Genomic DNA, 120,933 nt, shown 5'->3' with positions numbered 1-120,933 from the left:
TTCACCGGCTGATGTATCAGAAGCTTCTGCCCCTTCCATGGATCCCAGACTATAAAAGAAAATCAAATGGACAAATGTCTCAGGCGTGTCTCTTTGAAAGCAGCTGTCTCCCCATGGTGGCCTGTGGGGGAAGAACAGAGCAGCAGGTGAGGAGGAGTTTTCAAACACCCAGTAACTGTTTAGAATCCTAGGGCAGTGAGGTTCTGAGTCTCCCACAGTCCCCAGCTACGGGAGACCATAAAAGCCTCACCATGCAGTAGACACACACATACGCGCTGGCCAGGACTCAAGCTTTCAATATTCCCTTGCTTGGTGACAGATGTGGGGGAAGTTTTAGGTTTGGCTAGGTATGTGTTGCTGATTGCTATATTGGCTGGATTATTTCAGTCCAGCACAGCAGCTTTGCCAATGGCTGCAGTTCAGACTCTCTTTCTAAAGCTCCAATCCTGCCTAAACTCTTATGAACATATGAGCCACACAGGGTGTCACTTCTGTACCACATTGTTGAATCTTCACATATCCTTAGGCATGTATTCTTCTTTCAATAATCCTCAATTCAAAAATAATAGTCCATTATGATAATTTGTGGCCTAAGAAAAGACAGTACTGGGAAACAATTTATCTTAAAGATTGCTTAATCACATTGTTAATACATCATTTTAAATCCTTAGCTCTCCCATCTCTGCCACATACCAACTATCCCTACTCAGAAGGAACAATTCCAGTTTTTTTTTTCAACAAATATATTACTATTTTCAATCCCTCTTAAATATCTGTCCAGAGCAGGATGTTTCAACAGAAGCTGAAGATAGATCCTATCCTCCTACCCTGGTCTGAAAAAAACCAACAGAAAACAAAACAAACAACCCCCTGCCCCCAATTTATTGCTTTTGAACGCTGTTTAGATGTTTTTTAGTAGTATCTTCTTTGTTATTGCTTGCTACCTCCCATCTGGCAAGTGACTTGACCACAGGTGATTGCTATTATTTTTTGGTTACATAGGAGATTCACATAATAGGCAACTGGATAACCACCTGCTTGGAGTTCGTATGCCAGCTATACTTTGTATAGGCCAGGATTATGGCTTCTCTGTAAAGCTGGGTGGGTGTTTTAAGATAGGCATTGGCAGGAAAGGGTATTGCTAGTATTTTCAGCATTTTGTAAAGCTACCTGTGGATTTTGGGGCTGCTAGACTTTAGAATTTACAATAGCAATAATCGTACAACATTCTCACATCACTGGGAGCAAGACTAAGGCACAGAGTTATAATTTTGATAACCAGTAGGAGAGCACTAGGACCAAGGGTGGGATGAATGCTCAGTTGTTCCAAGCATTCTCTTTTAGATGGAGTTACTTACTGGAAAAAGCATGTAATCAATAGTCACTGTATTTGGATTAGTTTTCCAGATAAGGTTAATTAGATTTGCTTCCAGACACCTACTAATACAGATAATAATAATTAGCACTTTGATAGCGCTTTACATTTTCAAAGTGCTACAGAAACATGAATTAATCAATCCTGACAATGCCCCAATTTTTATCCTTATTTTGCACATGTTGCAACTGTAACACTTTGAAATTAAGCAACTTGCCCAAGGTCACAAAGTTTGATAGTGGTCAAAACTTGAATTAGAAACCAGGAGAAAGGGTGGTGGTGTGATTAAAGCACTGGTCTGTGATTCAGCAGATCAGAGTTTGATTTCTGACTTTTCTATTGCCTTCCTATACACCTTGAGCAAGTCACTTACTCTAGTCTCTCTGCACTTTGATTCCCCATGCATAAAATAGAGACAATATTTCTCTTACTTCATAAGGGTGTTGTGAGGATGTCTATTAATGTTGTGAAGTGCTCACATACTACAGTAATGGAGGTCATATAGGTAGACAGACATATAGATTTTCTATCTCATGAGTCAGTAGCTGTGGTAGATCAAAGCTCAATCCCCCCTAGACCACACTGCCTTCAGTTAAGAAGTACTTAACACTTTCAGGACATTACTGCACAGTGGAGCAAGCCAGGCAACAGTGCCTTGGTATTTACAGATTTAGGATGCCTCCAATTCTTTGATCATTGGGTACCAATCTCCACAGCCAAGCTTAAAGGATTATGACATGCCTGCTGACAGTGGGGAGCAAAGGGGGCAATTGCCCAGAGGCCCGGGCGATTTAAAAGGGCCTGGGGGCCCCCAGCCACCACCGCCGGCAGCGCAGCAGGGCTAAGGCAGGCTTCCTGCCCGCCCTCACTCCACGCCGCTCCCAGAAGTGGCCAGAACGGCCCTACGGCCTCTGGAGGGGAGGGCAGGGGGTCTCCATGTGCTACCCCCGCCTCGAGCACCAACTCCGCGGCTCCCATTGGCCGGGCAGCAGCGTGCGGAGACGGAGGTCCCCTGCCTAGGAGCCGCTTCCAGAGGGGTTTGCCGGTTGCTTTCGGGAGCTGCCCGAGGTAAGCGCCAAACTCCTGACCCTACTCCTGCACCCCAACCCCCACCCCAGCCTAGAGACCAAACCCCACAACCAAACTCCCTCCTGCACCCAAACTCTCTCCCAGAGCCCGACCCCTCACCCCCTTCCACACCCAAACTCCCTCCCAGAGCCTGAACCCCGCACTTCCTCCTGCACCCAAACTCTCTCCTGCAACCCCTTCTGCACCCAAACTCTCTCCCAGAGCCTGCACCTCCTCCTGCAGCCCAACCCCCCGCCCCAGTCTGGTGAGAGTGAGTGAGGGTAGGGGAGAGTGAGCGACAGAGGGAGGGGGGATAAAGTGAGAAGGGGCAGGGTAGGGGTGTGGCCTCAGGGAAGGGGCGGAGCAGGGGTGGGGCAAGGGTCTTCGGGTTTGTGCAATTAGACAGTTGGCAACCCTACTGGGCAGGCATGTGGAAACCCTGGCTGTGCCAGAAGAACGCGCCCAGCAGCGCAGCCGGCAGCTCACTGGGCACCAGCCAGCGCAGGTGCAGCACCGCCCAAATGTCAGGTGGATCACGTCCACGCAGGCGCAGCTTGTGCATGCATGGGGGCCCATTGACTGTTCTGCCCTGGGGCCGGAAATTGCCCTGCAGGCCTGGATTATGGGGTGCATTGCCTTCATTTCTGCAGCAAATGCCCCAGACCCCCACCCCAAAGGGAGGAACTTGCCCCCTTCAGCACGAGGCCTTTGCTCCCAAAACAGGAGGGAGTCTCCCCACCCCAAAATGAGAGACCCTCCCCCCAAAACAGGGAGTCTCCCCGCACAAATAAGAGCCCCACAAAAACCCTGTGGGATTCTTCCCTCCCCAAATACAAATGACAGCCCTCCCCACACCAAAACTCCTCCATTCCCCAGCATGAATGGACTCTCCCGGCTCCAGCCCCATAATCCCGCCCCTCCTGTGCTACACCACGGGGGGGGCAGCCAGGCTCCTAAGGGCTGACAGCACCTCTTAGAAAGGCCCTGCCCCAATACCCGTTAGAAACGCCTTCTCCCCCCTCTCCATGTCTACCCACCCCTTGGAGAAGCCCTGTCCCTCGCTTGATACCCGCCCTGCTCATTTTCAAAAGCCACGCCCACTACACTATCCGCTCCGCCCCTCCCCCCTAGAGAAGGCTGGTCTAGTCTCATGGGATCCCCGCCCCGTCTCCGTGGAGGCTCCGCCCCCTCATGGAAGCCCTGCCCCGTCTGGGGAAAATGTGAAGGAGAGTGGGTTTCACTTCCGGAGCACCTTGTCCCCACCCCGGGTTCACTTCCGGTGTTGTCGGGAAAGGGGGGGTCCCCGTTCTTGGTACTGCTGCCGGAGGGAGGGTGGGAGTTAAGGTCTCATGGAGCCGTAGCTGTGAGGAGTCCCCGGCCCGGGCCCGGTGTGGGAGCCGGGCGGAGGCTGGACACGGGAGCCCCCGGAGCCGGAGGAGATGGACAAACTGACCATCATCTCAGGATGCCTCTTTCTGGCCGCCGACATCTTCGCCATCGCGAGCCTGGCGAACCCGGACTGGATCAACACCGGGGAGTCCGCGGGTGAGAGGCTGAGCGGGCCTGGAGCGGATCAACAGCGAGGGGTCAGGGTGCAGCCGCCGGGGGTCGGGGGCGGAGTGGATCAAAGCCAGGGCTCCGGGGGGTGGTGAGGGGGCCCGGACTGGGTAAGCAGCAGGTGAAGGGGGCTGGGGGAGCTGGATCGTTCCTTACTGGGGAGTCTGGGGGTGAGGGGCCTGGGGGACTTCGGCTGGAACTGGTAACATGCGGCGGGAGCGGGCGCAGGGCCACTGGGAGTGGGTCAGCACCACAGAGCCTATGGCTGGGGGGCTGGGAGGTGACGGGCACAGCCTGAATTGACACCAGGAGCCTTCGGATGAGGAAGCTGAGGGACGGGGACTAAGTCACAGGGAGCAGTCAAGGTGGAGTGGGGGGACCCTGCTTAAATGAATATGTGAGCGGAGTTCCCAGGTGAAGGAGGATGGTAGTTCTGAGTATTGGCGAAACCTGGACTAGATAATCTTTGGGGAGTCTGAGATGAGAGGGGTTTGGACTGAGGGGTACTGCAGAGTCTGAGCTGAGAAGTTGATACTCTAGCTGGTCGGGACAGGATATATTCTGGTGGAAATCTATAGAAGGGCTTGAGGGACATGGGGCAGGTGAGTCTGGCCAACATTGGTCTGGATCAATGGGAGTAGTCTATGGATTGGGTGAGATATTCTGCGAGAGGAAAATCTGCAGGTGAGAGATTCTAGGGCACCGCCTGGCCAATTTGAACTGGATCAGTATTGGAGGAAATATGTGTGCGTAGCTAGGCAACCATATTGGATTAAAAATGGTGAGAGATGTGGACAAGAAGCCAGTTTGGTTTGGATCAGTGCTGGAATATCTCTTGATGAGATCTGAAGTGGGATCAATCCTGGGTAGTCCACAATAAGAGAGTGCAGATTGTTCAGCCTCACCAGCCCAGACTGGATCAAGACCAGGTTGTGGAGTCACAGAGAATACCAGCCTGGCTGAATTGGACTGGAGTAATAACAGTAAATTCACATTGAGAAAACCCTGGGATAAGGGGCAAGATGGAGCCTGATCTGTCAACTCAGTCAGAACATAAGAATGGCCATACTGGTTTTGACCAGTGGTCCATCAAGCCCAGTATTCTGTCTTCCGAAAGTGGCCTGTACCGATGCTTCAGAGGGAGTGAACAGAAAAGGTCAGTGTATTGAGAGATTCATACCCTGTCCTCCAGTACCAGCTTCTAGCAGTCACAGATTTAGGGACACCCAGAGCATGGGGTTGCATCCCTGATCATCTTGGCTAATAGCTATTGATGAACCAGTCCTCCATGAACTTATCTAATTCACTTTGAACCCAGTTTTACTTTTGGCCTTCACAAGATCCCATGGCAACAGGTTCCACAGGTTGACTGTGCATTGTATGAAGAAGTACTTCCTTATGTTTGGTTTAATCCTGCTGCTTATTAATTTAATTGGGTGACCCCTGGTTTGTGTTTTATGTGAAGGGGTAAATAACACTTCCTTATTCACTTTCTCCACACCATTCATGATTTTATAGACCTCTATCATATCCCCCATCATTTGTCTCTTTTCCAAGCTGAACAGTCCCAGTCTTTTTAATCTCTCTTTATGTGGAAGCTGTTCCCAACCCTTAATCATTTTTGTTGCACTTCTCTCTGCTTTTTCCCATTCTAATATATCTTTTTTTGAAATTGGGCAACCAGAACTGCATGCAGTAGTCAAGCTATGGGTGTATCATGGATTTATATAAAGGCATTATGATATTCTCTGTCTTATTATCTATCCTTTTCCTAATGGTTCCCAACATTCTGCTAGCTTTTTTGACTTCTGCACATTTATCAGATGTTTTCAGAGAACTATCCATGATGACTCCAAGATCTCTTTCTTGAGTGGTAACAGTTAATGTAGACCCCATCATTTTGTATGTATAATTGGGATTATGTTTTCCAACGTGCATTACTTTGCATTTATCAGTGATGAATTTCATCTGCCATTTTCTTGCCCAGTCACATAGTTTTGTGAGATCCCTTTGCAACTCTTTGCAGTCTGCTTTAGACTTAACTACTCTGAGTAATTTTGTATTGTCTGCAAACTTTCCCACCTCACTGTTTACCCTTTTTTCCAGATCATTTATGGATAACTTTGAACAGCTCTGGTCCCAGTACAGATTCTTGGGGGATTCTGCTATTTATCTCTACCCACTATAAAAACTGACCACTTATTCCTAGCTATTGTATCTTTTCACTAGTTACTGATCCATGAGAGCAGTCATGGGATAAGGTCCTTACTTTGCTTAAGAGCTTTTGGTAAGGAACCTTGTCAAAGGCTTTCTGAAAGACCAAATACACTATGTCCACTGGATCACCTCTGTCCACGTGTTTGTTGACAGCTTCAAATAATTCTGATACGTTGGTGAGGCATGATTTCCCCTTACAAAAGCTGTGTTGACTCTTCCCAACTTATCGTGTTTATCTACAGTTTCAACCAATTTGTCTAGTACTGAAGTCAGGCTTACTGGCCTGTAATTGCCAAGATTGCCTCTGTAGCCTTTTTAAAAAATTAGTGTCACATTAGCTATCCACCAGTCATCTGGTACAGATGCTGATTTAAATGACAGATTGTATACCACAGTTAGTAGTTTCATATTTGAGTTCCTTCAAAACTCTTGGCTGAATACTATCTGGTCCTGGTGATTTATTACTGTTTAAATTAATGTTCTGATTTAATGCTTCTGTGCTGAACTTTGCTGCCTTTGCCATTCTATCTATGATCAGGGGTGGCTGCTAGTTCAGAGATGTTGCTGCATAATGCATAGTGCAGGGACAGCTGGACAGCAGTTTTTAGAAGAAAAGAGGATTTAGAATAGGTTACTATCAGCTTCTGTGTTATAAGTTTGTGCTGAGATTCTCTTTTGATTTTCTCCCTGCCCCCACACAACTTTCACATCTTCACTGCTTGATGTTTAGGCCCTGCCAGAGGGTTTAAATAAACTCATTGAAATGTAGACTATTCATGAATAGTGGTGGTTCATAGATTTCTAATTTTGGTGTAGCAAAGCAATTAGAAACAAGTCAGCTTTTAGGGGTTGATTAATGTTTAGCCACAGGAGTGCCCAGTCATTCAATATGGGAGTTGGGGTGGCGGTTTAGGTACCCCTGTCTATTGTTATGGAAACTTTTTGCCCCTTGCTAATGGCACTGAGGAAAAGAATAGGGCATTTCCCCCTTCCAGAGTTAAGCATGCAAGGACCTCCTAGCTGATTACATCACTTTTCCTATAGCTAGTTGTGATTATCTCCCTTATGCCTTGTCTGCGGGTCAGTTGTCTTCTGTTATAACTCTGCTACTACGCGGAACTCTAGGTAGTGAGCCATTGTGCAGGGATTTTTAAATCTAATAAAGTTGAGTATGTTTAAAATATGTAGATACGATTTTTTTGTAAATCACCGCTCATGTTATTCTATCACACAGACCTGGAAGGGCTCAACAGGCTTCTGTTTGTTTCCTATCACACTGGACCCATGTGCTCTTAAGCTTTCCTTGATCTGAGTAGACTGCAGCCCTGTCTTTTTCTTTTGCTTCTCTGACATGCTTCCTTGACACAGGCTCTGTCTGTTACCACTTCATGGAGATGGTGCCCAAGGCCCTGCTGGCTTAGGCCTCCAGGACTAGTGCTCCCAAGTAGCTTAAGCATACCCTTTCCCAGAGCTCCAACCTTGTGGGTGCTCTTCAGGGACACATGGTAGTAGGGAGCAGGGTGGATAGGAAACAGACACAGACTTTGTAAGACACAACTTATTGCTGAGCTCTGTGACTTTATCCTCACGCACAATTATTTCAAATTTGGTGACAATATATACCTCCAGACCAGTGGCACCGCTATGGGCACCCGCATGGCCCCACAATATGCCAACGTTTTTATGGCTGACCTGGAACAACGCTTCCTCAGCTCTCGTCCACTCACGCCCCTTCTCTACCTACGCTACATTGATGACATCTTCATCATCTGGACCCATGGGAAGGAGACCCTGGAAGAATTCCACCATGATTTCAACAGCTTCCACCCCACCATCAACCTCAGCCTGGACCAGTCTACACGGGAGGTCCACTTCCTAGACACCATCGTACAAATAAGCGATGGCCACGTTAACACCACCCTATACCGAAAACCCACCGACCGCTACGCCTACCTTCATGCCTCCAGCTTCCACCCCAGACACACCACACGATCCATCGTCTACAGCCAAGCACTGAGGTACAATCGCATCTGCTCCAACCCTCTGACAGAGACCAACACCTACAAGATCTTCACCAAGCATTCTCAAAACTACGATACCCACACAAGGAAATAAAGAAACAAATCAACAGAGCCAGACGTGTACCCAGAAGCCTCCTGCTACAAGACAGGCCCCAAAAAGAAACCAACAGAACTCCACTGGCCATCACCTACAGTCCTCAGCTTAAACCTCTCCAACGCATCATCAGTGATCTACAACCCATCCTGGACAATGATCCCTCACTTTCACAGACCTTGGGAGGCAGGCCAGTCCTCGCCCACAGACAACCCGCCAACCTTAAGCATATTCTCACCAGCAACCACGCACCGCACCATAACAACTCTAACTCAGGAACCAACCCATGCAACAAACCTCGATGCCAACTCTGCCCACATATCTACACCAGCAACACCATCACAGGACCTAACCAGATCAGCTACAACATCACCGGCTCATTCACCTGCATGTCCACCAATGTTATATATGCCATCATATGCCAGCAATGCCCCTCTGCTATGTACATTGGCCAAACTGGACAGTCACTACGCAAGAGGATAAATGGACACAAGTCAGATATCAGGAATGGCAATATACAAAAACCTGTAGGAGAACACTTCAACCTCCCTGGCCACACAATAGCAGATGTAAAGGTAGCCATCTTACAGCAAAAAAACTTCAGGACCAGACTCCAAAGAGAAACTGCTGAGCTCCAGTTCATTTGCAAATTTGACACCATCAGATCAGGATTAAACAAAGACTGTGAATGGCTATCCAACTACAGAAGCAGTTTCTCCTCCCTTGGTGTTCACACCTCAACTGCTAGCAGAGCACCTCACCCTCCCTGATTGAACTAACCTCGTTATCTCCATACTGATTTATACCTGCCTCTGGAGATTTCCATTACTTGCATCTGAAGAAGTGAGGTTCTTACCCACGAAAGCTTATGCTCCCAATACTTCTGTTAGTCTTAAAGGTGCCACAGGACCCTCTGTTGCTTTTTACAGATTCAGACTAACACGGCTACCCCTCTGATACTTGAGACTTTGTAAGGGATCCCAAAACCCAATTATACTACTTTAGATAGCACAAAAGATATACAGACCTAGGCAAAACAATAAAACATCTATATGTCTTTCCTTGTCTCAGTTTTCTCACTGCTTTTAGGAGTTCTTTGAACTCAGGTCAGATTCGTCTAAGGCAATGGTTCTCAACCAGGGGTATGCAGAGATCTTCCAGGGGGTACATCAACTCATCTAGATATTTGCCTAGTTTTACCACAGTCTACATAAAAAGCACTAGCAAAATCAGTACAAACTAAAATTTCATAAATTTCTTTTTTATACTGCTCTATATACTAGACACTGAAATGTAAATACAATATTTATATTCCAATTGCTCTATTTTTGTAATATGGTAAAATTATAATTTTCCAGTAATAGTGTGCTGTGACACTTGAATTTTTATGTTTGATTTCGTAAGCAAGTAGTTTTTAAGTGAGGTGAAACTTGGGAGTAAGCAAGACAAATCAGCCTCCTGAAAGGGGTACAGTAGTCTGGAAAGGTTGAGAATCACTGCTCTAAGAAGTCTAGGAACAGCCCCCTCCTGCACATGGCTTCTCCTCCTAATCACCCAGTTGCCTTCTTCCTCCGCTGCTTTCACAGTTAAACAGGATCCCCTGCTATGAAAGCCTGCCCCTCTCTCCTTCTTCCTCTTCCTTGCTCTGTGAGTTCCTTGAGTTTATAAGGGCTTGTCTGCATGGTGAGTTGCTGCGCAGCAAGCCAGAGTGTGATGCTACAGCACACCAGCTTGCTGTGCAGTAACTCACTGTATAGACATGACTACGGTGGCGTGTGGCTTAGGCCTGGTCTACACTACGACTTTAATTCGGATTTAGCTGCTTTAATTCGAATTAACGCTTGACCCGTCCACACAACGAAGCCATTTAATTCGAATTAAAGAGCCCTTTAATTCGATTTCTGTACTCCTCCTCGACGAGAGGAGTAGCGTCAAAATCGGTATTGTTAATCCGAATTAAGGTTAGTGTGGCCGCAATTCGAAGTTATTGGCAATTCAATGTTATTGGCTACCCACAATGCAACGCTCTGGAAATCGATGCTACTATGGTAGCTTGGACGCACACCACCGAATTAATGGTGCCTAGTGTGGCCGAATACATTCGAATTTATAAAATCGGTTTCCTAAATTCGAATTATATAAATTCGGATTAATCCTGTAGTGTAGACATACCCTTAGTGTGCTACTACTTCAAAGTGTAGTATGCCAAGCCATGCTCTGGGACTTTCGCCCCATGCCAAGCCATGCTCTGGGACTTTCACTGCGCTGTAGCAATTTTATGGCAAATTACTGTGTGGCAACCTGGTGTGCTGAAGATTCACACCTTGTCTTGTGCAGTAACTTGCATGTAAATAAGCCCTTAGTCCTGTTACTAACACCTACTTCGTTTGTTCTGCTGCTGTAGAAGTTTTGCTGCTACAAACCCCAGCCCACTTCATGGAATCTGGAGAAAACTGGCTTCCACCAGACTTTAGCCATCTCGTTCTCTCTGGGGCAGGTCTGCTCACTAGTAGGAGGCCCTTAGTTACTGTCTCTTTCAAAGGCAGACTTTGGACAGGGAACATGAGTTAAGAATATGGTAAATGGGTTAAGTATACAGAGTTCATAATAACAAACAAATTCCTTAATTGCACATACACAGATTCCCTCAAATTGTCACCTCATCACTTTCTGTAGGACCTAAAAATGTTTTCACTTTCTCTGCTTGTGTGGAAACAGGATAACAGACACTGCTTCCAAACTATTCTGAAAACACAAATAAGCAAAGATCATGTGGATATAAAGGTGCTGCATACAGTACACTAAAACTCTTGTTAAAGAAACAAGCTTTATCACATCTCTATATAATGTAAAAATCAGTACTTGAACTGTTCTGCTGGGCAGTCATTAAATATTAGTTATATCACTGTTTATTACTTAGGGATCAGATGCCATTTCCATTCTAAATCTCCTTTAGAGGTGCAAGTAAAACAGTCTTCATTAAGCTAAAGTTTGGCAAACCTTAGGAGTGCATGGATTTTTCTAACGCACTAGACCATTCAAGTAACGTTTTGACAGACTGAGATTTCTTTTGTCTGGTGGTGCCAAAGAAGCTGCTGCGTAGATACAATCTTAAAAGAAAGCTGTTAGTTCTTTTCCCAATAAGAACGTTTCATAGATTTGTATCAACATGAAAAACAATGTATTGTTACAATGTAAAACTTTATTTTTAAAATAATTTTTTGTACTAAAAGAATAAAACATTCCAAAATAAGCATTTCATCTAAACTGATAGCGTAAGGGAAAAAAGAACTAAGGTGCCCATTATATCAAGGACTTATTGGGCTTAGTACTGCACCTAGTACTTTTTAAGCACTATAATTACTCCTGGAGGAATTTTGCACCACTGCGCATGCGCAGAATTTATGGCCCCCACAAATTTCTTTACTTTCCCACAGAAAAATGACTTTCTGACAGGGAAGCAAAGGGAAGCCACAAGAGCGGTCATGCGACCCTCCTCAGCAGTATGTTTCGGGTGTCCAGGGCAGCCAGCAGAGAGGTAAATCACTGTGGGGCAGGTGGCGGGACTGGGGAAGACCCAGCTGGTGGCTCCTACCCTGTGCCGGGCTTAGCTGCTAGTCCCGGCTGGGCTTGGGAGGACGGGACTTCATTTTCCCCTGCATGGCATCCAGGGCTATGTCAGACCCACCCCAGATTTCTCCCACGGCTGTAAGAAGCTCTGCAAACTCCCCTCCCCTGCCCCCCACGCTTCCTGCACCCATCGCTCCTCAGCTGCAGGGGGAAGGATCGTTGTACAGGGAGCTGCTCCTCCATCTGCCCAACCCCCGTGCATCCAGACCCCCCTCATACCCAGACCCTCCCGATTAGCCTCCCCCCCCGCACTCAGAACCCCCCCGACAAGCCTCACTCCCCCGGCACCTGGACCACCCTGATGAGCCACCTGCACCCAGATCCCCACCAAACCGAGCCCCACTCCCCCAGCATCTGGACCCCACCACTGAGTCCCCCATACCCCGATACACACACCCCTGATGAGCAACAACCACCTTCACCTGGACCCCCCTGCAGAGTCCCATCACCATTGCACCCAGAACCCCCCAACAAGGCCCTGTGCATCCAGATTTCTCCCCCCCCTCCCTTCCCCCGCACCCATGTCAGGGTTGGGTGCAGGTCACCGCTGAGTCTGTGTCTGGGGGAGAAGCTGCACAATGATCTCCCACCTCTGTTTTAGGGGGCTGTAGTAGTAATCATCATCATCATCATCATCATAATAGTAAGGCATAGATGTGATGGAAAGCATTAATTATTTGCTTGTTTGAATTTCTGGTGTTTGGGCATATAGGAAGGACTGTTTTCTACATAGGCAGACTGTCTTAAAGGTAGATACCTGTTTCAGCCTAGTTATTTGACATAGCTAGAGGATGTATGAGAGCTCTGATCATCCTTTTCTGTTTGCTCTTTAGTGGAGACAGTATTAATTCATGTTTTTAAAGTAGCAATATATTTATTTCTGGCACACAAGGGTGCAAAATGTTATTCCTGTATTTCCAGCATCTTTGTTAAATTATTCAAACTCTAGTTGGTTTTACAGAATCTGACATCAGGCCATCATTTTTCATTGAGCACAGATCTAGAAGCCAGTAACTTGATTTGTTACTCCAGCATTATTTTTAAAGTGCCATAAAGTACTAGCTTGCTTTATTTATCTGTTCACCAGTCAAATAAGTGGATTCTTCACTTTAGAAGAATCTAGCTATATTGATACAATATGGTACGGATTAGAGCCTTTGTGATTCTAACAAGTGATTCATTTAGGTATATAGTTATTAAAAGTAAAGCTTTTGCTTAATATGTGCCATACAGCTAGGATTCTCTGCTGTCAGCAAGGTGGATAAAAATCAATGCTTTAAAAAAAAATGGTTTTTTTATTTAAATTGGATTTTTTTGATAAAATGTTTTTTCCCTCAAAAAACATCTAAAGATAGATACATTATAGCTCAAAGATATCTCATCATGGAATAGGGATTCTAATTCTATAGTATGAGACAATATATTCATGTAATGTTTAAGAAAAGTTTTGTAAATGAGTTCCAATAGTTCATGAATTGGGGACCCAATTTTATGGGGTTCCAGGGGCTTCTGTATGGAATATTTAGGTTAATCTTTCTATCTACCCAATGGGACTCAGTGCTCAGTCTAGACAGGGATTCCCAAACGTGGTTCACTGCTTGTTCAGGGTAAGCCCCTGGTGGGCCGCGAGACACTTTGTTTACTTGAGCGTCCACAGGTACGGCCGCTCGCAGCTCCCAGTGGCTGCAGTTTGCTGTTCCTGGCCAATGGGAGCTGTGGGAACGTGATTTTAAAAAACCTGAATGTTTAACTAAATTCAAAAATTCATATGCTTGTTTTGTTAAAATATTATGTTTGCTGTTGAAGAAAAAAAATCCAGAATACATAACATTGTTGTTTTAGTTAAATAACACAATTTAAATGTCTGTCTGGTGATGTTCTCCTCCTAATACAGCATGGCAAGAAAATCCTCCAAATATTAATGATTAACGTGTTGAATTGGAGATAGTTCACCTCCCAATGACTTCATAAATATCTGCTTCAATTACCTTTGGTAAATGAAATAACCAAAATCATTCATTTTCTGATATAGCTGTAAAACTAATCTGAAAAGTTTTCAAAATAAATCACTTTAAAAACATATAGTTTGTACCTTCTTAAAATGAAACCTACATCTATCTCTGAGTTGTGAAGAATATGTATTAAGGGTATAACAACCAACAAGAATGCACTTTTATGTAGAAATCCATGATTAAATCGAGTCTTCCTGACTTTAAATCAAATTGATTTAAATCAAATTCATCCTGACTATCAGTAATGTGCAAAATGGAATCCTGTTAATGACTTTTATGGCTTATTAAAAACACTTGTACCGTTTCATATTCAGTCAGTGCTCACATATGAATAGCATTACATAAACTCAATTTGTATTTTTGCCAAAGTAAATATCAATAGGTCAAACTTCTAAGCATGACCTACATTTTCACAGGTACTAGACAACTATTCTAGTTTTCTCTACAACTTTTTCTTTACTGATCTTGGAGCACAGTGATGGGACCCAATTTTATCTTGTCTGTGGCAGAATGTAGGATTTGCTGTAACACGTGGGACCACTTGTCCATTGAGTCCTGATATTCTTTTCTGGCAGCAGGTGATCTCTTGATACTTCAGAGAAGGTGACTTGGGTGATTTGTGGAATACAAAATGCTAAATGGAATAGAGGTTAGATGCTCCTATCTGAATTAGTGTCAAATACAAGTGGAGTTGAGGTGCTAGAGAACAGACATAACACTGAAGGGATTTCTATATATATTCTTTTTTAATAAAAAGAAATATGGTATGTGGGATAAGTTACATATGACATCAGTATTATTGTATTTCCATAGTGTTGATGGACCATCCCATCATGCATGATACTGTACAAACAGAACAAAGAGACAGTGAAACTTCTTTTCATTCCCCTTCCCATGTGTGCTCCCTTCCCAAGTGTGTGAGACCAGCAAAATGGGGATATGGCCAACCAGAGGAGCCATGTGTGACAGGTTGGACCCCCCTTCCAGGGTGCCACCTGATGTACTGGGGTTTCACTGAGCCTGCCTGATCCACTAGCCTGGCCTCCCTCTCCCTGTTTTGCTGAATCTGGCCCTCTGGTAGCACACAGACACAGGTAGGGATGCATCAGCTGTAGAATCACACAGGGTCTACAAACAGCTCTCTATGGGAAGACTCCGCTAGGAAATTGCCCAGCACTCAAGTGCAGCTCTTCTCTGGAAAGTACACCCAAAATAATATTGTCTTGCGCTGTAGAGAAATCTGTACAACGTAAGCTCATAAATTTGCCCCCTCCCTCAATGTGGAGGAAGATATGCACAACTTCTTGCCCCAGTTATAAATTGCACAAACTGGGTTTTATAATAAACAAAAACAAGTTTATTAACTACAAAAGGCAGATTTTAAGTTGTTATAAGAGATAGCAAGTAGAACAAAGCAGATTACTAAGCAAATAAAACAAAACACACAAACTAAGCTTAAGATCTTAAAGAGATAGGAGTCAAGAAGTAATTACTCACCCTAAATGTTGCTTTTGGGCAAGTTGCAGAAATTCTTGAAGGCTAGCTACCCTGCTTGCAGCTTAAATCTTCAGACACCATATTCACAGACCAGATACCTTTTCCAGCCTGGGCTCAACTCTTTCTCTCCCTCCCATGCCCCCCCGCCCATGTCTTTGTTTCTCAGATGTTTCCAGCTGTCATCCTGGGTGGGGATTCAGTGAAGAGTGAACCAAGATCAACTTACTCCCCAGCCTTAAGTAGAATTTACATAAGGTGGCAACCTTTTGTTTCCCAGTCTTGATCTCCCCCTCCTTTTAGTGGAAAATCACTAGAAGTCCAAGATGGTGTTTAGTACCATGTGACATGACCACATGATCTAGTAGTGTCAAAGCAACATCCCAGGACAAAAATAACAGGAGTACTTGTGGCACCTTAGAGACTAACAAATTTATTAGAGCATAAGCTTTCGTGGGCTACAACCCACTTCTTCGGATGCATATAGAGTGAACCATATATTGAGGAGATATATATACACACACATACAGAGAGCATGAACAGGTGGGAGTTGTCTTACCAACTCTGAGAGGCCAATTAAGTAAGAGAAAAAAAACTTTTGAAGTGATAATCAAGATGGTTCAGTACAGACAGTTTGATAAGAAGCAAGTGTGATGGACACAAATCTGACATCAGGAATCATAATACTCAAAAACCAGTGGGAGAACACTTTAACCTGTCTGGCCATTCTTTGACAGACCTGCGGGTGGCTATCTTAAAACAGAAAAACTTCAAAAACAGACTCCAACGAGAGACTGCTGAGCTGGAATTGATATGCAAACTAGACACAATCAACTCAGGGCTAAATAGGGATTGGGAATGGCTGAGCCATTACAAACATTGAATCTATCTCCCCTTGTAAGTATTTTCACACTTGCTTCTTATCAAACTGTCTGTACTGAACCATCTTGATTATCACTTCAAAAGTTTTTTTTCTCTTACTTAATTGGCCTCTCAGAGTTGGTAAGACAACTCCCACCTGTTCATGCTCTCTGTATGTGTGTGTATATATATCTCCTCAATATATGGTTCACTCTATATGCATCCGAAGAAGTGGGTTGTAGCCCACGAAAGCTTATGCTCTAATAAATTTGTTAGTCTCTAAGGTGCCACAAGTACTCCTGTTATTTTTGCGGATACAGACTAACACGGCTGCTACTCTGAAACATCCCAGGACACTTCTCAGGAAGGAGAGAGATTAGTATCTTCAAGGTCTTATTGTTTCTTCCTAATGGCCCATCAAGGCTGATGGTCTGCTGTCTGGTAGGTGTTTCCCAAGTACACACACAGTTGTAATTGTTACATAGTCAATATTCCTAACTTTAGATACGGAAATTATACATTTAGTAAATCATAACCTTTCCAATTATATCTCACATGACCCATCTTGCATAAAACATGTTATGCCATATTCATATCCTAACAACATTTCTATGAAGAATATGGGGTGTAACATCACACCATGAATACATGCTTTTGGGAGAAGGAATATGAACGCAGAGGTTGGACAGGCAAAGCTTTGTGTATGATGAGTTAGGCAAGTATTTAGAGAAAAATAAAAGTACTGTACAATTTCTGTGAGAAAGAAAAGAGAGCTAGATACACTTCCTCATTTCTCTTTACACGGAATCTTTTCTTGATGACAGCCTCTTAGTGTAAATGATTTATAATCATTTACATTTTAAATATTAGTCCAGTTGAATAGAGCTCACTTTAGGGCTTGAACCCCAGCACCAACATCTTTTCCTGCAGATGCATGAATGCTGCATTAGCAATGCTGGGCTGTTCTAGTGCTTGGCATTTCAAATAGTTTTAGTTAATAATAGTAACATTAGTCACTGACAGCCAAAAGGTATGAACTACCATGTTTATAGACCGCAAATACAAGCAGTCTAGCTTTGTGACGCACATCATGAAGATGATGGGCTACTTCTCTTCCCATTTTGTTTCATAGTTTTCTTTTTCCAGTGTTTCCCTCTCCTCCTCAATCACTCTGTTCTCCCTCCCCAAGCTTTCTTGCCTTGTTTACCCTCTATACAGTGTTGCTCCACTTGCTGTTGCTGAACAATCCCTGCCCATACTGGTGGTGCACAGCTTGGGTGACCATATGTCCTGTTTTGCCCAGGACAGTCCCTTTTTTAAGCCCTGCCCTGGCCCTCCCGACTTTTTTCCAAAAGGAGGCATTTGTCATGTTTGCTCTTGCTGATGTGATCAGTTGGCAAGAGCAAACAGGACAAATGCCCACTTTTGTGTTTTTTTGTTTTTTTTTTAAAAGTGGGGTGCAGCTCAGAGGGGGCAAGTGGAGATGCCGTCTCCCTGCTGGGGGGAAGCAGGGCTGGGTGAGAGTGAGCAGCTTTCCAGCATGAGGGACCCCCACAGGGTTCCAGCGACCAGGCAACAGCATGGGGGTCGGGGGAGGCGGGCCCTCTGGCAAGCAGCTGGGGGTGTCCAATTTTCTCTTTGGGAAATATGGTAAATATCCTACGCACCGCACTTTTCTCTTTCTCTTGTTGTAGATGCTGTGAAGAGTATTGTGTAGTTCCATTTAGGGGAGAGGAGGGAGGGAAATGCAGAGGAAAAGGAGGACAGCCGTCAAGCAGCCAGCAATGACCCTGCAGCTCTGAGACAGAAAAAGAGGCAGGCATCTCTTTCCCAAGTGCTCCACTGCCAAGAGGCTGAGAATCCTGGTTTTTGAACGTCAGTAATGGCATTGGGAGTTCACTGATTTGCACTCATTCTAAACTATCAGTGGATTACCATCTGACAGCTGCATAGTGGTATCTGTGAAATGAATTGGTGGTATCTGTCTAGTTCTAAGCGGAAAATGTCCACATCATAAACAACCTTCTTCCAGTTGACACTTGTTGGTAGTATCTGGAGCAGTGGTTTTCAACCAGGGGTCTCAGGCCCACTAGGGGGCCATGAGCAGGTTTCAGGGAGGCCACCAAGCAGGGCTGGCATTAGACTTGCTGGGGCCCAGGGCAGAAAACCAAAGCCCCACCACCTGGGGCTGAAGCCAAAGCCTGAGCAACTTAGCTTCACAGGGCCCCCTGTGGCGTGGGACCCCGGGCAATTGCCCTGCTTGCTATCCCCTAACGCTGGCCCTGGCTTTTATATGCAGAAAAACAGTTGCTGTGGCACAGACAGGCTGGGGAATTTTTATAGCATGTTGGGTAGCCTCAGAAAGAAAATGGTTGAGAACCCCTGATGTAACCTGGGCCTGTCTTCTCAGGCCATGGTGAGATGCATGGGCGTGTGCTGTTAGTATTGTGATGGTAAACAGAGACTTCCATATGCAAACTTGCGATACAGAGGAGACTTTCAAAAGCACCAAGGAACTGAGAAGTACAATTTCCATTGATTTTCAGTGCAGCGTTTTGGTTTCCCCCTGGAAATAACCTTTCCTTCCTAGGTGCCATCTGTAAGTGCCTGCTGTTCAGTTATTCAAACAAATCATAATGGCTTCCCATGGCATAGGGTTATACAGTAGTTAAATTATTAAAAAGTTATAGTGCAGACAGAACCAAGGAATATGCTGGTCCAAGAAAAATATTAATACCATATGTCTTTAAAGTATTATGAAAGTAGTCTTTTGACTAAAATTTAAAAGAATAAAAAAAACTGCAAAAGGAAATGGTTCTGTTTTTAAAAAGTAGACTTTCTAAGTCCATTGAATTGCACTAGTTACCTTACTTTGAAATATAGCTGGGTGAAATTCACTTTTTTGTGTGTGCAGTTTTTTACTCCTCCTCTTATTCAGTTTTGATAATAAAAGTACTCTCTTCACTCAAAAAGGCCCCATTTTCACTCTGAAATAGGCCTGAATTTCTGAAACAGGTTAATAGTTATGCTCAATGTAAACCAACAGCTTTTAAGCATGATCCTCCCTGTGCAGATAGGACCAAAGTGTTATAGCCAGGTAGAAATTGTGCTTTAAACTTGGTAAAGTCCATGTTTAACTGTTCTTGAGAAGTCATTTTCAGAGTATGCATGAGCCTTTTTTTAAAAGCCTCCAGATTCTTCCTTCCACTTTTTGCATGTGACTGTTTTGGGAAGGGGAAGGAGGACAGAGAGTGAGTTTCCCTTGAAGGCAGCATTTGTTGGTAGGCTTCTGAAAACAAGGACTTACCCTGGAGAAAAGGATAACAAAATATGCTCTGAGAGTGAGACCACCCTTAAATTTACTCCCTCATTTGCTCCCCTCCTTAGTCCTTAAGGCTCACCTTTGTTGGCAGCAAACCAGTTGCAAAACATCTGACGTTTTAAACTTGCATGAGAAACTTTCAACAACCTTTTATATACTATAGCCAGTTCCCTTTTAAAAATCAAGTGGGAAATTATACTAATATATTGTCTGTCCTCAGGGTGAGACACAGCCAATAACATTAATGGGAATTAGGTACATGTCCAAGGAAGAATATGCTCTCTAGTGGTATTGTTTCACATTTTGTAAAATAGATGACAGCCAGCATTGAACTACTTCAACATATATCATTAATTGCTATAAACAGGTTGTACGCAGCTGTTCATTGACTTTGGTTTTTATTGCTGTTGGCTGTTGTATTCAGCTTGAACTCTTACCTTGATTGCTCTGAAATAGGGGAAGCCATATGACCTGAGACACTTTCTTTAATTGGCAGAGGCTTGATGCCTTAAAGCAGTGTTTCCCAAACTTGGGACGCCGCTTGTTTAGGGAAAGCCCCTGGCGGGCCGGGCCGGTTTGTTTACCTGCCGCGTCCGCAGGTCTGGCCGATCGCGGCTCCCATTGGCCGCGGTTCACTGCTCTAGGCCAATGGGAGCTGCTGGAAGCGGCACGGGCCGAGGGACATACTGGCCGCAGCTTCCAGCAGCCCCCATTGGAGTGTTGTGCTACCATGTGACTAGACTATGACGTAGGTCAGTGCTTCTCAAAGCCAGGCCACCGCTTGTTCAGGGAAAGCCCCTGGCGGTCCGGGCCGGTTTGTTTACCTGCCGCGTCCGCAGGTTCGGCCGATCGCAGCTCCCACTGGCCACGGTTCCCCGTCCCAGGCCAATGGGGGCTGCGGGAAGTGGCGCGGGCCGAGGGATGTGCTGGCCACCGCTTCCCGCAGCCCCCATTGGCCTGGAGCGGTGAACCGCGGCCAGTGGGAGCCGCGATCGGCCGAACCTGCGGACACGGCAGGTAAACAAACCGGCCTGGACCGCCAGGGGCTTTCCCTGAACAAGCGGCGGACCAGCTTTGAGAAGCACTGAGTAGGTCACATCATGTCATTGTCTGATGTAAAAATTGACCAGACTTGAACAGTAACTTAGCAGAAGTGAGACTGAAATAATTAACAGGTCTTCATCATTCTTTCAGAGAAGCCCCCGGTGGTACTTTAATATGTGATCTATTGAGGAGTATCATTTTACGTTCCTGTCTGAAGCCAAATATAACTCATCAGAAGTTAAATGGCAGAACAGCTGTAGTATCATAGCTTCTGGCTTCCCTTCAAAAGTTAGGAACAAAACTGCAGCAGTTGATTAGAAAAATCACTTTAAATATTGGATACTGGTGTAGTAAATATATCAATGTAGTTGCATTTAGGCACTTTGCAATCAAGCTTTCAGTTTTCAAGGTGCATGGGTTTGGCTGTTTTACCAAATTTTGTATTAAATGTGCAAGAAGAAAGTTCTTGTCCTTTCAGCCAAGTCACACTTTAAAATTTCTAAAGGTTCTAGTTCTCATTGACAACATCATCTTATTGTGGCAATGCTTATAATGTCAAAATAAACCACCAGAAGGATACACATTTTTAGAGATCCTGATTACGCACATTTTAAATAACGCTGTGCTATAAACTAGGAAAGATTACCTTTAGCATGGGCTGATTTCTTGGCTCTGGTATGTAAGAGCACAGAAGAGTCTTTGTTTTGTTCTTGGGAGAGCTATTTCTGTGTTGTTGCCTGAGGATAACTTTCTCAACGTGTGGTGGTCCATCTTGTCTAAAAATACATAAATTAAATAAACTCCAATACCTGTGTGGTACTGGAAACCCAGAATGTTGGAATCAGAAAATAGACTAGCCTTAACTGGATCATATCCTCTTATTTTTAAGCTGAGTTCAATTAAAAATATTTTATGTGGGGCTCATGCATTTAAATGTCTGTTACTTGTAGAGGAGGAATTTAAAGCTGGTCCTAGTGTCTCAGCTGCAGTGATCATTTATCTTTCTCACTTTTTAGTATGGTTTTTTTTTTTTTGGTCTGAATTTAGCACTGATGCAAGGTCCTGCATCAAGAGCTCTTAAGACCTAAGTTGTCGTCATAGCCACAGTATAGACACAGCATGGAGAGCAGCAGCAGGGCAAGCTTTCCTGCCTTGCTCTGCTAACATGCATCAATCCTAACTTGGAGGCTGACTTAGAATAGTTCAGTTTCAGGACTCATCAGTTCTTGACACATCTCCTCAGAGTGCCAAGAAGGATCCAGTCAATGCCACTGTGATTGTTTTTGTGATGTGGACTCTGAAATGGTGGTCCATTCAGACAACTTGCTTCATTGACTACTGAATAATAATCTGAGTAACAACTTTTGGTCACTACCTTTGTGGACTGAGTTTGAACTAGTGACCTAGTGTCCTATTCTGAGTGTCCTAAGATGTCCTATTCTAATACTACAGACATGGGGTCTTAAGAGTTTTTAAGCATCTCTGTGGGAGGAAGGGGGCATTCTGTCATTAAGGGAAAGAATAGTCTTTATATAGAAGGGAGATAAGAGTCTCTGTGAATTGGCTTCAGTGGGACAGTGGTTATTCCCTCACCTCCAAAGTCAAAATTCAGAGTGGAGGGGAAACGGTGGCTTTCGTAGCACAGTCAATCTCTGTGTGTAGCTTAATATTGATTTAACATAAGTTACTCTTAAAAAGATACTATATTCTTAAAGATGACTTTTCAAGCAAACCTAAAGTCTGTGCCTTGTCTGAATCTCTCTTAAAATTCTTTGAATATTTTTTAAACTATTTTTTTTTTCTTACTCTGTGACTTAAGTGAACATCTTGTTATCTGGCCTTTCTAAAGTCTTAGCTCCACTTTCTTTGCTGGTTTACATTCTATGTATCCTAATTTTATGGACACCTATAGTTTCTCTTAAGACACAATAGAAATAAAATCAAACACTACAAGCTCCCGATGTCGTCAGTGGGAGTCTTGTGTGTAACAGTTATAGTCTTGGGCCCTTAGGGTATGTCTGCACTGCAATTCAACATCCGTGGCTGACCTGTGTCAGCTGACTCAGGCTCATGGGGCTATGGGGCTATTTAATTAAGATGTAGACTCTCTCCCCTCACAGGGTCCCAGAGCCTCGGCTCTGGCCCAACCCTGAACACCTACATCTCAATTAAATAGCCCCATGAGCCCAAGTCGGCTGACATAGGTCAGCTGCATATGTTGAATTGCAGTGTAGACTTACTCTTGGTCAGCCAAATTTTAATTCTAGTTCATTGTTTTTTTACATAAAATTGAAAGATAAATAGTATAACTATATTCATCACTAAAAATGAGGAGTCCTTGTGGCACCTTAGAGACTAACAAATTTATTTGGGCATAAGCTTTCGTGGGCTAAAACCCACAAAGACTCCTTGTTGTTTTTGCTGATACAGACTAACACGGCTACCACTCTGAAACCTATCTTAATCAGTGGAATTGATGTGATGCATAATGTAGAGTGTTGGCCTAGTTTATTTGAAACTACTTTGCAAAGCTTCCTTCAAAAACTGTGTCTTAGCAGTAGAATGAGATGTGATATCTCAGTGCTTCTCATAATGAGCTCCATGAACTGGAACTTGAAGGGACACTCTACTTTCTAAAGAGTTCTTCCAGAAAGGAAAATATTATGGGCAAACCCTCTGTAAACATGACATGTTAACAGAAGAATGTAGTCAATTAGAAATCTCTGTTTTTATGACCATAGCGCATTCTTACAGGAACAAGTGGGTTCTCAGGCCTTGGGCTTTGTCCCATTGGTGTTAAAGTAAGGGCGGGGAGTGGATCAATATTGCAGCTGGACAGTCCATAGAATACTAGCCTTCTTCAAAGTGAGACTGCTAGGCTTTTAGTCCATAGTTACAGTAATTGGCAGATAATTAAGGAGGAAAGACCAGAATGCTAAAAAAAAATTAGAGTTTGCATCCTAAAGACAGGAAAGGTAATTATTCTAAACTCACATAAACATCATTTTGAGCTTCTGTACTTCCTTAGCATTTGCAGTAAATGGTTAGTCCTCTGTTTTGCAACACATTTATCACCATCTGAATTCAGCCTTCTGCATTCATAAATCTTATTTCAACAAGTCTGGACTTGTTCACCTTTCAGTCTGCAGACTGAACAACAGGCTTAGTATCTGTGCAGTAGAAAACAAATCTATCATGCTTCTTTCTGAATATTTGGATAAGAAAATTGAAGTCCTTTAGAGGCTTAAACACTAAGGCTAGGTCTACACTACAGCGGGGGTCCGACCTAAGATACGCAACTTCAGCTACGTGAATACCGTAGCTGAAGTTGCGTATTTTAGGTCGGCTTACCTGGCGGTGAGGACGCGGGAAAGTCGACCGCTGCCGCCGACTCCGCTGCCGCCTCTTGCCGAGGTGGATTTCCGGAGTCGACGGCAGAGCGATCAGGGATCGATTTTACCGCGTCTTCACTAGACGCGGTAAGTCGATCCCCGATAGACCGATTGCTACCCGCCGGATCGGCGGGTAGTGAAGACATAGCCTAAATTACTCCCGTCGGACCTAACCTGTGAAGAAAATCCTTGTTTAAGAACAATAGCAAATAAACTATCTTGTGCTTTACTGGAAATGTTGTTTGCATCCAGATGACTCTAGCCAGTTTGTTAAATCAGTGTGCTACCTCCCTCTGCCTTACCATAGTGCTAATTATTTGGAGGTAAATTATTGTAGGGCTAAATTGTCACATGGCTTCATAGGTTAATTTATTCTTGGTTGAAATCCATAGTCGTCTCATCAGACAGCATTTTAATAATTAAAGAGAAGTTCCCACACATCTTGCATGCTGATATGGGGTTGTGTACAGGGATAAAGTGACAGTGAATGTATGTATGGAAAGAGGAGGAATTGTTATATTGAGGAGACTTATTTTAAACTACTGTGAAACAATTTAGGAGTGGAGGCCTAGAACAGGTTACATATGTCTTTTATCAGTAGACAGAGCCAGGGAAAAATCACTTGCTTGGGAGAAGTGAGTCAGGAATCTTTACGTTGGGAACCTCTCTGTATTAATTACAAATATTTATTCTAACTTGCCTTTTAGGCAAAAATTAGGTCCTTAATTCTCCACAACTGTAGATCCATCAATGATAGAAGCTGGACTTACACTGTGGTGGTGTATACATCTCAAAATTTCAATTGTAGGCACTGAAAGCCTCTATACCTTTCTTGTTGCAAAGCCTTCCCTAAAAAGAACATTTGCCCTTTTACATCATCCATACAGAGAAAATCTTCAAGCAGTAATAACAGAAGTGTGAACTGCTGTATACTCCCCCCACACTCTCTACCCGCAGGCTCCTCAATGGTTATATGTATACTAGAATATTTGGACCTGTAACTACTACCAAGTGCAACTTCATTGGCATCGTTTGGAAGTGGTAGCATTGTTGTACACTTTAGTGTAGTCAGGGCTTGTGCATTTTTACTGCCAGGTCGTAGAGTATGGTGTAGCAAGTCTAATCCCTAAGCTACGAGTAGAGCTGTAGCAGTTGGGAATTACGGGTCTGAAAATCCAGTTGTAGACAAGGCCAATAAGGTTGAACTTTAAAGCTTTCCTGTGATTAGTTAGTGTTAACACACTTCATGAACCGGCAGGTTATAAAATTATGCTTTAATTGTGCAGGATAACCTATACCGCTCTATCACTGTAATTTTGTAGGTATAATCCAGGTTTGTTTTTGTTGTCATGCTGTATGTAGTGAAGCAATGAAGTGAGAAAATAGGGGGTTGTCTGGTTTCCTTGTGAATCATTAATTATGTGTGTATATATGAGTCTTTCTGGAAAATGTCTTGAGATGGCACTGCATATGGCTATGTAAATGTTTTTAAGCTAGGTCTATAACTCAATGGTCTAAGCATCAGATTTGGAATAACTAGATTCCCTTTAACCATAGACTCAAATCCTGATCTTTCTGAGATACAGAAGAATACCATGCAGTTTACTTTACAGGCATCTTTCGGTAAGACCTTAAATACAGATATTCTGCAATCTGTGAAGATATATAAAAAGTATATTTTGTAAGCAGAAGAGTCTGTCCTAGTACCTTTAACCAAAATTATTTTTCCTCCCTTTCCAGTTTTGTGTAGTTCTCTACCATTTGCTCATCACGTTGCTTTCCCTTTGCTACACCCACCCATATATGGCGTCCAAAATGGGTACAAATGCTGCAAAAAATAGGAATACTGCAAAAACAGGGTTTTACTCTCTATTCTGGCCTCCTCAAAAGCGCTTGCATAATATCCTGCATGGCTTAGCCAGGAGCATGAAGAATCCTTTCATGGCAGAGTTTATAGGGTTTGAAGCTTGGGTGGGTTATACATTATAATGCATGGAATTTAATAATCCCATGCCCAGAAACACCCTCTCTGACTATGGCAGCAGTGGATCTGTAATGTAAATTCCATGGAGTTTTGGGAAAGGCAGGAGTGACACACAAACTGCAGCTTCCTGGCTATGGAATTTTGTTCTTCTGCTTCTGTGACGCTCATGCCCTGAATATGGCTCCATGTGTGTACATTTATTAAAAGGCAAGATATACTTAGAGAAGTAAATGCCTCATTTTACCCTTTTATAGCTGCAGCTGCACCACTTGAAACAGCATATCACGTGAAAATAAATCCTTATAAATAGCATTGGAAGTATCCCGCTAAATAGCTGCCAAAGTCCTTGAACAACTTTGAAATATACTCTTTCAAAACAGCTTCTGCTTATTCCGTACTAAGGGGGGTTACATTAGAACTACTGTAGTCTAATCTAAAATCTGAATTAGTCCTATTTATCCCCCACCAGAAGTCCTCATCTGTGCATCGACTGGCTGATGGAAGCCTCCATCAGAGGCATGACTGCAGGTGGGAAGCAAGCAGACATGCTTAAGGCTAGGTTGGCTAAAGTAAGCCCTATGGTTATCCTTAATGTTTAATAGAGAGCATTAGTCCACACCGTGCTCCATCTTGATTCTTGGGGACTTCACATGGGTCAAATAACATAGAGTGTTGAAACCTGTTGCCTCTGCAGGTCACCACTATTAAAAAGAGAGTGAGCTGAAATCTGTACCTCCTATAAAGTGGGTCTGGACCTTGCTCCTTTCCAGTTACCAGTTGGGTAGAGTTTAGACACACTTGACTTTCAACATTTACAAGTCAAAGATTTTATTGTGAAATCTGGATATCAGGTGACTCTATCTAGACCTTTAACCACATTTGAGGAGTTGACCCAGGAGCAGTCTGGAACAAAAGGTTTCTAAGATGTATACAATTTTGATTGAAAAAGATGTTGATAAGAAAACAACCCAGATGAAAAGATGGGAAAGGGATTTGGACAAAAAAAATGGATCTGGTCTCTAAATATAGGAAAGGGACTGTGCATCTTAAGTTTGTGTAGGTCATAAAGTTTTATAAATTGCCATATAGATTACATTTAACTCCAGTTGAGATCATCGTCATTTTTGCTACTAGGAAGGTGCTCTTTTGGTGGGGTTGTAGGGAAAAGGGAACATTATTATGTATGTGGTGGCTGTGTTCAGGAATTAAACAGTATTGAGAGGAAACTCTTAGAGATTCATTTTATGACAAAATGCCCACTTCCTGGAGATCTCTGAACTACTTACTTAATGCTCCAGTAAAGGAGCTGCATTTAAACAGATAAATTTCTTTCTTTCTTTTTGTTAGCAGCTAGACCCTGTATTGCACATTATTGTATACATATGATCCCCTCCTATTGAATTTGGGCATAGTAAAATATGGACTGTTCTTGTAATGGAAGGCTTTCACACTAAGCTCATATACAGGAGAAGCACAAAAAGAAGAGAGATCTAGAAATTTGGTTACTCTTTCCAGTGTATGAAGAGGAAGAGAGCTCTCCAGTCACAAGACAGAATTTTTAGCCAGGTTTTTTTAATATTTATTTGTTCGGGATCAAGTAATGTACAATGTAATATGCTAACATTTTATTGTAACTTTGCCTTCATAAAAAGTGCCTTCTCACCCCCAATGAACAACCCTCCGGAGCTCTTTTCTTTTCCTCTGCTCAAAAAAAAAAAAGTGTGTGTGGAGGAGGGCAGAAGTCTTAGCTGATCTGTTCCACTATTTATATACAAAAAGCTATCCTGCGTGTGTGGCGTGTGAATGTTAGAAAACCACAATTCTTCCTTTTTCCCTATTTTTATTTAAAGTGCCCAATTAGCCTGGCCTCATCTACTTAAATCATTATTAAAACACACTAAACCTAAGTGTTTTATATCGATGGCATCTAAATTATGTGCCACAATCAGCAATAAGCCAAAATTTTACCTACCATCACCCTATTAAGCAAAATCCAGAGTAAACAGAATGGCTCTACACTGAGTCCTGTCATTGAAGATGTGGGTTCTGTCAGACTGTGGAACCTGCTTCATCTGTTTGTTTATGAAAAATGCTCTGCCAGCTTCCCCCACAACCCCACTCCTCTGGTGATCAAATCCAGGGACTTTTAGCACAAGTGCAAGGGGGGGGGGGGCAAGCTAAGTATATGTAGAATGTAAATAGGTGACAGTTGGCTATTTTTACCTCCTCTGTAAGGGTAACAGTACTGTGTTTGATGTTAGCAGTGAGCATTCGTGCCAAGGAAGTGGTTGACTTTTGGGAGGTAGGAGTGTAATGAGACTGGAATAGAGACTGTGGCTAGGGAAGATGTGGTGGATAGAATTTGATGCCTTTAAATAGAGTAGTTTGTTGTTTTTTTAAATAGAAACAGGAAAATGTAACAGGTTCAATAGCAATGGGTGATAGGTGAGGACTGAGGATGGGCAGGTATCGAGGTGAAGAGGTAAGGAAGATTTAAGAACAAAGGAAATATCTCATAAATAGACTTATGGGCCATGTGACCTTTTATTGTACTTCTGACTTGGTATCCCCACTCCACCCTCACCCTCTTTTGTGTCTGTTTCTTATTGGGTTGTAAGCTCTTCAGGGCAGGAACAGTCTTTCTGTAGCCATACATTACATGGGTAATTTTGGATGCTGCTACAAGCAAATAATGAAGAACAGTAATAATCTGCTGTTATAATGTGCATTTCTTATGCCACTGTGTCTTTCAGTCCTGGTATCATTGTGACACTTTTAATAATTCATAGGTGTTAGGGAGGGAAATAGCTGCAACAATCTTTGTTTCTTTCCATCACTGTATGGATTTCCTTCTTGGTAGCTCTGTTGGTTACCTAGGAAACAGGAGTAGGATGGCATTTGATTGGCTGTGTTGGAAGAGTTGAAGTTGGGTGGTTTTGAGCAGCAGACAGATATATCTACACAAATATGAAATGCTTGATTTTTATGAGACTGGTAAAACTGCATTGAATTATTAGTCAAGCTATGCTCTCGAAAATGTTTGCAAAGGAGTATTTTTGTAAGTGATTCAGGTGGATGTTTTGGCATAAATATGCTGTGTTTAAAAATGACAATATTTCTGTTGGACTGGATGACTTGGGGGCAATGCAGGGGTAGGGAAAGGGTTATGAAACCTTTCATCTCTAGGTTACTGGTTTAAATTAAGCCCAAGTCAGTAGAGACTGACTTGTTAACTTCTGAAGGCTGTTTGACCTATGTGAAAGGAATTGGCAGTTTGAATCCAGTTCCTAGTGGACCAGATATCTGTATCCTATACTGCTTCCAGGACTGGCACTAGTTGACGCCCTTGCTGGCAGTCTCAGCAGAGAGCCTGGGGTTAGACATGGTGTGGAAACAGAGATTCTTTTCCATATTGTCAAGTGGTCCCTCTAGTTCAGGGTCTGTTAGTTACTCCTGGGGGAATTCTGCACCACTGTGTGCGCATAATAAATGAGCCGTGTATATTTTTATTTTTATTTTTGCGCAGAAAAAAGCTTCTGCTGAAAAGTTGCTGCCCACCAGAGGGCACTGTGGCGATAGAACAGAGCAGCAGCTCCCAGCAGAAAATAACTTTCTGCAGTTCTGCCTTTTGCTCACCAGAGGGCGCCATGGCGATAGCCCACAGCAGCTGCTCCCAGCCAGCTAGGGAAGAGAAAGAGCCTGCCTTCTTCGCAGCGCCTGCCAGGCCAGGTCAGGAGACTGGCTTTGGGGAGACAGTGTGGGGTGCAGGGGGGGGTGTCAAACGGGCTCATAAGAGCTAGTGGGGGAGGACAGACTGGGGCAGAGTGGAGTGGAGGCACAGAGCCACAGGGGGGAAGGAGGGGCAGGGCCACATGGTGATAGGGGAGGAGGTACAGGAACACATAGAGACAGAGAGTGGCTGGGTGGGAACACAGACACATGTGGACAGGGACACATGTGCCTGACTGAATGGGAGAGACTAAGGCTCAGCTAGGGTCTGGTGGGGGAAGCTCCCTAACAGTCTTCCCCCGCCCCTCCCCAAAAAACCTGTTCCTTACTTTTCCCACCCATACCCAACAACCCTCCAAGTTCACACCCAGGCCCCTTCCCAGCAATTTACTTCCCTCTCCCTCAGCTTCTCCGTTACCCCTGACTCCCGCAAAGCTTTGCAGTGCTTCTGGGGGGGTGCAGGAAATGTGATTGTGTATTGTAGTTTAAATAAATTATTACTCAGAGTTCTGTATTAATATGCCTAGTAAGGAATCTATTTGTTAAAAAACATTTTCTGAATCTTTTTTGTTATCTGTATTGTTACAGACATTCTTGCTGACAGGTATTTTGAAATAAATGATGAAAAATAATTGAAACTGGTGTGATTATATTGTGCTATTTTGACAAAATATGCAGAATTTTGCAGAATTTTAAAATATTGGGTGCAGAATTTTTATTTTTTTGTTGCAGAATTTCCCCAGGAGTAGTTGTGTGGGCACTGTAAGGATGGAGGGCCCTGTTCCTGTGCTGTGTCCGTTCTGTGACTAAAAAGTGTTTGTTTCCACAGCTGTTTAATCCAGCACCTTTGAACATTTACTGAATTTCCAGCTATTGTGCTATAATTGTTACTCTCTGAGTGACAAATGCCTTTTCATTCTATACATTAGATAGAACTTGATGACTCCCAAATAGTGAAGCAGTGGCCGTTTTCTAGCTACACATCGAGTGTCCTGCAGATATTGGTGTAAAACTACATCTGGTCCAGTATTTTTGCCTTGTCTTGTCCCACATCTTGTCAATGGGCTATGAAAGGCTAATTGAGATTTCTTTTGCTGAGTTAGGCCTGGTCTACACTAACCCCCCAATTCGAACTAAGGTACTCAACTTCAGCTACGTGAATAACGTAGCTGAAGTCGACGTACCTTAGTTCAAACTTACCGCGGTCCAGACGCGGCAGGCAGGCTCCCCCGTCGACTCCGCGTACTCCTCGCGCCGAGCAGGATTACCGGAGTCGACGGCGAGCACTTCTGGGTTCGATTTATCGCGTCCAGACAAGACGCGATAAATCGAACCCAGAAGTTCGATTGCCTGCCGCCGAACCAGCGCGTAAGTATAGACAAGCCCTTAATGTGTCAGGCAGCTGCCAGGTATCAGTTTGCCTGTTTGCATTAGGCACACGGCTGAAATGATTGAACACAACATGTAGAAATGTTTTTGTGTTGAATTCTTTGACAAAAATTTAGTGTTGTCCTTTGGCATGTGCATGCATATGTAAATCAATTGCAATAGTGATTGCACATGAGATAGAATTTACAAGACTCTAAGGCAGGGGTTCTCAAACTGGGGGTTGGGACCCCTCAGGGGCTCGTAAGGTTATTACATGGGGGGGGTCACAAGCTGTCAGCCTCCACCCCAAACCCCAATTTGCCTCCAGCATTTATAATGGTGTTAAATATATAAAAATGTGTTTTTAATTTACAAGGGGGGTCGCACTCAGAGGCTTGCTGTGTGAAAGGGGTCACCAGTACAAAAGTTTGAGAACCACTGCTCTAAGGCCTTGGACAATTCACTATGGGCCCAGTTTTGCTCCTGTTGAAATCTGCAATCAACAGGGGTGTTGCCACAATGGGAACAGGATCAGAAGTTTAACACCTCTCTGTTTTGGTTTATGTATCTATTTCACAGTGGTGTCAAGGGTTAATGTTTGTAAAGAACTTTGAGGAGAAAGCCACTATAGAAATGCTCTGTATTTATTATCAAACCCTTAAGTATGAAGCTAGGAAGTCCAATACTCTTCCTCTAAGCAGTTCTTCGAGTGGCTCTGCATATTCCCACTTATGGGATATTGTGCCACCTTGTGGTGCCTTGGGGTAGAATCTTCTTCTAGCAGCGTCAACTTACTAGAGCACTCTTGTGCTCCCAGCCCCTCCCCTCAATGTCACCGATGTTCTGAGGACAAGTCTATATAAAGGGCAGAATGCCCTTGCCACCTCTGTTCCTTTCAGCCATATGCCTGGGCAGATGTGAACATCCCCAGGCTCTTTGGAGCTAGCGCTGCTTTTTTCTCAGTTAGCATTAGCCAGGGTGGATTTGATTTAAATCAATTTGAGTTAAATAATTATTTAAATCACTAGTCAAGAAGACTCGATTTAATCATGGATTTCTACATAAAAGTGCATTCTTGTTGGTTGTTATAACCTTAATACATATTCTTCACAACTCAGAGATAGCTGTAGGTTTCATTTTTAGAAGGTACACACTATACATTTTTTAAGTGATTTATTTTGAAAACTTTTCAGATTAGTTTTATAGCTATATCAGAAACTGAATGATTGGTTATTTCATTTACCAAAGGTAATTGAAGCAGTTATTTATGAAGTCATTGGGAGGTTAATCATTAATATTTGGAGGATTTTCTTGCCAGGCTGTATTAGGAGGCGAACATCACCAGACAGACATTTAAATTGTTTTATTTAACTAAAACAACAAAGTTATGTATTCTGGATTTTTTTTTCAACAGCAAACATATAATAATTTAACAAAACAAGCATATGGATTTTTGAATTTAGTTAAATATTCAAGTTTTTTAAAATCAGGTTGTTGTTTTTTAAATTGTTTTTAACTAAAATAGTTAAATGAAATAATTAAAAAAAATTAAATTGACTGTCAGCCAGGTCAATATGAGCCAACTCTTCTGCAACTAACTCAGTCGTCTTCACCTTCATTTTCCTGTTTGTTCATAATCTGGAAAAGAAAAACAAGCTTTCCTGCTTTTCCAGGTCCCAAACGATTTCTCAATTTGGAATGAATTAGTCCAAAGGAAGAAAATATTCTTTCTACACCGGCAGAAGAAGTTACTGCTGTTAAAAGTGAGATTATCACTTCAACAGTCTCTGAATCCAAGTGCTTAAGTGACTTCCACCGGTTCACTGGTGTGACTTTCTTTAAAACATCATCAGCATACATATATTTCTTGAATGATTCACCCTTAGCTCTGAAGTTTATTATAGTTGGCATTATGGAGGGATGATTGCTGGATGTCCATGTCATAGCCAACTCCTCTTCTTTAGCAGTTAAGGTTTGACCCTGGTAACAAGTATTGAGAATATTTGCAAGAAAATGAGCTGGAGACCGTGCTTGTCCTATTCGTTTTTTTAATGCTTGTAATTTAACTCTGTCATTGCATATTTCTGTTTTTAAGATCTCACTCAGTTCCTTCCAAATTTCAACAGTGTGAGCAATAAAACAGCTATTTCCCTGCATTTTGTTCCAGGCTACAGAAATAGGCTTCAGGGTACTCAGCATGTGTTCAACATTTCTCTTAAGCCCAATGTTGAGAACTTTGGCTGTGACAGTGCCATCTATTTTTTCACAATTTTGTTCACAAACTGTCATCAGATTAGGCCAGTTCTTGATACAGTGCTCAAAACAGTCCACTACTGAGTTCCATCGCATGTCTTGTGGGAGAGTTAGCTTGGTTCCTCCCACAGAGCAGCTGCTGCAAAGTGGTTGTTATGGAAGTATTTTGCAATTTCAACAACATTAGCCTTTATTTCTGGAACACTGAAGTCTTTGGCTAGGAGGTGCATCAAATGAGCACTGCAACCGTATGTTGTTAATTTGGGACTCTCTTCTAAATAATTTCTTCTCATCTTGGATACATTTGCAGCATTGTCTGTGACCAAGCTGTGTACTAGACATTTGAATTTTTTTTCACAGTTTGTTATAGCTTTTACTACTGCTACTTGTAAGTATTCTGCTGTGTGTGCATTTCCTGATGTATCAATTGTTTCTGTAAAGAAGACATTCCTTTCTTCTGTTGTCACACAAGCACATACAATAGGATCATTGTGGACATTGATCCACCCATCAAGACTCAGGTTAGCAATTTTACCCTCTAGACCTTTTGCACACTGCTTCTTTCATACACTTTACCCAGCAATTTGCCTGCAACATCTGCTCTGTTGGGTGGACTGTATCCTGGTCTTAATGACTGAACCATGTTAATGAAGTGTGGGTTCTCAATCATACAGAAAGGGAGTTTGTTGCATAAACAAACCGGGCAATTTTTTCATCAATTGCCTCTTTTTGTAATCTGCTGGTTCTTATCACAAACTTATCTATGGTTGTTTCTGGATGATGGAGATTTCCCCCCCCCCTTTTTGCTACAGGCGTTATACTGTGGCTATGTAACATACATGATGTGACCAAAACGCTATCATTGGCAGATAACTCTGAAACTATAGAAAATGATGGTGATCTTGAAGGTGGATAGTCTTCAGAATCCTGTATGTTGAGGCTGGATTCTCCTAAACAAAATAAGTCAATGCAGTTATTTAATTATTATTCCGTACTACTCATTTAGTATTACTTATTACATTCACTGACACAGAGTACTACTTTAAAGGTGAAATTGTAAAAGGAAGATCTGCCTATTTCAACTATTTATTTTTTTATCACAACTGCACCTAAAATGATAGTACCATAGAGTAACAACTATATTTTTTGCTCAAACATGAGAATTCAAGAATAGGAGGAAGACAGGCAGGCAGTCCTTAAGAAAGAAGTATGAAATAAAAAAGTTTACCAACCTGAAGATCCTGCATGTTCAGACACATTCCTTTCATCATCTTCAACGTAGCTTCCTCGTGAGAAGGAGCATTTCTCATGATGTTGTTTCATTAGGGCAACCAATTTCTTTGTTGCACTGTTTTCATTTTGCACGCATTCCTGTCTTACCCACGGGTAGAGGAACTTCATTAAAATATTCCCAAACTGGGTCTCTCTTACGGCCTGCTGCCATTATAGATTTTCCCTTCTAGTGAGAGAATGGTATGGTAGATTTCAAATCAGTGAAGACCACTTAGAAAGACTCTAGAATTCTGGAATATGCTGCTCAAACCGTTCCACTTTTGTTCCTACTGCCTGTCCCTTCCTTCTCACATTTATCTCCAGACTTCTTCTCCTTGTCCAGATCTATTCCGCCCCCAACAATCTTCTATTCATTGAACTTTTTGAAACTTTGCACTTTTAGAGAGAGGTAAGGGATTGGCACTGTGTACCCAAATTTGCAGAGGGACAATAGGGTTGAGGTCTGCTATTTCTTACCTCTCTATATATATTATTTATTTATTTAAAAACATTTTTGCTGTTAACAAGCATGTTATCTCTGGAGACACAAATCCACAGTTTGAGAACTGCAAAACTAAGCATCTCTGATGGTATCTTCTAGACTGAGCACTAGTCCCATTGGGTAGATAGAAAGATTAACCTAAATAATCTATACAGAAGCCCCTGGAACTCCATAAAATCAGGTCCCTAATCCATGAACTATTGAAACTCATTTACAAAACTTTTCCTAAACATTACATGAATATATTGTCTCATACTATAGAATTAGAATTTATAATCCCTATTCCATTATGAGATATCTTTGCACTATAATGTATCTTAATTAAAACTATCTTTAAATAGGTTTTTTCCTCAAAAAGCATTTTATCAAAAAAATCTGTTATATATATATATATATATATATATATATATATATATATATATATTTTAAAAATCATTGATTTTTATCCACCCTGGCGTTAGCAGTTAGTTTAGTCAGTCGGTGATTCTCTTTCAGTTCTGTGTGATGGCAGAACTGAAAAAGCAGAAGAGCCTGGGGTTAAAATATGCTCTTCCTGCCCAGGTGTCTTCCCGGCATACTAGAGCCACATACGGTGCCTCAAGTGCCTGGAGAAGGACATTCACCTTCTGGGTGTTTGATCTTCTGCATTCACTCCCAGAACCCACAAGGATAAAGAGACTTTCATGCCAGGGCCAGCGTTAGACTCACTGGGACCCAGGGCAGACACTAAGGAGTGGGCCTAGGGCAGACACTAAGGAGTGGGCCTCCACCCTGCTGAAGCCAAAGCCCCACTGCCCAGGGCTGAAGCCTGAACTGTTTGGCATTGCCATGCCCCTCCCCAGCATTCCTCTGCACCCTCTGTGGGGGGGCGCCCCACAGTTTGAAAACCTCTGCTTTAGTGTGATTTATTTCCACGTTTAGAGATTAAATTACTGAAATATTCATATTACATTTACCCACAGTGACTCTGTAGATGTGATGTAACTTAGCTTTGCAGGGCCCCCTGTGGCTTGGGGCCACAGGCAATTGCCCTGTTTGCTACCCGCTAACGCCAGCCCTGTCTCCTGCAGCTCCTCCTCCTGAAGGGAGCCCTCAAGGTGAGACCCTCTGGAAGATTGCTCAGATCCAGTCCAAGAACTATATGGTCTATATTAGGGTACGTATTCACTACCCGCCGGATCGGCGGGTAGTAATCGATCTATCGGGGATCGATTTATCGCATCTCATCTAGACGCGATAAATCGATCCCCGAACGCGCTCCCCGTCGACTCCGGAACTCCACCAGAGCGAGAGGCAGAAGCAGAGTCGACGGGGGAGCCGCGGCCGTCGATCCCGCGCCGTGAGGACCCAAGGTAAATCGATCTAAGATACGTCGACTTGAGCTACGCTATTCTCATAGCTGAAGTTGCGTATCTTAGATCGATTTCCCCCCCCAAGTGTAGACCAGCCCTTAGCCCCTGTGGCTCTCAGCAGCAAAAGACTGAGGAGTCCAAGAAGCCATACCCACTGTTGGGGCCGGATCTGGTCTCTGCGGCTTCCTCAGTTAAACTTTTGAGACTACATATCTTAGCCCCTGTGGCTCTCGGCAACAAAAGACTGAAGAGTCCAAAATTCTTGCAAAGACTAGAGCCATGTCCTACATATGTAGGTACAGTGCAAACTTCCTTGTGTAACTCTGCCAGTATGCTCCTTAATCCTGACCTACATCAATCCTACTGTTACACGTCTCTATATGTTTGAGCAGAAACTACTAATTTTTCCAAGATATGGGATAATCTTGTTGCTGTAACTTCCTTGGTTGTAGGTCTGTTTACAGGGTTGTCTTAAGTCTGTAACAAGAGAGAAGTCAACCTGTCTGAATATTTTTGTTAAAAAAACATGTAACTAAAGGGACATATTTGAATAGGGTCCACAACCTGAACAAAGATTCCAGAATTGGTTGAACAGAGTTGATTCAGAACTTGCTTATTCCTAATTCTGCTCTTGTTTTTAAAATGTTCCAGCAGAAAGAGAAAATCTGACCTAGTACGCTGTTTTATTACTCAAAAATAACGACCTGTGTTTGTTTTGACTCTGCTGGGCATGAGTGCTGGGAGCATGAGCAGGCACTCTGTGTGCACTCACAAAAGGAGCTTGTGCCTATTTCTGGCCCTGGCATCCTGGAGGGTAGGTGTAAACACCAGCCGTTGTTCCGGTCAGTGAGTTGGGTGTTTTGGTTTGCATATTTTCTCTTTTGCAAAAGCATTAAGAATAGGATACAGAAATCTTTTCTACTCCTGAATGGCTCACAGAACTTCAGTTTCCCAGTTCCATTGTATGTATTTGTCCAGCCTCCTTCCCTCTCCATTTTTAAAGTGTCCTTTTAAGTATAGCAACACTTGTTTACAGTGTCTAATATTTGTGTGTGTGTGGGGGGGGGGGGGATGTTTATTTTTAACTAATGTAAGATAATACCATGCACTGCTGAGTTTATCTTTGATTTGGCTGTAGGAAATCATCTTTACATGTGAAAAGGATTTGTGAGTAGGGGTGGAATTGATTGTACCACAAAATGCAGGATTCAAGATTTTTAGAGACACTGGCAGACTGTCTCTTTGAATCTCATGTTATGTCTGGGCTCAAATTTTCCAGTAAATTAAGTTTTGCAATTAGTATTGGACTATAAAAACTTCTTTGTGCATCTTAAAAGTTGTTGCAATGTCACTGCTTTCATAGTGGGGGGTGCTGAAAGCCATTGAACAAAACTAAATATGATGGAAACCCTGCCGCACCTCCAACATCCCTAATTCCAGCAGCCGTGCTTGAAAGCAGTAAATTTAAACTTAAAATCAAAACTATTTGGGTTTAATGGAAAGTACCTAATCTTGTGCCACTTACAAAACTCTGTGCATTGCATTATTGTCTTTCCTATATTCTGTGTGTTAAATGACTCTTCCATTACTAAACTGGAAGTAAACTATAACTTTTTAATTACCTCAGTTTCTTTTTCCTATAGGCTGCAGGTTGTGGCACAACATTAGAATATTTGTAATAATTAGACCCATTCTCTTGCATCCTGTGTACTGAATGGATTGAAATGACCTTTAAATCTGGTAACATAGAAATTCTAGTATGTATTTAACTTGCCTGTTTAACTATCAAAAGAACCGACCTAGCCCTCTTGGCTGAAAGAATTCTGAAAGGGATATTCTCAAGTGCATCCTTCAAAAGACATATTCTAGCTATGATCTAGACACACACATGCGTTGTGCCTTACAGCAGTAAATTTGTATTTACAGGTGTGGAGAAACAATTTACTTGTGTTACCTTTCTGAATAATGTGCTGAGCAAAATGGGTGCAGCGCTAGACCCAGCTGACTAACAGGGGGTTCCTGCTTAGCGGGAGGAAATTAGAGGAATGCCAGAGGAATCTTCCCTGACACTAGAAATCGGGGAAGGGATAGAGCAATGACCTAAATGACCCTCCCTCTTCTTCTCTCTCTCCCCCCCCTCTCCCCCCATCACCACTCCAGCTGACACTGAATGACATTTACAGACTCCACAGGAGAGCCACATCCACCCTCTTTGGCTAGACTGAGTCTTGGCATGACACTGAGCCCTTCAATGGGGAAGATGAGGACATCTCAGAATATTACTTTGGAAAAGTAGATCCTGCTAAGACTTACCTCTCTGTATTTTCAGGTGCACTCACAGTTGGCCTTGTGCGACAGTGTCAAACCATCCATGGACGTGACAGGACCTGTATTCCTCCACGGCTGCCTCCTGAGTGGGTCACCACATTATTTTTCATCATTATGGGAATCATTTCACTGACTGTCACATGTGGTTTGCTAGTGGCTTCCCACTGGCGAAGAGAAGCTACTAAATATGCCCGCTGGATAGCATTCACTGGAAGTAAGTGACTTCAGCTACGAAGTAAGCCTGTCTGAAGGATTAACTGGTAGAATTTTTTTTTTTTTTTTTAAACAAATCTGGGTGGGGGTTGTTGCCAGAGACCAGTGGTAAAACTCTGCCCTGATCAGACAGAATGCTTTTCCTTTTAAATTCCTGCTTTGTGGAAATAATCCTCTTCTTTAAAATCAAGGGTTTGGTATCCAGAAGTGGCTGAGAATCAAGGGAAGATCTTTGGGATCCTGGCTTTATAGTCACAGTGCTGATCACCTGCTGCAGCCCCAGGGTAGAGGAAGAAAGAAGTACACCTCCGGACCATGGTAGCTTCCAGCCCCTCTCCCCACAGGGAACGTCACAAAGTGGCTCAAGGAAATGGGTGTGCAGGAGTGGGGATGGTTAGGCTGTTCCTGAGTCATGTGGACTCTTAATTTGGCCAGTGTGGCTGGTACTCACTGCTGGCTGGAATAATGGAATGGTTGAAGCCTTTTTTACCCACATGTGGAGGAGGGTGTTGGTGGACCTTGGTCTCATTATTGCCCTGGAATCAGTCCTGTTGAAGTCTCCTCCTGTAAACATTTGATGCAGGGTTGATGCTAACTCTGTTTTGTTACAATTCTCATGAAAGTTGTTTTGTCTTATTTGTAATGAGGTCCACAGATCCATGACATTGGTTACATGTACCCCTGAGGGTACACAGAGGTCTTCCAGAGGGCATGTCAACTCATCTAAATATTTTCCTAGTTTTACAGTAGGCTACTTGAAAAGCACTAGCAAAGTCAGTACAAACTAAAATTTTATACAGACAAGTGACTTGTTTATACTGCTCTATATACTATATTAGTTTCTCGACCTGGGGATGGTTTTAGGGGAGTGGCAAGTGCAGGGGTGGCAAGCAGGGCCCCCGCAAAACTAAGATACATGCTGGAGCCAAAGCCCCGCTGCCTGGGGCTGAAATCAGACACCTGAATGGGGTACAGTAGTCTGGAAAGGTTGAGAACCACTGCTCTAGGCAGCCTTGGAGGCAGACCAAACCTGTCAATCAGAGGCAGTAGAGGTGTGGCTTCACCTCTGAGAAACTGCCAGTTTCCATTTGCATTTCCAACTGCAGGCAGACCAGCTCGTCCCTGCTTCAGAGGAAATTTAGGGAGAAAGAAAAGGGAAAAAAATGGCTTAAACTCTCCAAGCTGTCGGGATTTTATTGACGGAGAGGATTCCCTTTCTCCTCAGTCACTGGAGGACTCTGTATTCCCTGCGCACCCACCTGTAGTGCAGCATGGCAGAGAAGGCCAAGAAGAAAACCTTGCACCAGCCCTCTGATTAGGTGCCTGCATGGAGATCATTGCCTGTTCTGTGAAGATCCAAGCTTCTCACATGCTCAGGAAGGGGCAGGATTTCCTTCAGTCTCCCTCCCCGAGCAGGAGAGCTTCCTGGAAGCAATGGCAGCAGCTCATCTGCAAAAATCCCTGAACCTGGTACACGTGACAGGAGACAGCATTTGCCCTGGCATCAGCAAGTGGCAATTCCTCCTCCGTTCCCCTCTTCCCCCCCAAACTTGGGGTGAGTGTAGGTTGAAGCACAATATCAGAGGGCCAGGGAAGCTTCCCACCCAATCACTGGAGCCCACATTCACAGCCATGTCTGGTGACCATGGAGCAGCTTTGGAACCCCATCCAGCACAAAACCCCTCTTTCTCAAGGCTACTCAAAAGAGCTAACCAGAAGGTTCACGCCCATCCAAGCCATCAGTCTAAAATGTCTCTCCTCTTCTGATGAGGATTAAGGGTAGGCATAAGAAAGATGTTCAGACCCCTCTAGTCACCCCAACATCAAACACACAACCCCCACCCCTTCATTTTCTAAGAGTCTGATTTAGAGGATTCCTCTAGGAGGCACTCTAAGAGGCATAAAATGAAATCCGTTTCCCTCAAACTGCATAAATCTGCAGAATGCAGCAGGACAGATAATCCTTCGTGTCTGGTTCCTCTGCTCACTTTCATGGAGTACAGCAATGCAGAAATCCTAGGCACTTAGTTCCCCAGATCACCCTCACAGAGCGCATCTCAGGGGATAGTCAGTGTTGGGATCCCCTCTTCACCCTCACAGAGGGCAGCATGGCAAGTCTGTGCACACTGTGGACATGCGCTGTTTCCTGTAGCCATGCGCATACACACCCCACAAAGGGAATTCTCCCTGCTTATGGGAGGAAGGCCAGTACTCCAAGTCATAGCTAATGACTCAAATAATAAAATTATTAAAATAAAAAACACCAGTCAGAGAATAGACTTTTTAATCAAAGTGTACCGAGGATGATGGTCTACAATTATGAGGTTTGCTGATGCCTCAGACAAGCTATAGCTATATATCCCTCCTTATGCATCCTTTGAGTGTGTGATAGTGGGGTAGGGATTTTCCTAACACACCTAAAGACTGGGAAAGTATTTGGCTGTCCTCAGCTCCCTCTGTGAGTTTCCATATCTTCCAGAAGGTTCCTTGGTGTGCACCAGTCAAAAGTCCTTCTGGTATCACTATCAAAGATAATTGTGCCTTTTTTTTTTTCTAATGGTCAGGGACTAGATGTTTCTAACTGGGGAAAATGTTTTACCTGAAAGAGTGGCCGCCTCACTATACAGACCCTTCATAGGCAGCCAAATCCACGCAGGCATAATCTTAGCCCCATCCTTTGGGCATGAAAACTATCTGGGGGTGTCAGGCCAACAAGAATAAATAAATAAACAAAAGAACTGTCATCTGGGTGGACAGTGTTGCAAGTGTGCTGTCTCTCAGGCTTTTTAAAAAATAAAACAAAACACATGTCCTAAGGCTTCTTCCTGAGGAAGAGGAGGAGTCACGGTGTGAAGAGAGCCATACAAATCTGCTACATCCCATCTGCCACAAATGGGAATAATTTAATCTGTTCATCCTCTTCAGAGGAACCATGACCTTACTCCATGTTGTGCCTTTATTTAAAAAAAAAAAAAAGTCAGAAGGCTACAGAGCATTTCTCAACATCAAGTATCTCAACAGAGCCATTAAAAAAAAAAAAAAAAAAATTCAAGATAGAGACCGTAACATCCACATTAGATGCCGTCAACGGAGGGTCTCCATGACATCCGTAGATATGAAGGATGCCTATGTCCAATTTGAAAGTCTCACAGATGCTTCCTTAGCTTTATCCTCGGAGCACCACATTACCAATACAGCAATGGTTTAGCAACAGCATTGCAAGTATTTACAAAAGTGCTGGTAGTGCTAATATCTGCTCTCAGACAGGAAAGGGTCTATGTCTACCCATTCCTGGGTGACTTCTTTATCCAAGCCTCATTGATTGTACCACCGAAGCAATAAGGATGCTCAGAGCCAAGGTTTTGTGAAAAAATCAGTTAAGTCTCAGTGTATTTCCAGTCTCTGAGTGGGAACAGTCACTGCCCTCTACAAAGTTGTTTATTGCAGCAAAGACACGAGAAGCAGAGAACTCTTAACAAAATAGTCAACCTCTCAAGGGAAGTACCAATTCATACTCTTTTTTTGGGATCAGTGATCTCTTCTGTGGTTATTCTTAGAGGTCCAATGCTCACATGAGGTTGCTACAGAGCTTTCTCTTATCTCCCAGCTGTCTCTTACCTGCACCTCCGTGAAGGTGTCTCACCCCAGGAGGATTCTCATGGGTTCAAGGACTGCCCAAGGGTCTAGTCCAAACAAGAGAGAAAGCACAGCATAAAGTGGTGAGAGCTCAGGGCAATCCAGTATGGGTTCAAAGCTCTGCTCCCACATCCGAATTTACCTAATGGACTGACCATGACAGACAACACCTCAGCCATGTCATACATCAACAGGCAAAAGGAATAAGGACTATTGTCCTTCAAAGAGAAGCTTACCTCCTGATGAGGTGGGCAAAGAAGAATCTGCAATCAACTTGTTACCTTCACATCCAAGGCAATAATTGAATCTTATGGTTGACTGACTCAGCTGGCAAAACTTAGATCCTCCAGAATGGGACCTACACTCATCTCCTGGTAAAGATATTTAGTATCTCAGCTGTAGATCTCTTTGCTTCCCACCTGAATCACAAGGTTTCAGTGTTGTTCTCCTGCCAGTGGGATCACAGAGCCAAGGCAAGAGATGCCTTGTTGCAAAGATAGCCAAAAGGGATTCTTACATGCCTTACCTCCCTTTTTCTCTTCACACCAGAATGCTACAGACTACTAGGAGAGAAGCAGCACTAATAATTCTAGTATCCCCATTCTGACCAATCTCCTTGATATGATACAAAGACCTCCCACCTGATTTCCATTCAGAAGGGATATGCTATTACAAGGGCCAATCAGAATTCAGACAGTCTGAGCCCAGCTGCCTGGTTCTTGAACCAGAGCCTCTTAAGCCAAAGAGGTTATTCAGCGATCTAATACTCACAATTTTCGCTTCCAGAAATAAATCTACTAACTCAGCCTATTCAAGGGCCTGGTTGAGTTCTAACCATTGGGGCTAGCACGAGGGTTTCACCCCCACATCTGTATTGGGACCACAGATCCTCTAATTTCTTCAAATGGATTCGGGTTAGGCCTGACAGTTCAGACTCTCAAAGGTCAAGTTGCTGTCTGTCTAGCATCGTTAGTGAAATGGACAGGTAGTGAATTTAATCTTACCTAGATATCCAGCATTTTTCTGAGGAGAGCAGCATCTCTTCTACATCTTTCTGGTGTGCATAAAGGGTTTTTTTTTGTTTTGTTTGATTTTTGGCTCTTAGCTGGTTCTCAATGCCATTAGAAGCCCTCCATTTGAACAATTCATGAAGGTGTCTCATTACTTTCTAACCATTAAAATGGCCTTTTTGGATGACAGTCATTTTTTCGGGTTTCAGAGGGGTAGCCATGTTAGTCTTGGCAAAAAAAAAATGAGGAGTCCTTGTGGCATCTTAGAAACTAACAAATTTATTTGGGCATAAGCTTTTGTGGGCTAAAACCGACTTCATCAGATGATGAAGTGGGTTATTGCCCACGAAAGCTTATGTCCAAATAAAGTCATGTTTCCGTGCAGGGTGTCTGAGTTAGGAGCTCTTTTTCTGGAACGTCAATACTGCATGCTCATAAGGCTAAATGGGTATTCAAACTGACCCTGACTTCAGACTAAAGATTAACTCCAGATTCCATAGAACACAGGAAATTGTTTTTTCATCCTTCTGTCCAGATCCATTGCACTCCAGAGAGAAATTGTGGCATACTTTGGATGACTGCAGAGCTCTCAAAGTATATATTTACCACACAGATCGGGTCAGAAAGACAAATGTTTTGTTTGTGCTTTATTATCCAGTGTCAAAGGGAAAGAGAGCCTCAAAATCATCCATTTCCATGTGGCTGAGATATTGCATCTCAGAAGCATGCAAGTCAAAAAGCCTAACTTCATCTTCAAATATCAGAGCTAGCTCCCTCAATTCTGTAGCAGCTTCATGGGCAGATAGATCATATGCCTTAGACAAGAAAATCTGTAAAGTAGTCACCTGGGTCATCTGGTCACACCACCTTCAGATGCTATACACTGGACATCTAGTTGTCATCTGATGCTACCTTCCATAAGTGGGTGCTCCTTGCTATTCTAGTTTCTATTAGGAAAGGGTTATCTGTACTTAACTGTATATAGTTCCCCCGTGCCACCAAGTGGACAGTGCTATAAAAATCCTAATGTTCTAGATCTGTGGACCTCATTATGAATAAGAATAGGAAAATGTATCTGTCTTATCTGAAAATTTCCTTTCTTGGGGTCATGAGGTCCACAGATCCAACCCACCCTGAATGGGCTGTTAATTGGGAAAAGACATTGAATTATTAATTGGTGCTCCGTTGATTATTCATTAATTGCTTGCTCTGCATGAAGATTGTTCTGTTTAGTCTTACTGCTTAAGTTCCCTTATATAGAGTGCTTAGTTTTTCCTAGGCTTTGGAAGAGTTGACTGGTGGTTTCTTAGGCCCTGGTCTACACTACAAGTTTAGGTCAAATTTAGCAGCGTTAGATTGATTTAACCCTGCACCCGCCACACGACAAAGCCATTTTTGTGGACTTAAAAGGCTCTTAAAATCGATTTCTGTACTCCTCCTCGATGAGGAGATTAGCACTGAAATCAACCTTGCTGGGTCGAATTTGGGGTAGTGTGGTCGCAATTTGACGGTATTGGCCTCCGGAAGCTATCCCAGAGTGCTCCATTGTGACCGCTCTGGACAGCACTCTCAACTCAGATGCACTGGCCAGGTAGACAGGAAAAGCCCCGCGAACGTTTGAATTTAATTTCCTGTTTGGCCAGCGTGGCGAGCTCAGAGGTGACCGTGCAGATCTGATAGCAGAGGTGACCATGGAGTCCCAGAATTGCAAAAGAGCTCCAGCATGGATCGAACGGGAGGTACTGGATCTGATCGCTGTATGGGGAGAGGAATCCGTGCTATCAGAACTCCGTTCCAAAAGACGAAATGCCCAAATATTTGAAAAAATCTCCAAGGGCATGAAGGACAGAGGCTATAACAGCGACCTGCAGCAGTGCCGTGTGAAACTTAAGGAGCTCAGGCAAGCCTACCAAAGAACCAGAGAGGCAAATGGCTTTCAAACGTCCAAATGCACATTCTACCACCATTCTGCATTTGCTCAGCCTATAGTTGAACAGCTCCTGACTACTGTCCAGGGTGCCTGTGTATGGCTTCATGAGCCATGGCATTAAGGAGTAGGCTGGGTCCCCAAGGATAACTATAGGCATTTCAACATCTCCAACAATTGTCTGCCGTTGCTGTCACGGAGGGAGGGGCGACTGACGACATGGCTTACAGGGTTGGCATACAGGGAATTAAAATCAACAGAAGGGGCGGGTTTGCATCAAGGAGAAACACACACAACTGTCACACTGAAGCCTGGCCAGTCATGAAACTAGTTTTCAAAGTCTCTGTGATGCGCAGCGCGCCTTGCTGTGCTCTTCTAATCGCAAACAGCCTAGTCAGCAAACAGCGCCAGCGAGCTTTTAAACATCCAAAGGCACATTCTACCACCATTCTGCACTTGCTCAGCCTATAGTTGAACTGCTCCTTACTACTGTCCAGGCTTCATGAGCCATGAGAGCAAAGGGTAGGCTGGGGTAGGTGCGACCGCGCAGTGCTGCCAGCTGGGAGAGCAGCCTAAGGCAGAATCCTCCAGCTCGCATGATATTGCAGGCAAGACTGAATCGCCATGAGACGAAACTTAAAGAAGAGAATGACCTGGAGTCACTCCCATGTCTGCCCAGGCACCCCTGACCGACCTCACCGAGGTCGGCCAGGAGCACCCAGGAGACAACGATGACGGCTAGCAGTCATACTGCACTGTCTGCTGCCATGAAGGCAAGGAGCTGCTGCTGTGTAGCAATGCAGTACCACGTCTGCCAGCAGCACCCAAGAGACGTACGGTGACGGTGAGCTGAGCGGACTCCATGCTTGCCGTGGTATGTCATCTGCACGGGTAACCCAGGAAAAAAGGCAAGAAATGATTGCTTGCCGTTGCTTTCACGGAGGATTGGAGGGAGGGAGGGCGGCCTGACGAGATGTACCCAAAACCACCCGCAACAATGTTTTTGCCCCATCAGGCATTGGGAGCTCAACCCAGAATTCCAATGGGCGGCGGAGACTGCAGGAACTGTGGGATAGCTACCCACAGTGCAACGCTCCGAAAGTCGACACTAGCCTCGGTACTGTGGACGCACTCTGCTGACTTAATGCGCGTAGTGGGGACACACACAATCGACTGTATAAAATCTATTTCTAAAAAATCAACCTAATTTCGTAGTGTAGACATACCCTTAGCGGTGGAACCACACCTCTAATATATTTGGTCTGCCTCCAAGGCTGCATAGAGTCCCAGTCTTATGGATCTATGGCCCTCATTACTCCAAGAAAGGAAATTTTCAGGTAAGACCTGGATAAATTTTTTTAATCAACTTTATTAAGAAACAGCACAACTACATCTTAGCAGAAGGCGTGCCCACTGCAGAGCACCTACTCTGGCTCGTAGTGCCAAGGCTTTTCCTTTCCTGGTGACCCATAGCAAGTCCCTTAGCAGGAGAGTCAGCAAAGAAACGCTAGTGTTTTCCTTCCTTCTCCTCTCCTGCAGTGTTGAACTGCTCTTTAGCACCCACACATGGCCAATTCTGCTCATAGTAGCTCATACTGAACCTCCCTTAAGGGACTTGCAACCTCTTGTTTTTGTGCAGAGAAGCACGTCGCAGGGAGACATTTATGCCTGTCAGGAGGGGTGTGTGTCTTTACCCTTCTGACAGGGCAGGAGGCCGTGCCTCTTTGCTGTTTCTCAAGCAGAGCGTAGCTCCCAGCTGGTGAGTCCACCTGGTGATTAATCCAAGTAGCAGTTAGTCCCTCTGCCCAATCCCTCAATCAGGGCAGTGAGCAGTTAGCAGGCCTGGCCGACAATCAGCCCAGGCCTTTAATTAGTCTTTCCGCCCCAGTCCCTCAATCAGGGCAATTCGCACTTTATAGCTCAGGCTGAGTCCGTGCGATACAGCCCAGCAGTTCAGGGTGGGGAATTAGCTCTCAACTGGGAGTGACAGTAAATTTGCCTGGCGCCCTAGCTCCGGCAGGCACCAGACCAATTCAGGCCTCCTGGCCTCTGAGTGGGGAAGTGGCCACTCTCCACAGGTGGGGTGCCAGAGGTAGGGGGACGCAGGCCCTTCCACTCCACTGCGTCCCAGCCCAGGGCCCTATTAGTGACAGGGTAGTTCAGCATTAGGTCAGCCTGCAACACACTGGCCAGTTCACAATAATTCCACAGTCGAACCCTATTCAGCATCCCTGGGCTCCTTCCTACCCTCCCCAGTTTGGGACACCTGGGTTCCGGGGTCGTCCTCAGTCTCTCCGGGGTAAACAGCCAATGGCAGCCCCAGCAGTTCGTCAGCATTGCTGGTCTTCGACAATTCAGGTAAATCCTCTGGTCGGGCAGCCGTCTCCTTCAGCTCCGGGCCTCGGCAGCAAGGAAGAGACGTCCTGCTCCTCTGGCAACCCTCTCCCTACTGAGCTAGGAGGCTGGCCTTTTATCGTCCCACCGGAAGCAGAGGGGTGGACTGCCGCAGGTGGCCTAGTTCTGCCCACCAGGGGGCGAGCTCGGGTCTTTCCCCTTCTGACAGGGCGGGAGGCTGCGTCTCCTCACTACAGTGCCTGGGGAGCAGACAGATAAAGGAAACCAGTTATAACCCGTAAATGGAATAAAATTGTTCAGACCCCACAAAAATGTTCAGACTACCTTTTTTTGGTGATTGTTACAGGATTAACTTGGCTATGAAATTAAGTCCTGGTGTTTTGATGGCAGTTATAAGAGGCCTGAAAAAAACATAGAATTGGGGGGGGTGTGTGAAAATAAGACTGAGAGATTTTAAATGAGCCTGAATTCTGAAAACCAACTGAAGGGAGTATGAAAATTACCTAGAAAATTCAAGTTTATGCTCCTCACTGAAACAGACAGGTTTGGCAGGGACTTAATGTTAATAGATTTAAACCTGCTGTGTGTAAAAACTCAACTTTAACTGGTGGTACTCCACAAAGGAACCTCCATAATTAAAGCCATCACCCCGACTTCTTTAGTATAACACACATTAAATGTAGATGTGGCTCTTGCATACGATGGGCTAATTATTTTATAGTCAACTCCATTTTATTGACTCTTCCATTTCTACAATGAACAGTGTTAAATATCAGAAATCATTACTCTTGCAGTATTGCTGTTTACTCTAGCCCACTCTTCACTAGCTTCTTCCTTTGTCTAGCTGATTGGTCTGTTTTTGTCTAATATAGACTGTAAACTCTTCAGGGTAGGGATTATGTCTCTCTAAACTCAAAACACGATCTCAAACATTACAAAAGTGTTTGATGAGCTGGGTTCCAAACTCTAAGATAAAGGATTATCTTTTGGCAAATCAGTTTCATTTATTTGAAGTTCTTTTTTAACTTCTGTGGCTTGTATTATTGATTCTGAATATTTTAATTTTTAAAATATCTCCACCTTCTAAGTAGTCATTGTTTCAGCTGAAATGTGTGTTGTCCTGAAAGCTGTTTTATCTTTAGATTCCTCTTACCATAAAGCTTGCAGTGTGCCAGTGTTTTTTAAAAAGAGTGACATCAGAAGAGAAATTTCAAAGATATATTCTCCATTCACTCTGACTTTCTGCTGTGAGCTGTTTTTTAAAGTGGAAAGAATATTGATTAAAGATTTGTTTTATTTCAAACCAAACTTATTTGTCATGCTATTAAGATATTATTGAAATTCTTAGGTTTTTAGTAACACAACTTCTTGAGATTAAGACCAGGAGCTGGGGGATGAAGGGAAGAGACAGGAACAGGTTTGAGAGGACAGGGCAAAAGGGGTCAAGTTTGGGGGCAGAGGTATGCAGAAGAGTGTGTGCCCACTAGAGCACACTGAACACCTCCTAATTTCCTCAACAAATGAGGTAGGGTTTTACAGACAAGTCTCCTTCACTGCACAAAGCTGATTGATTCCCAGATTGATTCTCCATCCAGTGCACTGAATGAGACAGGGTCCTGTGAAAAAATAGCATATGATACAAGTTTTAATTACATGATCATAATGCATATGCACAAGGGTCCTGAATTAAAGTGATTCTCTGAGTAGCATCTCTATGGGTGCTCCACTTCAGGATGGGATTTTCGTCAGCTGTGTCCATGGGTCTACACCTGTGCTCTAGATATCCTCTTGCTCTGGTAGGAGGGTATATATGGAGAGGGAAAGGCAGAGCTGCTGCCAGTTCCTACTCAATTGCCTGTGGCTTGAGATGGAACACCAGAGTGTCCTGTGTTCCCTGTAAGCTGTGCGCTTGCATGGCCACCCAGGAGAAATTCAAATGCTGCCCAGCTGATTAGCAGAGCGCGCACAGCTGGCAGCATGTGTTCAGGTGCCCCTCCCCCCATGTTGCTCCGTCATGCAGGACCCTCCTACTGGCTGGGGGAGGGGGTGTGCTGATGTCAGGGTGTCCCCCTTCCCCTGTACCCCATCTCCGCAGTACAGGGGACACAGCCTGGCTCAGGACTTGGAGTTGCTACGGTGAACAGTGAGTGAATGAGTGCCTACAGTGCAATGTTTCTGAGATTTCCCCAGCAGCCAGCTCACACAGTCTCAGTCTCTCTCTCAGTCTCTCTCTCTCTCTCTCTCACCTCCCAACACATAATACTATTATTGTTGTTGTTATTTCTTGGTACTTCCTGCAATGCACATATATTCTCTGTAATTTTATTCTTTCCAAGTGTGTTATTTTAGTGTTTTGACTGGTCTATGCATTTTATAATTTTCATTTCTCTTACACTTAAATTTACTTCTTTGAGTAGTGAGTTCTAAAATGCCTAACCTGTACTGGCTGGAGTAATTATCCCTATGGTAACTTTTAAAAAATATATATTATATCTAGGTTTTTTGTTTCTAAGGTTGCGCACATCCACACATACCTCGGTGCATATAACAACATTTATTCCGCACATGGATGGAAAAAATTAGAGGGAACAGTGATAGTGTCCATTAGCTAGCCATGGAGCTTGCTACCTCTTGCTTATTTTTTTAGTAATTACTTTTACTTTTATTTTTCTATTATTTAGCTCAGCTTGTGCTCTGGGGAGAGGGTGTTCCCCCTTCCCTCCTTTCATTTGCCTGATCTAGGCTTTTGTTTTTTCTCCAGCCTCAATCACAGCGTCAAATAACAGGTTATATCCCAGGTCCTGGGCTTCAGACCCTGCCAGACCTGCTATAGGTCTTTTTCCTGCAGCAATGGACACTCAAATTGTCTCTGCTTCTTAGGAGGGACTCATATCCCCTCCAAATGTAAGATCAGCTCAGGATTTAAAAGTAGATCTAAGAAATTGAGAGAGAACAGTCTAAAACTCCTGTTGATGGAGTATCCCCTGAGACCCACAGAGTCCAAATCATAATCAGGTTAATTTACTCAGAAAGCCCCATTGGCTGTCACCACTGCTGCGGTTAGCAAAGACCGTGGCGACACCTCAGAACTGTCCATACCATTAAAAAAGAAGAGCTTCCATTCCCCAGAAAATGATAAGAGATGAGAAAGTCACCCTCTCAGTCTGGATCTTGGGAGACCTCGCGTGTCAGCACCAGAACTGCTGAGGCCCTGTCTCCTCAGTACTGGCAGGTAGTATCAGTACCAACTGATTTCCTGGACTTGACCTACTCTCAAGTCCTACCTACAATGGTGACTTGCCCCCTGGCACTGACGTGGTCACCAGTTTCACACAAACCCATCAAGGGTACTGAAAGGAGCTTCCAACTGGTACCAACATATCCTCTGGTATTGTCTCACCAGCCAACTCTGGCTACTGGTACCTACTGAACCATGGTACTGGCATTACTTGCCTCTCTAATGCACATGGGGGATGACGTCTCATCTGATTCTGAGGTGTCCTTATACATAAGAACGGCCATACTGAGTCAGACCAAAGGTCCATCTAGCCCAGTATCCTGTCTTCCGACAGTGGCAAATGCCAGGTGCTCCAGAGGGAATGAACGGAACAGGTAATCATCAAGTGATTCATCCCCTGTCGCCCATCCCCAGCTTCTGGCAAATAGCTGGACCCTATCCTGGCTAATAGCCATTGATGGACTGTTCTCCATGAATTTCTCTAGTTCTTTTTTTGAACCGTGTTATAGTCTTGGCCTTCACAACATCCTCTGGCAAGGAGTTCCACAAGTTGACTGTGTGTCCACAAGTTCCACAAGTTGACTGTGCGTTGTGTGAAAAAATACTTCCTTTTGTTTGTTTTAAACCTGCTGCCTATTTATTTCATTTGGTGGCCCCTAGTTCTTGTGTTATGAGAAGGAGTAAATAACACTTCCTTATTTACTTTCTCCACACCAGTCATGATTTTATAAACCTCTATCAAATCCCCCCTTAGTCTCTTTTCCAAGCTGAAAAGTCCCAGTCTTATTAACCTCTCCTCGTACGGCAGCCGTTCCATACCTCTAATAATTTTTGTTTACCTTTTCTGAGCCTTTTCCAAGTCCAATATATCTTTTTTTCAGATGGAGCAACCACATCTGCATGCAGTATTCAAGATGTGGGCATACCATGGATTTATATAGAGGCAATATGATATTTTCTGTCTTATCTATCCCTTTCTTAATGATTCCCAACATTCTGTTTGCTTTTTTGTCTGCTGCTGCACATTGAATGGATGTTTACAGAGAACTATCCACAATGACTCCAAGATCTTTCTTGGATGGTAACCCCTAATTTAGTCCCCACCATTTTATATGTATAGTTGGGATTATGTTTTCCAATGTGCATTACTTTGCATTTATCAACATTGAATTTCATCTGCCATTTTGTTACCCAGTTTTGAGAGATGTTTTGTAGCTCTTCGCAGTCTGCCTGGGACTTAAATATCTTGAGTAGTTTTGTATCATCTGCAAATTTTGCCACCTCACTGTTTACCCCTTTTTCCAGATCATTTATGAATAAGTTAAATAGGAGTGGGCCCAGTAAAGACCCATGGAGGACACCATTATTTACCTCTCTCCTTTCTGAAATCTGACCATTTATTCCTACCATTTGTTTCTTATTTTTTAACAAGTTACCAATCCATAAGAGAACCTTCCCTCTTATCCCATGACTGCTTATTTTGCTTAAGAGCCTTTGGTGAGGGACCTTGTCAAAGGCTTTCTGAAAATCTAAATACACTATATCCACTGGCTCCCCCTTGTCCACGTGCTTGTTGACCACCTCAAAGAATTCTAGTAGATTGGTGAGGCATGATTTCCCTTTACAAAAAACACATTGACTATTCCCCAACAAATTATGTTCATCTATGTGTCTGACAATTTTGTTCTTTACTATAGTTTCAGCCAGTTTGCCCAGTACTGAAGTCAGGCTTACCGGCCTGTAATTGCCGGGGTCTCCTCTGGAGCCCTTTAAAAAAATTGGCGTCGCATTAGCTATCCTCCAGTCAGAAGCTGATTTAAATTATAGGTTACAGACAACAGTTAGTAGTCCTGCAATTTCATATTTGAGTTCCTTCAGAACTCTTCGGTGAATACCATCTGGTCCTGGGGACTTATTACTGTTTAGTTTATCAGTTTGTTCCAAAACCTCCTCTAATGACACCTCAATCTGGGACAGTTCCTCAGATCTGTCACCTAAAAAGAATGGCTCAGGTTTGGGAATCTTCCTCACCTCCTCAACCATGAAGACCAATGGAAAGAATTCATTTAGTTTCTCCACAATGGCCTTATTATCCTTGAGTGCTCTTTTATCATCTCAATCATCCAGTGGCCCCACTGGTTGTTTAGTAGGCTTCCTGCTTCTGATGTACTTACTTATTGATATTACTTTTTGAGTCTTTGGCTAGCTGTTCTTCAAATTCTTTTTTGGCCTTCCTAATTATAATTTTACACTTAATTTGCCAGAGTTTATGCTCCTTTCTATTTTCCTCATTAGGATTTAACTTCCACTTTTTAAAGGATGTCTTTTTGCCTCACTGCTTCTTTTACTTTGTTGTTTAGCCATGGTGGTTCTTTTTTGGTTCTCTTACTATGTTTTTTAATTTGGGGTATACACTTAAGTTGAGCCTCTATTATGGTGTCTGTAAAAAGTTTCCATGCAGCTTGCAGGGATTTTACTTTTGGTGCTGTACCTTTTAATTTCTGTTTAACTAACCTCTTCATTTTTGGGTAGTTCCCCTTTCTGAAATTAAATGTTCCAGTGTTGGGCTGCTGTGGTATTTTCCTCACCACAGGGACGTTAAATTTAATTATATTATGGTCACTATTACCAAGCGGTCCAGCTATATTCACCTCTTGGACCTGATCCTGTGCTCCACTTAGGACTAAATCAAGAATTGCCTCTCCTCTTGTGGGTTCCAGGACTAGCTGCTCCAAGAAGCAGTCATTTAAGGTGTCAAGAAACTTTATCCCTGCATTCCTTCCTGAGGTGATATGTACCCAGTCAATATGGGGATAGTTGAAATCCCCCATTATTATTGAATTTTTTATTTTAATAGCCTCTCTAATCTCCCTGAGCATTTCACAGTCACTATCACCATCCTGGTCAGGTAGTCTGTAATATATCCCTACTGCTATATTCTTATTATTCAAACATAGAATTGCTATCCATAGAAATTCTGTGGTACAGTTTGGTTCATTTAAGATTTTTACTTCATTTGATTCTACACTTTCTTTCAACCTTATAGATTCTTTCACAAAGGTCTTCTACTTTCCCATTCTAGCCTCCCTCCCTTGAGATGCACTCTGAAGAAGCAGCACCCTGCAGGACATACAGCTGGCAACCCTGTCCAGGGCATCCTGGGGTCCTGCCCCCTTCCTTTATGGCCCACCTCAATGAGCTTATTGGAACCAATGGGCTCCTTATGGCGACCAGCTCTACCGAGTTTCATAAGAGGACATGTCAAAAGCAACATCTGCTGTTGTTTATCAGGTCTATTCAAACAGCATATATCCAAGAATCACTTCCATAGCCCAGTTATGGAAAACATACAGCTAAAAATGGGGAACTTGTTCTTGTTTTTTGTGTGAAAGAATCTAAAGGTTCAAAGTCCCTTCCTTCCTATCGCAAAATAGAGTTCTGCCAATTTATTAATAGGAGGTATAGGCTCCCTCTAGTGGCTAATTTGACTTTTGAATATTAAATATTGTCTGTATATATAATTGAATTCTGTTGAGTCAGTTTTCAGGCTAAGTCTTTCACAGACCACTTAGACATAATCCGCAGACCCCCCAGGGGTCCCAGACCACAGGTTGAGAACCATTGTGATAGTGCATGTCAGTCCTGACATGAAATGCAGCTGCTGTTGTAGTCTTGGTCTAAGTATGCTAAATTAGCCTATTATGTTATGCAAAAATACTTGGGCAATAGTTTGAAGTCATTGCACATATGACCTAAACTAGAATTTAAAGGCTATTCTATAAAAAAAACACTAACAAATCTTTTCTTCAGTGATGCGCCATGAACTTAGCAGTCATAGTTTTATGAAGAGACATTTGAGGTCTAAAGAGATGCAACAAAATGTCTGCCTTGAATACACATAAGGTTCATAGAGAGTGGGGGATTTTTTTCAACATTCGTATGTCAAGAAACAGACAGGAAGCAATAAATCTGGACAAACTGAAGCTTTGTAAGTGTATTAAAGCAGGTATAGATAATGTAAATATAACTTTCCTTAGTGCTGTACAAGCCCATCACTGGCTCATCTAGAGAGACTAGAGCTAGGGTTACCATATTTAAAAAATAAAAAAAGAGGACACTCCACGGGGTCCTGGTCCCGCCCCTTTTCCACCCCCGGCCCCGCCCCAACTCTGCCCTTTCCCCGCCCCTTACCCAAAGTCCCCGCCCTAACTCCCCCTCCTCCCTCCCAGCCACACGAAAAGGGCTGCCCGAGCGCTACCGGCTTCACGGTTTGCCGGGCAGCCCCCAGACCCTGCGCCCCCGGCCGGCGCTTCCCCAGCGCAGCTGGAGCCCGGGAGGGGAAGCGCCCAGCCGGGGGCGCAGGGTCTGGAGGCTGCCCGGCAAACCGTGAAGCCGGTAGCGCTCGGGCTTCGGGCAGCCCCCATGCCTCCGGACCCTGCGCCCCCGGCCGGGCACTTTCCCTCCCGGGCTCTAGCGGCTGTGCTCCTCCCCTGACTCTTCGGCTCTGTTTAAGAGCCGAGCTGCCCGAGCACTACCGGCTTCGGGCAGCCCCCATGCCTCCGGACCCTGCGCCCCCAGAGCCCGAGAGGGGAAGTTCCCGGCCGGCAGCTCAGGGTCCGGAGGCATGGGGGCTGCCCGAAGCCGGTAACGCTCGGGCAGCTCGGCTGTTAAACAGAGCCGAAGAGTCAGGGGAGGAGCACAGCAGCCGCGGGAGGGGAAGTGCCCAGCCGGCGGTATTTTTCCCGGACATGTTCGGCTTTTTGGCAGTTCCCCCCGGACGGGGGTTTGATTACCAAAAAGCCGGACATGTCCGGGAAAAAACGGACGTATGGTAACCCTACTAGAGCTCTTGCCCAGTTGTGGGCTAAGTGGGAAAGTGGAACTGCTGGTTTTGTCTCTGGAGGCTGGGGAAGCAGAGCAGCCACAGCACCTTTTTCAGGAGGGAGCAGAGCAGCTGGAGCCCACACGTTTTTCACAAGATGGGAAGGTGAGGTAAGGAGTAGAGCTTCCCTGGAGCTGCTGCTCTTTCCACCAGCTGGGGTGGAGTGTGCTGTAGAGAACCCTGGTACAGGACTGTCTGTACTCTGCAGAGAAGTAAGGCCCAGCATTAATTGATTGATTGTGGCAGGAGGGAGGAGCTTGCATTAATTACTCTTATTCAGGTGGAGGCAGAATTGATTGGCGGGTTAAATTGATTTTTGAGGTGGCTACGTTTTAGAATTGATTTACGAAGGAGGGAAGATGATTTGGTGTAAGTTAAGCTTAGTTTTTGTGGGGGCAATGCAGGTTTGGGTTGGGTTTGTTTTTTGTTTTTTTGTTTTTCGTCACCCAAAATAGTAGGCTTAGTTGTTGGGTCAGTGGATATTGGAAATTCTTACAATTATTTGTTGTGACTTAACTTTATTTCAAGATAAAGCATAAAAGTTGATTTGCAGAAGCAGAGAGCCTAATAATTGCCTTGTATGACTCTACCACTTAAAATTCTGTATCTGCCCTATACTATTTTTCACCTATTTATATAGCCTTAAATACAGCATCAAAACAATCAACATCTGATCTTTTTATCATGAAGAAAATCGTGTTGCTTCGTAGAAAAGCCATGTCAGGACATCATTTTATGCCTTGGTCAAGATCTTAGTATCCTGCAGACTCTCATGGTCAATACTAAATAGATTATTTATGCCATAAGCACTTACAGAAAAACAGAGGATGTCAGCAGAGCTAGACCATATTGGATGCTGTGTAGTGGATTTGGGTAGAGTATTAAAATGTATTGCAAGGAATGTCAGCCCATACTAGCATCTGAAGGAGTGAAATCACTTATGTAATTTTAATAAGTGGCTTTTATAGTGACATTTTTTTGTGTGCACACAATGTGATGTGTGTTTGAAAGCAACACCATCCATGCATATTAATATAACTGTGCAAGTGAAATAAAAAAAACACAATTGCTTGGTGCTCTGTATTTGTGTAGTCTGAACGTGGAGCCTTTTACAGAGGAGGTTAGATTTCAACAGAATGTTTTATTTCTGTTCTAGGCTGAGTGTCTCAGCATTTAGAAAACAATGGTTTATTTTAATTAATCTAAAGGAAACTGTAGTGGCACACAATTGTGTTTTCTATTGTTAGCAAAATATGTACAGAAAATGTGTAAAGCATTTGTGTGGCAGAATAGGAGAGGGCAACCACATTTGTGGAAAAGGCAACTCTTTAATAATGAAAAGTGAGTTTCTTCAATGTTAAACGTTAGTCTACATTGACTTTTGGGGGGATGACTACCTGTAAAATGCTCTGAGGCATGATGATCGGATTAGATTCATGAATGGTGGAAGAATGTGTTCTCCTAAATTCATCTTCTTTAACAGTGATTCTTGCTCTTCTGAACATTGTTCAAATGATTAATAAACTGGGGGTGAGGAATGAACTTTGTGCCATTGCATACTGACAGGAACTTGAGTCTTTTTTTCACCTTCCTCTGGAACAGAGAGCAGGGATCTGTTAAGATCAGGGTATGTCCCACATGATTGGTTTCCTGTGAGTTAGACATTGGTGCCCTACAAACTGGCAAACATTTTGACTTTCAACAAGATGCTAACTTTGATTTTGTTTGTTTGTTTGTTTTGCAGTGATCCTATTCTGCATGGCAGCCCTAATATTTCCAATAGGATTTTACATCAATGAAGTTGGAGGTCAACCATATAAATTGCCCAACAACACAGTGGTTGGGTCCTCGTATGTACTGTTTGTCTTATCCATTTTCTTTACAATAGTGGGACTTCTATTTGCCGGCAAAGTTTGTTTACCTGGCTGATGAATATCTGAACTGCATGAGTTTGTTTCGGAGGAGAGCAAGATATCAGAGTTGCATTCTCAGGAGAAAGCCTAGATCAGACTATCAAATGCTTACTGAAAAGAGGAATGCTTTGACTTGTTCTCACTATGCACTTTGGACTTTAAAAAAAAAAAAAAAAAAAAAAAAAGAAGAGAGCCTTTCCCATAACCAAATACAGACATCGTTGACTAATCTCCTGAGCATATTAATGCAGTCAGGTCTGCACTGTGATAGGGACTAGTGAAGAAGAATGCTTTACACTGAGAAGCATATTGCCCCATGTTACTGTATCTGTTTTTAACGTCTAACAATTTGAAAATCAAAGTATTTATGAACCTTGTGGTAGACCAGAGGGTTGCAAAGGAATTCAAGTGAGGCTGGCCTCACAATTTAGGAGATTAGCATTTTACATCTTCTTTCTGATGGGCAAAGTCTTTGGCACCAAAATGAATCCATCTTGCATTACTGCACCAAGAAGCCAATAGATCAAAATATGTTCTTTACAATGTGTGTAACAACAAAAATGACATACATCCCCCTTCAGCTGTAGAAAAACACTAAGAAATATTTTGGGGGATGGGGGGGTTCTTTATATTTATATACACACACACACACACACACACACACACACACACATATTTTGCTGATGCAGTATAGTGTGTGTGTGTGTGTGTGTGTGTGTGTGTGTATGTATATGTGTATGTGTGTGTGTATATATATATATATATATATATACACACACACACAAACAGTTCCTGGAAGATAACTCAGAACGCTTTGCTAGCAGAACACTGTGGTGTGCAAAACTAGAACTCAATAGAAAAAAGCCATTTCTCTGAAGGCCACATAGCTGAGAGTCTTCAGTTTACCTCATTCTTTGTAGCAGCCCTTGATTTTAACAGGTTTTTGTAATAGGTACAAACAATCCCATGCCTTTCTAGGTGCAATTTTAAGTTAAGCTAAAATTCTTTGTATGGTAATTTATTTGTATATGAGGGTAGAAGGTGAGATCACATCATACCTTAAAGTTAAAATCCTAATTTTGGGAAACTGACACTATTTAAATTATTAGCAACTGTTGTACAGGGAGTCTCTTTTCTACTGCTTTGTTTGTTACATTAACAATGAATTTATTTATACATGTTCAAGCACAGCAATTTACCATAGGTAAATTTCTCTAATGCATATAACATTCAGTGTTTAGGTCAACCTGTAAAAACACTATTCTGTAGTAAAGTTGGATGAATTTATTTTCACTTGTGAGTATTAAGTTAATTCATCTTCTTTACCAAAAAAGAGCAATATAACTGTTTTTAATGTCCATATGCCTTGTTTACTAAAGTTGAAGATAAAAGTGTGGGCATAAGGACCATCTGAATTCAGAGTGTAAGTTTTCCCCTGAAATCATTCTTTAAATACAAGAACTGTATAAACCTTGGATCCATGGATAGTGCTGTATAGTTCAATATTCACTTAAAATCTGACCTTTATTAGCACAAAACTTTGATTGATGTGCCAGGAAGCTTGCTTGCAGGATCAAGCCCTTATTCCCCAGTTAATATTTAATCTTTTTGTGGGGAAGTATTGACAAACGTATCTCTTGACAACAAAGTGTCTGTCCAAATGTACTTATGAAAAGAGCTGCATTACTTAAACTTATGCTTTTATAAGGCATAAGTGAAACTGGTAAGAATGATGATTATATTGCTTCTGAAATGTATTTATAGTTATTTTGGGGAAAAAACAGCTATCATGGCAGAAACAAGTGTTAGAAATGAGATACCTTATACAATTATATTGACCTGTGTGCCATTAGAAGTATATTAGTGAGGAAAAATTACCTGATTGATGTATTGGATCACTTTCTCTTGGTTGTAGAAAAATCTCTTATCAGTTCACCCACAGGCCGAAGGAAGCTTTCACATCAAAATCTCTCTACATTTTTCTGAAGTATAAGAATATACAGCCAGATTCTCATCTGGAACTGCTAGTTCAGATTTGATTGGTTTTTAATTTAGATCCTGATCTTGCAGTCATAGCTGCACAGGCAATCCAGAGCTTCACTGATATCAATGGAGCTCTGTATATGGATGCAATCTGGGTAGATCCAATTGCAGGACGGGGGTCTAAATGTTTTCAGCAGTGTTATAAGACTGGTGGTATAGCCTGATATAATGTGTTAACAATGAATCATAGCTCACTCATTAATTTGATAAGCTAATAGCTTTTTTTCCCCCTCAGAAATGTCAGTCTTATTGTAAATAGTTCCATAAAATATTTTAACTGGATCACAGACATGGGGGTGGGGGAAGAGTTTCTCAGCTGCTAAGAATTTCCCCCCATGTTTACTTATTTCAGTTAGTGACATCCTGTATAATAATAATCATCATTTAAGCTTATATTTAAAATGTATTACCATTTAATTAAAAAAAAACAAAAAACACTTATCATGAAGCATATCCAGTCCATGAATGGCTGGCTGGAACCTTAGTGGGTTAGCCAATCCTATGAATCATTGAAAGACCGCATCGCTTCAGCTAGCAGGCTGTTTTAGTTAATATTTGGGCATTTCAGTCTACAACTAGATGGATCCATTTGCATTAAAAATGTCCCTGTAAGTGAAAAGAGACAGCTGTCAATAGTTGCTTTTTAATAAGGTCACTAAGTACTATATAGTACAGTATTAATTTATAGCAGAAAATCAAATCTTGTAAACTGTATATAAAACACTGTTCTATGGTGCAATCATTTGTCAAATTTATGTCTGTTACTTTTGTTTTAAAGTTGTGTGCATTCTTTTCATACCTAAGAGCATCACTGTAAAATCTGCTGAATACTATTTATAGGTTTTATTTGCACAAGGATTAGTTTTTAAACTACAGGAAGTTCCTGTTGAACATGCCTAAACATCTGTAGACTTTCAACTCATTAAAGCAAATGTTTCAGTATGAATCTTCTCCAAAGGTAATAATCCATGTTACATGTTGTTGTTTACGTAAACTTTTCAGACTCTGACAGCCATTTTATATATTTTGAAGGACAGTTTATTCTATTATAGGTCACAGCACACTCTTGTGTAGTCTTCATTTCATTATCACCTGAAAGGTTTAATATCACAGCATAATGCAATTTATGTATGCATTTTGTAGTTTTATCTGTTAACCTCAAATCCTAATCAGAAACTTAAAATACTTTAAAAAGGAAAATTGTAAATGTGTCTGTACAACGCTTCTTGAAGACAGAAGGAATAACTCACTAGAAGCTTTTTTAGTTTCTCTGTTGGGCAGTATGATTCTCTGAAAGCATTTACAAACCCATTCACCATTTGACTTTCATTGCTGAGCCTCTAGGCATTTAACAACTGGTCCAAAATGCTGGTATTGTGTAACAACTCTCGACTTAATCCTGCTTCTGCCTTTACTCAAGCAGAACTCTCTCTGGGTTAGTTTCAATGGGCGTTTCTCTTGAGTGACACGCTCAGCTGCAGGATTAGGCCCCCCGACTCCATGGACCGGTACTGCTGTTTCAGAGCCTCTGTGTAAGCATTGCAGCCCATCCCTGGACAATGCCCATTCACCAGGAAGCCTGGCTACACTCCAGGCCGTCTTCTGCAAACGGTGCGAAGGATGGAAAAGATGAAGGCAAGAGGTGCCTGCCACTCGCTCCTGGGCGGCGGGAAAATCTGTGTTGCAGCGGTCTCCTCCCCCAGCCTAGGACACTTCAGGCGCTGATGGCCAGGCACCTGCTACTACAGACTGTGCAAACGAACAGACTTTTCTTCACTTGTATTTTTGTTATCGAGCAAGTTTATCAAAATAAATTGTCTACGACAGGCCTGGCCCCGTCTGCACTGATTGCGAGCCGCGCCTGCTGCAGCCCCCGCCGGAGGCGGCCCTGGAGAGCCGCCACCTACCTGCCCCGGCTGGGCTGGGAAGCGGCATGCCAGGCCCCTACACGCCCACCCCGGCCGGCTTGCAGCGCCGCAGCCCTGCCCAGCGGACCGTACCACTCCCTGGCATTGGTGGGGGGGGGAGGACACCCAGCCCCTGCCGGGCGGGGAATAGTTCCTCCCGTTTCTGTTAGCGACGCGGTAACACACGGCTGGCCCGGCTGCCCTGTTCTGTCCGGCCCGCTCCAGCCGCGGAAGGAGAGGAGCGGGTGAGGCCGGAGAGCTGCAAGGGGCGGGGGTGGCGGGTTCTTGCAGAAGCCGGGGCGAGTTGAACTCGAACGGGCTCGCGCCGGCCAAGGTTCAAATGCTTCAGCCCCCTCTGGCTGCGCAGCTCCCGAGTCCCTTCAGAGGCGCCTGGGCTTCCCCGGGCCGGACCCGGCGCCTTTTGCGCGCTCTCCGCTCCCGCTGACTGCGCTGGGCGCTGAGGGTGTCAGGCCCCTGGGGCTCGGGTCTTTGCTCAGAAGAAGGAAATGTCAGATCAGAGCTAATGCAGATAGTCAGTGGTGTGCATGGCTGTAAAATAACGGACAGTTACATTGTATGCAGGGTGGTTGTAGCTGTGTGGGTCCCAGGATAGGAGAGAGACAAGGGGAGTAAGGGAATATCTTGTATTGGACCAGCCTCTGTTGGTGAGAGAGACACAAGCTTTCCAGCTCTTCTTCAGGGCTGGGAAACTTACTCAGAGGTAAATACAAGGTGGAACAGAGAGTTTAGCATAAGTAGTCAACATATTTCAAGGGACCATTCAAGCTGAAGTGGCCCGTTAACACCTCTCCCCGGTCATAAGGAGGAAAGGAAGGGGGGAATTAGCTGGTGGGGGTTATTAGGTTATTTTACCCACGAAAGCTTATGCCCAAATAAATCTGTTAGTCTTTAAGGTGCCACCGGACTACTTGTTGCTTTTATAGATTGTTATAACAAGCCATAAATCCAGTAGCTACTTATGCTTATCAATCTGTACCATCTTGTATTAAGTTATGACATTCCAAGTAAGTTTCCCAGACTTGAAGAAGAGCTCTGTGTATGCTCGAAAACTTGTCTCTCTCACCAACAGAAGTTGGTCAAATAAAAGATATTACCTCACCCAACTTGTCTTGAATAGTTAAATTGCCATTATTATTGAAGTACACGGGACAGTCCAACCAAAAGATAAACCCAAAGTACACACGGCTAGTGTGCTGACATACGTGTCTGTCTGGTGACATATAAGATGCTTTAAAAATTGCATTTGTGCTTCATACTGGCAGGGTACCCTTGGTGAATGACTTCTAGCAAAATGGTTTCCAAGCATATTATGTAATAATAATCAAAGAATAACATCCACTTCTTTTTTTAATTTTCTTGGTCACAGGCACTGCACGCAATATAATTAAGTATGTGGTTTCTGTTGATTTGTGTCTATGGGACTATAATCTTAGGAGAGTGATATCTTGTATCAAGCATTTATATATAGCTTTTATTCTTGATATTCTAAACTTCTACTCTTTAATGCTATGTCTCTTTTTTTAAAGAAGGTTAAATCTTTGGTCATAATACAATGGATGCACAAACCAGAAAAATGGCTCAGTTATTGGACAATGATCAGTTCTTGGAAAAAGTAGGGTAAGGATGTTGCAAAATCCTTAGGGGAAATGCTTAAATGGAAATATATACATCTCTGGTGATGCAGACTACATTTTTCCATGCATATGTATATTGGGATGCTTAAAATGGAGCATAAGAATTCTTAGTTGTTCAACAGATACCAGAATGTTTCATTCTTATGGGTAATGATGAACAATTTTATAAATGGACTATTCGACAGTGCAACAGCACTCTCAGTGATGCAAACAACTGCCCAGTTTTTGAAATGCCTTATTTTGTAGGGTAAGCATGGGATCTGACGCAGTTCCGGTAAAAGGCCAACCATCCTGGCATGATATTACAATAACAGATTTGGAGCCCGATAATGGATTACTGGTTACACACATCAACCAGACACAAGACCTGCTGGTAAGCAAATATGCAGTAATTCCTCAGATGATGCATTACATTTATAGAAGGGAATATGTGAGGAGACAGAAAATTAATGTTCTATCACTTATGCATTCACAAAAAAGAACACAGTAATTGTTATCACCAAAGCCACAATGAATATAGGCAACTTTTCTTGAGGAGATCTGTGTACCAGCAGGTATATCTCTTGAGGCTAAGTTGCCTGAGAGCCTGTAAGCAAGGTAAAATTATAAATGTTTAGATCCATGAACTTTTTGTTCGTTAAATTTTCATCTACTCTCCCCCTTCCCCTCCACCCCAATTCCTCAACTTTTAAATCAATGAATCAGGCTAAGGAAATTTAAGTCTTCCTGTCCTTCTATAAAATACATAATGAACTTCTTCCATATTGAGCTCTTTATTTTCTATCCCCTCTCTGCCCTCTTATCCGTTCTCTATCACCATTGACGAAATCATTAACCTTTCCATCGCTCAAGCCCACAATATTGGTGTTTCCAGGACTCCTTCCTCTCACATGTTGCCCCCCACGTCCAAGCTATGTCTGAGTCCTTCTGGCTTTTTTCTCCACAACATCTCTAAAATCTGGCCTTCTCTTTCTATCCCTTATTAAAGCTCTCATTGTATCTAATCTTGGTTACTGCAGCATCTTCTCTAACATCCACATCACTCTTCTCAAATCTGTTCAAAGAGCTGCTGTTAAAATTATTTTCTTTGTCCGTTGTTCTGATCATGTTATGTCCTCACCTCTAAATCCCTCCACTGGTTCCTCTTCTCCCCCCACAGGTAAAATTTAAGCTTCTTGTCCAATGTTTCAAAGCCCTGCATAACTAATTATGTACCCTTGTCTTGTTTTGAATTGTCCCCCTAGCAATGCCAGCTTCACTCACCCATTGTTTAGTTTCTTAGAAGGCATGGAGATGTTTATTTTCCACACTATACCCATGCATGGAATGCCCTTCTTCAGCTCATTGACAAGGGCTCTACCCTCTCTGCATTAAAATCCCTCCTAAAGACCCAATTCTGCTGTGATGTTTATAGGGAAATTGGTAGACTTATAAGTACATTCCAGAAGTAATTAAAATTATCTGCCTTTTTTAATTTAAAATCCTGTTAACCTTATTGTGGTGACATGGCCAATCACCACCTTGACCACTCTACTAATTCATTGTACTCCTTACTCTTACACCCTCTGATTGTGAGCTCCTTAAGGTAGGGACCATTACTTCTTGTCTGACTGGAAAATGCCTAGCACATTGTGGTGCTACTGGAAGCAAACAAGTTTTCCATTTTCCTTATTGAGATTTGTACAGATGTGATCATTACCAGTCCTATGGACTATCCAATGTTTGAAATATAGTAGGTTCTTCGGTTAATGGCAGTCTCTGGACCAGCTAGGTCAACTGTTATAATAATTCTTTTCATTTACATGCTGCTGTGTTTATCAGCTGTTCCTCTGTTGTCTTAAATTCACAAAATAAGATTTTTCTGACTGCAATTTCCACCTACCTTTATGCTCCGTGATGTGCTTTTTCACATGTTGCTGGGTTTAAATTGAGAAGGAAATGAAAGCAAATACTATTGAGTATCTAATTTTCTCTATTTTAGGTATCAACTTTCATGAGTATCAGTGCTTTACATCAGCAAATGTATATATTATACACAATAAAATCATCTCCAGTGTCCTTAATGGTTATTCTCTTCTCCATGTAGCAATAGAACTCTTGCATCTTCCTACCTTTTTGTTGGTTATTTCTTAAAAAAATAATAAAGAAAAGAAAGAGAGGAATAGCTTATGGTTCTTTTTGATTCTATGGATAATTAAGCTATTATGAAACAGGAAAATGAAGAGGGACAGTGACCTCTAGTGGCATCACAGTGATTTATTTGTTGAATTACATGTACAGCAGATGCTTGTTTGCAGCAACACCTTGTAAGTTCAACCACTGCTTACGAGCAACATTTCCCCTGAGAACACTTTCCATATTGTGAATTGTTGACACTCCCAATAACAGCAACAGCCGCTTAGGAGCAACATAGCAAAAGGGCACTAATATGTTGCTACTAATAAGTGTCTAATATATTATGTTCCAAGAGGAAATAACAGACTATAATGCCTGTTGAAACTATGTAGCAGGCACCTTCTTTGGTGTCTGCTATAATACACTCCAGACAGCATTCCTTCTGTTCCAGATCCCAAGGCCTCCTGCTTGCTGCAAGTAGATTTGTATCAGTGGCTTAATTACTAAATAATACCTCTTTCCTGCCATCCCTCAGCACTGGCTACATTTGAACAACACTTGCTGTTTCCTATCACTACCTTTAACTTTTCTCCTGCTTCTGATCTACAGAGAGCGCAAAACAGGAAAATGCGATCCAGTGAGGTGCAAACCACAGAAGAATGGCTAAGAAACCACAGTTTAGAATCCATGCAATTAACATTAGAAGATCTCCTAAAGAAGGGCAATATTGTCTTGTGAGTACAATGCCATCCCTTCTTAATCAATCAGTTTGCTTATATTATTCATGTTAAATATATACTTCGTTCTAGGAATGCAAGAAATGCCACAGAACAGATAGAGTTTGCTGCCAAGACAGTTGTTAATTTTGAATCCAAGCTGTCTGAGTAAGTATATAATAATATGTGCTACAGTTTCGAAGTACAAGAGTGATTTCCTTCCTCCAAACTTAGATAGTTGTAAAATGATTTTTTTTCATATTTGATGTTGGGCTGGGTCAACCCTGGAGATGCAACAAATGAAACATAAACAGCAGCTGTGAAAGCTTCCCCCATGCTGCCTTTCTAGTGTACCTCAGTACTGAAAGGCAATCTCTAGGGAATATGGGTTCGCTCAGTGTCCATTAGAACCCCTGGTGGTGGTGGCTTTTGTGATGATACCTGTCAAATAGGATCTTAACAATCAACTCATCTCAGATAGCCTCTGAACATCCGTCAGATGGGTAATGATTTTTGTTTGCTACTGACCTGGATTTGTTTCAAACTGATGACCTAACAGTGAAAGGCTGTATAGCCTGTTATGAGACCTGAGCCACACAGATTCCTGGTATGCTAAAAAAGTGTGTGTGTGTGTTTTGGGGAGGGAGGAAGAAACCTTTTTTTTTTTTTTGAGGTTTGAAGCGTGAGCTTTTTCTACGTAAACCTCTACTCATTTACAGTTTATAATCAACAAGAACAGCAATAAAGTCACTAAAATTGTGAGACAAACCCCCAAAATCAAGGAGATTTACATTTAAAGAACAGATCTGATAAATATGCTCAGTATACTGCAGAATAATATTATAGTATTCCTCTCAATCTTCCATAAATACATCTGTCTGCTAGTTCCTAGGTCTACTGCCATGTATCAGATACAGAGACCCAGATTCCTCAGGATGCCCCTTTTCAGGACTCGCTATCTGTGTATTGTGAATGAGCTGCCTGCAAAATTTTGGTAAAAATAATTAAAAATAGGCTTGCATTCCGGGGAAGTAAAGAGCTTTTATAAAAATCCTTTCTTTTAACCTTTTCTCAGTTCTAAAACCATGAGTATGGTGTTGAAACGCAAGTTATTTAAAAATAATTGTGAAACAGTTTGTTCTAGTGCTGGGACAGCAAATGCTACGTTTCACCCCAATTATAAATCCTTTAAATTTGGTTACATAATTGAAAAAGAGATTTGTAATAGAATCACCAAAACATTTTTCAATACTGATAAATTTGCTCCTTTTGTCCCACAATCAAGAGACTTTACCATTTAAAAAAAAAATCAGTTTGTACGGTTTGGATTAAATAAATCTCCAGCCAATAAGCTAAATAGATAGGATGAATTGATTTGACTTTTGGCTGAACTTTCCTTCATCCATACACACACATCACACACTTTATCCAAACACAACTAATTATAGAGCATTCTGCTGATCTCATTTTTTCAAGGCAATTAGATATTTAAACAATTACAGAAGTTCAGAGGAAGAAGTATTTAAATAATTAACACCACAGCCACTAGTGCTGTATCACAGTTGAGAACGTTGTAAATAGAATATTTGTGGAAGATGGTTGTGCATGTGATGGAAAACTTGGCCAATGATAAAAACAGATCTGAACTTAAATTGACATACCATTCAAGAGAATGCATTATTTAAATGTGTGCACTGTATTTTGTCAGAGCAATTGAACTTTATCACCAGCGAATTCAGTGGCTGTTGGAGGACAGCAGAAAGGTAATGTTAACATTTTAATATGCTTTTAAAGGGGAACCTGCATATGGTGTTAAAGGATAAATTAACTCTTTAATAGTTGTCTAGAATCCCACCGAGAAAGCTTTTTTGTATTTTTCCCATATTGTGAGTAACTAGAGCACAATGGAGCAATGTTTTGTCTTCTCGATTGAGGTTTCATTTAAGATATGTTTTGAGCCTTTATTCAGATGGCTATTTTACTTTTTAAACATAGTCCCTAACTTTCTGACTGTTACCTCCAAAGATTATATAAGCAGGGATTGCATATCGGCAGTATCCAAAAAGCTAGCACCCTTGACTGGTCTGGGGTGGGGGTGGGGGGTGAAATCAGATGTCCTGTTTTTAAAGGGACAGTCCCGTTTTTTGGGACTTTTTCTTATATAGGCACCTATTACCCCCCACCCCTTGTCCTGTTTTTTCACAGTTGCTATCTGGTCACCCTACTGATGGGGATACTTGGAACTGAGTAATCCTTCATTTTCTCAAGTAACAAACATGTCATCTTGGGAGTATTGCCCACTCGGAACAGAAGCTAGAATTCAAAATTCCTATCTCTTTTTGCTCTGTCATTGTCTCATTTTTTTTAATGCTTAAAAAGTAACAGTGACAATGAATATGTAATATTTTAAATGAAAATGGCAGCATAAAGAGGTACATACTGAAATTTAAAGTTAGATCAGCACAAACTATTTAAATGAACATTTTATATGTTTAGGTGTTCGGCCTTATAAAAGGGAACAAAGTTGGACTCCTGGTTGATGTATCGGATATAAGTTGTGGACCTCGACTATTTGAGTTCCAGAAAGACCTTTTGGTAAATAATTCTGAAAGAGACTCTGACTCTTAAAGTAAGTTAAATAAGACTCTCCGAGTGCAGGGGAGAAAGTAAGTGTAATAATCATTTGCTTACATATTACTCTAAGTGTCAACAGTTAATTTGCTGGAGATGTATAGATTTACCTTAATCACTTTTAAAGTATAAATTATTTGTTTAATATCCAGATTCAAAAATTTTAAGCATCTGCCACAATAATAAAAATTGAAGACCTGACTTCAAATATTAACCAGCCCCAGACATACGTGCTTCAAAAGCATTTGCTAGAGCAGCGGTTCTCAACCAGAGTTCCAGGGGCCCCTAGGGGGCCGCCAAGCAGGGCCAGTGTTAGACTTGCTGGGGCCAAGGTCAGAAAGCTGAAGCCTCACAGTGTGGGGCTGAAGTCCAGGGCTCCCAGACCTGCCATCTGGAGCTGAAGCCGAATCCTGAGCAACTTAGCTTTGTGGGGACCCCTGTGGCATGCGGCCCTGGGCAATTGCCCTGTTTCTTACCCCCTAATTCTGGCCCTAGCTTTTATATGCAGAAAAACAGTTGTTGTGACAGTGGTGGACTGTGGAGTTTTTATACATGTTGAGGGGAAGCCTCAGAAAGAAAAAGGTTGAGAACCCCTGTGCTAGAGTAATGTACATAATAGAAAGAAATAGTTCATAGTACCTGAGAGCCAAGTTGTACATGCAGTACTATGCCTATAAAGAATAGGATGCAGTTGCAGTAAAGTGTGCTTTTTGTTGGGTCAGGACCTTGCTGACTTACAGTCTCTTCCCCAACTTCCAAAAGAAACAAAAGTGTGTTTTTCTGTTGTTCTTTATTTTTACAAAGTGTTTCTAGTGAGGATTATTAAAGGTAGACACTATAATGTCACAATAACAATTCTATTTTCTGGTTTTGAAGCTTTCTGTGTACAATCTTTCTTCATATACCAGTGAAGGTTACTTAAAATTGATTGGCGCCTACTTCTTTGTTAATTCGTGCAGCATAAGTAAAGATACTTCAAGAAAATTGTTACTCTCCAGTTGACAAGGGCCTAGAATGCCCTAACTAAGGGATAGCCCTAGAAGTGAAAGCTACTTTTATCTGACATCCTATCATAGCTGCTTCATTCTTTTTCAGTTGCTCATATGATCACAGCCCAATAGGTGAACATGTGCTTTCTGAATCAATATCATTTCTCTCTCATTTGCTTGCCTATTAAAGGGTGCTGATGGAATTGACACAGTATGTATTTTCCCCATTTAACCAACTGAATGGGAATACTATGTCAGCATGGTGCACAAGGACTAGGTTAAGTTGCTGTATCTCAGTGAGCCACACTAAAACTAAATCTGTGTCACTTCAGTTCTGAACCTAGTTCTCCTCTATAGTAGCTCAGAATATTACAGTCTGAAGTGACTTTAGCAAATCACATTTTTTTTCTTGTATATGATAACTCCAGTGATAGCAGGGATATTAACTCACTAACATTTTTTTATTAAGTGTCTAATAGATGAACAGCTGTGTTATAAGAAGCAGTTATATTTCCTCTCCTTTGGTACTGAGATTTCATCTCTATGGGAGAATCCAACAAACGTCAATGTGCGCATGTAAGTATGTTTCCTAGCTTATAACAATGGGTTTTCAAACAGGGCCTCCTTTTAATTAGGAGCAGTGTTGTGCTCATAATGAATTGTAGCTGTAGTTTTGTGCCTTCAGTGATTTGCCAGAAAAAATACAGAAATAAATTGTGAGTACAATGCAAGTGAGTCTGCTCATTCATACAGGTAAATCACACAGGAGATCTTAGCCATCAACCAGGAGGTATGTGATCTTGATGCTGAATAAAAAAGGCCATATACTGCTTAAGTGTACAATAACTTTTTTTAATTTTGTCTTCCTAGCCTAGATGAAGCAAGACAGTGGGTGCAGGAGCTGCAACCCAGTGGAGGCTGCAATTTGCTGAAAGCTTTAAAGAAGGTCCTTACAATGAGGGAACTGAATTCATTGGTTCTTATTGTAGGAAGCTGGTAGGTCCACTATCTAAACTGGCAATAAACGTTAACTTGCATAAAGAATTAAATGCTTCAGATTTATACTTTCCACCTAATTGTAAATTAGGCTAGATTTTTATCTTTTAAAGAGACATTGTTGACATCCCCCTTTCTTCAGTTCTTCCCTCATTTACATGTGTGCTATTTTTTTCTATTTTAATCCTTATTACTTGCTAATCCTCTCTGTAACAATGTGAAAATAGTTTTCCTTTCCAAATTTGTCCTCTTGTTGATAAATAGAATGTCTAACGCTAGTATTGTGTCAATAAAAATTCATCAGCATCGCTGAGGATTTCAGTGGGAATGTGCATGGCTCTGGAATTGCTCGTTGACCTCTGTAAAGTAGCATTGTGTGTTCATACTAATCTACTTTCTGTGATCATGAGCAGTGGAGCTGATGGAATGGTTTAAAAAATAGAATCCATAATGCTTTGGCCAGCAGCCAGTGTTGAGCTAACACAAATTTTGGACTTAAATTCTGCAGTCTATGGTGTCCGTTTTAAAGTTTGCATAATTTAAATGAATGAGTGCAAGAAAAGGATAATATATAAAGGACTCTGGTGAGTGCATAGGTAACCAATATGGACTAATTCCATTATATTTACTTATTAAATTTATTTTAAAGGTTCATTGAGGAGACTGTTGGCTTTGCTAAAGTGATATTTGGGGTAGTCAGGATCCAAATTCCATTTTAACTGAACCACCAACACTTAGGAGATTCAAAGAAAGGTTTCCAGATTTGGCTCAGGTCTGATTTATTATGGTTTTACAGTAGTCCCACAACAGCAGAGAAGGGGTTAAGGAGAACTTCTGGGCCCAGCTAGCCCCACCCTGCTATGCCTGCAGCCAGTGCCAAGCCTGGAGGGGAGTTAAAAGGAGGGATCCTGGCTCGGTTCAGGCCTGATTGGCCAGGAAGGAAGATGGAGCTCTCTGCCTGAAGGGAGTTTTGCCTGCAGAGTTGCATAGAGCGGGGCCTGCTAATCGGAGCAGCAGTGGGAGGAGAAGTTAGACTCTAGGGAGCGAACCACACACGAGTAAGGGACTGTTTGGCAACCAAACCCAAAGGAAAGGGCCTGTACACCCCATGGGAAGAATGGTGGATGGCCCAATGTTGAGTTGGATTTGCTTTTTGTTTAAGAACATTTTGGAACTAAACCTCTCCCACCCACCCACTCCCCACCGCAGAAGGGGATAGGACTGAAGGGACAATTAGCCAGTAGGGTTACCATACGTCCGGATTTTCCTGGACATGTCCGGCTTTTTGGTCCTCAAATCCCCGTCCGGGGGGAATTGCCAAAAAGCCGAACATGTCCGGGAAAATACTCCCAGCTTTGTTTTGCCGGCATCCCTGCCCCAGTCCCCTGCTTACCTTAGAGCGGCTCCGGCAGGCTGCGAGCTGCAGGCGGATTCCCCCGCGGCGGCAGCGGCGGCTGCTACTGCTCCCCCCAGACACCTCGGCTCTGTGTAGCTAAAGAGCCAAGCTGCCCGAGCGCTACCGGCTTCACGGTTTGCCGGGCAGCCCCCAGACCTCCAGACCCTGCGCCCCCGGCCGCTTCCCCAGCGCAGCCGGCTCTTCAGCTGCACAGAGCTGAGGTGTCTGGGGGGAGCAGCAGCAGCCGCCACCACGGGGGCTGGGAGGGAGGAGGGGGAATGCAGGGCGCTCAGGGGAGGGGACGGAGTTGGGGCGGGGACTTTGGGGAAGGGGCGGGGCCAGGGCCCCGTGGAGTGTCCTCCTTTTTTAATGTTTAAATATGGTAACCCTACAGTGGGCCAAAGCCTGCCTCAGTGGGGTGCCCGGAAGTTCCACAGTGGGGTGCTCCCCCAACCACACCAGTACACAAAATCAGAGTTATGGTTGCACCGTAATTTTCTGTTCTACAGAGTGTGCATCTCAGTGTCTCGCCATTTTTAAAACGCTTTTTTTCTAAACATGCTATGGAGAATTTGAACCAACGGTCAGCCACTAATTCATATGTGTATGGAATGATGATGATTTTTAGGAAATTTGAGGAAACTGGAATACTGGAAAAGCCTGATTCCTTCCCTCTCCCTCTCTCTCTTCCCCATCCCCAACCCCCCCCCCGCCCCTCCCTCCAAACACACACAGAGTACACATAAGTTTCGCCCTGTTGGTGCTTGAGCAGGAACATTATGACATCAGCCATGCATCACTCTCTCACTCCAGTTTATTTGGGTTGTCATGACAATGGCTGCCTTGGATAACTGGTTTACCTCAGACTCCTATAATATTCTTACAAAGAAGAGTCCCAGGAGGCGTTGTAAGGAAAGCAGACTGAGTTTGGATAAGCTTCTGGTGTTCCCCTTTCTGGGGAAAGTTGTACTGTTTCTTCTCTTATTGCTTGTTCCTTTCCTCAGAAAAGGTTATATGAAAATAAGATGCAAAATTCAGCTCCTTTTCATATAGATTGTTTATCTGCTTCTTATAAATTGCGGGGGGGTATGGCTTTCTGAATGTTTACCTTTAAGAAAGTGAGAAATTATAGCTGAGAGTCCCTAATCAGTTTTCTGGTACAATTTAGAAGTTTTAGTAAAATTGAAGTTGCATTTATAAAAAGTTATGTTTGAATACAATTTAATTAAACTACTTTCAATGTCAACATGCTATTGAGTGGTGAAATATGGAGCTTCACAATGATCAATGGCAATAAAAATGGTAGTCTGAGGTAAATTCACTGAAGGCAACTTATGTGTAAGCGCTTTATTAATTAAATAGCACAGGTATAAAAGATTTTTTTTTTCTATTAAAGAACTAAGGAAATTGAAAGACAAAAAAAATCATTTAAAGTTGCTCTAATAAATAAATTAAACTACAAAAAATTAGGAAATACAAAGTTAAGGCTTAAGAACATTAAAAGTTTTCAAAGTCAAGCACTCTCAAATTAGGAAATGCCAGAATGAATGTTGCCCAAGCAGACCCAGTTTGGCCCCTTTGTGTATATGCATTATGATACAGCCTTTAATTACATGTGGAAGTGAATACATGTGGAAAGTTTGTTGTATGTGGCTTGCCCAGCATCACACAGGAACTTGTGAACCAAGAAAATTTGTTCCAGAAGTCATTACAGACAAATAGTTTCATAGGATTCCATATTTTAGAACTTGCTTTTCAGAGTAGAACCACACTTGAGGAACTGTTGAAAAGGGAGCAGATACACAAATGTATGAAAAGTTACAAAATGGCAGGTACCCCTTTTTGCCTAATGCTTAAATTATGTTCCTGCAATTTGATATTTCTCCTCCACCCCTGCCACACGCACATCAGTTTTATCAGCATGACCTTTTCTACTCTTTGTTTGATGGAATTGTGGATGTCATTTTTCATTAGCCCTGATCAATCTTCGGAAATATTGTCTGACTATATTCAGCAGTGTACCGTGGGGAGAAAGCTGCTGATACACACCATTACATATGAGTGTAGCAATCATGTTCCTCCTGTAAGTAATCATTCTTTGTTCGTGTCTTAAAAATGACCTGTCGTTTGTTTCCTTTTAAGCTGTAGTTAAGATGTTTTGTACATTAATAGATTTACGGAAGTGTTAAATTATGTTTTCAAATATTTATTGTGGGACCTCAATCTCCAGTAGTGAGTGCTGTGAAATATTTCCCCTTTAGAAGGAAGAGGTTTAATTAAGGCTTCACCTCTGGATTAAAATGCCAATCTGTGACCAATCTGGTCACCTGTTATCAGTCTCTTCAAGCTATGTTAGTTGTTTTCCTATTCCTAAGTATAACAGCCTAGAAAAGATGACAGCATCTTAAAATTGTTTGCAGCCCTTGCTACACACAGCTAAGGGTGCTATGCTACTCTGTTTGTTTTAGAGAACTGATTAGCAACAAGAAATCCTATAAATTGGGATGCCCAAATCTTAAGTAACTTTTCTTCTCTTCATATACGTAGGCTGTTTTAAAGAACCTTGCAGAAGTTGTTGGAGGCCGTTATCACTGTTATTCTTCAAAGAGTGAGGTAGGTTTAGGCTAGAAGTACACAGAACAACTTTTTCTTTTGTTTGTTTGTTTTTGTTTGTTTATTTTCATGCAGTCACTCTTGGTGAAATAGGTTCTCGTCTTTGTAGCAATTTATAGTAAAAAGAATTGGTAACTAAGGTCTTTGTTCAGGAAAGCACTTAAGAGCTTGCTTAAAATTAAATATATACTTAAATGCTTTCAAGAATCAGGAATGCTCTCCTAAGGGTGCAGGAGACTTCTGCAGATATTCTGCACATATAGTGGGACCAGGAACAGGGCCGTGGCTGCGGGGGGACGACACAGACAGAGGTAAGGGGGCCAAGGCTGGGGCTGCAGCTGGGGGTGGGTCTGGGGCCGGAGCTGGGAGCGGGCCCCCGGCCGGACCGCAATGGGGGCTGGCAGCGGGGTCCAAGGCTGGGGATGGGGCCAGGGTGGAGCGGGGTTGGGTGGCGCTCCCTCCCCGCCCCATGGGGATTGTACTGGCCCTGCTGTGGCCCATGAACGTTCTTCTGTGCCACCCTAGGAGGGCACGCTCCACTGATTGGGGACCAGTGGTCTAACTTCTAAGTAGCATGAAAGCTATGGACTTTATCATTGAAGACTAATTCAAATATTTCATGTTCACTAAATAATGGGAGAAATTTCTGTACACAATCTTAATAGATACAACTACATTTACTCTGTTCTGCGAGGCAGCATCATTGGTAGTGCCCATAAAATAACTGGTAAACCAGTGTCAGAAGAGCTGGCATTTTGCTTGATGTTTTACTATGAAGCATAGAGAGACAAGGTGGATGAGGTAATATCTTTTATTGGACTGACTTCTGTTAGTGAGAGAGACAAGTTTTCAAGCCACACAGAGCTGAAGAAGAGCTCTGTGCATCTCAAAAGCTTGTCTCTCTCACCAACAGAAGGTGGTCCAATAAAAGATATTAACTCACCCATATTGTCTCTCTAAAAACTTGGACCGACACAGCTACAACTACACTGAATACAACATAGGAATTGTAGAATCCTTTAGACCTTTTTTCCTCTTCTTGTTGCATAACAGAATTACGATAGTAGCGATGTTTATCTACTGCTTTGTGAATCCCAAAAAGCTAAGAATATTCTCAGCAGCATCAAAGAAACTTTCCAGGGAAGGATTGGTGATTCAGTTATTGGTAGAGTACAAGATGTAAGTACAGTATTTGTTTTGTTTTCAGGTAATCTTTGTATAGCACAGACATGCAGAACTCAGTATTAATTATCAGAATAGGGAATACAAACAGAACACAATGATAAATTTAAATGCTATTTACTGGCTGTACTTTGTAAGATCAGATAAATACTAACAAATGATAAGGGAAAGCTTTGAATGGATCCTCAATGGATTCATTCTAGGTACAATTATTTTGGTAAACTGAAATACTTACCGAAAAAGAGAGCAGCAGGGAAAATATTTTTTTAAACACAGGGTGTGGCCATAATGGACAGCAAAACAAATGCTGGACTACCTAAAAGCTAGCCTCATTCATTAACTTTTATTTCCATTTCCAACCTCCCCATGTCCGTGGTGAAGTTGGGAAAAAGAAAAAGGATATTTTCCTCTGCCTTTCTCTCCTTCCATAAAGCACCTGAAGAATTTGCTGCACTGCTTTATTCAGATGGAAATGCTGCTTGATCACATCTTTCTGTTGGCTTTGACTTGCGTAGAAGAAGCTATGTTGTCTTGTATTCCACATCTTTTTCTTTGCCACATACACTAGCCATCATATACTTGCTGGGGGCCTTACAACCTAGAAACAGCTTAATAACTCATCTGTGCTTACCAACCTTAATGTAAATGAGCTTAACAGCTCTCTTTTTTTTAAATTTAGATTCATAGAAGATTTTTTTTTTTTTAAACAAAGTACGCTTTTCTGTCTCCCAGGTAAAAGGGGCAATGCTGTGCAGGTGAATGGGTCCTCTCCTCCAGGGGATTTGGAGGCAGTTAAAGAGGACTTCCATCAGGTGTCACTAGGACTTTCTCATGGACTCTAGAAATGCCTGTTTCTAAGGCAAGGGAAAACACAAGCTGATAGGAGCTTCTGCTTGCATTTCTTTCTCTAGATATGTTTAACATCTCCCAGAATAGGATTTTTGACAAAATTTAACTCCCTCCTTTGTAAGGAGATAATTCTTGAGCATTTTATAGGCATAATAAGTGTTATGACAGCACTAGGGCACAGCAAGTGCGGTACGTATTTCTGCCAGCTCTGTAATTACCAAGTGGAAACAAACCCACACTGTAGTATTTTTGAAGGCTATGCTTCTCCAAACTAGTTTGTGTCAGTCCAGAAACTTGTTGGCCAGACAAGCTACAACAGGGAACCATCTGCATGATCTTCTTCTCCATAAGTTCTAGTGTGCTCTGTAAAATTAGGATATTTATCCCTTTTTGAAAATTTATTTATATGTAACCCTTCTGCCAGGCAAAACCAGCAGCAACCAGGGCCAGGTTCAATATCTAGGGGTTCCTTTTCATCAATACAAGACAGAACCAACTTGAGCCCCCACCCAGTAACCAGGGAAAATTACACACCACCCCTGGGCGCCTCTGAGAGGCAATACTTCCCCACTCGCAAACACAGAGTCTGAGTGTAGAAAAGAAACTTTTAATAAAAGGAGGAAAGTAACTTGGCATTAATTTGGGAAAACACTGCAAACAGGGTTCACAAACATACACCATGTGCAAAAGACCTACCCCAAGTAAGTTGGGCAGTGTCCTTTTCCCCTCAGGTTCTTAAGTCCAGCAACCCAAAAGTCCCTTTAACATGCCCGTCCCTTCTCTGCACTCCTCTCACAGTTGCTGTCCTTGGTCAGTGCAGACCCAGAGTTCAAAGGTGCATCTGCACAGTTCACCTCCCACCCCAGGTGAAGGTAAGGAGGGACCTTACTTGCTCCACTGCCCGGGCACTCACCCACCGCCCTTCTCTGCCAGCCGCCCTGCTGGCCACTTGCTCTGCTCACCGCCTCAACAACCACTTGTTCGTCAGCCGACTGTCAGTCACCTTCTGCTACCACCTGCCTCTCTGCTGTGACCTCTGCAAATCAGTTTCTTAGTGATTTTCAGCTCTTTGCAGGCTGGGCAGAAACACTGCCCCATCTCAAGTGATTTCAACTCTGGGAAGAAACCCAGTCCCACCACAACTGATTTCAGCTCTGATTGAGCATTTAAAATAACAAAAGAGTCTCCTAATGAAGCCTATTTAGCTCTTTCTTTGAACAGCGGAGAGGAACAGGTCAAACCATTCTGGGGACTCCTAAGGAGAGTCTACCCACCACCTGGCTGGGACACCTGTCCCCACCCCTCTTACTTTCACAGGGTTCCAGCATTCGAGCCCCTGGCTTAACAAGGTCCTTTCAGCTGAGGGTGACCCCTCTCATTTGGGACAGGTTAAGCATTGTGTATTCCTACAATAATTACAACATTGGTAGCAGCATTTCACTACCCCTGCATTCAGTACTAACATGATTTGTAACCCCACACCAGCCAAAGTTGATTACTTTGAGCAAAACACCACTGTAATTGCTGGATATCTCAGCAGAGCAGGAGCAAACTGTATTCACATAAACACACACAAACTCTCTCCCCCTCCCAGCTAGCTGACAGGGAAGCATTCATTCAGACCCTTCTTTACATCTCTCTCTCTCTCTCTCTCTCTCTCTCTCTATTGCAGATAACACCTAGGAGTCCCTATCCTGGATCAGGGCCCTATTGAGGCTGTTGAGCTTAAACTGACAGCTGAATATCCACAAGGAGATGTTAGAAAGACAGGCTGAGATTTTAATTTGGATAGAAGAAGACAGTAGAAAGGTAGATCTGTGTTTGTTCAGCATTGAGATCATAGTTGCAGAGGTGTTTTATTAATGTGATTACCCAGAGATAAATTGGAGAGGGAGATGAGTAAGGGGACCCAGAACAGAGCCCTTTAGGACCCCACAGAAAGTTGGAGGGGAAGGATGAGGAGGATTCTCCAGATGAGACACTGAAAAAGCAATTAGAGAGGTAGGAGGAGAACCAGGAGAGGACGGAGTCAAAAAGGCTGAAGGAGGATAAAACTTCAAGAGCAAAAAGCATGGGTTGAAGTCAGCTGACGGGTTGAGGAGGATGAGTATGAAGTATTGGTTTTGAGGTTTGGCCCAGAAGAGGTCACTAGAGACTTTGTTGAGAGACTGATCAGAGGAGTGCAAGGGGCACTAGCCAGACTGGAGAGGATCCAGGATGGAGTTAGAGGAGAGGAACTCTAGGAAGAAGTTGTAGACAATGCATTCAGTGAGCTTAGAAATGGAAAAGAGAAGGAGGGCTAGTTGGAGAGGCAAGTGGGGTCAAGGGAGGTTGATGAGAGAAAATACATATTTCTGGTGCAAAGGGAATAAACTTAACCTAAATTAAACCTAAAGCCTACTTCTTTTCTGTAGTATAAATAAATGCATGGAGACTCGGTTTAAGTGAAATGATGTACTTTGTTTGCAAGAAAGTATTATCTGGGTGTGTTTTTTAACCACAACCATTTCTGTTTGACCAAAGAGTGTCAGATGTAGCAGTAGTGGAAACACATCTCAGCGTAGTTGAGAGGAAATCCCTGGTCAGCAGCCAGAGGAGAAGATAATGTTGAGAAATTTAACTGTAATTTTGTTTCAGTTTTTATAAACAGTAATATTTTAATAAGCATACTGGGGCAAAACTCTGCCCCATGGAGAACAAATCCAAATGGCTCCCTATTGTTGTAGAATTGGCCAGCAGGCACACTAGTCCTTGGACTGACATCTGGTCTATTTTGAAGAAGCATGACTTTCTACACTACTGCACAGTGAGGGGCACCACTTCTGCTCCTTTTATATATTTTGTACAGCCCTTGATAGTTATGGAGTTGTTAAGAACATGTAGAACAGTTTTTGAGCCCTAGTGCTGCAGTAATAATGTGCAATCCCATTGAAGTCCACAGGTTTGCAATGTGTCTAGCACAATGTATGCAGTGGAATGCTGTACTCCAAAAGCTATTTTAAAAGGGATTATTGGAAATGTTATCTATGTTCAAAATATTTTACAGCATTCTGTCAGTTTTTAGTTAGCTGTGCAACTGGTACCTCACATTTTAGCATATGTAAAACTGCTATGGCAAAATTATCTTGATACATTGGAGAATTGGTCTCAGATCAACAAGATTAAATTCAATAAAGAGAAATGCTACGTTTAGGAAGGAAAAGTCGATACACAAATACAAACGGGGGAAAAAACTGGCTTGGCATTAGTATTGCTGAAAAGGATCTGGGGGTTATAGTGGATCACAAATTGACCATGAGCCAGCAATGTGATACAGTTGTGAAAAAGGCTGTTATTATTCTGGAGTCTATTAACAGGAGCATTGTGTGTAAGACACAAGAGGTAAATGCACCACTTGTACTCCGCACTGGTGAGGCCTTAGCTGGAGTATTGGGTCCAATTTTGGGCACCACACTTTAAGAAAGATGTGGACAAATTGAAGAGAGTCCACAGAAGGGCAACAAAAATAATAAAAGTTAGTTTAAACTGCAGCAAAGGAGATTTAGGTTAGATATTAGGAAAAACTTCTCACTATAAGCATAATTAAGTACTGGAACTGGTTATCAACAGAGGTTGTAGAATCTTCATCACTGGAGGTTTTTAAGAACAGGTTAGACAAACATCTGTCAGGGATGGTTTAAGTATATTTGGTCCTGCCTCAGTGCAGGGGACTTGGACTAGATGACCTCGCAAGGTCCCTTCCACCCCTACATTTCTATGCTTCTATGTTTTAAAATTGAGAAAACAAATACTGATATTTACATAAAGCATTTTTTAAATCTGTCTAGATTTCCAAAGAATTTACCAAGTTGACGCCTGCTAGTTTCCTACCCAAGCCTCCGAAGCATGAAGGACCTCTTGTTATACAAATGCCAAGCTTCCTGGCCAAAACCTCAGCAGCCTGGTTAAAGACAAATGGATTGAAAGGTATTGCATATAAAAGAGCTTAATGTGGTATGAAGCATGGATTACAAAATAAGTGTATATTTCATTTAGCATTTTCCTTGCTTGCTATAGCCAAGAAGTTAAGCCTTTATCAAGTTTTGGCTCCTAATGCTTTTTCACCTGTGGAAGAATTTGTGCCTATTCTTCAGAAAACAGTGTCATCAACTCTGCATGAGGTAAATAATTGGAACCTGTTCCTCCTCCTCCATATTCCTTCATCTATTACACAAGATAGTGATGACTCATTTTAATGTATGTTCGCTTTCACAAAGCTGCAGCTCTTTCCTCTCTGGAGCCCACTTTATTAATCAAGTGCTCTTTGCTTTTTAAATGTCCTTAGGTAAAACCATTGACTGAAAAGTCAGCCTGATGTCTAAGCTATGTTTGTAATTCTTCAAAGAAATATTTAAAATGTTTCTACAGTATTGCTGTGCCGATGCACTGTTTCATGGGCAATTTAGATAAGTAACCAGAGTATACTGATTGAAATTTTCAAAGCAGCACAGATGGGTTAGCCAGATATTATTCACACATGTGTGGTAATTTTCCAAACCTCAGGCACTGCATTGCGGGAAGAGTTAAGGCAGCTGGCTGAACTAGTGCAATTGCAAGGTTTGTAGCTTCCTGTGCAGACTACGAGTAAATAATTGTAGACTGCACTGGTTCACCCGGATCTGAGCTAAAGACCTCATCCAGGGTGTTGCAACCAACACTTTCATAAAGTGCTTGGTAGACTGTTTTTGTGGAGACAAGTTATTATTCGTGTGTTGCAAACACTGTGTTCCAAACAACATCTTTCCAAGATGGCCTCCGCGTAGTCTCATTGTTGGGAAACATGACCGTAGCACTATCTACCTTTTCCAGCATTGTGACTATACAGAGCCAGTGCCCCTCAACTACAGTTAATGTTACCTGGAAGCTCTCTTTGCAATATGGGTCAGTCAGTTGCTCCAGCTATATGTGGGAGAGAAGAGCAGACATCTAAGACCATGACTCCAAACCTATTGTTGCGAATTATACCTATAGGTCACGCGCAGTTCGAGTCTAGGCTGAGGCACAAGAACCAAGTCCACAACTGCAGAGAATTACAGAGATAACAGGTTTATTACACTCGAGTGTGGTGCCCCCCCTGCTAGTCAGGAGGGGACTCAGAATGCAGGTTACACAGAGATTATATACTTTTTAGCAAAGCATGCTGTCCTCGTGCATTGTAAGTCATAGCCAATAAACAAACTTTTTCCTTATCTACCACCTATCCCCTCTAGGCATGCTGCCCGTGCTGCCTAATGCTGCAGCTGCTTAGGCATGCGGCTAGCTTGTTTCTCAACTGCTGCCCTTATCTTCTTGTGTCCAAATGCCTCCCCTTCTCCCTCCTAGTACATGGAATGCTTGCTTCTAACTAATAGTGGGCCTGAAACACAAAATGGAGTTCCATATGCTGTTTTCCCTTAACACTATCACCATCCCCAGTATAATCTAAGAGGAAGTCAAAGAGTTATTATACATCTGACCTGCGCCTCGGTTCTACTCTATCACAAGAGATGCACTTTTCAGCCCTGGCACTACCATTTGAGTTCAGTTGCCAACCCTCCTATATCAATACTGACTACAGTGGTTCTGTCAGTTCCAGAAACCTTGGTACCACATAGAGAAACGAGATCTACATCGATCCCCATAGTATTAGAGCCCTCAATACCGCCTCCATCAGAGCAATCAACCTCTGCTCTGGCTACATTTGCAACATCTGGATTAACTGTTGCACTGGAACTGGAACCTAACCTTCCAAACACGACACCATTACCTACATCTACAAAGCCTCTGTCAGTACCTAGGGTACTGATAAGGAAGATTTAACTTCGTCCAGCCTCATCAGCACCCAATATCTAGATCTCAGGGAGAATTGTCTAGAACCCCCCAAAGTTCTTCAGAGATCAGCTTTTCTCTAGAGGAAGTTTATTCTTCTGAATCTTTTTCATTAGCTTATAGCAGAAGTTCTTCTTTCATAGCAGATACTCCCTGCCTGAGTAAATCCATGAGCGGGAATCAAAAAAGGTCACATCATCTTGCTGTGAGAGACATGGATCGGGCAAAGTGCAGACTCCCTGGATTCCTCCACCATGATCTCATATGCCATATCCTTATGGTATGCCATCTTGGTCTTATGAAATCCTCAACCTCGTTATTTAGGACCATATTTTTTGAGCACGCCTCCACACCTCATCCAGGAATAGATGGCCTCCTACAGTTGAGCCTCCCAAATCAATGCAACAGTCTCAACAGCATGGTCTTTGTGATTCCAGACAGGATGTACAGAGTACTGATCATCATCATCTGGAGGAACGTGTGACCCCTTCTGCATCTTTGGCAATTATTTCGTCCTCCCCAGAGGAAGCAGTTAATCCTTCATTACCAGCTAAAGATGACAATTTTATGACACTCCTGTTAATACACCCCAGTATGATATTATCCTCTTTCGCAACTGCATCACATTGTTGACTCATTCAGCTTGTGATCCATTTAACCCACAGAACCTTTTCAGCAGTACTACCACTGAGCCAGTTACTCTCCATTTTATAGTTGTGCATTTGATTTTTTTCTTCCTATGTGAAGTATTTTTTCACTTGTCATTATTGAATTTTATCTTATTGAATTCAGACTAATTCTCCAATTTGTCATGGTCATTTTGGATTCTAATCCTGTCCTCCTCAGTGCTTGCAACCCCTCCCAGCTTGCAGTGTTTCTACTAGGCCGTCTGAGTGCCAAGGGTAGTTTATCAGCATATAAGAAGGGCACACTAATGTTTTGTAGTTCTCCCGTATTCGATAAGCTTCCTTGTCATTGTCTGTTAGCCTCCTGGTTACAGCAGGGGGCTGAGGGTAGAGGTAGGGCATTTTCAGTGAGGGGAAATCAGCTCTAAAACTTCTGTTGGGCTTCCAGAAACTAATTTTTTAAATTGTGTTTTACAATCTGATGACACTGTAAAGCTTATTCTCCAAAGTGGGATTTTGGGGGGTTGTTGTTTTTTTGAGGGGGAAAGGTTGTTTGATTGGTTTGATATGGGTTTTTTGGGGGGGGGTGGAGGAAGGGGTTGTCTCCTTGGGTGAATATAATCAGAATATGTATCCAAATCTCTCTATTATTTTCATATTACCTGAAGTCATCATACACTGATGGAAAAATGAGGTAAAGTATTTGTTTTCAATTGTGTAGCATTGCTGCCACAGAGAGCAGTATTCCTAGTTGTATGACCCTAAATAACTTCTCTGGACTGGCCTTGTGAGATTCTAAATACTTTCAGCTTCCTTGAACTTCATTGGAGTTGCGAATACTCTTGCAGGAGTACCTTGCCGCACTGGCCCCCAAAAAATAACTTTTTAAAAAAAGTATAATGCCTCATTGTATGGCCTGCTCAGAAAGCTTTCATCCTGTATAGAACATCCAGTCCAAAGAGGTTGTCTGATAGATTTTTATCTGAAAAAGTAGTATTTATTTGAAAGTGTGATGCCTAATCAGTGCAGGTTTAAATATCCTTCTGTGTTCTGCCTCTTAGGCTCACGGAACCAATTTCAGCCCTGATGTAAGCAGATGAAACTCCATAGACTTTGAGTTTTCTTACATTTATGGATTTAAATCAGACATATAATGTCATTAACTATCGTCTGTGTATTTCTTCATTAATAAACTCAATGGAAAGAATGTTATGTTTATGTAACTTACAACATACATGTTGCTTTAAACAGCTGAGTGTTTTCTCATCCTTTCAGAAAGCAATGATGCAGTTTGAATGGCATGATGGGACTCTGAAAAATGTTCACGTGGACCCACCAATATTATATGACTATCAGGTGAGTTATTAATATTTGTCTAGTTGGTCCTGCTATCCAGTACTACATGCACACCTAGTTATTCCATCTCAGTCATTATCCTGCTCTGAGAAAAGGCCAGCAACAGAGAGGGTTCACAGGCACAGTGGGTTACAAAACGAGATGCTTACAGCTGTCATTACTGTATCTGCAGCATACAGGAGCCAGTAACCTGGTTGGATATATGAACAGATTCATCTAACAATGAAAAATTCTAAACAAGAGGAATAGGTCTGTCAGGAGCACTGCTGGACTAGTGCCAAACATGCTTTGTTGTCCAGCAGCAAGTTATTTTGAACATGTAGTAATTATTCCATTCTATTCTGGTTTTACAGTATTAAAAGCAGTAACTCCCAAACCCACCCTAATACAATCCTCTCCTATAATTTCATACCTTAATTACGAGTATGTCCCCATTCTATTCAGTCTGAGAAGTAAACAAGTCCAATAAAGCAGAATGCCTAGCAGTCATTGGTCAGACAAAAAAAAAAACTAGGGCATATATTGGGCGTTTTAGCAAGCAAAGCACTCACAAAGCTCCGACAACTGCTCTGTGATATGGCTGCAGTCTATGGCAGTAAGACAGAGCACCCTGCTACCATGGCAGGCCCAGACAGCTCACATGCAGAAAGAAGAGACAGGCAAAGAATTCTGAGGTCAAGAATTTGATTCCAGGGCTTCATAAAGCATAGATTAAACAGAAATTGTTGCCCTGCAAAACAGTGCATTGTATAAAGAGCTTCCTCCATGACCATCACCAACGAAGTGACTCTGCCGGGATTTTCCAACTGAGCAACAGATGATGCACAACACCTGGGGGGAGGAGACTGAGGAGAGTGGTGAAAAACTAATAATACCAGATCAGTGTAGGACACTGAGGGCAACCTGTGGCAGCTTGGAAGCAGAAAGTGACAGAAACATGACAGTCTATATCAAGGGGAAATTTGCAGGAATAAAAAGCGGATGATATGAGTTGTGATGCCACATGGGTCTAGATTTAGAACACCAAATCACTGCTTATTTCTACAACATGGGCTCTGTTCTGAATATGTTTCCACAGCATCCAGCACTGCTGAAATATTTTGGGGTGAGGGATAGCTCAGTGGTTTGAGCATTGGCCTACTAAACCCAGGGTTGTGAGTTCAATTCTTGAGGGGGCCACTTAGGGATCTGGGGCAAAATCAGTACTTGGTCCTGCTAGTGAAGGCAGGGGGCTGGACTCAATGATCTTTCATGGTCCCTTCCAGTTCTAGGAGATACGATATCTCCATTAATTTTTGTTTGTTTGTTTTGTTTTTGTTTTTGTTTCAGGTGTACTGCTGTTACACCTAAAAAGAAGCAGTATTGTCAGGTGATAGGAGAGTAGACAGACAGGAGTCAGGAGACATAGGCAAAATTCAAAATATAGTCTGATTTGCCATGTGACCTGAAAATTACTTACCCTTTCTGTGCCTCAGTTTCTCCATCAATTAATCAGGGTAATTCTTACCTACCATTGTAAAGCGGTTTGAGATTAATGAATGAAAAGTTCTGTATAAGTGCTAAGTGTTAATAATCATCAAAGGGCCATCATAGAAATGTTCAGTTTATAGTCCTTAGTAGCTCTGCATATCATATTTGTGAGTCGCATTTTAGTCTCAGGTTTGGATGATCATTCCCACAATAGCCTTTCCATATGTTTGGATGAAATGTAATTTATGTAGCCATAAATGCTAGGGCTCACCTCTGAGCAATGTAGCCAGACCTGTTAAAGAATAGAAAACAGGGAACTCTTGTCTCCTGACTATACATCTTTCTCCGCCCCCCCCTTCCATAGATGCACCGGTTTGCCTTGTATGTGCAATTCAGGGTACTGTGTAATTCAGGTTTTAGAATGCCCTAAGGTCTTATCTACTCTAGAAATTTTGAACAGGAAAAGTGTTGCCAGCATAGTGCAATTATTTCAGCAGAGTTCATTCATGCTTTGTTTGTACTGGTCCATCATGTCCATAGAGCATCAGGTTAGACCAGCAAAAGGTATGTTGTACTGTGGATAAGCATTCCAGTGTCCTCCATGCTGCCTTCAGGAACACTGCCTCATGGGAAATTGTCACTGTGCATTATGAGGTAGCTGCTGTATATTGTGGGATACCTCATTCCTCTCAGGAAATTTTTGGAATTTGGGTTAAATGCACACAATTCGTTCTGTTCCACCACATAATCTACCGCTCTCATGCACCATTTTCAAACTCATAACAACATGGATGCGGCACAGAGAAGAAACTTTGTTGTATTTTCAAGGCTGCACCACTCAGGCTCAGCCGAAGATGAGTGGACCGTGAATGTAGTGGCTAGGCTATAATAGATGGATTCAACAACATGGGCTTCCTTAACTGCTGAGACAGTAGACTACGCATGTCCCCATTCTGTGCCCTCCCGACCACCAGCCTCCAAGTAAATAAAATGGGTGTATCTTGATGGTTTTGTAGTTTGGTGGATCACCAAGAATTGATGTACTGATAACACAAAGTTGACTGGTCTGGAAAAATCCATGACACCTGGATTTTTAGAAATACATGACTTTTTGACAAACGGAAAGCTGGGACACTTTTTCCAGACATCCAATTGACATTAACAGAGTTTCTATGCCAATTGTGATTCTTAGTGACTCTACCTTCCCTTTGCTTCCCTGGTTTATGAAGCCAAACACCAGCAACTTGGACATAAGTAAGGGAAGGTTTAATTATCCCCTATGCAGCTACAGAATGAATGTGAGTGTGTCTTTGGAAGACTGAAGGGCAGGTATTTCATGGCAAGACTCAAATTCAGCAAGGAAAATTTTCCTGCAGTTATTGCTGCATGCAGCAGATTGCATAACATCTGTGAGACCAAGGGTGAGACCCTAATGCCAGGGTAGATGAAGTGAGGTGGACAGACAGGCTGTCGGCTAAAGTCAAACAGCCTGAAAGTAAACCAGTTAACTGCCACCATTATCACTGTGTGGCTGAAGGAAGCTTAAGAGTGTCCTCTGACAGTGGATAGTAGCCTGACATTGTCTCATGGAATATGTACACTGACTGAGCCGGTCTTTGGATAATATGCATGAATATGACTTGTATTAGAAGTTTTAATGAGGATTGCATAAAGGCAATTTTTTTTGTAGTGCACGTGAATTATTAGCTTTAATAGCTTATTGAAATTTTTTATTGTGGTATAGAAGCCTTTCTGGTTATATGAAGTACTTTCTACCATCTCAGACAGCTCTGTAATGCCAAAAAACACAATAAATGTGTGCAGTAACTTTCAACAACCTTGAACTCTATTTAAAACACAGTAAGAAGTGCCTCACAAACAACTTTGAATTTACTAACCACACACCATAAACTATATACAATGAAGTTTAACATGCAGACTGGATGTCTTGCATCACAGATTGCAGTATGTCTAGTCAAAACATTTCTCTTTATTCCCTATGCTGTTTGTCTATTGGAATTGAGTGTAATGGGAACTACTGCAAGAAGGGTGGGTGATTCAGAAGTGAAGAGGTGTATGATCCTTACCAGCAGCCAATATTATTCATGCTTTAGAGTGGGTGGAACTGCTGCAATGTTATCCTTGATATAGTCACTGTTCAACAGTGGTGTCTGCTGCTTCAGTAGCAGCAGCATGTTTTCTGTGCCTCTGTCTTTCCATGTCTCCTCCAGCAGATTTCACACCACTCCCTAGCATTCCTCACATTTGCCTTGATCTCCTGAATAATCTCTGTAAATGTGTCGTCCTTTTTGTGTGTGTGAGGGGGGCGGGGGTTTGGATCTGATAGTTACCAGATGTTCTGCAGGTGTTGAAGTTTCCCCCACAAAGGTCACTGATAAACAGATTAAACAAATAGCAGTTGTTAGGTTTGAGGATTTAGCATTCTATGGTAGTTAACTACGCCAGCTACTCAGGCCTGGTCTACACTAGGCGTTTATGTCGAATTTAGCGCCGTTAAATCGAATTAACCCTGCACCCGTCCACACCACGAGGCTATTTAGTTCGACATAGAGGGCTCTTAAATTCGACTTCTGTACTCCTCCCCAACGAGGGGAGTAGCGCTAAATTCGACATGGCCATATCGAATTAGGCTTGGTGTGGATGGAAATCGACGGTAATAGCTCCGGGAGCTATCCCACAGTGCACCACTCTGTTGACGCTCTGGACAGCAGTCCGAGCTCGGATGCTCTGACCAGCCACACAGGAAAAGCCCCGGGAAAATTTGAATTCCTTTTCCTGTCTGGGCAGTTTGAATCTCATTTCCTGTTTGGACAGCGTGGCGAGCTCAGCAGCACTGGCAACGATGCAGAGCTCTCCAGCAGAGATGGCCATGCAATCCCAGAATAGAAAGAGGGCCCCAGCATGGACTGATCGGGAAGTCTTGGATCTCATCGCTGTGTGGGGCGATGAGTCCGTGCTTTCCGAGCTGCGCTCCAAAAGACGGAACGCAAAGATCTATGAGAAGATCTCTAAAGCCATGGCAGAGAGACGATACAGCCGGGATGCAACGCAGTGCCGCGTGAAAATCAAAGAGCTGAGACAAGGCTACCAGAAGACCAAAGAGGCAAACGGATGCTCCGGATCCCAGCCCCACAGATCCCGTTTCTACGAGGCACTGCATTCCATCCTTGGTGCGGCCGCCACCACTACCCCACCACTGACCGTGGACTCTGAGGATGGGATATTGTCCACGGCCGGTTCCTCGGACATGTTAGCGGACGGGGAAGATGAGGAAGGAGATGAGGAGGACGAGGCAGTCGACAGCGCTTACCAAGCTGATTTTCCCGACAGCCAGGAGCTCTTCATCACCCTTACAGAGATCCCCTACCAACCCTCCCCAGCATGTAACCCGGACACAGATTCAGGGGAAGGATCAAGCGGTAAGTGCTTTAAACATATAAACCTTTATTTTTTACAAAACTTGAATATTAAGACTAAGAACTATCTGTGAATCATGATTTCTTCCCCCTGGGCGCTTAAGTAATCAGTAACAACTATTTTAAAAAAAATCAAACAGTGTCCGGTTGTGCATGATTGTGCTGCCCAAGCTGCTCCACTCTTTAGTCCCTGCTACTGCAGCTATATTAGAATCCTGTCTATATGTCCGGGGATAGAGCAGTAATCCTCCACGGACATCTCCACAAAGCTCTCCTGCAGGTAATGGGATAGCCTGTTCATCAGGTTCCTGGGGAGAGCGGCTTTACTTGGTCCTCCGAAGTACGAGACGTTCCCGCGCCAGGAGACAAGCAGGTACTCCGGTATCATTGCCTTGCATAGCATGGCGGCATAGGGCCCCGGTCTCTGCAGGCTTTCTCGAAGCATCCGTTGGATCTCGGTGTCCGGGATCCTCATGAGAGTAATGTCGCTCATGATGACCTGCTTTGAATTAGGTAGGGGACTGTTAGTATTGGGACTGCTTGCAACAAGTTCCTTTACAGAACTGTGACCGCTGGTTTACAGCCACGCGGTGGGGGCGGGAGAGGGGCAGCATACAGGGATCTTTCCCTGGCACATCCGCGAGGGGGTGGGACAGGGCCAGAGTTCCTGCTTGGCCGATTGCTGGCAGCACAGACTGGCAGTGCTTTCAATGTGAAAGGAGGCCAGTGGTACTCCTAAAGTTTTAAGCAGCCACAAGTCTATGGCTTACCATGTTTGCCTGCTACAGAGAGTACCGTGTCCTGCCCCGCTTCCCAGATCGGCAGTGCAAAAGCCCAGGCACTGAAGGCGAGGTTCGAAAATTCGACCTTCTCCTCTGTGCGCATGTGATAGGTGTGGTTCATGGTCTTGTTCACAGAGAAAGACTATGTTCTTGATTCACAACTACATTTATCTTTCGGAGGAATTCACTGCCTTTTCCTCATTCCCACAGCCACATCTGCAACTGTCTCCCAACCCAGCCTGGCATCACACTCCCAGAGGCTAGCGCACATTAGGCGGAGGAAGAAGAAGACGCGAGAGGACATGTTCTCAGAACTAATGGGCTGCTCCCGAGCCCAGGCAGCACAGCAGAACCAGTGGAGGGAGAATTTGTCCCAAATGCACCGGACACACATGGAACGTGAGGAGAGGTGGCGGCAGGAAGACCAGCAGGCGACTCAAACGCTGCTTGGACTTCTGAGGGAGCAAACGGACACGTTCCGGCGCCTTGTTGATGTTCTGCAGGAACGGAGGCAGGAGGACAGAGCCCCGCTGCAGTCTATCAGTAACCGCCCTCCCCCGCCACCAAGTCCCATACCCCCCTCGCCCAAAATCCAAAGAAGGAGGGGCGGCAGAGTCCGTGAAAACTCTCACTCCACCCCTGCAGACTGCTCAAGCACCAGAAGGCTGTCATTCCCCAAAATTTGAAAAGTCCTTTCCTGCCCGCCTCACCCAAGCCCCCGTCCAACTTTCACCCCCCCAGTTTCCTGTCTGGTTGTTAATAAAAAATACGTTTCTGTTCATTACTGTTTCAGTCAGGTTCTTTTGAGGGAGAGTCTGTCTGAAGGGGGGGAAGGGGCTTGGTAATTGGACAGGACAGCACCTTTAGCAGGGTACAGAGGCTATTTATGGATACTTTATCTAATTTACCATAACTGATCATTTCCATCAGTTTAAATACTTGGATTTTATTCACTAACATGTGTATAGTTTGTAATAGTCAATTATCCTATTTTTAGGTCAACAAATATTTGGAAATACAGATTTAGTCTGAAATAGAAACATGTTAATTTAGATTATTTTAAAAATCACCATTCATCAGTTGTCTATATTTTGTTCACAGAAACAGCTTGATAGAATGGTGAGAACGTATGAGAGGCGAATAGACTGGCTTTCTATCGCTAGTAGAAGAATATGGGGAACTGTTTGTGAACGGAGGTATTAATATTGAGCATTCTGGGTCCCTGTTGCAGAAGTGGCATCCTAATTTGGCAGTGTTAACTTTGTGCCTGTAAATGAGCATAGAGACACAGTACAGAAAATGTACACTCCTAAATGCATCATTTGCAGATAAGTGATGTGTGCATGCAATTTAAGTATCCATTTTTGAAAATTAATATTGTACTGTTCAGCATGTAGGTATATCTTTTTATTATTGAGGATGAGGTGTTTATTGGACCATAAAGACACTAAGTTCAAATATACTAGAAAAGAATCCATAGCTTCAATGAGACCAGTTAAAATACACATTTACATTTGAGGTATCTAGGAAATGACCCTTTGGGAAATGTTCGGTCTTAAATCCCATGTAAACAGAGCCTGATGTGTATGGCCATAAAGGCTAAAACATTAAGGCCCTTCCTGCAAACCATGTTGGGCCATCTGTACTTAGTGTTAAAGCTTCCTACTGTGAAGGCTCAGACACCAAATCTTCCACCCAGCCCCACTCATACACTTAATCCTTTTTCCCCCCAAGAATGTATATGGAGTTATGGACCACAGTTAAAATGGTGGGAGACCACTCTTCTCACCTTTTGAGCTGTATTGCATGGGTCCAGGTCCAGCATTAGGGTTAAACAAAACACACTCAGTGTGGAATAAGTAAGGGCCCAATCCTGGAAACACTTACAGGGACTATTCATGTGATTAAAGTTAGGCATGTGCATTATTGTTTGCTGGATTGGGACCATAATATGGCTCAATCTCATTATGTTAGATAGTGATTATTTAAAATCAAACAGTCACTGACTAACACAATGCTATAGATCAGTGATACTCAGATTGAGGTTCCCAAGCCGCAAATGACTCTTTAATATGTCTCCTGTGGCTCTTTGCAGCACATGATATTAAAACACTGTGATTTAATTATTAACCAATCAGAATGTTTTTACTATGTTGTTAACCAATTGTAGTTGATAAAATAATAATACTTGGTCAGTCATTTTGCTGTGAGAATTATTCCGTGTGTGTGTGTGTGTGTGTGTGTGTGTGTGTGTGTGTGTGTGTGTGTAAGGGCTGTCGATTAATCGCAGTTAACTTGCAATTAACTAAAAAAATTAATTGTGATTTTAAAAATCTCACGAAAACTTATGTCCAAATAAATCTGTTAGTCTTTAAGGTGCCACCAGACTCCTTGTTGTTTTTGTAGATACAGACTAACACGGCTACCCCCTGATACTTGATGATTAATCACACTGTTAAACAATAGAATACCAATTGAAATTTATTAAATATTTTGGATGTTCTTCTACATTTTCAAATATATTGATTTCTATTACAACACAGAATACAACATGTACAGTGCTCACTTTATATTATTTTTATTACAAATATTTGCACTGTAAAAATGATAAACAAAAGAAATAGTATTTTTCAATTCACCTCATACAAGTACTGTAGTGCAATCTCTTTATTGGGAAAGTGCAACTTACAAATGTAGATTTTTTTGATTGTTACATAACTGCACTCAAAAATAAAAGTGTAAAACTTTAGGCCCTATAAGTCCATTCAGTCTTACTTCTTGTTCAGCCAATCGCTCAGACAAACAAGTTTGTTTACATTTACAGGAAATAATGCTGCCCGCTTGCTTACAATGGCACCTGAAAGTGAGAACAGGCGTTCGCATGGCACTTTTGTAGCCGGCATTGCAAGGTCTTTACATGCCAGATATGCTAAACATTCGTATACCCCTTCATGCTTCTGCCACCATTCCAGAGGACATGATTCCATGCTGATGATTCTCGTTAAAAATATAATGCATTAATTAAATTTGTGACTAAACTCCTTGGAGGAGAATTGTATGTCTCCTTCTCTGTTTTACCCGCATTCTGCCATATATTTCATGTTATAGCAGTCTCTGATGATGACCCAGCACATGTTCGTTTTAAGAACACTTTCACTGCAGATCCGATAAAATGCAAAGAAAGTACCAATGTGAGATTTCTAAAGATAGCTACAGCACTTGACCCAAGGTTTAAGAATCTAAAGTGCCTTCCAAAATCTAAGGGGGACGAAGTGTGGAGAATGCTTTCAAATGTCTTAAAAGAGCAACACTCCGATGCGGAAACTACAGAACCCGAACCACCAAAAAAGAAAATCAACCTTCTGCTGGTGGCATCTGACTCAGATGATGAAAAGGAACATGCGTCGGTCCGCACTGCTTTGGAGGTTATCGAGCAGAACCCGTTTTCAGCCTGGACACATGTCCTCTGAAATGGTGGTTGAAGCATGAAGGGACATATGAATTTTTAGTGTATCTGGCACATAAATATCTTGCAATGCTGGCTACAACAAAACAATGTAAAACTTTAGCGCCTACATGTCGACTCAGTCCTACTTCTTGTTCAGCCAATTGCTAAGAGAAACAAGTTTGTTTACGTTTACAGGAGATAATGATGCCCGCTTCTTATTTACAGTCACCTGAAAGTGAGAACAGGCGTTCGCATGTTTTGTTTTTGTTATGTAACCAAAAAATCGACATTTGTAAGTTGCACTATCATGATAAAGAGATCGCACTACAGTACTTGTCTGAGGTGAATTGAAATATACTTTTCTTTATCTTTTTTACAGTGCAAATATTTGTAATCAAAAATAATATAAAGTGAGCGCTGTACACTTCGTATTCTGTGTTGTAACTGAAATCAATATATTTGAAAATGTAGAAAAACATCAAAATATATTTATAATAAATTTAAATTGGTATTCTGTTATTGTTCAACAGTGCGATTAAAACTGCGATTAATCACGATAAATTTTTTTACTCGTTTGACAGCCCTATTAGTCACATGAATTGTCCCTGTGTTTCCAGGATGCGGCCCTTGCTTATTCCATACTAAGCGTGTTTTGTTTTACCCTAATGCTGCGGGGGTGGGGGGGTGGAGAGATCTATTACTTCATAGATTTTAAGGCCAAAACTTGAACAATAATTAATTCAGTAGTGATTAAAATATCTAAACAGAGAGACAGAAATATTGTCTGTGATTTGGGTCTTTTTTAATTAAGGCATGTGTTCCTTGTTTAGGGTTGTTATACTTATTGATATCTCAGTAACAAATTCCTTGTACATCATTCATATCCAACATTCCCTGCGACTTTTACTTGAAGAACAAATGTCAAACAAGGATTTCTTCAATATTATAGCGTAAGTAGCTGATCAAAAATATTTTTCTTTAAACGATTACCTATAACTCATTGTGGGCAAGCAGTACACTGGTAGCTAAATAGAAAAATGACATGAAAGGTGGCTAACTAGCTATTGAAGATTGTCAATGTCTTTTCTGATTTAGATGATATTTTACAGTCTTTTTGTGATTGAATAATTACAAGAATAGCCTATGAAAGCCACCCTAATTTGCCCTTATCATCATTTTAAATAGTTGAAATATATAGTGGCCAGTCTGGTAATTAAGGATCATCATCTACTTTATGATGTTTATGCTGCATGATTTTGCACATTTCAAATAAATACTGTGCATATTATAGTATTGAGAACAGTTGCAAAATTCAAGTGTCAAAAACATCACATTTTAAAAAATAATTGGGTTTCTCAGGTCCCTCCACTGCAAAATCCCTCTTGCAATTTACAAGAGTCATAAATACAATAGTGTATGAACTTTGAATAGTATTTTTCCTAGTATACAACAATGCTAAAATTCCTTAATACACAGGTAGGTGTGAAATGTTCCATGGTTTGAAACAGAAACTGATATCAGACGACAAACATCTGTAATGCTAGATTTTATCTAGGGAATTTACATTGTACCCTTGTGAGCTATAATTTGAAAATGTAACTGCTGTTTTGTTTTCTCCAAAGATTTGGAAGTGACATCAAGTCTTGGAAACCAGAAATGGTTCCTTCAAATCCAGAAAATTTACAAAGTGCCTGGAGGTACAATCAAATTATAACTTGCTTATATTTATGAATTTAGTGAAAGTACTTATCCTAGAACAAATGTAGCATAGAACCAGGTTTAACCAGAGAAGTGAACAATTTTGCAGATTTAAAAAGTTTAATATGGTGTGCTGTACTATAGTTTGTGTAGTCCTACTCTGACAAATGACTTGTGAAAACAGCATGATAGCATTTAATATTTAGTGTGTTGAAATTATTTCCATATCATATGTGCTCCATTTAGAAGTGTACAGGTATTTTTTAAAATAATTGCCAAACCTTCAGATTCAACCTGAGAGCTGAAAGTCAATCCGGATTCTTTCTTTCCTGTATACCGGCACCACTCCGCATGCCAAATTATGCCCTCATTGACCCTATGCAGTCCCATTGTCTTCAGAAGATCTGCACAGATGTAACTGAATGGAATTTAGTAAACAGTTCTGTTGATGAATGAGTGTAGAATTATGAGTTAACATGGAATCTCATATTACAGCTTTCCTATATAATGTGCATTAATAATCCTTCTGCCTTAAGACTGTGCCTTGACCCTTTTCAGAGTGGCTAGTTTGCTGCTGTGGCTGCAGTACAAAAATTAGGCCAGTCCACTTGGGCCATTGTATCATCAGGCTTTGCTGAGTGTCATAATTCAAAAGCTATTTCTATATTCCAGTGCATCACCATGGGACTTTAGTTTGAGACAGTGGGTTTAGTGACTTTTATTGCTTCTTTGCATTCTTATTATTAGTAAAACTCTCTTTCTAGATGGGTGTTGAGCCTGCAGTGCAAAGGCAGTAGAAATTTCATGAGTGCTCTAAGAAGAGCAGTGGAAGTAGACCTCAAAGATAAAGACAAACATGTATCTCAAGGACTTTATCTGCTTACCACTGGAGTTCCTGACCAGGAGATGGTAGGTATCAATACAAAATTTGGCACGTTCTTTGTAAATATTTATTGCTTATTCAGAATTAATCTCAAACTTTTTTCAGCTACCTCCTGTAGTTTGGTGATAGAAAACTTGTCTTTCATATAAGTAAGCCTGTCAACCATACCAGGATCTGTGACTTCACCTCCCGAAATTATTCATTCTTATATAACTCAAGGCAGGAAATATTGCTGGGTGAATCTCAAAAGGTTCTGGATGTTTTTCTGTGACCCACCCCTCAACACTCACTGGCACTATAGATCCCTTTTCTAGTGACAGCAGGAACTTCCTTGCCCACTCCTGCCTCTATTTGGCAAATCCTCATCAGCCCCTCCTCCCCCCTCCCATGCCCCATCTGCAGGAGAAGACAACAGTCCACTCCCTCTTCAGCCAGGCCACACATCCTTCTCCAGACAGAAGAGGATTTAAATTATAAGGAGAAATCTCTCATCAGTTCTGTAGCTAACTCTAGAGTACATTTACTTAAAGTTAAGCTCTGAGGGTCAGATCCTTAGTTGGTATGAAGCGATATAGTGACTTCAATTGAATGACATTGATTTACACCAGCTAAGAATCTGGCCCTGCAAGTCAATAAAATAGTCACTCTTCTGAAGTTCATGGTAGTAGCCTTTCTTTTTGTCTTGTAGCATGCAGTTAGTACTTACGTGGCTGATGTCTGTGGAGGTTGTGATTTGCAGCTTCATGTCTGTCTGTTCAGTGTAAATGGTTTTGACCCCAATGGCATTATTCCATCTCGTTATGCCAATCCAAATGAAACCGCCAGCACGTTTAGAGAAATAGCACATGCTGCCAATGGAAGGTTTCATTGGTTTGGAGAAACAGGTATGTTTTTTAACTTCCATCTTAATATGTTCCTCCTCTATTGGGCAAGTCTGTAATGCACTATTACAGGCAACTGTTTCCTGAGATAAATATCTTAACACAATGTAAAGGAGAAGCTATTATACTGGCACTGAAGTAGACAGAGTACTCATCCCGGTTAAGGCCTCTAGGTGCTACTGCAATATAAAAGTTTAATAATGATGCAGGATTTCTGTACTTTAGTATTTTAGAACCTACCATATGTACTCGTTCATAAGCCCAATTTTTTTAGTAAAAAAAGGAAGCACCAGAGAAGGGGGTCAGCTTATGAACGGGTATAGAGAGGGAGAGGTGGGACACAGCCCCTCCCCCCAACAGAGGGAGCAAGGAGAGGCAGCAGAGCCAGCAGGGAAGAGGCGGGGCCAGAGTCTCTCCGCTTCTGGCCACGCTGCTCTTCCCCCAGCCTCCGAAGCAGCTGCAGCTCCGGGGCTGGCAGGCTGCAGCCTTGCCGCTCGGCCCCGCCCCCCAGAGCAGGCTGTGGCCGTGCCGCCCGGCCCAGCCCGCTGGAACATGCTGTGGCCGCGCCACCCAGTCTGGCCCGCCAGAGCAGGCTGCAGCCACGCTGTCCAGCCTGCCGGCGCAGCTCCAGCCAGGCCAGACACATCCTCCCCTGGCCCTCCCTAGATAAGGTGGGAAGGGATGGGGAGAGTGTGGGGTCCCGGGCTAGGGGTGGGGTCATGTGGGAGGTGGTCATACGGGTTACTCCTCTGACCCCCAGTTTCTCCCCCCCAAAAAAAATTTCCCCACCAGTTGCTGTCCCGGCCCGTCAGGGTAAGCAGCTGGCACTCCGGGACACTTTGTTTATTTAGGTTTACCTCCGTGCCCGCGGACGATAGAGATAAACAAACCATCTCGGCCCACCAGCAGCTTATCCTGGTGACCTGGGATCCAAAGTTTGCTGACCCCTGAATTATAGGGTCGGTTTATGAATGGGTTATAAAAATTTTCCATTTTTACTTATCCATCTTGGGGGGGTCGGCTTATAAACGAACCAGCTTATGATCGAGTATATACTGTAATTAGAAACTAATGTAATAATAAGTCAACTCCAGATAGGCATTTCTAAAGACAAACATTTTAAAGTTTTTAATTACTTATAAAGTGTGGGCTAAATTATATCTAGCCCTTATGAAGTACACACTTTACTTTTTGTTCTCTTTTTCTGTTGATTTTTTTGTATGCTCTGCAAGTTGCAATATACTTTCTTTAAAATAATTACCTATTGATAAGCATATGTTTAATTACCAGGCATTTATGAAAGTGATGATATCAGTATTATTGTGTCTGAAATGGAAAAAGCAGTCAACTACTCCCAAAAGGTATGCTTTAAAAATACCATTTTAAATTTTCTTTAGAAAATAGCTCTACAATATTTGTTCAGTTGATGGAGTTCAGGCATTAGCTACGAAATCAAAATAATTTATAAGATAGAGCATGATTTAGGATAATATAAAGTAAAAATAGAGTTCTGCTCTGGAAAGCAACTATAAAACTGGCCTTGTGGTGTTCCATGTTTGTGTTTCAATGATTCCATATAAAATATGATGAGTTTATAAGTAAAAGCATGCTCTTTTTATCTGCCAATCCTGTAAACTCAGCCTGGGCTTTGAGAGTCAAGCTGGGTGGTTCTTGCACATCACCAGTAATAAAGATTCTGCAGCCAAATTATGCCCTTAATTATTTTTGAACAACCCAAATGGAAATAATAAATATAACTGTGGGCATAATTTGGCCTGCAGAATCTTTATTACTGGTGAAGGTACACAAAATGGTCAGAACTCTGCTGTGTAGTCTAATCAAGTTGTAGTTCAGTCTAGTGGATAAGGCACTGGGATTGGGAATCAGGAGGCCTGGGTTTCCTTCCCGTCTCTGCCTTTGTCCTACTGTGTGATCCATGGGCCAGTCACTCCATCTCTCTACACCTCTGTTTCCACTCCCATCTTTGTCTGTCTTGTACATGTAGATTGTAAACTCTTTGTGGCAGGGACTGGCTCTTACTTTGTACAGCACCTAGCAGAATGGGGCATCTAGGCACGGCTGTAAGACAAGTGATAAAAAATTGATTCTTCGTACCCAGGTTGATTTTGCATTGCCATCAGTTTTACTTGTAAACTAAGGTAATATAATATGGAATCCTTTATATACAACAAAAATGGACATTTGATTTGTTCTCAAATTACATTCAACGTAATGTCATGCATTTGACGTGCCTGTTTCTTTTGGAAATGGTTCTTCTGACTAATGCTAAAATTAGAAACCTTGAGGTAAATGTTCAAAAATCTACCCCTCATCATCTGCCCCCCTTGTTGAAAATCTACCTCATCAACTAAGGAAACATGTAACGTCTGTATGTAGGTTATTTGATTGTTTTTACTATGTTTTTTTCTGTAATGCTCTCTCCTTAAGAATAAAAGTGCTTGCTTAGAAAGGTCTGTGTGGCAACTTATAAATGTTCACACCCTCTGAGGAGAAAACAAAACATAGATGCGCACCTGTTTAGGCAGTCAGGTTTGCCAAGGAACTCACACTGTTGGCAAGGAACTGTGCAGGCTGGAAAAAAACCAGTTAGGAGGGACAAAGACCTGGGTCTCCCCCCCAAGAGATATGATGGCTGAGGAACCAAGAAGCCTAGAGTAGGCTATACCATGGAGGGGGTTGCAGATGCAGTTGTCCCAAGCTGTCACAGATGTAATATAGTTACAGTTTAAAAGCTGAGTTTCTAATATATGGAAGTCCCTGAGGAAGGTATATTGTATTCTGATATCTTTGTTGCTCAGGCAAATGCAGAGGGAAGGAGATTCCATTGACAAAAACTAGGTAGATAGTCAGGAGAGTCTTATGATATATGTCTTATTTATTGCTTGTATCATTTTAAATTAACCACCTAGTGTTCACATAGCTAATCTCTGTAAAATATTTCGTTGTTGGCTTTGTCCTCTCTCTCCCACTCAATCCTGTTTGTTACACCAACTTGTCTGTGCCTCGTTTTAAATCAGATTGTGTACTCTTCAGGACAGGAATTTTCTTTGTGTGTTTGTGCAGTGCATAGCACAGTGGGGCTCCAATCCTGTCTGGGACAGGTAGGTGTTGCTGTATTACCAATAAGGAATAGTAAGGTGGCTGTTTAAAATGTATACTTAAATTGCCTGCAAAGGAACTGTTAAGCTGAGCAACAATCTGAATTTTCATTTCAGTGTGCCTTGCTGGTGGAATCCTTAAAGCAACGTTCAGGAACTCAGTTGGTTAATCAGTTTATCCCAGAAGAAGATTTAAAGATGCTCTTAAAAAAGGAGAGAACTAGAGCACAGAAATTGCTGCCTCCTAAACCTACAGCTCTCACTCTGGCTAGAATGGTTTGATTTCATTTATTACCCATATTTTAAAGATATACTGTATATACTCGTTCATAAGCCGAATATTTTTAGTAAAAAAGGGAAGCACCAGAGAAGGGGGTCGGCTTATGAACGGGTATAGAGAGGGAGAGGTGGGACACAGCCCCTCCCCCCAACAGAAGGAGCAAGGAGAGGCAGCAGAGCCAGAAGGGAAGAGGCGGGGCCAGAGTCTCTCCACTTCTGGCCACGCTGCTCTCCCCGCAGCCTCTGAAGCAGCTGCAGCTCCAGGGCTGGCAGGCTGCAGCCATGCCGCTCGGCCCCGCCCCCCAGAGCAAGCTGTGGCCATGCCGCCCAGTCCAACCCGCTGGAACTTGCTGCGGCCGCACCGCCCAGTCTGGCCCACCGGAGCAGGTTGCGGCCGCACTGCCCAGCCTGCCGGCGCAGCTCCAGCCAGGCCAGACACATCCTCCCCAAATAAGGTGGGAAGAGATGGGATGGAAAGAGTGTGGGGGTCCCGGACTAGGGGTGGGGTCATGTGGGAGGTGGTCACAGGGGTTACTCCCCTGACCCCCAGCTTCTCCCCACAAAAAAATTTCCCCACCAGTTGCTGTCCCGGCCCATCAGGGTAACCCGCTGGCGTGCTGGGACACTTTGTTTACTTAGGTTTACCGCCGTGCCTGCAGACGCTCGAGGTAAACAAACCATCTCGGCCTGCCAGCGGCTTATCCTGATGGCCCGGGAGCCAAAGTTTGCTGACCCCTGAATTATAGGGTCGGCTTATGAACGGGTCATAAAAATTTTCCATTTTTACTTATCCATCTTGGGGGCGGGGGGAGGGTTTTGGCTTATAAACGAACCAGCTTATGATCAAGTATATACGGTAATCTGTTTTACTGAGTGACAATACACAAGAGGTCAGATGCTGCCCTTTGGAATAGAAAAGTGCTTAAGATGGAAATTTTAGGGAATATCTTTTTGGTAAAATACCATAATAATACTCAGCAATTATATAGCACTTTATGTTGAGTGCTACATAAACATTATCAGTAAGTAATCCTCTTAACAACCATGTGAGGTAGGCATAGTGATACCTGCCAGGTGGTACAAGAGACCACACTTGTAATGCAACCTCCTGGCCTAGGAAACTGCACCAAAGTATATACAAACATAGCAAGTACAGTTTTGCATTGCCTCTGTTTAAAAAAAAAAAAAAAAAAAAATCTGAATAGCCAGTTTTGTCAGTCCCTTGAGTGGCAACTTATGAGAGATGCTGCAATATATCATCTCCATTTTATAAATGAGACTGAAGCAGAGAAGTGGCTTTCCCAAGGCCACACAGTGAGTCAGTATCAGAACCATGATTAGAATTCAGGACTTTTTGCCTCCTGACCCTTTGCTGGAATAGTCTCAGTGGATAATCTCAACAACTGTTCCATGATAAATTATCCAAGACAGTATTTACCAAATATCCCATAAAAAACACAGGACAAATGTATAATACAAGACATGATATGAAGCATTGTTGTATACTTAGAGATGTGAAAATCTTCACAGAATTCTCGGTAGAAGTCTAGTGATCCTTTAATGTTCTCTTTAGCCATAGTTAGGGTTTGTCAGCTAGAGGTGATCAGGTTTGTTATGCTGTTTGCTCCAGAATGTCCCCTGTACATTCAGTGGTAAAGCAAAGGCCTGACCCTACTGTTGAAGCCAACAGGATTTCAATGAGAAAATACAGCATAGTGAATTAATTGGGGTGGGATGCTCCTGGAAGTTAGCCTGTGCTAAAACTCATCTGCAAGTTTGTCATTGGTACCAGAGTAAAAGGGAGATAGAAAATAGGCCCTAGTGTATTGAGTGTGAGAATTCTGTAACAAGATGCAGTCAAAAGGAAATGTTTAGAAGATTCACTCATTATCTGTGCTTTTAGAATATCAAAGACAATCATGAGGGGGGAAAAAATGCTGCCTTAAAAGCTCTGACATGGCGTCCAACTAGTGCCAAAGCAGAAATCCCACCACGTATGTATAGATAAAGTTCATTATTTTATATCGAAAGCCACTGGAATAGTTAGATTAGAACAAGTGTGTTTATCTTCGCAAACACTTTCTAGAACCTGATTATACACTTCTTAACCAGACAGCTATGACAATTAGGAAACAGGACAATTGTTTTCAAAGTAAAGCCATTTCAGTTTAGAAAATCAGAATTGATTTGGTTCTAAATTCATATTCCATCATCTCTTGAAGTTTCAGCCAGTGAGGAGTAATATGTATTGTTACTTGCCTTCCCAAATGATTATGGTGTTAATCTCTCAACCTCAGATTCATAAATCTGTTCATTTTACCTCTTTGTAAGTGTCTAAGCTTGTTGATCCCCACTTGTATATGGAGAACATGAGTGAATTAATAATATTTGACCATTTTTATCTACATGTAAAATCTTTTAGGTATTTCGATCTGTGACCATGTAAAATTATGACATGAATAGTACAGTGGAGTAACATTGCAAAAGCAGGTTTCAGAGTAGCAGCCGTGTTAGTCTGTATCCGCAAAAAGAACAGGAGTACTTGTGGCACCTTAGAGACTAACAAATTTATTAGAGCATAAGCTTTCGTGGGCTACAACCCACTTGAAGTGGGTTGTAGCCCACGAAAGCTTATGCTCTAATAAATTTGTTAGTCTCTAAGGTGCCACAAGTACTCCTGTTCTTATTGCAAAAGCAGGCATGATTGTCCTATCTGAAACAATACAATATTTACTATTATATTGTAGCTCAGCCGATAAAAGAATGGACTCAGACTTCTGTGAAGAAGAAACATAAATCAAGAAAACAGTCACAGATCTCCCTCTCAGTATTTTATATTGACAAAGGAAAAAATGTGGGTAAGTGCTCTCAGCATCTGACAGCTAAATATTTGTCTTTTTACTTACAAAACTATTTAGATATTAATTCACTGAACACCAGCAAGCTTTTTACACTGATTTTTACGCATAGGAGAAATGTATGGAAAATGGTTTGTCAAATGGTGAACAGTACAACCAGTGATTTATTTTATGCTTTCATTGATTTCCTGCATGATCTTGGCCAAATCACTTCTCTCTACGTCATTTCAGTATATGTACACTGAATGGAATGTACATATACATTCCACCTTTGTAAAGTTCTTTGAAATCATCTGCTCAAAGATATTATAAGTCAATAGTATTATCGTTGTCGTATGAGCCCATGTGGAAAAGTTTGGATCACAATGCTCCACAGCAAATACAAGTTTAAAAGGGAAGTGACATTTTTTATATACAAAATGTTTTAGAGAATCTTAGGCACATATATTATGCCAACTACAGAAAAGATCCCATTGACTTAAGCATGGCCATGATTTCACCCAGAGTGTCTAATTTCACTTTTTTTCTGCTCTGGCTAGGTGCAGTTTACAGAAAGTATCCAAAGGAAAAAAGCGTGAGGAGGTCTGTTCCTGTTGCTACACTGCCAAAGGAAGAGGAAATATGTTCAAGCAAAGAGGTATTCAGTTATTTATTAATGTTACCAGCATCTTTATTAGACCACTTAAGAGAAATGAACATTGAAAATGAGTATTTGTGACTTAGACAAATATAGTTTTGCATGTGGTTTTAATATTTGCTGTCATAGATCTAGTTAAGTTAACAGAGTGCTCTATTTTTTCTCTTAAAAGTGGTTGAACAAGTACAGTATAAAAAAGTTGAAGTTAGAGTTGCCCAGAATTATGTTTGGTCCCAACTGTGTTCACCAGAAGAAAATGGTCGAGTCTTTGCACAAGAAAGTGTCAGCAAAATACTGTACCATCTTCCCCAGTGTGGAAATCAATGTAAGTTGATGCAGATATCATGAACCCTTGTATTTGAGGTGCATATCATAACATGGTTTTGTATTCATTTAACACAGTTCCAATTGGTCTCTAATTGTGCCAAACCAGTGTTAAATTTACACTATGGGTTAGATTATTATCTTTCCCGCAGTATACAAAAACAACAGGATCTATCTGTTAATAAAAAGCTGTATATTATTTTAAAATTATTGTGGGTAATATACAGTACACCTGTACGAATATATGTATGCACTTAATATCCCTAGACTAGTTCTAGATTAAGATCTCTTCTGCCCCAGCAATTTGAAAGGAAAAAGACATAAAGGGCTAAATCTATCCGTTCTGACTCGAATAAATTTCTCACTGAAATCAGTAAGAGTTGTGTGTGAGTAGAAGCTGATGGATTTGGTTCAGGCTGTAAACATTTCCATGTAATTAGTTAAAGTACAGATAATTCAACAATCTGAGGGAAACAGCAATTTACCCTAAGGTATTGATCAATGGTCTGTCACCTAACTAAAGTGACACCATAAAAATACAAGAAATAAATGTATCCAGTCAAATTGCATATGCATCCTCGTTTGACTAGAACCAGGTTTTCCTAATGTGGTTAAACCTACAACAGCTGCCAAAGGTGTAATGTGGGAGCTCTCCTACATCACTGCCTTCAGCCACTATATCATGGGTGTTCTAGATGGTAACATTCATGTCCCTGAGCAGCCATATAGACTGACATGGCAGCATAGTACATGTCTGCTGAAATAAGACATTCTTCTACCAATGGTGTAAATTGTTCTAGGGTATTGTGAAACACCTACAATTTCAGCCTAAGGAACTAGAAGCCTATGTTGAACAAATGGAGAGGGTGTTACGTTGCTATATACGAAGAATACAGTGGCTTCTCTCAGGTAGGCTTTACATTTGGAATAGGGATGAGGTTATAATCCATGGTTGTGCAAGTGTAATCCAAGCATGATTAAAATATTTCCTCTTGCCTACTCCTTCTACTGGCATAAAATGTGGACAGAATAGTAAACATTAGGTCTGAATAAGGAGCTAGTGTATCTATTATTCCATGATTATTTAGCTGCACAATTTGCTGAAGGATCCACTCCCTTGTCCTCGCTGCAGAATTGTGCTCCAGAATCTAAACTTTCATTATTATTTTTTTAAATTAATGTTTATGGTAAAGTCCTCATGGTTGTAAAGAAAACCTTGAAAGATGAACTAAGGTATGTACACTGCAATGAAAAACACACAGTTGGCCCATGCCCTCTGACTTAGGCTCGCGGGGCTCAGGCTGCAGGGCTGTTCCATTGCAGTGTAGGCTTTCTGGGCTCAGGATGGAACCTGAGCTTTGGGACCCTCCCACCTTGCAAGGTCCTCCAGCCCAAACCCAGAAGTCTACACTGCAATGAAACAGCCCCACAGCCTGAGCCCCAGGAGCTTGAGTCAGCTGGCATGGGCCAGCCGCAAGTTTTTATTTACAGTGTAGACATACCTTAAGTGCAAACTTGGCATGCAATATTCTCTTCCAGAGTCTGCGGAGAGCTTGAAACACTAGCTTTGAGTGGTGGGAACTGCCCCTGTTAATCTCAGTAGGGTATTAACCCTAAAACCCAAAGATTTCAAGGCAATCCAAGTAACTGTGTGGAATTTAGAAGAGTCCATCTTTAAACAGAAAGCTTTTCTAAACCTTAATTGCAGCATAATTGGTACTCCGCTATAATCGGTTAAATATTAACACTAAATATTTCACTGCAGATCATTTTAATAAAAACATCTATTTAATGTGCTTATCCCACAAATCCTAATGGTTTGTCATGCCTCCTCAGTGCCAGATGTCTTTATTGCCCTTATATAGCTGCCAAAAGCTCCTGCTTTCCCACCTGACTTCTAGAATGCAGTTATCAGCTGCACGCCCCCAAAAAAGTCAATGTTGAAAATTGAAGATGTGGGGATAGTGTTAAATACATTAAATTTACTGTCAAAAAATCACACAAGGACTGCTGTACTGCTTGTGGTATTGGTGTTTATTTTTAAAAACTCAAAAAAAATTAAAAGAAGTTGCAGTGGAATTTCCAATCTGCCACCTCAGAGTGCAGCAGAATCCAGGGACCTTGCAGCTGAATTTATACCCTGCTTGCTATGGAGTACATGGTGCCCTGCTCATACATTTTTTAGTGTTTGTGAAAAGTACCAGGTTGATATTCCTGGAAACAGAACATGGCCACAGCAATGCAAGCTTCCCCACATCCACCACTGCTAATGTGCCTCAATCTTGACATGGAGGGCCCATTCTAAGGGTGAAAGAATGGTTCAGTATCCAAACTGATTAAGTCTTGGGCTTCATGTACAGCTATATCACAGCACAGCTACACCACTGTAGCACTTTAGTGAAGACGTTCCTACGCCTACAGGAGAGCTTCTCCTATCGCGTAGTTAATCTACTTCCCCGAGAGGCAGTAGCTCTGTCAGCGGGAGAAGCTCTCCCACTGATATAGGGCTGTCTCATGGGGGGTTAGGTCAGTATAATTTAGGGCTATCAAGTGATTAAAAAAATTAATTGCGATTATTCGTGCTGTTAAACAATAATAGAATACCATTTATTTAAATATTTTTGGATGTTTTCTACATTTTCAAATATATTGATTTCAATTACAACACAGAATACAAAGTGTACAGTGCTCACTATATATTTTTTATTACAAATATTTTCACTGAAAACAACAAAAGAAATAGTATTTTTCAGTTCACCTAATACAAGTACTGTAGTGCAGTCTCTTTATAATGAAAGTTGAACTTACAAATGTAGAATTATGTACCAAAAATAACTGCATTCAAAAATAAAACAATGTAAAACTTTAGAGCCTGCAAGTCCACTCAGTCCTACTTCAGCCAATCACTCTGACAAACAAGTTTGTTTACATTTACAGGAGATAATGCTCCCCGCTTCTTGTTTTCAATGTCACCTGAAAGTGAGAACAGGCGTTTGCATCACACTGTTGTAGCCGGCGTCGCAAGATATTTACTTGCCAGATACACTAAAGATTCATATGTCCCTTCATGCTTCAACCACCATTCCAGAGGACATGTGTCCAGGCTGATGACAGGTTCTGCTCAATTATCATCCAAAGCAGTGCGGACCGACATGTTCATTTTCATCATCTGAGTCAGATGCCACCAGCACAAGGTTGATTTTCTTTTTTGGTGGTTCGGGTTCTGTAGTTTCTTCCGCATCAGAGTGTTGCTCTTTTAAGACTTCTGAAAGCATGCTCTGTACCTCGTCCCTCTCAAATTTTGGATGGCACTTCAGATACTTAAACCTGGGGTCGAGTACTGTAGCTATTTTTAGAAATCTCACATTGGTACTTTCTTTGCGTTTTGTCAAATCTGCTGTGAAAGTGTTCTTAAAACAAACATGTGCTGGGTCATCATCCAAGACTGCTATAACATGAAATATATGGCAGAATGTGGGTAAAACAGAAAAGGAGACATACAATTCTCCCCCAAAGTGTTCAGTCACAAATGTAATTAACACATTATTTTTTTAACAAGCGTCATCAGCATGGAATCATGTCCTCTGGAATGGTGGCCGAAGCATGAAGGGGCATACGAATGTTTAGCATATCTGGCACGTAAGGACCTTGCAATGCCTGCTACAAAAGTGCCATGCAAACGCCTGTTCTCACTTTCAGGTGACGTAAATAAGAAGGAGGCAGCAGTATCTCCAGTAAATGTAAACAAACTTGTTTGTCTTAGCGATTGGCAGAACAAGTAGGACTTGTAGGTTCTAAAGTTTTACATTGTGTTTTTGAGTGCAGTTATGTAACAAAAAAAAAATCTACATTTGTAAGTTACGCTTTCATGATAAAGAGATTGCACTACAGTACTTGTATGAGGTGAATTGAAAAATACTATTTCTTTTGTTTATCATTTTTACAGTGAAAATATTTGTAATAAAAAATAATATAAAGTGAGCACTGTACACTTTGTATTCTATGTTGTAATAGAAATCAATATATTTGAAAATGTAGAAAAACATCCAAAATATTTAATAAATTTCAATTGGTATTCTATTGTTTAACAGTGCAATTAATCGCGATTAATTTTTTTGAGTTAACTGCGATTAATTGACAGCTCTAGTATAACTACATTGCTTATGCATGTGGACAAAGTTATACTGATATAGGTATGTAATGTAGACCTGGCCTTTGACCTGTACAGCATCTTCAAAAGACAAGCCTGGGTGCTTACATTCACAACTTTGCTAGACACTAAAAACCCTGGTCTTAAAGACACTGGATGTATGGGCTTATTACAACAATCTGTAACCCACTAACCCCCCTTTTTTGTCCAATGACAGAAAAGGTGTCAATGGGCCACTTCACCTTGAATGGTCCCTTAGAAGCTGTGTTAAATATGTATGCTAAACAATCTGTTCCACCTTGTATGTAGCCGTGACACTCTGAGAGATGTCTACACTGCAGCCGTGTCAGCTGACTTGGGCTTGCGGGCTCAGGCTAAGGGCTGTTTAACTGAGGTATAATGTTCTGACTCAGGCTGCAGCCCAAGCTCTGGGACCCTCCCATCTTGCAGTGTTCCAGAGCCCAGGCTTCAGCCTGACTGTCTACTCTGCAGTTAAACAGCCCCTAAACCTGAGCCCCACAAGCCAGAGTCAGCTGGCATGGATCAGCTGCAGATTTTTAATTGCAGTGTAGATATACCATAAATGCCTTTCCCAGACCTGAATAAGAGCTCTGTGTAGCTCAAAAGTTTGTCTCTTTTACCAACAGAAGTTGGTCCAATAAAAGATGTACCTCATCCACCTTCTCTTTCTAATATCCTGGGCCCAACACAACTACAACAATGCTGCAAACAATGGAAAATTGAACTGATAATCTCAGTTGAAATGGTATATTTATAAAATGAGTCTATGAACTGATATTATGCTCTAAATCTCATGTTCTGGACTAGGAAGCCGGCGATTATTTGGCACCATTTTGGAGACAAAAGTATGCATCTTGATTGATACATCTGGTTCCATGGACCCTTATTTGCAACAGGTCACAAAAGAACTTACCTCTCTCATCTGGGAACAGCTAAGAAAGAATAATGCTAGGTATGTGTGAAAAGCTGATGACTGAAAGCTGTACAGTACTAAATAGCTAATTAAATGGTATTGAAACACAATAGGAGCAGTTAGTAGGAACTAGTAGAGAATACATGTTTATTTTTTAAACCAGTAAGTATCTATTAAATCTTACATCTTTTCAAAGGATGTAAAGCAGTACATCCTTGATTATTTGAATCTCATTTATCTGAAATGACCTCTTACCCAAAATAGTTTTGTCCGCCAGCGTCTGTTGTTTACAAAGATAATTTGATCAAAAACCTTGATTAGCCAAACTTTTTTTAAAAATTACCCATTCAGATAATAGAGGCTGAACAGGTCTCAGTATACAGAACATACATGGGCATTGCTTTTTAAAACAGTGCTAGCATGAGAGGGAGCCTGTGCCTCAGAATAGACTTGGACAGTCCAGTTAGTTTGCAATCTTTCAGATGGCACCATTTGAATAAGTATTGTGAGCTGTTCTCTGATAGAAGGAAAAACACAACTCAGGACTCAGAAGAGAGAGAGAGAGAAGGGAGTACCCGCCAGGAAACTCAGTGGAAAGCATGCGCATGGGAAGCCCAACTCAATAAAGTGCAGTCCAGATGCTAGCTATCATCAGCTGGGAAACAGTGAAAATCTGTAGGCCAGCAAGATGGCAGCCATTGGGGACTGAAAGTAACAGTAATGTATAAGAACCACTCAGGTGGAATGAACTTCCAATTTATTATTATTTATTTGTATGACAGCAGCAGCTAGCGGCCCCAAGTGAGTTCAGGGCCCCACTGCGCAAGGTACTTTGCAAACACACTGTAAGAGATGATACCTGCACTAATATGCTGACAATCTAAATAGATTCTGAGAAAGGAAATACTGTAACATATAGTTTGCATAGATACTTTTTGTAGGTGGGGAGAACTAAGGGATAAAGAGATTAAGTAATTTACCCATGGTCACATAGTGAGTCTATGGCAGATATAGGAACTGAACTCAGGTCTCCTCAGTCCCAATCCTGTGCCTTACCCACAAGAGTATTATTCCTCCCAAACTTAACCTAAATATAGAAAATAGAACACATAGGTGCTGACATTTGACACTAAAATATAATTGTGTATTCGGATGCTGATATTGGCATTGTCAATAACAGAATTACATCTTTCTTGCCAGGTTTAACCTGCTGAGATTTGCAGAAGATATAGACACTTGGCAGGAGTTTCTTGTAGAGGCTACAGATGAAACATGTCATGATGCTGTACAATGGGTGTCAAAATTCCAAGCTCATGGCAATACATGTGTCCTTAAGGCTTTGCAGGTTAGTTAACTGTATATCATATTGTGGCAAAATAATATGTATTATGATAATAAAAACATTGCTCTACATAACCAAATTATTTTCCAGCGTTAATGTCAGTTAAGTGCTAATTTAGCACAAAACACTTGAAAAATGTGTAATATATTGAACAGATCTGGGATCAAGCCACATTTGGATCCAGTCCTTATCCCAAAATTCAGAAGTGTTTGGAACCATCATTAGCATTGGAGTCAGTAAAAACCTAAAATGTTTCATTCTTTTAGATTAATGCAGCTGTCCACTAACCCTCTGCACATTCAACCAAAGTTTAGAAAAAAGAGATAACATGCCCGTAACTAGTTCTTCAAGATGAGAGCCCTTGTAATGCCACTTGTTTGGGATATTACATGTGCTTGGGGACAAGTTGGAGCCCCCTAGGTCATTGAGGCCATGTACATGCTCCTTTGTGGATCCAAACTGACACACCTGACAATATATAAAGTACCGTATCCACTCCGCTTCCTTTTTCCACATAATCAAATCTTCACCTAAAGGCTTCAAAGAAGTGGAAAAAGTAGATGAGAAGTGTGAATCTATATGGGCAATCACTTGAAGTACAGTAACTAATAAGTATCCCTTCTTTCTCTTGTGAGAATTGCCAGAATACTATGGAAGATTAACTCTTAAGAGGTGAATATGTAGAGGGCTAGTTAGGGATCCTACAATCCCTAATTTGGAATCAGTTCTAGAAAACAAGTCAAGAGAGTATTGCTGGCTAAATGTAAATCTAACTCCAGATAGCCTTACAAAACTCCCAGTTGGAGGCAATTCTTAGGTAAGGCTGCACTGGATCTAGTGGAATGTGATCTCAGTCTCATCGTCCCAGTACAAGTTTTCTTAGTGTACACAAATCTTTAGATAGTGAAATACCTGCCAAGTCATAATACTCTGATTTTCAGAGGTTGAGTCCCTACAAGTTCAACTGAAGTCAATGAAGTCTGATTAGCCCAGTTCAAGTCAGCAGCTTTCAAAATCAGGACCAACTAATCTGCCTACCTAGTCTAATTCACTGAGACAGTCTCGGAAGATTATCTTTCCCTGGGTTTATTGTCTTATGAACATTCTATCAATTTAGAAAAAAGATGTATCCTTTCTAAACAGTAATTAAGATCCTTTTCATATTCAATATAGTCATTTTCTATTCTGCGCATCTTGATATGATTTGTGTGTAGTTACCGAAGTAAACAGGATTTAGAAAACATTACAATAAAGTGAAAATGCTGTTTAAATGGTACCCCAATGTTTAAATTCATTTTCTGCTTTTTCAGAAAGCTTTCTGTTTTCAAGATCTAGAAGCACTGTATGTTCTGACCGATGGAAAGCCAGATACCAGCTGCAGTCTCATTCTAAAAGAAGTTGAAAAGATTAGAAAGAAAGAAACTATTAAAATCCACACCATTTCTTTTAACTGTTCAGACAGGTATATATTACTTTACAGAAGAGTATGAAATTCGTTAAAATACTAGTTTAGGTATTGTCATTGTAATGCTCCCAATGGTAACACAAAAGCATGAGTACCAACATCAGGGTAGACTGTTAAAAACCAGGGAACAAACTCCTAATTGGTTATGAGTTCTAAACTTAGATTTCATCAGCCAACTGCAAATTCCTCAGGCACTTTAACAGTCTTAAATGGAGTCACAGACAGAGACTCCTTGCAGACTCAGGTCTGTCTTGCCACATAGGTGAGCATAGCTCTGTGATAGCTGGCCCTTTACACTAAGCACAGTAATATTCAGGTTACTCCTGTTCCCAAAGGAATAGTCACCACGGGTCAATTGTGCTTTAGGTCTGACACCCACAGTGCTTGTAACTAATCCTATAGTAAACTATATGAAGATTTATTAGATAGGAAAAGGAAATTGGAGAGCTATTTATAAGCAAGCAAGCAGACACACAAATGAGTTAGTCTTAGGTTTCAAAAAGTAATAAAGGCTTCTATAATCAGCAAGCTCTATTTGTCCTTTAGGGCTAACCTAGGCTAAACAGCTAAGGATCTCTTGCTTATGCCTAGAAACACTTTGCACCCCCAGAGTCCAAGCAGCATAGAGATACCTAGTTCCTTTTGTTTGGGATTTTTATCCCCCTCCTGCCATGTGCTCTGAGCTGCCAACTCAGCTAATGGGAGTAGAGCAGAACAGTAATAAGTCTGTAGACGCTACCTATGCTGATGGGAGGGATTCTCTCATCGGTGTAGGTAATACACCTTCCCAAGAGGCGGTAGCTAGGTCAATGGAAGAATTTTTCTATTGACGTAGTGCCATCTACTCTGATGGTTAGGTCAGTTTAACTATGCACGTAGGTGTGTGGATTTTTCACATTCCTGAGCAACATAGTTAAGCCGACTTAATTTTCTAGTGTAGACCAGACTATAATTAGTGTGTAATGATTCACAGTCATAGAGGCTCACAATGGAGTCTCATATATTACATTACAATATGGAACACATATTAACAAGCAAGATTAATGGATGCAGCAACTCAAGCATTCAATAAAGTCCAAATACTAAACTCTTATAATTCTAATAACCTATTTTATCAATATTAACCCACAAGTGAGGCAGATAGATTCCAGTTATGTATCTGTTAGTGTCCAGTTGAGACATGGATACCATAGCATTAGCTGGCGCCTGGCCTGCCAGCATCACAGTCATGTTTTGCATTCCTTGTTTTCCTGAAACTAGATATATGGAACACTGTGTTGTGGTGACTTAACACATACTTTGATTTACAGATTCAGATAATAGGTTAAGGCAGCAATTATGGCTGTTTAAAAACAAACCTTGTGTTGTAAACTGAGCAAGTCTCTTAATGTGTAACATATACTATTAATAAAGGACACAAATGTCATATTTAATATCACTTTTCTGACCCTAACTTGCACTGAAATTGAATCTCAGTGTCTTCCTTTTTGGTGTAGCTGTAGACTTCAGGGGCCAGCTCCTCAATTTGTGTAAATTGTCATAGCTCCATAGACTTCAATGGGAGTTTTGACAATTGACATTTGTGGAGAATCTGGCCCTAGAGATAGAGATCTATTACTTTATTGCCATTGTAAGTCATTTAAGTTACTTATCGTACCCGTGATTTTTTTTCTCCAGTATGTAAATCCACATTTCTGCCTAGAAGTCTGGGTTCCAGTGCTTATTGCTATGCTGTCCCTATAACTGTTGGTTAAAAGTAACCAGCCTTTGGAGTTTATGATCACTAAGTATTATTATATAATTTATATATCCCCCCCATAGCTGGAAAAGACTCTAGAAATGATCTAGATATTTGTAAGCTTACTCCCCAAACTGCATGCTTAGAAATACAAGAGTCCCTGACAGAAAGGCTCTATTAATGCTCAGGAGCAATCATTACTGGTAATTTACTGCTTTATTGTCAACAGAAGAGCTAATGAATTTCTGAAGAAGCTGGCCTCTCAAACAGGAGGACGCTACCATCGCTGTATTGGAGATATGGATGGACAGTTAGCAGCACACAGAATGTTGACAGAAGGGTTTGATGATGATGATGTATGTTCAATAGTTGTTTGGATTGTGTTTCTTTATGGAATGTATATTTTTCTCCATATCTAAAGTACACTTTTAAAAAAATAAAATATAAGACTCCCAAGGTATCTTGCACTGAGATGTTTGGGATCTGAACAACAAAATGTAATGTCTGGCTATACCTATTGTCCAGCCACACTGAGGAGGTGAATGAAGCCATGGAAGGAGTGTAAGATGCAGAAGAATTTGGAAATGAGAGCAAACCAAAACCCTGGATCTGAATACCCCTGAGTTGTATCAAAGTTCGGCTGTCCTCCTCACTACCACCTATTTATGTTTTATCCATCTATTATGTCTTGGTTTTAGATTATAAAATATTTGGGACAGGGACTGTCATTTACTATGTTTTTACTGTGCTTAGTATACTGGGGCTCCAACCTGATTGAGGCCTCCAGGCACTATTGCAATAGAAATGTTTAATAAAAATAAAGACCAGATCCATCTCAAGTAGAATTTGGAGTTAAACACTCTGTTCTATCTCTTCATAAATAGAAGATCTTGTCTGGCCCTGGTGAGTGTGAAGTTCAGAAGTTTGGGTTCAATTATTTACATTTGTTTGCTGCCCTAAGATTTGTAAGCAATTGCTGTAGATTATTGCAACCACATTTTAATTTTATATTTTAGGATCCAGTTTTTCCTTTCTTCGAAGGAGATGATTTAAAGAAACTTGCTCAAGAAGTAGCAAAAGCCAGAAGCTTTTTAATGCAGGCAAAATCTTTTAGGTGAGTATCTATCCAGGATCTTTCAATAAATACTGCTTTTCTTTCATAGAGGGAGCCAAGGAGGAAGTTACATGGTTAAAGAATATCTGGCTACCAATTTCTGCTTCTTACAAAAGAATCATTTTATCTCCCCTATATTTGTTTCTTGCGCTCATGGCATTATTTTTAAGTGTGAGGAAGGGACATTCCATGCAGACTGCCTCCTCTAGAGTTTCTGTTCTTATACCACAACCAATCACCAGTATCTGAGCATCTTCTAGAAGTGCACTGAGCTACGTGACTAATATCTCTGTCTCTTGTAGGTGTCTCTCTCTCCCTTTTCCTAAGTGAAAAATTCTGTGAGGTTGATCTTTTTGTTCAGCTCTCCTCTCTTCCCTACCAGAACAAGGTAGTGCTTGGTTCCTATCTTCTTCAAAGAGAAAAGTGACTCTATCTGATGTGAGCTTCCTCCTCCCTTTCACTCTCCACTCTCCGTCAGCCTGATTTCAGAATCTGAAGCATCAGTCCTACTCTTTCTCTGCCAACACCAGTACCTGCTCCCTCGGTCTCATCCTCTTGTGACTTCTGTGACCCTCTACCATCTTCTGCATAGTATCTCTTTCTACTTGCAACTTTTCTTTCAGCATCTCCTGTGGCTGCTCCACGTTCTTTGCTTCCACATTCTGTCAGGGTTCCACAGGGCTCAGTGCTGGCCCCTCATCACTTCTCTCTGTGTGCTTTAGTTCAAGGCAGCCTAATCTATCCTCATGGTTTAAGTTATCATCACTATGCCAGTAACTCCCAGACAATTTCTCTCTCCTCCCCGTCCTCTTCCCCTTCTGGATTTCCTGCCACCATTAGAAGCTCTTATCACAGAAAGATATGGCACATCGGGAGAAGGGCATTACTCAGACATAAATGATTTAAAAAATTAAACCTAACAAATTGCATAATTTTACAAACAACCTTGTAGTGCTGTGAAAAATATCATCTGTTCTTGTACGCAACAAGTCCACAACAAATCAATTTCAACAAGTACAACTGAACTACAATTGATCCTTATGTTCCTACAATGTCATTCTGATGTCAGCCAGGGCCAGTGCTTAAATTGTGCCAGGGCTTATCAGGGCTGAGCCCTGGCACTCTAGGTTGGCAATTCATAGCCCTGGTACCTCTGGGCTTGCTGCATAAAGTTATGTAAAAAAAAAATTGTTTGAAGCCCAGCACCTCTTTCATTACAAATTAAGCATTGGCGAGAGCTAATTGGAGAGACATAGTAATAACTATATAACTAGATACCTTCTTTTAGGAAAAAATGCTGTGATAATTTTACATTCCTTATTTTTCCTTTTAAATAGGTTGCTATTAGAAAAATGGAATTTGGACCAAAAGGACAATTCTTTTTTTAAAAAAAATCCTCAGGTAACCAGTCAGTACAAAACAAGTCATTGATTGTATATTTTTATGAGGATGTTATTTCAAATTAGAATCCTGTATTTTCCAACTTTGGAGAGAGTCATTGCTTAATGTAAATAGCTATTCATTCCAGCTGTTTTAGTGTTTAGCTCAGTTACCTTAGCAGCAGCAGCACCTAACAAATACATGCACAAGGAAGTTCACAGGTTGTAATGTGTTTTGGGAGGATGGAAAGTGCTATACAGACGTGTGTTTTATTAATTAAGGGCTCCATGCTTCAGAAAGAATTAATAGCAAAGCTCTTTTGGAGGCATAGTGCCCAATATTATGTGTTTTTGCTGGAATAAAAATTTATAAGAGATTCTAGTCCATGTCTGTTGGTAACATGTGACTATCAGGTTATAAAAACTTTGAATAGTAAAATACAGTATACATTGGTATCATCAGCATCCAGGTATAGCAGGGTTCAGACGAATGGATTCCGAGATAAAAATGAGAGCACTGTTTACCAAAATTTTAAATGAACCAAAGATGCACTGTTCAAGCATGTACTAACTTAGCTGCTTCAATGCAATACTATTTTAATAGGCATGCATTGAGTAAGGAAGCCCTTCTTCACTTGATGTGACTTCAGTGGGACTACTCATATGTTAAAAGTTATGTACTATCTCTGTACTTAATTTGTGCATATGTTTAGGTGCTTTGCTAGGTCAGGGCTTTGACAGAGGTGAAGACTTTCTGCCAGTTGAAGCCTGCAGCCTGGACAGTAAATCAGGCCCAGAATGCACATACAGTTCAACCTTTGTAACCATGGGGAAATAATAAGTTTGGATAATAAGGGTTTTGAAAAATTAAGCAAATTTGCAATGTAGTTAATAGATAAAATGGGGATACAACTGTTTCTCCTAACTGTATTATTGTAATAAGAATTGCTTCAATTAATTTGCATTGTATGTTGAGCCTCTTATTTGGTGTGTTGTTTTTTTTTTACAGTTATTTTAACAGACTCCAGATATGATCCTTGATGGGTAAAAGAGATGGACTATCATCCTAAAAAGAAAATTATTCCCAATGTCTTTATATAGTGATGTCAAGAAACAACTGTTTGCACAGAAAAAAAATAAAGCCTAAAGTTGAAGAGAATGCATTTGCCAAAAAGATTTTGCAAATAACCATTTTCACTTATTGCTCTAAATTTTCTCTTTGCTGCCATCGCAAGTAGGAAGGAAAGATGATTCTAGAAATCAGCAGACCCACAAGCAAGCAATACCCTTTCATGCTGATAAAGTCCAGCTGAATTCACTATGGGTCCAATTCAACTGTCAACTACAATCAAGGGAGAGACTATCACTGACATCAGTGGTAGTTTGTTCAGAATTCTTTGGTAACAGTTCCAGAGAGACTGAACATGTGTTCACAGGAGTCTTGTGAGAAAATGCAATTCAAACTAACTGCACGGTTCTGAGAGATGCAGAATTTTCCAGCAATTGCATAAAATATGCACTTCTAGCTAGCAAACCCAGGCACCAACGACGGAATCCTGGCCTCACTGAAGTCAATGGGAGTTTCGCCATTGCCTTTGGGGCCAAGATTTCATCCCAAAAATTTAACAGATGTAATATTCAGTAGAAATGGGCCAGAAATGTAAAGTCCAGATAGTGATCTGAGATTTCCCAAAGTCCAGGTGTCTATAGATCCCAGTGTTTTGTTTGGGCCCACCTCAAATACTAACTGTAAATGTATACATCTGGGAAAAATGAATGTGGGACATACTTACAAGACGAAGGACTCTATCCTTGGAAGCAGTGACTGCTCTTTGATTTGGGGGTTCTGGTGCTTAATCAGCTGATCATGAGCGCTCAGTGACAGTGTGATTCTGTGGCCAAAAGAGCTAGTTTGATCCTGGGATGCATGAACAGGGAATTTCCAGTAGGAGTAAAGAGGTTATTTTACCTCTGTATTGGGCACTGGTGTGACCACTGCTGGAATACTGTATCCAGTTCTGGTTTCCACAGTTCAAGAAGGATGTTGATAAATTGGAGATGGTCCAGAGAAGAGCCACAAGAATTAGTAAAAAAATTAGAAGATATGCCTTATAGTGATAGACTCAAGGAGCTCAATCTATTTAGCTTAACAAAGAGAAGGTAAGGGGTGACTTGATTACAGTCTATTAATACCTACATGGGGAACAAGTATTTAATAATGGGCTCAGAGATATACTATGATCCAATAGCTGGAAGTTGAAGCTAGACAAATTCAGACTGGAAATAAGATGTAAATTTTTTTACGATGAGAGTAATCATTGGAACAAGGGTCATGGTGGATTCTCCATCATTAACAAGATTGAATGTTTTTCTAAAGGATCTGCTCTAGGAATTATTTTGGGGAAGTTCTATGGCCTCCGTTTTCTGGCCTTTGAATCTATGAACTTCACTTTTATGCTAGCAAAGGACTGGAAAGGAGCCAAAAAATTTTGACCAGTGCCCACTGAAATAAATTAGGGGGGTTACCTGTAACGTGGTGTACTCTTACCTCTCCTCACCCTTTATTCCTCTTTCCAAGAGAACTAATGGGAGATCTTATAATGCACAGAAAAATAAACAGAAAACTGTCTCCCACTGTCCAAGTGGTGAAAAACTTCAGTTTGATTCCTCTTCTGCAATAAAACAAAAAGTGTTTAATATTTTTATTCTGAGTTTTATGTTAATTCTCACATAACAGGTACTGTAATTTTAATCTGGTTAAGTTTTTGCAATAGACAAAACCAAGCAACTCTTCCCATTGATAGTATGAAAATAATTGGTCCATGTTTGTTTGAAATAATCAGAACCCTATGTATGCTTTTTCTTACATTGCCATGTAGTCTGACATAAAATCAGTCACTGCCCCACAATCACTGTTTTCCACATTCTAAGCTTCCTTTAAAATTCATTTAGTTATACAGAGCCTTACAAACGTGACCCAAGACTAGTACAGTACAGTTTTGTCTTCCTGAGTCTGCAGGCAGTCTGAAACAATAACTCTGAGAAGCGTGAATTTGTCTCTGTTCAGCTCAGTGGAGTCTGAACTCTGATACCTGATCACAGGTGACAGCATTGACATTTATTTCATGGCTTATTACTTTATTATAAACCTACCCAGGAGCTTTGAAGTATGAGTTGTCCCCTATGCAACTGGCGAAAGTTCTAGCTTCTCTTTGATGCAAATGCACTTACTGCATTTTCAACACAAAATTCTGTGACTGGCCACTCAACCTCATCCCTGATTGTAGGGGCCTGAAAACTACTGTGACAATGCTGGGCAGCTCCTTCATTTTCAGAGAGCTGCTATTGGTCATCTCTGACTCCCCAACTGTTAGATGACAGAGCATAAAAAAGGATGGGTATCTTTGGGCATCATTTCTTGTGATTTCACTCATGCTATATGTATATAATTTCTAAAGAACTTTGGGATGAGAGGTGCTATATAACAAATGTATATTGTTGTTATGAATGATTAGGACTAGCTCTGTTAAAATGACAGACTATTTAAATGTTAGATATAACAATTGAAAAGGTGGAAATATTGATTTTTGTAGTAATAAACGGTGAACTGGGAAGACCACAGTGGGGAGTGGGTTTTTATTGGTTATGTTTTTCTTGGGAGGCAAGGAGTGGCTGGCTTTTAAAGAGAAAAAAGTCTGACAGTTGCCAAAAAGAGGATGTCATTCCTTCTTCACTGGTTTTAAAACAATGGCATTTAAATTATGAGCTAGATTTTGACACCCTTACTAAGGGAGAGTGGAAATTTCCTTAGCAAATGGTCCCATTGAAATCAGTAGGGCTCAAATCTCAAAGTAAGATATTACGCAGTATGAGTAAGGGTGTTTGAATCCATCTATATGACGTTGCAAACCCAGACTTCAGCGTGTTCTGTGTTAGATGGTGACTGACTCTCTTATTTAAAGATTTAGAAGCATTTCTCTCCCTTTTAAATGTTTTCTGTGTCATTTTTCAGCAAGACATTTCTT

At 41.9% G+C, this 120,933-nt stretch overlaps 2 protein-coding genes across 2 annotated transcripts; both read left to right on the top strand.

Moving 5' to 3' along the window:
• The first annotated feature begins 3,882 nt into the window (after nt 1-3,882).
• Nucleotides 3,883-58,590, top strand: MOSMO (modulator of smoothened). The gene is made up of 3 exons (XM_065412401.1): nt 3,883-3,988; nt 38,877-39,089; nt 57,881-58,590. The coding sequence occupies exons 1-3, from the start codon at nt 3,883-3,885 to the stop codon at nt 58,063-58,065; spliced, it is 504 nt and encodes a 167-aa protein (XP_065268473.1). The 3' UTR covers nt 58,066-58,590.
• Nucleotides 58,591-63,572: 4,982 nt separating this feature from the next.
• VWA3A (von Willebrand factor A domain containing 3A) lies at nt 63,573-117,956 on the top strand. The gene is made up of 33 exons (XM_065412408.1): nt 63,573-63,637; nt 63,901-64,027; nt 66,379-66,503; nt 66,579-66,653; nt 68,194-68,248; nt 68,982-69,080; nt 70,575-70,681; nt 70,976-71,101; nt 74,472-74,580; nt 75,045-75,110; nt 76,164-76,289; nt 80,969-81,107; nt 81,198-81,301; nt 84,890-84,970; nt 91,761-91,855; nt 94,938-95,057; nt 95,730-95,804; nt 96,570-96,714; nt 97,377-97,572; nt 98,860-98,930; nt 100,806-100,964; nt 102,871-102,961; nt 103,715-103,825; nt 104,365-104,462; nt 104,635-104,787; nt 105,587-105,695; nt 109,765-109,909; nt 111,071-111,215; nt 112,523-112,674; nt 114,645-114,771; nt 115,432-115,529; nt 116,867-116,930; nt 117,930-117,956. The coding sequence occupies exons 1-33, from the start codon at nt 63,573-63,575 to the stop codon at nt 117,954-117,956; spliced, it is 3,585 nt and encodes a 1,194-aa protein (XP_065268480.1).
• The last annotated feature ends 2,977 nt before the right edge of the window (nt 117,957-120,933 follow it).

Source organism: Emys orbicularis, chromosome 10, assembly GCF_028017835.1.
Source record: "Emys orbicularis isolate rEmyOrb1 chromosome 10, rEmyOrb1.hap1, whole genome shotgun sequence".
NCBI classification, from domain to species: domain Eukaryota; kingdom Metazoa; phylum Chordata; order Testudines; family Emydidae; genus Emys; species Emys orbicularis.
The sequence above is the reverse complement of the archived record's forward strand: the minus strand, read 5'-3'. Positions and strand labels throughout refer to the sequence as shown.

What these genes read in the sequence shown, in the direction of transcription:
- MOSMO (XM_065412401.1), top strand. Translation starts at nt 3,883, where the DNA reads ATGGACAAACTGACCATCATCTCAGGATGCCTCTTTCTGGCCGCCGAC. An exon ending in CAACACCGGGGAGTCCGCGG is followed by an intron (nt 3,989 to 38,876) that starts GTGAGAGGCTGA and finishes CTGTATTTTCAG; the next exon opens with GTGCACTCACAGTTGGCCTT. An exon ending in CTGGATAGCATTCACTGGAA is followed by an intron (nt 39,090 to 57,880) that starts GTAAGTGACTTC and finishes TTTGTTTTGCAG; the next exon opens with TGATCCTATTCTGCATGGCA.
- VWA3A (XM_065412408.1), top strand. Translation starts at nt 63,573, where the DNA reads ATGGATGCACAAACCAGAAAAATGGCTCAGTTATTGGACAATGATCAG. An exon ending in AAAGACAAATGGATTGAAAG is followed by an intron (nt 81,108 to 81,197) that starts GTATTGCATATA and finishes TGCTTGCTATAG; the next exon opens with CCAAGAAGTTAAGCCTTTAT. An exon ending in TGTCATCAACTCTGCATGAG is followed by an intron (nt 81,302 to 84,889) that starts GTAAATAATTGG and finishes TCATCCTTTCAG; the next exon opens with AAAGCAATGATGCAGTTTGA.